General features: G+C 49.6%; 1 protein-coding gene across 1 annotated transcript; it reads left to right on the top strand.

Moving 5' to 3' along the window:
• Positions 1 to 22,590: 22,590 nt before the first annotated feature.
• LOC140387426 (perilipin-2-like) lies at positions 22,591 to 116,653 on the top strand. The gene is given in 10 exon segments (XM_072470520.1): positions 22,591 to 22,758; positions 26,742 to 26,789; positions 27,350 to 27,548; positions 39,858 to 39,940; positions 41,156 to 41,417; positions 81,337 to 81,530; positions 88,678 to 88,809; positions 92,342 to 92,587; positions 112,791 to 113,141; positions 113,143 to 116,653. Coding segments are annotated over 9 exon segments (1,560 nt in total). The 5' UTR covers positions 22,591 to 22,758; positions 26,742 to 26,750; the 3' UTR covers positions 113,197 to 116,653.
• Positions 116,654 to 119,056: the final 2,403 nt, after the last annotated feature.

Here is a 119,056-nt window from a genome sequence, read left to right as displayed (position 1 = left end):
CAGGCTCCACGAGAAATCATTCTCTTTGAAGAATTTAAGAATTCACTACTTTCTACAATCAGAATCCACGTTGAAGACAAACAGCAATAATGGCTGATGAATATGAACTGATCCATAAATTTATATCTTTGTTCCATCACTCCCATAATTTGACAAGGATGGAAAGTGGGGGAGCAAAAGGAAGGCAGGTAGCCAAGGTAAGCAATGGATAGCTGGGAATGCTCCGAGACCTCATCCTCAGACCAGGAAGGAAGGTACTGATGGTGGATGTGAGACTCGAAGGCCGAAGTGTTACCATTGTAATGAATTGGGACTAGTCCATTCGGCATGTTGGAAGTTGGGAGGAAAGCCCATGGGACTTGTTGGGGTTCATAGAATAGAATCATAGAATCGTTACAGTGCAGAAGGAGGTCATTCGGCCCTATCCATATCATCCCATAACCTAACCTGCACGTCCCACGACACTAAGGAGCAATTTAGTATGGCCAATCCACCTTACCCGAACATCTTTGGACTGTGGGAGGAAACCGGAGCACCCGAAGGAAACCCACGCAGACATGGGGAGAATGTGCAGACTCCACACAGACAGTGACCCAAGGCCAGATTTGAACCCTGTTCCCTGGCGCTGTTTAGCTACTTTCTCAAAAACGTTTTTAAAATTCCTTGGCGTCCCTTTCATTAAATTTTGGCAGCATCTGTACAAACCTAAACATTTCTCCATTAGGTTCATGCCTAGAACTACTTTATTCCTCATCTAGCTCTGTTGCCCGGCTACAATTCATCGCATTTGAATTTGATTTTCTCTCACTTTACCCTTTTCCCTTTTTGTCACAAAGAACGTTACAGCACAGGAACAGGCCCTGTCCAATGGCCCTCCAAGCCTGTACCGGTCATGATACCACCCTTGGCCAAAATCCTCAGCACTTCCTTGTGCCATATCCCTCTATACCCATCCTATCTATGTATTTCATAGAATCATAGAATTTACACTGCAGCAGGAGGCCATTCGGCCCACCGAGTCTGTACCGGCCCTCGGAAAGAGCACCCTACCTAAGGCCATACCTCCACCCTATCCCCACACCTCCACCCTATCCCGTTAACCCCACCTAACCTTTTTTGGACACCTAAGAGCAATTTAGCATAGCCAATCCACCTAACCTGCACAGCTTTGGACTGTGGGAGGAAACCGGAGCACCCGGAGGAAACCCACGCACACACGGGGAGAAACTACAGACTCCGCACAGACAGTGACCCAAACCGGGAATCGAACCTGTGACTCTGGAGCTGTGAAGCAAAGTGCTAACCACTGTGCTACCGTGCTGCCCATTCGTCAAGATGCCTTTTGAGCACCGTTGATGTATCTAAATGTAATTTCTAATACCATTTCTAACTTCTGCATTTCACTTCCCTTTGGAGAACTTTCTCTCTTTCTTGCATTTCTAGTTTCTTCATTTCTTTTTCTCTTTGTAATTAGATTTTAACTAATTCAGTTTCCCCCCTTCTCGAAGTACTGGGTCTGTCTGGCACCCCTTTTACTTCAGATTTTTTTAGCCCTTGTTGATAAACCTAATTCCTATTTATCTACTAATCCCATTAATTTAGCTTTAGGTAGAATTTTCAAATTTGCTAAGGTTATATTCTCTACTCCCAAATAAGCCTGGGAGAGAGCAAGAGCCATCTTCGTAGTCTCCTTATTTTAAATAACACGTTCTCACTTGGTTCCATGTTTCCTCACTGTCGTTACATTTAAAAAGTTACAAATTCCCTACACCCAAAAGGAATTATGCTTTTTAAAATACCAGCCAAAAGCTCCCAATACTATTAAGAACCCCACTGATGTTATCCATGAGAGTGTCTCAACACGGTAGCACAGTGGTTAGCACTGTTGCTTCACAGCTCCAAGGTCCCAGGTGCAATTCCCGGCTTGGGTCACTGTCTGTGCGGAGTCTGCACGTTCTCCCCTCCGGGTGCCCCGGTTTCCTCCCACAGTCCAAAGATGTGCGGGTTATCTGGATTGGCCATGCTAAACTGCCCTTAGTGTCCAAAGGAAAAAGGTAAAGTGGGGTTACGGGGATAGGGTGGAGGCGTGGGCTTAAGTAGGGTGCTCTTTCTAAGGGCCGGTGCAGACTTGATGGGCCAAATGGCCTCCTTCTGCACTGTAAATACTATGATTCTATGGTGCTGAAACCAGGTGGAAGACAAAGACTTTGTGTGGACTACAGGAGAATGAATACTGTCACCAAAAGGAATTTTCTTCCCATTCAACATTTGTAAGATTGCATCGAAAAAGTTGGACAATCCAAACTCATCTCAAAGATAAACTTGCTAAAGGGCTATTGGCAAGTAACCTTTGACCGAGAGGGACTCAAAATGCCAAATGGAATTTACCAATTCAAAGTCATGCCATTCGGGATGAAAAACGTACCGACAACTTTTCAGACACTCACGAATAAAGTTTTTCAAGGAAGAACCGAGTTACTGTGCGGTGTACATTGATGATTTAATGGTGTTCAGTCAAAGTTGGGAAGTACACCTGCACTAATTAAAAGAATTTCTTGACCACTTGAATGGAGCCAATCTCAAAAAGAATCTATCAAAAAACAATATGCCAAAGCCCAAATTTCGTATTTAGGACATAGCCTCACGAGATGCATAAGATACAGGCCATTTGGAATTTTCCGGAACCCACCACAAGAAAAGAGATTTTATCAATGGATTCTATTGACAAATACATGAATAGGATGGGAATAGAGGGATACAGACCCAGGAAGTGTAGAAGATTGTAGTTTAGTCGGGCAGCATGGTCGGCACGGGCTTGGAGGGCCGAAGGGCCTGTTCCTGTGCTGTACTTTTCTTTGTTCTTTGTTCTTTGTTTGTTCTTTGTTCTATCATATGTTTGTGCCGAATGTTAGCAGAGCAGCAGCCCTACTCACAAAGCTTTTAAAGAAGTACGAGCACTTTAAAAACGGTGTTAACAATAAAATGAATGTCAGTCTCACCAAACTATGACAAGCCGTTTAAACTGGCCGCAGATACGAGTGACATTGGTGTGGGAGCCGGGTTGTTACAGGAAGACGAACTTGACATTGAGAAACCTGTGGGCTATTTCTTAAGGAAATTAAATTGTCACCAACAGAGGGGTGGGATTCTCCGGTCTCCGACGCCTAAATCGCATTCGGCGATCAGCAGGAGAATCCATGTTGGCACCAGAATTGGGGGCAGCGCTGCTTTTGCGATGCTCCGTCCCCTCCAAATGGCGTACGCTAGGAATATGCCACACACCTTCGGGACGGCCTCAGGATGTTACCTGAGGCCCCCCCCCGGTGCTCTGCACCCGATGGGCCGAGTTCCCGACTGTGTCGGTCGCATGTGGTATTTGTTTCGGGAGTTCGGCGTAGCGGCTGCAGACTAAGTCCAGCGTCGCCACAGTCGGGGGGGGGGGGGAGCCGATCCACGGGCAGGGGGGGCTTTGACGGGGGCTGAGGGCACTGGTGGGGAGTGGGCCGGGGATGGCGAGCCTGCCAAAGGGGGTCACTATTTGGCAGGCCGGGTCCGCGCACAGCCGGCGCCATGTGCATGCACGGCCACGGACCCGGCAATTCTCCGGCCGTATCCACAGCTAGAGCCGGGTGTGCCTGCTAGCCCCCCACCAGACGGAGGATCAGTGGCTATTTTGCGCCGTTTTGTTGGTTGTAAAACACCACTGTTCCCACACCGGTGTCAGCACTTAGTCTCAAAATCGGAGAATTCAATACAAGGTATTTCACCATTGAAAAAGAGACTTTGAGCTTGGTACTAGCATTACAACATTTTGAGACTTAGATTGCCAGTAATCCTGCAGAAATAATCTTATACATGGACCATGATCCCCTACAATTTCTGGAAAGATTTCAAGTTCAAAATTCCAGGTTATTCCGAAGGAGCCTGTTGCTGCAAGCATTTTTTTAAAAATTACTTTATCAGAGTTACAAAGCCAGAGCTCAGAGTGTGGACAGGGGCAAACCCCTAATCCAGCTCCTTGCCTGCTCCAAAAACCAATTCAAATTGAATCCAATTCATGGTCCCCACAAGAGAGACATACCAGATCCAGGCATTACACCTGACCTCATGCTCGATCCTCGCCAAAAGGCCGAGAAGCGAAGCAATCATTTAATTTTGGGAAAATGGGAACAAAGGAAATGAACAAGGGTGGCACAGTGGTTAGCACTGCTGCCTCAAAGCTCAAGGGACCCTGGTTTCCTCTGGGTGCTCCGCTTTCCTCCCACAGTCCAAAGATGTGCAGGTTAGGTGGATTGGCCAAGCTAAATTGCCCTTAGTGTTCAAAATTGCCCTTAGTGTTGGGTGGGGTTACTGGGTTATGGGGATAGGGTGGAGGTGTTGACCTTGGGTAGGGTGCTCTTTCAAAGAGCTGGTGCAGACTCGATGGGCCGAATAGCCTCCTTCTGCACTGTAAATTCTATCAAATATTTTTTGTTAATTGTTTACACAACGCCTGGTCTGATTCCTCACTGGGTTGTACATGGTTCCTCACATAAAAATACACCACCAGGAACTAGTGTTTCAAGGTGTCTTTCTGGGTTTTGAGAGACTCTCGCAGGTAATATCAGCGGGGTTCTTAACAAACTAATGAGCAACCATTCCCTATCCTCTCACTTTCCTGTTCATGCATTCAAATCTAATCAAAAGTGGAAAAACTGCTTGTGACAATCACCTACTGAATCTGACTGCACCTCAGCTTAGCTCCCTGGCATTGAACACTAATGAATGCCACATCAGGCTTCACATCCTAGCCTGGTCTCTGATCCATATTTCTAGTGTCCGTTATAATATGATGATAATGAAGGATAATGCATTCCCCTCATAAGATGTTGTCGTTATGCTTGTTATTTGCTTTATAAATCATTAATAACAGGTTCAGTAACCTTTTGGAATCTGAAATGGTAACAAAGAATGTTTTTGTTTTGTTTATTTACAGTCTGTGTTGATTTTTTTCTGGATATTTATATTTGAACAGTGATGTAATTGAGGAACTGGCATTGAATAATTATTTACTCAGAGTGTGAGAGAGTTGAACTAATGTTAGTTATGATATAATCATTAATCCAGGATGGTTCAATGTCTGAGTCATTTGAACTGTGTAACATAGCTCCCCTCACACTGTTGGGCGAGTACAGACGAAAGCAGGCATTTTCAAAGTGGGGGTCGTGACTTGCGGGTGGGTCGTGGGCGGGTGTCAGGAGGGTCGCGGAGTCGTCCGTCGCGACGTTCCCAATTGCGCAAATTCGAGCGCAACAGCCGCAGCAGCTGGCTGTTAACAATGCCGACTGAGAGCCGCTTTGGAAATGACAGCCACAACCATATAACAAAATGTGGGCGCACTGCGCATGTGTGCCCACTCATTGCGCACGACCACGCGAGAAACCGCCTCCTCCTGACGTCAGCGCTGACGGAGGAGAAGATTTTTTTAAAAATTCATTGTAATCTTCCTGCCTGAAGCAAGGCAGAGAGCAGGTCACGCGCCCGAACGCTGACGTCACGTACTTTGGCCGCGATTGCGAATCCTCCATTTTGTCAGCAGCAAACAAGTAAATGAGACCAAGCAGGCTCACCTCTCGCATTAAAGTTAAGAGAAAATGGTGGGTCGCGAATGTCGGCCAGCGTGGGTCTCAAAGGTCGGCCCGCATGAGTCGCAAAGTTAGGCCGGCATGGGCCGCGAAGATCGGCCGGCGTGGGTCGCAAAGGTCAGCCGGCGTGGGTCGCGAAGGTTGGCTGGTTGGTAAAAATGGGTCCCCGGAAAAAAAGTTTAAAAAACACTGGACTAAAGCCACCTATCTGACACAACCATCGATTCTCTGCATGTGAATAACCATTATTGGGCTTCTCTTGATTACATAGGTTTTAATACTTGGTGCTAAGCATAAACTATTTGCTAAGCGTAAACTATTCGGGCTTATTAATGATTCAAACTGCTTTCCATATTAAGAGACCACTCAAAACGTTTTGCGAAAACCAATCATAACTTCACACAAACTTTGACATGGTAAGGACCAGTCTATTGCTCCTGCAATCGGCATCAGGATACCCATGTGATTGAAACTGAAAGTGGATGCCGTATTCCAATCCCTCTGTTCCTTTTTATTATTTATTCATTACTGGGATGTGGACATTCCTGGCTTGCCCATTCCCCCAGCGACAGTGAAGGAATGGCGATATAGTTCCAAGTTAGGATGGCGAGTGACTTGGCGGAGAACATGTGGCTGTTGGTGTTCCCGTGCATCTGCTGGAGCCTTGGTGAGCTGCTGCAGAGCATCTTGTAGATGGTGCACACGGCTGCCATGGCACCCCGGTGGTGGAGGGAGTGAATGTTGAAAGTGGTGACAAATCAGGTAGACTGCTTCGTCCTGGGTGGTGTCGAGCTTCTTTTTTAAAAAAAATATTTTTATTAAGGTTTTTTAACAACACAATTTTTTCCCCTGACAAACAATAACCGCCCCCCACCCCTCCACCCCGTAACAAAATAACGCAAATTCTCCCTGAGCAAGATATATACAAGGCAAGATGGTATATTTACATAGCTTTATGCACTGGCTCTTGGCCGCACGTACCGTTCCCCCCCACCCTCCATGCTATCTCCCGCTTGTCCATCCCCTCAATCAATCTCTCGTTCCCCCCTCCCTTCCCGCCCCCCCTCCACCCCCAGGGTTGCTGCTGCTGCTGATCAACCTTCTTCTAACGCTCCGCGAGATATTCTAGGAACGGTTGCCACCGCCTGTAAAACCCCTGTGCAGACCCTCTCAAAGCAAACTTAATTCTCTCCAATTTTATGAACCCCGCCATGTCGTTAATCCAGGCCTCCAGGCTCGGGGGCTTCGCCTCCTTCCACAATAGCAAGACCCTTCGCCGGGCTACTAGGGACGCGAAGGCCAGAATTCCGGCCTCTTTCGCCTCCTGCACTCCCGGCTCATCCACTACTCCAAATATTGCTAGCCCCCAGCTTGGCTTGACCCGGACTTTCACCACCTGGGATATTACTCCCGCCACTCCTCTCCAGAACCCCTCCAATGCCGGGCATGATCAAAACATATGGACATGGTTCGCCGGGCTCCCTGAACATCTTTCACATCTATCCTCTACCCCAAAGAACCTATTCAACCTTGCCCTCGTCAAATGCGCTCTGTGAACCACCTTAAATTGTATCAGACTGAGTCTAGCACACGAGGAGGAGGTATTAACCCTACCCAGGGTGTCGGCCCATAGCCCTTCCTCAATCTCCTCCCCCAGCTCCTCCTCCCATTTACCTTTCAGTTCTTCTACTAGCGCTTCCCCCTCTTCTTTCATCTCTTGGTATATTTCCGACACCTTGCCCTCCCCGACCCATACCCCCGAGATCACCCTATCTTGAACTTCTTGTGCTGGGAGCAACGGAAATTCCCTCACCTGTCGCCTCACAAAAGCCCTCACCTGCATATATCTAAATGCATTTCCCGGGGGTAACTCAAATTTCTCCTCCAGTGCCCCGAGGCTCGCAAATGTCCCGTCAATGAACAGGTCCCCCATTCTTCTTATCCCCGCCCGATGCCAGCCTTGGAACCCCCCGTCCATCTTCCCCGGGACAAACCGGTGGTTACCCCTGATTGGGGACCACACCGATGCTCCCATTGCACCCCTGTATCTTCTCCACTGGCCCCAGATCTTTAGTGTTGCCGCCACCACCGGGCTTGTGGTGTATTTTGTCGGCGAGAGTGGCAGCGGTGCCGTTACCAACGCCCCCAGGCTCGTTCCTTTACAGGACGCCATCTCCATCCTCTTCCATGCCGCCCCCCCCTCCCTCCATAACCCACTTACGGATCATCGCCACATTTGTTGCCCAGTAGTAACTCTCTAGGTTTGGCAAAGCCAACCCTCCTCGGTCCCTGTATAGTTCCAAGAACCCTCTCCTAACCCTCGGGGTCTTATTTGCCCACACATACCCCATAATACTCCTACCTACTCTCTTGAAAAAGCCGTTGGTGATCACGATGGGGAGGCACTGAAACACGAACAAAAACCTCGGAAGGACCACCATTTTGACCGACTGCACCCTACCCGCCAACGAGAGCGGGAGCATGTCCCATCTTTTAAAATCCTCCTCCATTTGCTCCACCACCCTCGTCAAATTCAGTTTATGTAGGGCCCCCCAACTCCTGGCTATCTGGATCCCCAGATACCGAAAACTCCTCTCCGCCCTCCTCAGCGGTAGGTCCCCTATCCCTCTTTCTTGGTCCCCTGCCTGTAATACAAAAAGCTCACTCTTCTCTACATTAAGCTTGTAGCCCGAAAACTCTCCAAGCTCCTTCAGAGTCTGCATGACCTCCACCATCCCCTCCATTGGGTCCGCCACGTATAGCAGCAGGTCATCCGCATATAGCGATACCCGATGCTCCTCTCCCCCGCGGACCATCCCCTCCATTTCTGAGACTCCCTAAGTGATATGGCCAAGGGTTCGATCACCAATGCAAACAACAGGGGGGACAGGGGGCACCCCTGTCTCGTCCCTCGGTACAGCCAAAAGTACTCTGACCTCCGCCGGTTTGTCACTACGTTCGCCACCGGGGCGCTGTAAAGGAGCTTAACCCATCTAATAAACCCTCCCCTGAACCCAAACCTGCGCAATACCTCCCAGAGGTACCCCCACTCTACTCGGTCAAAGGCTTTTTCCGCGTCCACAGCTGCCACTATCTCCGCCTCTCCCTCCTCCGATGTCATCGTTAGCACGTTTAAGAGCCGCCGCACATTGGTCTTTAACTGCCTGCCCTTTACGAATCCCGTTTGGTCCTCGTGAATCACCCCCGGGACACAGTCCTCAATCCTAGTGGCCAGTACCTTCGCCAATAGCTTAGCATCCACATTGAGGAGCGAAATCGGCCTGTACGATCCACATTGCAGTGGATCCTTGTCTCGCTTTAGGATCAGGGAGATTGTCGCCTCCGACATTGTCTGGGGCAGGGTTCCCTCCTCTCTTGCCTTGTTGAAGGTCCTCACTAGTAGCGGGGCCAGCAGGTCCACATATTTTCTGTAGAATTCCACCGGGAACCCATCCGGCCCCGGGGCCTTCCCCGCCTGCATGCTCCCCAAACCCTTACTCAACTCCTCCAGCCCAATTGGTGCCCCCAAACCAACCGCCTCCTGCTCCTCCACCCTCGGGAACCCCAGCTGGTCCAGGAATCGCCTCATCCCCCCTTCCCCCCCTGGGGGCTGGGATCTGTACAGCTCTTCATAAAAGTCCTTAAATACCTTATTTATTTTCGTTCCACTTCGAACCGTGGCTCCCCTTCCATCTTTGACTCCCCCTATTTCCCTTGCTGCCGCCGTCTTACGGAGCTGGTGCGCCAGCATCCGACTAACCTTTTCCCCGTACTCGTAAGTCGCCCCTTGCGCCTTCCTCCACTGTGCCTCCGCCTTGCCCGTGGTCAGCAGGTCAAACTCCGTCTGGAGCGGTCGCCTTTCCCCAAGTAATCTTTCCTCCGGGGCCTCTGCGTATCTCCTGTCCACACGCAAGATCTCCCCCACTAACCTCTCCATTTCCATTCCCTCTATCTTCTCCCTATGAGCCCTGATGGAGATCAGCTCTCCCCTGATCACCGCCTTCAACGCCTCCCATACCACCCCCACTCGCACCTCCCCGTTGTCGTTGGCCTCCAAGTACCTTTCAATACACCCCCTCACCTTCCCACGCACCACCTCATCGGCCAGCAGTCCCACATCCAGCCGCCACAGCGGGCGTTGGTCCCTCTCCTCTCCCAGCTCCAGTTCCACCCAGTGCGGGGCATGGTCCGAAACGGCTATAGCCGAATACTCCGTCCCCCCCACTCTCGGGATGAGCGCCCTGCCCAGAACAAAGAAATCTATCCGGGAGTAAGCCTGATGCACGTGGGAGAAAAAAGAAAATTCCCTGGCCTGCGGTCTTGCAAACCTCCATGGGTCCACTCCCCCCATCTGCTCCATAAATCCCCTAAGTACCTTGGCCGCCGCCGGCCTCCTTCCCGTCCTTGATCTGGAGCAGTCCAGTGCTGGGTCCAGCATCGTATTGAAGTCCCCTCCCATTATCAGGCCTCCTATCTCCAGGTCCGGAATGCGTCCCAACATGCGCTTCATGAATCCAGCATCATCCCAGTTCGGGGCGTATACATTTACCAACACCACCCACGTCCCTTGCAACCTACCACTCACCATCACATATCTCCCTCCATTATCCGCTACGATAGTCTTAGCCTCAAATGACACATGCTTTCCCACCAGAATTGCCACCTCTCTATGTTTTGCGTCCAATCCCGAGTGAAATACCTGTCCTACCCATCCCTTTCTTAACCTGACCTGGTCCGCCACCTTCAGGTGTGTCTCTTGGAGCATTGCCACATCTGCCTTCAGTCCCTTCAAGTGCGCGAACACTCGAGCCCGCTTCACCGGCCCATTCAGGCCCCTCACGTTCCACGTTATCAGCCGGATTGGAGGGACTCTCACCACCACACCCCCCCCCCCCCCCCCGCCGACTAGCCATCTCCTTTTCTGGGCCAGTCCCTTGTCCGCGTCTCCCTCACTCTCCAGTCCCCCAGCTGGGGGACCCCCGTCGCAGCCACCTCTTCTGTGTCCCGTTCTCTTTCGGCCAGTGCAGCAGCAACCCTTTTCCCCCCCCCACTTCCCCCCCCCACTTCCCCCCTCCCTCCTCTCCCCCCCTCCCTCCTCTCCCCCCCCCCCCATTCCCCCCCCCTCTCCCGCTAGATCCCCGTCTAGCTTTTTTGCTCCCCCATATCCCTCCCGTAAGTCAGCTGACACCTGCTGATCCCGGCTTCCCCCGCCATCCCTTTAACCCCCCCGTGTGGGATTCTCCCAATCAATGTACATTCCTTTGTTCCCCTTCCCGCCCTTTTTTTTTTTGCCGCGCGCGGGAAAGACAACCCCGCGCTTCCCGAAGCCTGCCCCACCCCCCATGGCGCTGCTCCTGTCATGGCCTTGTCCCTTTCCCCCAGCCATATATCCTTTCCTGCGCGTGGTTGACCCCCTATGTACAACAACCATCATACTTCACCCCTCAAACACCCCCCTCCCACACAAACCCTCAATTAGAGTCCAATTTTTCAGCTAATATAAAGGTCCACGCCTCTTTGGGCGTTTCGAAGTAGTGGTATTGGCCATTATGTGTAACCCACAGTCGCGCTGGCTGCAACATTCCAAATTTCACCCCTTTCCGGTGCAGCACCGCTTTGGCCCGGTTGAAACCCGCTCTCCGCTTAGCGACCTCCACGCTCCAGTCCGGGTATATTCTGATCTCCGCATTGTCCCACTTGCTGCTCCGTTCCTTCTTGGCCCATTTCAGGACCTCTCTCTGTCCGTAAACCGGTGAAATCTCACCACCATCGCCCTTGGCGGCTCTTTTGCATTGGGCTTCCTCGCTAGCACTCGGTGCACCCCATCCAGCTCCAGCAATCTCGGGGGGGCCTCCACACCCATCAGCGTCCCGATCATTGTGCCCACATATGCCGCGGCATCGGCCCCCTCCATTCCTTCTGGGAGACCCAGGATCCTCAAGTTGTTTCTCTTTGATCTGTTCTCCAGGTCTTCGAGTCTTCCCGCCCACGTCCTGTGCAGCGCCTCGTGCCGCTCCACTCTCTCCGCCAGGCCCACGAGCTCGTCGCCGTTCTCACTCACTTTTTCTTGGATCTCCTGAATCTTCACCTCTTGGGCTTTCTGGGTTGCTCCAAGTTTTTCCACCATTGCCAATATAGGCGCCACCATCTCCTTACGCAGCTCCTCGAAGCAGCCCTTGATGAACCCTTTCATCTCCTCTCTGGCCGTGGGCGCCGCCATTTTGTTTTTTTCTTCTTTCTTCTCCCGCTGTTCCAGGGCCGCTTTCCTCGACGTTTCACTGCGGGTCCGGTCCATGCAGGGCTGTAGGGAGCTTCCTCCGTTCTTCCCCACGGGTTGGTTTTTTTTTACAGGTCCGTTGGGGCTCCGTTAGCGGGCCCAAAAGTCCGTTTCTGCGGGAGCTGCCTGTGGTGTTGGGTGTTCTGACACACAGATGAGCCAACACAGTTGTATATGGTACAACGCTACTTTATTTAAACTTACTATTTACAGCTTGGTCTTTGCACTCTGCACGTGGGGGGTTCCCTGCTTGTGGTGTTTTAACAGCTCTTTCTTGTTCCCTTCTCCCCAGACCTACTGACCACCAGGTGTCGTGCTCGTGCTTTTTATGTGGTTGGTGTTCTTGTCTGTGATTGGTTGTGGTGTTGTGTACTCTGATTTGCCTGTTAGTGTGTCCATCATGATGTGTGTGTTTGAATATCATGACATCCCCCCTTTTTACAAAGATATGTGCCTACGTGGTGATAAATATGATCGTGTCGTGAGTGCATCTAGGAGTGTGTGTGTGTGTCGTGTGCAGCATGTGCATATGACGGAACTATGTACATGGGGCGATGTCGGGTGCGTCACATGAACCAAGTTGTACCATAACATAACATAAATGCGAACGAGAGAAGAAGAAAAAAAACTTGAACAGTTGTCCAGTCAGACGACATCTGGAACGATAAACAACAACAGGTTATCATGTAAAATTGTGCAACTTGTTAAACATATGAACGGTATTATAAGTCCAGTCTAATGGGCTTGCGACGAGTTCGGGTTGACCGTCAGGGTGGCACACCACTCATCGGCTGGATTGATGGCATTGACCTTGTTGACATCAATGACGGAAACTCGGAAGGCATCCTGGTCTTCTGCATCACTTAACTGGAAGTCTTGATGCGTGGGCTGGACGGTCCTGACTCGTCTGCGAGGTTGTCGAGGATGCGCCGGATCCATGGGTTGAGCCGAACGACAGTGGGCTGCGTAGTGGCCCATCGTGCCACATCTGTGGCACTGTCGGTTTTTTGCAGGACATTGCCCTTTTAAATGTAGAGCTCCACAATTGCCGCACGTCATGACGTCACGGCGTTCGTTGCGCCACTGCGCATGCGCAGTGCGATCTTGCGGTGGGCGCGCCTGCGCAATGCGTCCCTCGTTGTGGCCGTTATTTTTGGCGCGCACCTGCGCGGGAGACCGCGAAAAGCGCGGGAAGCGGCCGCTGTCGTCCGGGCCGTGGGTCGGGAAGTAATCGACGGCCTGGATGCGTTCGACGTCGTGGGCGGCCTGGCTTGCCGATTCGACGGCTGGGGACCCCCTCCGTGCCAACTCGGACGCCTGAAATCGGGCAAAACGGCAGGTAGCATTTTCGTGGAGGACACAGGCTTCCACAGCAGACGCTAAGGTGAGGCTTTTCATTTTAAGAAGCTGCTGGCGTAGGCCACTAGAGGCAACGCCAAAAACAATCTGGTCCCTGATCATGGACTCTGTGGTGGTGCCGTAACCGCAGGACTGTCTAGAATCCGGAGGTGCGTCAAAAAGGGTTGAAAAAGCTCCTCCTTACCTTGCAGGCGTTGCTGAAAGAGGTATCTTTCAAAACTTTCATTTACTTCAACTTGAAAGTGCTGGTCCAGTTTGAGGATGACCGTGTCATATTTGGCTTGGTTTTCGCCTTCTTCGAACACCAGTGAGTTGAAGACATCGGTTGCGTGCGGACCTGCGTAGAAGAGGAGCATTGCAATCTTCGAGTCATCCGAGACATTCTGTTTTTCGGTGGCACGGATGTACAGGTCAAATCGCTGCCTGTAGAGCTTCCAGTTGGTACCTAGGTTCCCCGTGACTTGCATCGGCTGCGGTTTGCCGGTGTGGTCCATGTCCAGAATGGCAGGTTAGTAGGCAGGTATCGATCCACTCCTGTAAATTTCACCCCTTTCCGGTGCAGCACCGCTTTGGCCCGGTTGAAACCCGCTCTCCGCTTAGCGACCTCCACGCTCCAGTCCGGGTATATTCTGATCTCCGCATTGTCCCACTTGCTGCTCCGTTCCTTCTTGGCCCATTTCAGGACCTCTCTCTGTCCGTAAACCGGTGAAATCTCACCACCATCGCCCTTGGCGGCTCTTTTGCATTGGGCTTCCTCGCTAGCACTCGGTGCACCCCATCCAGCTCCAGCAATCTCGGGGGGGCCTCCACACCCATCAGCGTCCCGATCATTGTGCCCACATATGCCGCGGCATCGGCCCCCTCCATTCCTTCTGGGAGACCCAGGATCCTCAAGTTGTTTCTCCTTGATCTGTTCTCCAGGTCTTCGAGTCTTCCCGCCCACGTCCTGTGCAGCGCCTCGTGCCGCTCCACTCTCTCCGCCAGGCCCACGAGCTCGTCGCCGTTCTCACTCACTTTTTCTTGGATCTCCTGAATCTTCACCTCTTGGGCTTTCTGGGTTGCTCCAAGTTTTTCCACCATTGCCAATATAGGCGCCACCATCTCCTTACGCAGCTCCTCGAAGCAGCCCTTGATGAACCCTTTCATCTCCTCTCTGGCCGTGGGCGCCGCCATTTTGTTTTTTTCTTCTTTCTTCTCCCGCTGCTCCAGGGCCGCTTTCCTCGACGTTTCACTGCGGGTCCGGTCCATGCAGGGCTGTAGGGAGCTTCCTCCGTTCTTCCCCACGGGTTGGTTTTTTTTTACAGGTCCGTTGGGGCTCCGTTAGCGGGCCCAAAAGTCCGTTTCTGCGGGAGCTGCCTGTGGTGTTGGGTGTTCTGACACACAGATGAGCCAACACAGTTGCATATGGTACAACGCTACTTTATTTAAACTTACTATTTACAGCTTGGTCTTTGCACTCTGCACGTGGGGGGTTCCCTGCTTGTGGTGTTTTAACAGCTCTTTCTTGTTCCCTTCTCCCCAGACCTACTGACCACCAGGTGTCGTGCTCGTGCTTTTTATGTGGTTGGTGTTCTTGTCTGTGATTGGTTGTGGTGTTGTGTACTCTGATTTGCCTGTTAGTGTGTCCATCATGATGTGTGTGTTTGAATATCATGACACTGCCGACTCGCGCGGCTTAGCTCCGCATCGCCGCGACCCGGAAGTCGGTGTCGAGCTTCTTGAGTGTTGTTGGAGCTTCACTCATCCAAGCAATTGGAGAGCATTTCATCACACTCCTGACTGGTGGATGGTGGACAGGCGTTTGGGTGTCAAGGAAGTAAGCTACTCTCCGCACGATTCCCAGCCTCTGACTTACACATTTAGCTACAGTTTCCATATGCTAGTCCAGTTGAGTTTCTGGTCAATGGTAACTCCCAGGATGATCACAGTGGGGGATTCAGCAATGGTAGCGCCATTGAATGTCATGGGAGGTCGTTAGAGTCTCCCTTGCTGGGCGGCACGGTGCCCAGTGGTTGGCACTGTTGCCTCACAGTGCTCAGGACCCGGGTTCGATCCTGGCCCCGGGTCACTGTCCATGTGGAGTTTGCACATCCCCCCTGTGTCTGTGTAGGTTTCGCCCCCACAACCCAAAGATGTGCAGATTAGGTGGATTGGCCACACTATAATTGCCCCTTAATTGGAAAATAAATAATTGGGTACTCTAAATTATAGAAAGAGATTCTAGAATCATAGAAACATAGATTTTACAGTGCAGAAGGGGGCCATTCGGCATATCGAGTCTGCACCAGCCCCTGGAAAGAGCACCCCACTTAAGCCCGCACCTCCATCCTATCCCCTTAACCCAGTAACTCCACCCAATCTCCTTGGATACAAAGGGCAATTTAGCATGGCAAATCCACCTAGCCTGCACATCTTTGGATTGTGGGAGGAAACCGGAGCACCCGGAGGAAACCCACGCAGACACAGGGAGAATGTGCAGACTCCACACAGACAGTGACCCATTCGGGAAGTGAACCTGGGACCCTGGAGCTGTGAAGCAACAGTGCTAACCACTGAGCTACCGTGCCGCCTTGCTGGAGGTGGTCATTGCCTGGCAATTGTGTAATGTGAATGTTACGTGCTACTTATCAATCTCAGTTTAGATATTGTCCAGGTCTTGCTGCAAATGGATGAGGGTGTGGTTTAACCACCGCTCAGCGGGGTTGGGCTTGGGCTTGATCGGGGGTGGGGGGTGCGGGGGCATTGACCCAAATGAGACACCTGATGATAACATTGATGAAATGCTTTCTCAGATTGCTGATGCTTTTGTTGCTGGTGTGGTGAGTGCTGTATGTAACTGACACATCACAGCGGGTCAAACACGCTGGAAGTCAAGGATGTTCAACTGCACCTTAAGTGCCGGTGGAATATGTGGATGCCAGCATTTGGTTCCGGTGAGGTTGGGCCGTGTGGGAGGGGCCTGCACAGCTGCAGTTCCTGGACGGAGAATGGCATGGATACATGGGACAACCAACAAGTAACGCTTTGATGAACAGATCATTTCTACCACAAAGGTCTATTAATGATAACGCATCCTCAGGCTTATCCTGAGTTCACGGATGCCACGTATGCCCCGGCATCAGACTACATCAACTTTGAGCTGGACCAGGCCCACCACAATGTCCGGGCTGCAGGATTCTCTGCCATCACTGGGATGCCGTAGATCCAGCAGGTAAAAGAGGACATGCACGTTGCCTTGCGTGCATTGGGGAGTGCCCTTCATCAACAGGAAGGGTTTCAACTCCCTGAACGTTCAACTCATGTTCAACCACCACCTCCTATCATGCACATGTGAGCACACCCCCAGGCAGCGCGTATGATAGCTACATCCTGGGGCACAAAGTGATCCCTGGCATCTCCAAGGACCACTGCAGGATGATGGGTTGGCTCTTGGGAAATAAAGGGAACTCACTGAGGTTCTGGCTGATGACGCTGTTGTGGAGGCTGGAGACTGAGGCGGAGACCCAATATAATAAGGCCCAAGCTGTCATCTGTGCTGTTACTGCTCTGATACCTAGACCGCACTGGTGGTGTAACTGCAGTATATCCCCCAATGATCTCCTGCTTGGTGGTGGTCTGCTGTGTCCGCCACGACCTGGCACAGCAGCGGGGCAACATGTTGGAGAAGGAGAAAGAGGGGCATGCGGCCTCGTCTGATGAGGAAGAGGAGCAGGACCAGGAGGGGCTGGAGAATGAGCCTGGGGAGGAGCTGCAAGAAGTGCTGGAGGATGAAGGACAGGCGGCAGTGAAGTCAGGAATGCGCGGAGGACCCGGAGGCCCACATCCTCACCCAATTCTCATAGAATGAGGCTTTGTCCGTCAGCTCATCCCGCCCCCCTGCATCCCCCCTCCTCCCCAATCACTCCAGTCATCCCAATTCTCCCAAACCCACCAGTCCCCCCAATCCCTCCTTCCCCCAATCTCCACTCTCCCCGATGTGGAGATGCCGGCGTTGGACTGGGATGAGCACAGTAAGAAGTCTGACAACACCAGGTTAAAGTCTCTCCCCAGCAGCTCCCCATTATCTGCACCATGGTGTCAACGCCCTCATCGATGCTCCTCAGAAACTGGGCCATCTCTCGGGTGCCTCGGCAATGTCTGGTTGCATCTGGGACACGTCCCTCATCGACTGGGATATGATGTTGAGGCCCTCAGCCATGCATGGTTGTCACAGACTGAGCCACGCCTTGGGTACCACCACTCAAAGACGCTGATGTTGTGTAATAGGCTTTCCACTGCGGTCACCACCCTGGCAGTGTTGACCTCGGTGCCATGTATTGTCGGTGTCATCTCCTGCACCCACAGCCTTTGGGACTCCTCCAATTGGCTATGCACTCATTGGAATGTGACTGATGACCCCTCCTGAATCTTAAAGCTGTATCCCATCATCTGCACCCGCTCCGGGATAACCTTGCCCAGAGGCTCGGCATGTGACTGGGACCCAGCTGAGTTCTGGGAGGGACTCTGGATGGCACGGCCCCTACAGATGGAGATCCTGTGAGACAATGGACATGTGGCCACTGAGAGGGAAGGATAATTGTGTCTGACATGAACAACTCACTTGAGACAGGTCATCTGGGCAAAGGGGTAGTGGACCCTCACCTCTGTGACGCAGGCCAACCTCGCTGTCGGTGACTGCTCTCTCCTCGGTCATCCCCACAATTTCCAGGGCCCGTTTCTCATAGTGGGTGAGGGCTCATGACCCTTTTCCACTTATTATGGGCTACCTTCTCCTGCGGTGACAAAAAATGACATTGTGATGGGTTAGGGGGGGTCTAGACCAGATGCCATGTGTGGGCACTGGACCTGGACATGAAGAATATGAGCTGGTGGGAGTAGTAGGTTTTGAGAAGCAAGCACAAAGATTCGATGTGGGGGTGAACTCTTGTGGGGAAGGCGAACATACCAATTGCCTTTCTAATTGTTTGCTGCATCTGCCTCTCCACTTTCATTGACTGCTGTACAGGAAACTCTTTATACATCCACATTTCCCAATATATCACCATATATTAAACATTTTTAAAATCCCTTATCAAGGAATAAAGAATAGAAAATGCTGAAAATACTCAGCAAGTCTGGCAGCACCTGTGGAGAGAGAAACATTTAGGGCTGGAATTCACCAGTCTTCGGGATTCTCTGACCTTGGCAGTCGCGCACCCCACGGGTTTCTCGACAGCTTGAGGTGTATTCAATGGGAAATCCCATTGACAAGCGACAGGAGTAGAGAATCCGGCCGCCCGCAAATGGCGCACCCCCAGGAAACATGCAGCTGGGAGTTCGGAGACTCCTGCCCTAGGTTTCAGTTTGTGACACTGACCTCAAAATAGGAGGCCTCAGTGGGGAACGCAGGGCCGAGGCCGCACATCGCCCCGTCGTGTGCACTGAGGAGCTCCGCTCGCCTGAATTCCTGAGCGTAGGGGGGAGGTCGGGTCGCCATTTTGAAATGACGTTCTGATCTCCGAGGTCCCCGAAGCGACCCCCTACCCCTCCGAAGACCCAACTCACTATCGGAGGGTTCCTCAGAGCCCCCCCAACTCACTACAGGTGGGTTCCTGCCCCCCAACTCACTATTGGAGGATTCCGGGGCGACCCCCCCCACCCCCAACTCAATATGAACAAAGAACAAAGAACAAAGAAAAGTACAGCACAGGAACAGGCCCTTCGGCCCTCCAACCCTGCGCCGACCATGCTGCCCGACTAAACTACAATCTTCTACACTTCCTGAGTTTGTATCCCTCTATTCCCATCCTATTCATGTATTTGTCAAGATGCCCCTTAAATGTCACTGTCGTCCCTGCTTCCACCACCTTCTCCGGCAGCGAGTTCCAGGCACCCACTACCCTCTGTGTAAAAAAACCTGCCTCGTACAACTCCTCGAAAGCTTGCCCCTCGCACCTTAAACTCCCATTTGGAAGCAAATGGACGTATTAGCGAGAGGTAGCATGGTTTTGTGAAGGGGAGGTCGCGTCTCACTAACTTGATCGAGTTTTTCGAAGAGGTCACAAAGATGAATGATGCAGGCAGGGCAGTGGATGTTGTCTATATGGACTTCAGTAAGGCCTTTGACAAGGTCCCTCATGGTAGACTGGTACAACGGGATCAGAGGTCATTGACCTCTCTACCTTGGGAAAAAGCCTCTGACTATCCACTCTGTCAATGCCCCTCGTAATTTTGTAGACCTCTATCAGGTTACCCCTCAACCTCCGTCATTCCAGTGAGAACAAACCAAGTTAGTCAACCGCTCCTCATAACTAATGCCCTCCATACCAGGCAACATCCTGGTAAATCTCTTCTGCACCCTCTCTAAAGCCTCCACATCCTTCTGGTAGTGTGGCAACCAGAAATGAACACTATACTCCAAGTGTGGCCTAACTAATGTCCTATACAGTTGCAACACGACTTGCCAATTCTTATACTCAATGCCCTGGCCAATGAAGGCAAGCATGCCGTATGCCTTCTTGACTACTTTCGATCTCTCTGACTTTCAATACTCTTGAGGGTTCTACCATTTACTGTATATTCCCTACCTGCATTAGACCTTCCAGAATGCATTACCTCACATTTGTCCGGATTAAACTCCATCTGCCATCTCTCCGCCCAAGTCTCCAAACGATCTAAATCCTGCTGTAATCTCTGACAGTCCTCATCACTATCCGCAATTCCACCAACCTTTGTGTCGTCTGCAAACTTACTAATCAGACCAGTTACATTTTCCTCCAAATCATTTATATATACTACGAACAGCAAAGGTCCCAGCACTGATCCCTCCGGAACACCACTAGTCACAGCCCTCCAATTAGAAAAGCACCCTTCCATTGCTACTCTCTGCCTTCTATGACCTAGCCAGTTCTGTATCCATCTTGCCAGCTCACCTCTGATCCCGTTGCACCAGTCTACCATGAGGGACCTTGTCAAAGGCCTTACTGAAGTCCATATAGACAACATCCACTGCCCTACCTGCATCATTCATCTTTGTGACCTCTTCGAAAAACTCGATCAAGTTAGTGAGACGCGACCTCCCCTTCACAAAACCATGCTGCCTCTCGCTAATACGTCCATTTGCTTCCAAATGGGAGTAGATCCTGTCTCGAAGAATTCTCTCCAGTAATTTCCCTAGCACTGACGTAAGGCTCACCGGCCTGTAGTTCCCTGGATTATTCTTGCTACCCTTCTTAAACAAAGGCACAACATTGGCTATTCTCCAGTCCTCTGGGACATCACCTGAAGACAGTGAGGATCCAAAGATTTCTGTTAAGGCCTCAGCAATTTCCTCTCTAGCCTCCTTCAGTATTCTGGGGTAGATCCCATCAGGCCCTGGGTCTTATCTACCTTAATATTTTTCAAGACGCCCAACACCTCAACTTTTTGGATCTCAATGTGACCCAGACTACCTACACACCCTTCTCCAGACTCAACATCCACCAATTCCTTCTCTTTGGTGAATACTGATGCAAAGTATTCATTTAGTACCTCGCCCATTTCCTCTGGTTTCACACATAGATTCTCTTGACTATCCTTCAGTGGGCAAACCCTTTCCCTGGCAACCCTCTTGCTTTTTATGTATGTGTAGAAAGCCTTGGGATTTTCCTTAACCCTATTTGCCAATGACTTTTCGTGACCCCTTCTAGCCCTCCTGACTCCTTGCATAAATTCCTTCCTACTTTCCTTATATTCCACACAGGCTTTGTCTGTTTCCAGCCTACTTGCCCTGACAAATGCCTCCTTTTTCTTTTTGACGTGGCCTACAATATCTCTCATTATCCAAGGTTCCTGAAATTTGTCGTATTTATCCTTCTTCCTCAGAGGAACATGCAGGTCCTGAATTCCTTTCAACTGACATTTGAAAGCCTCCCACACGTCAGATGTTGATTTACCCTCAAGATTCCGACTCCAATCTTGGTTCTTCAGTTCCCGCCTAATATTGTTATAATTAGCCTTCCCCCAATTTAGTACATTCACGCTAGGACCACTCTTATCCTTCTCCACCAGCACTTTAAAACTTACTGAATTGTGGTCACTGTTCCCGAAATGCTCCCCTACTGAAACTTCTACCACCTGGCCGGGCTCATTCCCCAATACCAGGTCCAGCACAGCCCCCTTCCCTAGTTGGACCATCTACACTATGGAAGAGTGTCCCCACCCAACTCACTGTGGGAGAGTTTCCCCACCCAACTCACTATCATAGATTATCATAGAATTTACAGAGCAGAAGGAGGTCATTCAGCCCATCGAGTCTGCACCGGCTCTTGGAAAGAGCACCCTACCCAAGGTCAACACCTCCACACTATCCCCATAACCCAGTAACCCCACCCAACACTAAGGGCAATTTTGGACACTAAGGGCAATTTATCATGGCCAATCCACCTAACCTGCACATCTTTGGACTGTGGGAGGAAACCGGAGCACCCGGAGGAAACCCATGCACACACGGGGAGGATGTGCAGACTCCGCACAGACAGTGACCCAAGCCGGAATCGAACCCAGGACCCTGGAGCTGTGAAGCAATTGTGCTATCCACAATGCTACCATGCTGCCCCCTATGGGTGGGTTCCTGCCCCCCCAAAAAAAACTCACTATGGGTGGATTCCTGCCCCTCCCCCCAACTCACTCTGGGAGGATTTCCCCACCCAACTCACTGTGGGAGACTTTCCCCACCCAACTCACTATGGGTGGGTTCCTGCCCCCCAACTCACTATGGGTGGGTTCCTGCTCCCCCAACTCACTATGGGTGGGTTCCTGCCCCCCCCCCCAACTCACTAGGGGAAGGTTTCCCCACCCCAACTCACTATGGGTAGGTTCCTGCCCCCCCAACTCACTATGGGTGGGTTCCTGCCCCCCAACTCACTATGGGTGGGTTTCCACCCCCCCCCCCCCAACTCACTATGGGAGGGTTTCCCCACCCCAACGCACTATGGGTGGGTTCCTGCCCCCCCAACTCACTATGGGAGGGTTTCCCCACCCCAACGCACTATGGGTGGGTTCTTGCCCCCCCCCAACACACTGTGGGCGGGTCCTTGCCCCCCCCAACTCACTATGGGCGGGTCCTTGCCCCCCCAACTCACTATGGGCGGGCTCTTGCCATCCCCCCCCCTCAACTCACTATGGGAAGATTCCTGCACACCCCCCCCCCCAACTCACTATGGGAGGATTCCTGCACCCACCCCCCAACTCACTATGGGAGTGTGTTCCTGTCCTGCACCGCCCCCCAAACCCCCACGCCAGACACCCTCGGCCCCATCGCCAGCGCACCCAGCAGAAGGGGCAGAAGGGTAACACTATGATAATGATTAATCAGAGTGTCGACTAACTTCTTGCAGCGAGGGTAAGGGGCGGCACTCTCCAAAGGACCTGGAGGGGTGGGACCCGCATGTTACTTAACTTCAAAGTGGAGCCAAACTCCGGAGTTTCTTGGTGCTGGGCGCAGTTTGACACTTCTTACTTAAGGAGAACCCAGCGACTGTGAGTACCCGGGGAGCTGACCTTTTTTAATACAAATACATAGCAAAGCTACAGCGTCCAGTCCTCCAGCCCCAGAATCTAGTGGAACAACATTTAAACACTGCAACACTGCTGATTATTTCTTATTTTCAAGTTGCAAAGGGCTGTGCAAGTTCATAATTTCTATTGACGGAAAGCGAGTTGGCCTTAACGATATCCAGGTCTGATTTTAATTTTGCGATTGAAATGTATCATGAACACTAAAGGAGTCGCGCATTGTGGTTTAATGAGGGCGGTTAATCAACGTGAGCCAAGCTTTTAATGAACAAGACTTGTAAGACTTTTTAATGAACAAGCCAGGGAAGGCACTTTTGGACTTCACACCAGTTTAGTTTGAGTAACATTTTAATTCCACACTTAAAAATAATACAATCTGTGAGCAGCCCAATACTTTTAACCTGTTGGGACTGTCATGGTTAATTATGTCAAAGTGTTTCTATTGAATTCCATTTATCCGCTCTGCACACCACTGCTTAATTTATCTTAATGCATTTAATTTTTAAGTGTGTAGAGCCCCCCTTTGTCCACCTCCTTCTTGAATTTAGTTCCGTGATATCAATATTTGTACCTTTGCTTTCTATGTACCTCCATTCCAATAGCTGATTTCTACTAATGCATTTAAGTTTCATGATTAATGCTAAAATTTCAATTGCAACGCTCTTGCTTGCATGCTTCCCCTATCTTTTGATGACCATTGTCTCATCTATTTGTTAAAGTTCCAGCCCCATCCAAATTTAAATACACAACCGTTTTGTTTCATGGCAACATCCCAGTGAACAAAGAGACATTCAAATGGTTCTGCCTTGGTGAGCCTGGTGCATGACGTTGGCACCATTGGTGGGTGTGTCCAAAGTGTGGCACAGTCGGTGTTGACCATGGACCATAGGGCCTTGGTGTTCACCTGGGCTCATGCCCTGGCTGCCCCTGCATCATCAGGCTCTGCCAGACCTGGCGGCTCCCCGATGTCGTGACCTCTGGGCCATGCCCTGCAGCGCCTCAGCAATGCCCACCTGAGAGCAGGACATGTCCCGCAGAACCTCATCAAGGTCAGCCTGGTACTGGGTCACATCCCCCAGTGAAGCAGACATTCTGCCGAGGCCCTCAGCCATGGCTGTCACCGACTGCGCGGCACCTTGGACACCTTCACTCATGGTGCCGATGTCGTGCAGCAGGCTCTCCATTGAGTTCGCCACCCTAGCAGTGTTGGCCTCGGTGCCATGTATTGTCAGCGACATCTCCAGTGCCCATAGCCGCTGGGACTCCTCCAATTGGCAATGGACTGGACTGTTGCTGACAAATACCTCTGAATATCCTGACCACTCCCTAACGTCACCTTCAGCTCTGGGAAAACCTCTTCCAGAAGCTCAGCATCTGACTGGGACCCAGCTGGGTCATGGGATCCAGCAGACCTCCATTTGCTGTCTCGTCCCGGGGTTCCTACCTCCACCTGATGTACATCAGTAACCAGATTGTGCCCCAGAAACCTGTCCACTAACGTTCCCCACTGAGGTGTGTGTATCTGCACAGGTGGAGGGTGGGGACAACAGCTGTGACGGGTCGATCATGGCATCCTCGGAACTCTCCTCCGAGGTGATCTCATGGGAGACAGGGAAGGGGGCGACCCTGGACGGGCCGGTGGCACCGGCCGGAGGACCTGCAGGAGGATGAACACGTGGTCAGTGGGAGGGATGGGTCAGTCTGTCTGGCAACAACAACTCACGTGTGACAGCTCCTCTGGGTGGGGCCCGGTGGATCCTCACCTCTGCAGGATCCGCCAGCCTCCGCATTGAGGACCGCTCTGTCCTCGGCCACCCCAGTCACCTCCAGGGCCCGTTCCTCGAAGGTGGTGAGATTTCTTATGTCCGGCACCCCTCCGCCAGTCTGGGCCCTCTTCTAGCTATTGTGTGAGAGCTTCTCCTGTAGAGACACAGAGTGGGCATCCGTAGGCACACCAGTGGTGGTGGTGGGGGAGGAGGGGGGGGCGGTGAAGGAAGGGTTGGGGGGTGTTGAAGGGAGCTAGGGAGTGAAGGGAGGGTCGGGGCCTGCTTGGGGGAATGGATGCTCGCATGGGTGCGGACAGGCCTCAAGGGGTGGGGGTTGGGGGGGAGGGGGATGGTGGTGTCAACTCACCCGTGCTTCCCGGTGTAGGTCATTGACCATCTTGCGACCCTGGAGGCCAGGCCTCTTGGTCACACTCCCCGAGCTCATGGCCGCCGCCACTTTATGCCAGGCGGCACTGGCTGCCCTGTGGCTCACTCTCCGGGACCTTCCTGGCCTCCACCAGGAGGAGCCCCCCCAGGTCTGCATCCCCGAATCTTGGGACTGGTGGTCTCAGTGCCATTGCTGCGAGCTGAGTGAGGCTGGCTGTGTATGCTGTTTAAATGCTGCTCGACCTTATTAGCAGGCGGGTTTGCGAGCCTTCATTTGTGGTGAGAAGCCCGTGGGGACTCATTAAGTGGACTAATCAACGTCGAAATGCGTTGCCAGCCTCGCTGGTCTGAGCACCAGGAAGTTCGCGGCAGTTCCTGCTCGCTACCACACTTTGACATCTTTCTGGAGAATCGTGCCCATATGTTCCAAAAGGTGCCACTTGAATGAATATCGCTTATTGTCACAAGTTGGCTTCAAATGAAGTTACTGTGAAAAGCCCCTAGTCGCCACATTCCAGCGCCTGTTCGGGGAGGCTGGTACGGGAATTGAACCGTGCTGCTGGCCCGCCTTGGTCTGCTTTCAAAGCCAGCGATTTAGCCCTGTGCTAAACAGCCCTCCAACAGTTTAGCATTCCTCTAGTGCTGTTGTGTAAGGGTTAGTCAAGATTATGTGTTCAAGGCCTAGGATTTCTTATTAAATTAAGAGTGGCAGCAGTTGACCTAAACTGGCATTAACCCTGACTTACCAGAAACTGTAAAGTTGCTTCTCGGAAGAACTCTTTAATTATGTACTATTTTACAGTAACAGTTCATTGAAATTAGTTATCTGGTACATCCTTTCTCTAGCTGGTAGATGACACATACAAACATATAAAATAGAAGCATGGAATTCAGCCCATCGAGCCTGCTCCTCCATTCATTATGATCATGGCTGATCATCCAACTCAATAGCCAGATCCCACCCTCCCCCATCCCCATATCCTTTGAAGTGTAGAGGACATGTCCTTCTCCACTATGCTGTAAGTTTATTCACCTATTTCTTTCGCTCAGACTTGCGGACTCCAGTCCCACCAGAATCACAAAATTCAATTTCTAGCTGCCCTCGCTTTATAATTATTTCCCTCCTGATTGAAAACATATTCATGAGCTCCAGCTATTTGGTAATTGTTATGTTCTGTCGACTGGCCAAAGTAAACGATGAACCACTAGAACACATAGTTTAAATGATTTAATATGAAATAACTGTCTGATAAAGATAACTAAGATAAATAAAATAATAAACTACTAAGACTAATTAACTATTGTAGACCTACTGCAAAATACATCTGTCCCTTAGCACGACCTACTCCCCACTCCCCAACCACAGGGTCACGTGGTGGGTTTACACTGCCAGCTAGTGGTCGGAGATCATGCATAAATTATATACAAACTTGCTTTATGCATATCATCACAGTAATAACACCAGTCTCTTACTGTTACTTCTGTAACAACTTGCAACATGCATATCTCGCCAGTGTCCCGGGTTGCACTGGAATGACTGGTTATAATCCTACTGTTTCTTCCCCTGCACCCTCTCACCCTTGGATACTGTAGCCTTTGCTTGCTTCACCTGTTTCTTCATTTAAGCATCAGCCTCTGCAAGCTCTTCACTTCCCCTGCCCAGTAATCCTACGCTATAGTCCCACTGCTCCAGTATTACCTTTTTACGAATGATTAATACTTCCAGTCATTAGTTTTGCTTCTGATATTAGTGGCAGGGCAGAAAGTTACCCGCTTGTGCACTTGTTTTTACAGGTTATCACAATGGCAGCAGATGGACAGAGTAATTGCGTTGAAAGTAAGGTATGAAAGAACACAAAGTCAAGATATAATGTCAATGATGGAAGGGAAAGAATTGATTTTTGCATCAGCATTAGTTCTTCGCCAGGGACTTTCTGTAATAATAATCTTTATTGTCACAAATAGGCTTACATTAACACTACAATGAAGTTACTGTGAAAAGCCCCTAGTCGCCACATTCCGGCGCCTGTTCGGGTACACAGAGGGAGAATTCCGAATGTCCAATTCACCTAACAAGCATGAAATTCAGGATTTGTGGGAGGAAACCGGAGCACCCGGAGGAAGCCCACGCAGACACGGGGAGAACGTGCAGGCTCCGCACAGACAGTGACCCAAGCTGGGAATCGAACTTCGGACCTTGGCTCTGTGAAGCAACAGTGCTAACTACTGTGCTACCGTGCATGTATGCAGGGCAATGAATGTCTTGCAATAGGCATTGGTGACAATAAGTTCATTACCAAGCACCAGTTCAAAATAACAATAGTAAGCATTTGCAGATGTTGACGTACTAGCGACGATTGATTGCATATTCAAATACAGCCTGTGTCTCATGCCCTTTTTAGGAGAACTTAATAAGGAGGTTGAGCAGCCTGCTGGCAGTAACTTCTACTTGTGACATCTTCTATAATGTTTATCACAACACCAAGGACAAATATCCTGTGGTTGCATCGGTTTTGGAGATTTCTGAGGGAGGCATAAAAAGAACCACAGCTCTAGCTCTGAAAACCATGCAACCAGTTCTTCAGAAACTTCGACCTCAAAGTAAGCAGACACTAGTGATAGTGCTAACCTTATATTGTGAATCTGCCTGAATCGGCCTACCTTGGTTTTTAATCTTACCCGTCCACATTGCTGCGCGGCTTTAGGGTGTTGTCAGCCTTTGAATTCCTCAGACAGAAATATTGGTGCATTTTCTATTCAGTTGGCATTAGATGGAACTGAACTATTTGACCATGCCAGGCGTCACCAGACTTTCCTGCCTACTCCCCATATCTCTTGACAAGTTCTTGAATTTCAACTTATAATAATAATAATCTTCATTAGTGTCACAACTAGGGTTACATTAACACTTTTGATTAATTCTACTTTTAGGTAACATTTTTATTTTTACTTCAGAACCACCATAAGACCATAAGACATAGGAGCGGAAGTAAGGCCATTCGGCCCATCGGGTCCACTCCACCATTCAATCATGGCTGATTTCAACTCCATTTACCCGCTCTCTCTCCATAGCCCTTAATTCCTCGAGTATCAACTTCTGTCTTAAAGACATTCAACGTCCCGGCCTCCACCGCCCTCTGTGGCAATGAATTCCACAGACCCACCACTCTCTGGCTGAAGAAATTTCTCCTCATCTCTGTTCTAAAGTGACTCCCTTTTATTCTAAGGCTGTGCCCCCGGGTCCTAGTCTCCCCTGCGATCATAGCTAACAGAATCGTCAAACTTTGTTTTCCCTTCGTGTTAATTTATTAAAGCTCTGCTCCCTCAATCTGATTTGTTCAAGTCAATGTAGAATTCCTGATATTTTAGCACTTTGTTTTATAATTTACCAAAGGCTAATTGCATTTTAAAATATCATGGGCCGTATACTCCGTCCTGCCGAACCAGGTTTCATAGAATCATAGAATTCACAGAAGGAGGCCATTCGGCCCATTGAGTCTGCACCGGGCCTTGGAAAGAGCACCCCACCCAAGCCTACACCTCCACCCTATCTCCAGACCTCCACCCTATCCCCGTAACCCAAACTAACCTTTTTTGGACACTTTAGGGCAATTTAGCATAGCCAATCCACCTAACCTGCACAGCTTTGGACTGTGGGAGGAAACCCACGCAGACACAGGGAGAACGTGCAGACTCCGCACAGGCAGTGACCCAAGCTGGGAATTGAACCTGGGACCCTGGAACTGTGAAGCAACGGTGCTAACCACTGTGCTACCATTTCTGGTGCGGCGCGCCACCGCCGGCAGTGGGATTCTCCGTCCCGCCAGCCGGCCAATGGGGTTTCCCATTGTGGGCAGCCCCACACCGTTGGGAAAATCCCGGGCGTGGGTGGACTGCTGGTGCAATGGAGAATTCCACCAGCGGAGAATCCAGCGCCAAGTCTGTGATTTAATTATTCTTGAAAACTTGCAAGTCCAAATGGGGAGTATTTAAACCAGTGTGGCACAAGGATGGAAACCCAGAAGTAGGATCAGATAGGCTGGATTCGGATCAGGAAAATGGAGGTAAAACATTAGCTAGTGATGTGGAAGATGTATTGATGGACCGAATTACAGGAGAAGCAAAACTTACAAAGTGTCCAGCAAGGGAAAATGACGGGGCTGAACTATATATACTTCAATGCCAGGAGTATTACAAACAGGGTAGATGAATTAAGGGCAGAGATAGAGACACATGGCAGCAGGATATAATTGCGATAACGGAAACCTGGCTAAAGGAGGGACGAAAATGCCAGCTCAATATCAATGATTATAGAGTCTTCCGACACAATTAGAGTGGGTGATAAAAAAGAGGGGGGAGTAATATTCATGGTTAAAGAAGCAATTCCAGCTGTGAGAACGGATGATATACAAAACGGGTCAATAAATGAGGCTTTATGGGTTGAGTTTAGAAATATAAAAGGCACAGTCACACTACTGGGAATATACTATAGACCCTCAAATAGTGAAAAGGAGATGGAAGATCATGGGCTGGATTCTCCGCTCCCCGACGCCAAAATCGCGTTCAGCGAGGGGGAGGAGAATCTCCGATGATGTCGAAATTGGGGCTTTTGCGATGTTCCGCCCCCTGAAAAGCGGCATACTCTAGGAGTACGCCGCGCCACGTATCCACAGCCTCAGGCCATTGCCTGAGGCCTGCCCCGTGATGATCCGTCCCCGACCGGCCGAGTGCCCGACGGCGTGGGACACGTGTGGTCTCACCCGTCGGGAACTCTGCATAGCGGCTGCGGACTCAGTCCAGCGCCGTCACAGTCGGGGGAGGGCCGATCCGCGGGCAGGGGAGGCTTCATTCGGGGCTGGGGGCTCTGTGGACGGGCTGCCCGGGGCGCGCGAGCGGCTGAAGGGGGGTACTATTTTTGTGGTCCGGGTCTGCGGGCTGAGTCGGCCATGAAGCATGGCGCGGCCGCTGCATTCTGCTGCCGTGCGCTTGCCAGGCCACGGACCCAGCAATGCTCAGGGCCATATCGGCAGCCAGAGCTGGGAACTCTACGCTACCTCCCTGCTATCCCCCAGCAAAATGGCAAATCGGTGGCCGTTTTGCGCCAGTTTTCCTGGCGTAAAACACCATCGTTTTCACGCCGGCCTGGGACTTAGTCTCCCAAATGGAAAATCCAGCCCCAAATCTGGAGGCAAATTTCTGCCTATAAGAACAACAGGACTTTCACAGTATAAAAGTGATCCCCTACAGTGCAGACTTTGTTTGCACTGAGTGCTGAATTTGGTGCATTTGAGTGCTATAGTGAGAGTTTGGTGACTGAGGGAGTTAGGTGAGGAGGGAGTAAGGCGCTCCTTTCATTTTGTTTCCTACATTTCCGCAAAGAGCGAGAAGGGAGCCAGGAGTTTACAGAGAATGCAGCTGACTGGGAGCAGAGTCGGAGGGCGGAGGTCCAGTTGGTCCACAGGGCAGCTATATTCTGTAAGGTAAGAGGGGATGGAGGCTAGGTCAGTTGCATGCTCCTCCTGTAGGATGTATGTGGTGAGGGATACCACTGGTGTCCCCGCTGACTATACCTGCGGGAAGTGCACCCAACTCCAGCTCCTCAAAGACCGTGTTAGGGAACTGGAGCTGAAGCTGGATGAACTCCGGATCATCCGGGAGGCAGAGGGGGTGATAGAGAAAAGTTACAGGGAGGTAATCACACCCAAGGTACAGGACAAGTGTAGCTGGGTTACAGTCAGGGGAAAGAAAACAAACAGGCAGACAGTGCAGGGATCCCTCGTGGCCGTTCCCCTTCAAAACAAGTATACCGTTTTGGATGCTGTTGGGGGGGATGACCTACCGGGGGAAGGCCCTAGCGGCCAGGTCTCTGGCACTGAGTCTGGCTCTGGGGCTCAGAAGGGAAGGGGGGTGAATAGAAAAGCAATAGTAGTAGGAGATTCAATGGTTAGGGGAACAGGTAGGAGATTCTGTGGTCGCGAGCGAGACTCCCGGAAGGTATGTTGCCTCCCGGGTGCCAGGGCCAGGGATGTCTCGGATCGTATCTTCAGGATCCTTAAGGGGGAGGGGGAGCAGCCAGAAGTCGTGATGCACATTGGTACCAACGATGTAGGTAGGAAAAGGGGTGTGGAGATAATAAACGAGTTTAGGGGGTTAGGCTGGAAGTTAAAAGCCAGGACAGACAGAGTTGTCATCTCTGGTTTGTTGCCGGTGCCACGTGATTGCGAGGCTAGGAATAGGGAGAGAGTGCAGCTGAACACGTGGCTGCAGGAATGGTGTAGGAGGGAGGGCTTCAGGTATTCGGATAATTGGAGCGCATTCTGGGAAAGGTGGGACCTGTACAAGAAGGACGGGTTGCATCTGAACCAGAGGGGCACCAATATCCTGAGAGGGAGGTTTTCTAGTACTCTTCGGGAGGGTTTAAACTAATTTGGCAGGGGAATGGGAACCGGATTTGGAGTCCAGCAACTAAGCTAGCCGATATTCAGGATACCAAAGCGTGTAGTGAGGCAGTGGGGAAGGGAACACTGACAAAGGAGAGTACTTGCAGGCACGGGGTGGATTGAAGTGTGTATACTTCAATGCAAGAAGCATCAAGAATAAGGTGGGTGAACTTAAGGCATGGATCGGTACTTGGGACTACGACGTGGTGGCCATCACGGAAACTTGGATAGAAGAGGGGCAGAAATGGTTGTTGGAGGTCCCTGGTTATAGATGTTTCAATAAGATTAGGGAGGGTGGTAAAAGAGGTGGGGGGTGGCATTGTTAATGGAGATAGTATAACAGCTGCAGAAAGGCAGTTCGAGGAGTATCTGCCTACTGGGGTAGTATGGGTTGAAGTCAGAAATAGAAAAGGAGCAGTCACCTTGTTAGGAGTTTTCTATAGGCCCCCCAATAGTAGCAGAGATGTGGAGGAACAGATTGGGAAACAGATTTTGGAAAGGTACAGAAGTCACAGGGTAGTAGTCATGGGTGACTTCAACTTCCCAAACATTGAGTGGAAACTCTTTAGATCAAATAGTTTGGATGGGGTGGTGTTTGTGCAGTGTGTCCAGGAAGCTTTTCTAACACAGTATGTAGATTGTCCGACCAGAGGGGAGGCCATATTGGATTTGGTACTTGGTAATGAACCAGGGCAAGTGATAGATTTGTTAGTGGGGGAGCATTTTGGAGATAGTGACCACAATTCTGTGACTTTCACTTTAGTAATGGAGAGGGATAGGTGCGTGCAACAGGGCAAGGTTTACAATTGGGGGAAGGGTAAATACGATGTTGTCAGACGAGAATTGAAGTGCATAAGTTGGGAACATAGGCTGTCAGGGAAGGACACAAGTGAAATGTGGAACTTGTTCAAGGAACAGGTACTACGTGTCCTTGATATGTATGTTCCTGTCAGGCAGGGAAGAGATGGTCGAGTGAGGGAACCATGGTTGATAAGAGAGGTTGAATGTCTTGTTAAGAGGAAGAAGGAGACTTATGTAAGGCTGAGGAAACAAGGTTCAGACAGGGCGCTGGAGGGATACAAGATAGCCAGGAGGGAACTGAAGAAAGGGATTAGGAGAGCTAAGAGAGGGCATGAACAATCTTTGGCGGGTAGGATGAAGGAAAACCCCAAGGCCTTTTACACATATGTGAGAAATATGAGAATGACTAGAGCGAGGGTAGGTCCGAACAAGGACTGTAGCGGGAGATTGTGCATTGAGTCTGAAGAGATAGGCGAGGTCTTGAACGAGTACTTTTCTTCTGCATTTACAAATGAGAGGGGCCATATTGTTGGAGAGGACAGTGTGAAACAGACTGGTAAGCTCGAGGAAATACTTGTTAGGAAGAAGGGCAAATGGGTGAAGTGACCGTTGCCGACCATGTCGGCGATAGTGATCACAATTCAGTTAGATTCAGCGTTACCATGGGAAAGGACAGGGATAAAGCAGGAGTAAAAGTGTTGAACTGGTGGAAGGCAAATTCTGCAGGAATGAGAAGGGACATGGTTGAGGTGGACTGGCCAGCACTGCTAGAGGATAAATCAATGGAAAACCAGTAGGAAGGACTAAAAAGCAAAACCCTGAATGTACAAAGTAGACATGTCCCCTCCAAAAATAAGAGCGGTACTGCCAAATCTAGACCCCTCCTGGTTGTCTAACAGAATACAGGGGAAGATCAAACAGGTGGGGTTATTCGGTTGCGGGGATAGGGTGGAGGTGTGGGCTTAAGTGGGGTGCTCGATCCAAGGACCGGTGCGGACTCGATGGGCCGAATGGCCTCTTTCTGCACTGTAAATTCTAAGAAAAGGAAAGCGTGCAATAGGCACAAAGAACTAAACACTGCAGATATCCTAGCCGAGTATAGGACGTGCAGGTACAAAGTCAAAAAGGAAATAAGGAAATCTAAAAGAGGGCATGATGAAAGATTGGTAAATAAAGTTGAAGATAACCCAAACAAGGTTTACCAATATGTTAATGATAAAAGATTAGTTAAGTAAAAAAGTGGCATCTATCAGAGATAACAAAGGGAATGTGTGTAGAGACAGAGGCTGTGGGAAGAGTTTTAAATGAATATTTTGTCTCCGTGTTTACAAAGGAATGGGATGATGCAGACAGAGTAGTCCAGGAGGAACACTGTGAGATATTGGATGAGATAATCAGAAAAAGAGAGGAAGTAGTCAGAGGGTTGGAATCCTTGAAAGTTGGTAAGTCACCAGGATCAGATGGATTGTTTCTGAGGCTGCTGAAGGAGGTCACGGAGGAGATAGCAGATGCTTTGATGATGATTTCCAATCCTTACCATATGCAGGGGAGATGCTGGAAGACTGGAGAAATGCAAACATGGTTCCATTGTTTAAAAAGGGGTCGAAGGAAATGCCAAACAATTATAAGCCAATTAGTCTTGCGTTGGTGGTGGTTAGTAGAACCAATCCTGAGAAATAGGATTAACTGTCACGTAGAAAGGCATGGACTAGTCAGGGAGGGTCAGCATAGATTTGTTAAAGGAAGGTTTTGCCTCACAAATTTGATTGAATTCTTTGAGGAAGTGACAAGAAGGGTTGATGAAGGTAGTGCAGTGGATGTTGCGTACGTGGATTTTATCAAGGTGTTTGACAAGGTCCCACATGGCAGATTGGTCAAAGAAGTAAAAGCCCATGGGACTGAATTCTCCAACGGGATCCTCCATTTCGCCGGCAGCGCACTCACGCCCGTGGCTTTCCCAACAGCGTAAGGGTACCCACAATGGAAACTCCATTGGCCGGCTGGCGGGATGGAGAACGCCGCTGCCAGGGGGTGGGGTGGGGTGGGGTGGTGCGCGCCACCAGAAAATGGTTACGGTGGGACGGAGAATCCTGCCCCATGGGCTACAGGGCAATGCAGTCAGCTGGATGAAAAGTTGGCTTAGTAACAGGAATCAAAGGGTAAAGGTCAATGGCTGCCCTCACAATTGGAAAGTTGTTTCAAGTATTGTTCCAAAGAGCTCGGTGTTGGGACCCTTACTGTTTGTGCTTTTGTGTTATTTTCAATGATTTTGACGTGACCGTGTGGGGCATGATTGGGAAATTTGCGGACAACAGATGTTTGGCCGAATGGCGGACAGTGTAGAGGATAGCAATATTCTTCAAAATGATATAGATTGGTTGGTGGCGATAAAGTGGCAGATGGAATTTAACACAGAGAAGTGTGAGGTCATGCCTCACACTTCATCCATCCAGATACGGTAAGGCATAGGAAGATCAAACAGTTATAGGGAGTACACAAGAAATGGGAATATGCTAAGAGAGGTAGACAAAGTGAGAGATCTTGGTGTACAGGTACACAGGTCCCTAAAGGCAGCAGTTCAAGTGGACAAGGTTGAAAAGAAAGCATATGGAATGCTCACCTGCATTGGCAGAGGTACAGAGTAAGGACATAATGTTGGAATGGTATAAAACACTGGTGAGGCCACAACTGGCAGCTCTGGTCACCACATTACTGAAAGGCCATAATTGCTCTGGGTAGAGTGCAGAGGAAGTTTACAAGAATGTTGTCAGGGTATACCTGGAAAAGTATAGCTACGAGGATAGGTCGGGGTTATTTTCCTTGGAGCAAAGTGATGCACGATCAATTGCACAGAGACGAAAGTTGAATACAACTGAAGCTTTATTATTCTAAGATGTGTGGCCTCCTACAGCAGCTGGCGAAATGGCTGCTGTATAGGGAGCACACATATTTATACTCCGCCTACTGGGCGGGGCCAGCAGGCAGGGACTACCCCCCTACCTGTAGTACAGGGCCTTAATATCTCCTAATATATACAACAGTGGTGATTATCACATTCACCCCCTGTTAAAATTGAGTCCAGTGGGGGTGGTGGAGAACGATATACAGAGCAAGTTTAATATATAGAAGCGAAAAAAAAATATTTCGTTCTGAAGTCCAGTACAAGGTGGTTTGGTAGTCCCGAACCAATTATAGATTTAGCCGGTCCGGGGCCCTGATGTGGCATTGGGAGCGACGCAGTGGTGGAGGCGTTCCGGTGTTTGTCTGGTCCTCTGTGACTCGGGGAGCGTGCCGAAATCCTCTTCATCCTCGGGCGTGGGCAGGGGGAGGACGGATGGTCCTTGGGGGGGGGGGGGGGGGGGGGGTTGCTGCTGGGTGTGCCGGGGGGGGGGGGGTGGAGCCGGGCCGGAGGGATGTGTGTGTGTGTGGAACCTGCTGGTGCCAGGTCCCTGAGGGAGACAGTATCCTGGCGGCCGTTGGAGTACGCTACATAGGCATACTGGGGGTTAGCGTGGAGTAACTGCACCCTTTCAACCAACGGGTCCGCCTTGTGGAATCGGACATGCCTACGGAGGAGTACGGGTCCTGGAGCTGCGAGCCAAGTCGGGAGCGACACCCCGGATGTGGACTTCCTGGGGAAGGCAAAGAGTCGTTCATGGGGTGTGTCATTAGTGGCGGTGCATAGTAGCGACCGAATGGAGTGCAGTGCATCGTGGACGGCCTCCTGCCAGCGGGAGGCAGGGAGATTCCTGGACCGCTGGGCCAGTTGGACGGCCCTCCAGACCGTCCCGTTCTCCCTCTCCACCTTGCCATTTCCCCGGGGGTTATAGCTGGTCGTCCTGCTGGAGGCGATACCTCTGCTGAGCAGGAACTGACGCAGCTCATCACTCATGAATGAGGATCCCCTGTCACTGTGGATGTAGGCGGGGAAGCCAAACAGCGCAAAGATTGTGTTGAGGGCTTTGATGACGGTGGCAGACATCTCTGAAATGAGTATTCAGCGACCACACTGAGGAAATACGTGTTACATAGAACATAGAACATAGAACATACAGTGCAGAAGGAGGCCATTCGGCCCATCGAGTCTGCACCGACCCACTTACGGTCGGTGGAGGGGAGGGGCCCTTTGAAATCCACACTGAGGCGTTCAAAGGGGTGGGAGGCCTTCACCAGGCGCACGCGGTCCGGCTGGTAGAAGTGCGGTTTGCACTCCGCACAGACCTGGCAGTCCCTGGTGATTGCCCTGACTTCCTCGACGGAGTCGGGCAGATTGCGGGCCTTTATGAAATGGTACAACCATGTGACTCCCGGGTGACAAAGGTTATCGTGCAGGGTCCGGAGACGGGCTACCTGTGCGCTGACACATCTACCTTGGAATAGGGCATCTGGGGGCTCGTTGAGCTTGCCGGGGCGATACAAAATTTTGTAGTTGTAGGTGGAGAGCTCGATCCTCCACCTCAGGATTTTATAATTTTTGATCTTACCTCGCTGTGTGTTATTGAATATGAAGGCTACCGACTGTTGGTCAGTGAGGAGAGTGAATCTCCTGACGGCCAGGTAATACCTCCAATGCCGCACTGCTTCAACGATGGCTTGGGCCTCTTTTTCGACGGAGGAGTACCGAATTTCTGAGGCATGAAGGGTGCGGGAAAAGAATGCCACGGGCCTGCCTGCCTGATTGAGCGTGGCGGCTAGGGCGACGTCTGATGCGTCGCTCTCCACTTGAAAGGGCAGCGTCTCGTCTACTGCATGCATCGTGGCCTGGGTGATATCGGCTCTAATACGGTTGAAGGCATGTTGAGCCTCGGCCGTCAGGGGGAAAAGGGTGGACTGGATGAGTGGGCGGACCTTGTCCACGTAGTTTGGGACCCACTGGGCGTAGTATGAAAAAAACCCCAGGCAGCGTTTGAGGGCCTTGGGGCAGTGGGGAAGGGGGAGCTCCATGAGGGGGTGCATGCGGTCGGGATCGGGCCCCAGAACTCCGTTCTGGACCACATAGTCGAGGATGGCTAAACGGTTGGTGCTGAATACGCAATTCTCCTTGTTATAGGTGAGGTTTAGGGGAGTGGCGGTGTGGAGAAATTTGGCAAGGTTGGCATTGTGGTCCTGCTGATCGTGGCCGCAGATGGTGACATTGTCTAGGTACGGGAAGGTGCCCGCAACCTGTACCGGTCGACTATTCGATCCATCTCCCTTTGGAAGACCGAGACCCCGTTGGTGACGCCGAAGGGAACCCTGAGAAAATGGTAGAGGCGGCCGTCTGCCTCGAAGGCAGTGTATGGACGGTCCGCTTTACGGATGGGGAGCTGGTGGTAGGCGGATTTGAGGTCTACAGTTGAGAAGACCCGGTACTGTGCAATCTGATTGACCATATCAGATATGCGTGGGAGGGGGTACTTGTTGAGCTGCGTGTACCTATTGATGGTCTGGCTGTAGTCCACGACCATTCTGTGTTTCTCCCCAGTTTTCATCACTATCACTTGGCCTCGATGATGCTTTCCCGAAGCAGCCGCTAGACCTCGGACCTGATGAAGGTCCTGTCCTGGGTGCTGTACCGTCTGCTCCTGGTGGCGACGGGTTTGCAATCCGGGGTTAGGTTTGCGAATAGGGAAGGTGGGCCGACCTTTAGGATCGTGAGGCCACACACAGTGAGGGGTGGTAGGCTCTGGAGGTTACACTGGAAGTCCAGGCCGAGTAGCAGGGCAGCGCACAGGTTGGGGAGGACGTAGAGGCGGAAGCCGCTGAATTCTCCTATACAGTATCCCCAGATCGCTACGGAGTGGGATCCGGAGGCCAGGGAGATTCTTTGATTGGCGGGGTGTACCGCAAGGGAGCAGCGCCTTACCGTATCGGGATGGATGAAGCTTTCGGTGCTCCCGGAGTCCAGCAGGCAAGAGGTTTTGTGCCCATCGATCTTCACGCTTGTCGAGGCGGTGGCTAGATTGTGCGGGCGAGACTGGTCGATCGTGACCGAGGCGAGTCGTGGCTGGTTGTCGCTGGTGTCGAACGATGGGGTGCCCGGAGGGCATGGGTCCTGGAACAATGGTGGTGCCCATGTGCCGTGGGGAAGAGAAGATGGCGGCGCTTAGAGATCCTGAGGTGGACAAGATGGCGGCGCCCACGGGCCACACGTGGCGGGGGTTGAAAAAGATGGCAGCGCCCATGGGCCGCACATGGTCCGAGAAGGGGAAGATGGCGGCGCCCACTGGCCGCGGGTGGTCTGAGGGGGAGAAGATGGCGGCGCCCACTGGCCGCGCGTGGTCTGAGGGGGAGAAGATGGCAGCGCCCACTGGCCGCACGTGGTCCGGGGAGGTGAAGATGGCGGCGCCCATTGTCCGTACGCGAGGGGAGTCGGGGCAATAGCGGCGACTTGAGTGGGCCTGGCACACCGCAGCGAAGTGCCCCTTCTTGCCGCAGGCCTTGCAAAGGGCGGTGCGGGCCGGGCAGCGTTGGTGAGGGTGTTTCTGTTGCACGCAGAAGTAACATCGGGGGCTTCCGGGGTTGGCTGGCTGGCGCGTGGCACAGGCGTATTGACTGGGTGAGGCCCCCGGCGGGGCGGCCGTCTGCGGAGTCCACGATGTGTAGAAGGGTTGGGCTGTGCGGCTGGGGGTGCAGCCTGAATATTGCACGAGTCGACCGTCATCGATAGTGGCAGTTTTTTTGTTGCTGCGAGGTCTAGCGTGGCCCTCTCTAAAAGTCGCGGGCATTTGAGGTCTGACCCTATCCCCGTAACGAAGGCGTCCCGCATGAGGAGGTTCGATATTCCGTGGCCGTGACGGCCTGACAGTCACAGTCTCTGACCAGAGGAATTAAAGCACGCTGGCCGTAGTTCTCTTTCAGTAGCACCATGGCTTCATCATAGGTCGGCGCGTCCTGGATAAGAGGAAAGACGTTGGAGCTCAGCCGCGAGTAGATTATCTGGATTTTCCGGGATTGGGTCTGGTGCAGACCTGATGTAAGCTTCGAAACAAGTTAGCCAGTGTTGAAAGTCCTTTTTGGCATCGCTTGATTGCGGATCCAGCTGCAGGCGATCCGACTTGATGCGGAGGTCCATCTTCTGAAAATCTTAGAGTAATAAATTGATGCACGATCAATTGCACAGAGACGAGAGTTGAATACAACTGAGGCTTTATTACTCTAAGATGTGTGGCCTCCTACAGCAAATGGCTGCTGTATAGGGAGCACACATATTTATACTCCGCCTACTGGGTGGAGCCAGCAGACAGGGACTACCCCCGTACCTGTAGTACAGGGCCTTACCACACATCTCCTAATATATACAACAGTGGTTATTACCACACAAAGAAGGCACAGGGGTAATTTAATTGAGGTGTACAAAGTTGTGAGGGGAAGAGGTATCATGGACAGAATAAAATTGTTTACCTTGGTGGAGAATTCGAGAATCAGGGGACATGAAAGTGGCAGAAGGTGTGGAGAAGACTTGAGGAGGAAATGTTTTACACAGAGGCTAGTGGGTGTCTGAAATTTGAACCCAAAGCTTATGGCTAAGAGGCAGGAACGCTGCCTGCTGTCCCACAATACCTCTCAACAGGCATATACTTGCTCTATATTGCAGAATAAGAAGTACCAAGCATATACTTAGTGTTCAAAGAACTTCTGTATTTTGTTGTTTCACGTGTGTGATGACCATGAATATTATGGCTTCTAGTTGCAGGTGCCAATGATTATGCTTGTAAAGGACTTGACCATCTTGAGGCAAAGTTTCCTGTACTTCACCAGGACTCCACAAAAGTGAGTGTCAACCTTTCATTATCATCACCAGGTTTAGAAGTAAAACCATTGCTGGAAAGTTGAAAGGAAGTTGTACGATGGCTTAAGGCCTCTTCTTTCTCCTGCTCTTTATTACTGTTGACATTGAGAAGAAAAATACATTTTTGTGAACATAGCGTGAGCTGTTGCGAAAGGAAGCTTGCAGAGATACCAACAGTGTCAATCTCTGTGGAGAGTTGGAGAAGGTGTTGCACAAAGTCTCTTGCTACAAGGAATCACAAGAAAGATGAGTGTGAAAGGGTTGATGAGCGAAGATTAAACAAATACTGGGAATACGGAATAGTTCTTTTGGCTTCTGTGAAGTAAAAGATGGGTTCATGTTTTGGGAATAGCTCATTTTTCCCCCTTTTCTCTCTAGCCGCTGGAGTTTCTTGGCATTTTCTGCTTCTCATACTAATTTATGCAGATACACCATAGAAAGCATCCTATCTGCTTGCATCACAGCCTGGTATGGCAACTGTTCGGCCCAAGACCATACAAAACGACAGAGAGTCGTGAACACAGCCCAGTCCATCACGTGAAATCCCCTCCCATCCATTGACTCTGTCTACACCGCCTGCTGCCTGGGGAAAGCGGGCAGCATAATCAAAGACCCCTCCCACCTGGGTTATTCTCTCTCCCAACCTCTTCCATCGGGCAGGAGATAGAAAAGTCTGAGAACACACACTAGCATGTTCAAAAACAGCTTCTTCCCCGCTGTTCCCAGCTTCCTGAATGACCCTCTTATAGACTGAACTGATCTCTCCTCACATCTTCTCTACTGAGTGTACACTCCGATGCTTCACCCAATGTCTAGTCTATGTATTTACATTGTGTATTTATCGTAAGTCCTATGTTTTTCTTGTGTGGAACGATCTGTCTGGACTGTACGCAGAATAATACTTTTCATTACACGTGAAAAGTGCCATGTGACAATAAATCTAAATCTAGTTTCCAGCAGGTGAACTTCAAAGTGGATTTGGTTGAATTTTTCTTGTTCCAGTTTGCCTTGCGTTTTTTTATGTGATGAAATCTATAGATTAAGCTCAGCGATGAGAGTAGATGGGGCTGCAGTATACCTTTTCAGGTATTCAAAAGCTTGTGTTTTAAGCTTGTGTTGTCAGGTTTAAGCGACTCATCCAATCAAGGCATTAACCGACAATGCGGCAATTAATATCTGCATTGTTACCTTTGCAGATTGCGTGCGATGTGAAAGAAATGGCCATTAGGAGAATGAAAGGCATCAGAGATGAAGTCGCCAGTTCTATCCTTCATGTTTCTGACAAAGCAGCACACGTGGTCACCTGCAGCCTGGAGAAAACAAAAGTCTTAGTGAATGGAAGTGTGACGTCTGCCCTAAGTAGCAGAATTGGGAGATCGCTGACTCATGGAGTTGATGCTGCCTTATCGACATCTGAGGAGCTGGTTGACTCTTACCTGCCAAATGAAGTTGAAAATAGTAAGAATCCTCCAATTCGCTTTTCACAAAAAAACACTAATTTGCTTACCATTCCTTTATGTTTGATTTCAAGATTACATGAATTATTCACACCGAGAAGCAAATTCTGTTGTTGTTGTTTCTCTTTGTGCACCTTGTGGTGCCCAAGGCAGAATTTGCGAAGTTTTGCCTGGATCGGGTTGCTTGCCTGTCGCCAGAGGCTGATAGCTTGAGGGAGGGTCACTGTTCATCCAGTGTGGCTGACCAGAAGTCTCTCCCACTCTTAACCCGAGGAGTCTGCACATCCTCCCCGTGTGTGCGTGGGTTTCCTCCGGGTGCTCCAGTTTCCTCCCACAGTCCAAAGATGTGCAGGTTAGGTGGATTGGCCATGATAAATTGCCCTTAGTGTCCAAAATTGCCCTTAGTGTTGGGTGGGGTTACTGGGTTATGGGGATAGGGTGGGGCTGTTGACCTTGGGTAGGGTGCTCTTTCCAAGAGCCGGTGCAGACTCGACGGGCCGAATGGCCTCCTTCTGCACTGTAAATTCTATTCTATGATTAACAAAGGAAGATGGTTGTGGTGGTTGGAGGTCAATCATCTCAGCTCCAGGAGTTCCTCAGCGTAGTGTCCAAGGCCCAATCATCTTCAACTGCTTCATCAATGCCCTGCCTTCCATCATAAGGTCAGAAGTGAGGATGTTTGCGGTCCGCAAACATGTTCAGCACCATTCGTGACTCCTCCGATATTGAAGCAGTCCATGTCCAAATGCAGCAAGACCTGGACAATATCCAGGCTTGTGCTGACAAGTGGTACGTTACGTTCGCGCCACACAAGTGTCAGGCAATGACCATCTCCTACAAGAGTGGATCTAACCATTGTCCTTTTGCATTCAATGGCATTACCATCGATGAATCCCCCACAATCAACATCCTGGGGGTTAGCATTGATCAGAAGCTGAACTGGACTAGCCATATTAATACTGTGGCTACCAGGGCAGATCAAAGGCTAGGAATCCTATGGTAAGTAACTCACCTCCTGACACCCCAGAGCCTGTCCACCATCTACATGGCACAAGTCAGGAGTGTAATGGAATACTCTCTACTTGGCTGGATGAGTGCAGCTCCAACAACATGCAAGAAGCTCGACACCATCCAGGACAAAGCAGCCCGCTTGATTGCTCCCTGTTCCACAAACTTTCAAACCCACCACCACCGGTGAACAGTGGCAGCCATGTGTACCATCTACAAGATGCACTACAGGAACTCACCAAGGTTCCTTCGACAGCACCTTCCAAACCCACGACCACTACCATCTAGAAGGCCAAGAGCCGCAGATACCTGGGAACCCCACCACCTGGAGGTTCCCCCCCCCCCCCCACCCTGACTTGGAAATATATCACCGTTCCTTCACTGTCGCTGGGACAACATCCTGGAACTCCCTCCCTAACAGCACAGTGGGTGTACCTACACCTGAAAGACTGCAGCAGTTCAAGAAGGCAACTCACCAGCACCTTCTGATGGGCAACTAGGGATGGGCAATAAATGCTACCCTAATTAGCGATGCCCACATCCCGTGAAATTAATTTTTTTTAAACTGCCTGTCATTGGTGTGTGCTGGAAGGATTTTGTAGATTGACACTCCTGTTTTGGCCTTGTTATGAACAAACCTTCCTTGGCCATCAAGTCCAGGTGTGGGATTTGTACCCAGAGCTTCTGACTCAGAGGCAGGAACGCTACCCACTGCACCACAAGACCTCCAGAGAATTCAGGAATAACATTTAAAAGAGAACTGGACAAATATTTGAAGGAAAAACTTAGCAAACTATAGGGGAAAAGCAGGGCTGTGGTGTTAATTGGATAGCTCTACCAATGAGCCAACACAGACATTTGGGCTGAATGGCCTCTTTTGGGGCAGCACGGTAGCACAAGTGGCTAGCACTGGGGCTTCACAGCGCCACGGTCCCAGGTTCGATCCTCCGCTGGGTCACTGTCTGTGCGGAGTCTGCACGTTCTCCCCGTGTCTGTGTCGATTTCCTCCCACAGTCCAAAGACGTGCAGGTTAGGTGGATTGGCAATGCTAAATTGCCGTTAGTGTCCAAAGAAGGTTAGGAGGTGTTATTGGGTTACGGGTATAGGGTGGAAGTGAGGGCTTAAGTGGGTCGGTGCAGACTCGATGGGCCGAATGGCCTCTTTCTGCACTGTATGTTCTATGCTTTATCATTCTATGACTTGGTAGCCCATGGCTACTAGGTGGTTCACCGAGGTGGCTCAGGCTAGTTTTCTTTTTCCCCATGTCTACCGGAAACATGGAAGTATCTGCTCTGTGCTGAAAACATTCGGATGGCACCTTGGAAGTATCGGAAATTTATGGACATGAAGCTATAGCTACCATGTATTCAATTAAGCACCTCGCACTTTCTGAAGAACACTGGCTTCTTCCTCCTCCTTGGCCAGTCCCTCAGGACCGAGGGTGATTTGCTTCCCCTCCAGTTCGATAAGTTTTGAGATGGCTGATATGCATGATTTTCAGACTCTGCCACGTGCGAGGTACACGCTGCTTGAATGGTTGGGTACATGGGCTGTTTGCAGGTCGATACCTTGACTTTACCTCTTGCATGTTCCCGACGGAGTCTCTCGACATGTTCAGTGATTTCCTCATTCCCCATTTTGATCAACCATCAGCCACGGTCTCCATGGGTTGATGGGCCAGTTCAACCCCTTCAGGGCTCCCTTGAGAACACCCCTAAAATGTTTCCGCTATCCCCCTCGAAGTCTCGTGCTGTGATTGAGTTCGGAGCAGAGCAATTGCTTAAGGAATCTGGTGTCAGGAAATGAACCCTAAATACTGGCCGGAATTCTCTGGCCATGCGTTGTTGGTGGGATCCTCTGGTCCTGCGGGCAGCGCACCCTCTGCCAGTGGGTTTCCCGGCGGCATGGGGTGGCTTCAATGGGAATTCCCATTGACAGCAGCATGAGCAGAGAATCCCACCACCAGTGAACGGCGCGCGCCTCCTCGGGAGCAGAGAATTCAGCCACCCTGGCACTTTGGCAATGCCATCTGGATGTGCAGGTGGCACTGCCATACTGGCAGTGCCAAGCTGGCACTTTGTCTGTGCCAGGTATCGGGCCTGGGGTTGCCCTGCCCTTGTGAGGTGGGGTGCGGGGGGCACGAGGACTTCCTTATAGATGATCTGGGACATTGGGGGTATCTGGGCTCGCGCAGAGGGAGGGGGGGGTTCAAGGGAAAAATGGCACCACTCGTTGGAGCTCCACGGTTGAGGCGCCACTCGGCGGAGCTCCGAAGTGCAGGAAATGCGGCTAAGTGCGGCCTCATGTGGGCGTTCCCCACTGGGGCCAAAATAACAACAATGTGCAATTCGCAATTCGGGAACGACCTCACTAATCCTGCCCAGAAATGAGTCTGATTTTTAAAAAATTTAATTGCACCCAAAGGTTTTTGGGGTCCAGAGACACAGGTTACAAAAGGAAGAAAACAAGATTGAATTTGTCAAAAAACAAGTTACATCACTAACCCATTATCGAAAGCCTATGGAAAAGAATAATGGAAATTGTGCAGTGTCGAATCACCAGGGATGAGTATTTGTGGTCAGAGATGCTGGGGTATTACGTTCAGAATTTTAAGGATGCCAATGAGGAAAATGGTGAACAGTTCCACTGGCCAGCAGCGAGAGGCACATTGAAGACATCGAAGACACACAGAATAAAAAAATATTCATTTATCTTAAAAGCTGTACTTAGAATATAACTATTACTGAAACACTAAACGCAAGTTAGTTTCTTAAATAAAGGGAAATATCAATAGGCATGCGGTATGAAATGAAATGAAATGAAAATCGCTTATTGTCACAAGTAGGCTTCAAATGAAAAGCCCCTAGTCGCCACATTCCGGCGCCTGTTCGGGGAGGCTGGTACGGGAATTGAACCGTGCTGCTGGCCTGCCTTGGTCTGCTTTAAAAGCCAGCTCTTTAGCCCTGTGCGAAACCAGCCCTAGATGGGGAGTGGAATTGGAGCGGTAAACTGGAGTGTGCATTTGATCAGCCGCTTGGTCTGCTTCTGGTGTAACATTCCAAGATAATAGACATTTTAAGCAACATGAATGAAGCCGTTTGCTTTGTGCGAAATTCCAGCATTCTGCAACATTGTGTTGAGTGATGACTTGTTGCAAGATCAAAAATGATCCATAACGTATAAATATATATTGGTTTCAGTAATCTTCGCATTTGAACTCTTCTTTTGCTGATCTGAGTGAGTAGTATAAATTGTTGCCACATCGATAGAAATATTGTGCAGGTTGTTCAAAATGGGATGTCTTTGCAAAACAATACTGATCTGTCTAAACCCCCAGTGATTGCATAGGGGATCATGCCTTTTACAGGGAGCCAATGGAAAGGACTAGGTGAAGGACAGAAAAAATACGATCATTGAATGAAAGATAAACTGGTGTTCCTACTCTTGAAAGAAAACAAAAGTTCTGATGTGGTTTATCCAAAATTGGGGTAGACTTCTCAAGGAGCTAAACTCGTGAAATAATGTCGAGCGCGATGCTGGTTAATGTAATCCGTATTGTAAATATTGTCTCACTTTTGAAGCATTTGAAAGGAATTTGTGGTATTTGGTCTGGATAGTGTCTCTTTAAGAAATGTTTTTGTCTGATCACATGGCTTCAGTGATGTCATTGTGTGGGTGGTGCTGGGCTGTGGCTCTGGGATTTGGTTTTACTTTCGCTGTGGTTTGGGGCTTGTTTGTGGCTTTCATTTTCACATTTGGCTGCTGTACTCAGAAAGAGAAGTACCTTAGCTTGTCTCCCTATTTTCATTTTAAAAGCTGTCCCAGACTGCTTGATAACTTGAAAAGAAATAATTGCTTCCTGGAAGGAATTCAAACCTGCTGTTTTGGAAAAGAAACAAGAGCATCCAAACCAGGTCTTGAGTGCTGTGTGCTGGGCCACACCTTTTGAAAAGGTGTACTGGTTTATGGGATCTTGTTATTAAATTGGAACAGTTAAAGAGGGAAATTTATTAAGGGTCATACATAGGTTACTGTTGCTGTGTGGGGTATTTATGTTTGTAGCTGATAAAAATGCTTACTGTGTGTGCTTATAAAAATGTTAACTAAATTCATAGAATAAAGCTTGTTTTTCATTAAAAGTGCTTAAGGCCTTTGTTGAATAACACCTGATAGGCACGCCCTTGTGCTCATCGTAACCAAAATCGATAAACAGTTGTAGGTCAGGTGAACTCCATGATATACTTTGGAGTTCTCTAAACCCTGGCCCATAACAATACACAGACGATGTTGAGGTAGAATAATGACCAGGTCATTCTGATTGTTGCCGACTGTTCCTATCTGGTAAATGTAGCACTTCACATGCATCCGTGCCTTTTGAACCTTATTCTCAAACCTTGGAAGCAAAAACAAATCCCTTGAGCTTCCAGGAGAGGGTGTTGTCTTCTAGGAATGAAACCGTTTGCATTGTGCGAAATTCCAGCATTCTGCAACATTTGTGTTGAATGGTGATGTGCTGCAGGATCCAAAATAATCCATAACTTATACATATATATTGGTTTCAGTAAGCTTCAACTCTTTTGCTGATCCACGTGGATAGTATAAATTATTCCTGTAGATGTGACAGCATCCTGCAGGTTGTTCACAACAGGATGTCTTTGTAAAACAATTTAAATGCTGATCTGTCTAAAGCCCCCTAGCTATATTGACTAATTGATTTTTATCTGAACACAAATGTCACTTGATCCGAGAGATACCGGCTCTTACATTATGTGTGAGCAAAATGAGTATTCAGCATTCAAGACATTCCCCTTGCAACTTTTGTAGAGTGGCATTTCAAGTATTGTTAAGAAATGTCAACTTGACCGGCCCTGATGGAGACCAAGGGTGACATTACTTTTGGATTTGGATTTGTTTATTGTCACGTGTATCAAGGCATGCCATGTTCCAGTGTTTTCTCCGGTGGGCTGCACGGTAGCACAATGGTTAGCACTGCTGCTTCACAGCACCATGGTCCCAGGTTCAATTCCTGGCTTGGGTCACTGTCTGTGCGGAGTCTGCACGTTCTCCCTGTGTCTGTGTGGGTTTCCTCCGGGTGCTCCGGTTTCCTCCTACAAGTCCCGAAAGACGTGCTTGTTAGGTGGATTGGGCATTCTGAATTCTCCCTCCGTGTACCCGAACAGGCGCCGGAATGTGGTGACTAGGGGATTTTCACAGTAACTTCATTGCAGTGTAAATGTAAGCCTACTTGTGACAATAATAAAGATTAGTATTAGATAGTTATAGAGTTTGACCATCCGGGACATTGAAGGTACATAGTGTGACGCGATAAACAGCTACCAAGGGATCCAGGTTTGGCGCAATTATAATGGGGACACCCAGAAAAGAGAAAGAAAGGACCCAGAGAGGGAGACCCTGGGGATGGAGCAACCAGGAGGAGATGACCTGTAGGAATACTGGGGAGAGAAACCATTGGGAATGTAAGAGATGGAGATCCCATTTACACTTACAGTCAGTTCTTCACTTTAGGATTTTATGAAGGGCAAACTTAGTGGACACAGGGTTTTAGGCTCAACCACAAGCATGTTTATGAATTAAAAAACACTGCTAATGTCCTAATACAAGAGCTCCAAACTCGTGTAAGGATGCCATGCAACACTAAAAACCTCCACTAAAAATATGTTATGGGCAAGGCTTTTCAGAACCCCAAAATGTATCATGGAGTTCAACCAACCTCTCCCTTTAATGGATTGTTGCTTTTGAAGCACGCGGCTTTTTCCCTAGGTGTGGAATTACAATTATGGACACGTGGGTTTTTAAACACAAAACACTTTTTATTCCATGAACTCAACTTAATATCTTAAATAAACATTGGATCTCTTAACACCCCTTACTTCAAAGATAACTCAGAAAATATTGCAACAGTAAATAATTCCTGAAAAGGTTCCTTCAAACTTCCAAGAGACTTAAACACCTTTAAACAAATCACATCAGGTTAAAGGCTTTACTTTAAGTCACCCAAATGATCCAGAGATAGTCTTTCATGGGAGAGATCCAGCTCACTGCAAAACACAGACACACACCCAGCTCTTTTCAAAACTTGCAGCTCTCTGGAAACACACAGACACACACACGCTGCTTTTTAAACTGAAACTATAAACCTGCAAAATGGTTGACCTAAAACCCAGCCCCACCCACTCTCTGACATCACTGTTTTCTTAAAGGTACATTGCTTAAACATCCATGTCTTAAAGATATGACAAATACCACAGGCAAAACCCCAAGTTTTTGCCCAAATGTTAACTGGTTCGACTCAAACCCCCTCAGGATTTAGTGGCCACCCTTAAACTATCCTTAACCTCGGTTCCACTTTCCCTCCGATCTGGCTGATACCGCTCCCCACATGGTTGGTCTTTAATCAGGTTGACCGTTCCTGAATCTCCTGAGTGACTGCAGTGCCAGATCCTATGTTCTTGGCTCTTGAAAACTCTTATCGGAAATATCAAAGTATATTTCCTGGAGACATTTTGTTTGGATGGTCGGTGCTTAGCGCCTTTTTAATCTCTTTTCGCCTGGTTTCTGCTTTGGTCTAGACAAACTCATTCATCGCGATGTTGTTTTCACGCTCAAAGCAATAGACCCTATTCAGGTGTAACGTCTCTGGCTCCTACCTTGATATGTACATGATATGGATTCACCTGAGGAAGGATCTGTGCTCCAAAAGCTAATGATTCCAAACAAACCTGTTGGACTTTAACCTAGTGTAGTAAGACTTCTTACTGTGCCCACCCCAGTCCAACGCCGGCATCTCCACATCATGTATATGATAAAGCCTACTGCCCCTTTGCTGTTGGCAGTGTTTGCTTGTATAACAGTTGTTGTCTGGGGCCATCAGCTCTGATGGTCTCCCAGTTCCTTTAACTGGATTGTCTGATGGCCACTGTTTTGTCTTTGAGATGGGAATATCCCAATGACTTTACAGAATATCAATTTGGTGTCGGTATTGGCATGTTTTGAAGATGCAGAGAATTCTAGAATCCCTATAGTGCAGAACGAGGCTATTTGGCCCATCGAGTCTGCACCAACCCTCCGATAGAGCACCCTATCTAGGCCCACTCCTCCACCTTATCCCCGTCATCCCACCTAATCTTTGAAACTAAGGGGAAATATAGCATGGCCAATCCATCTAACCTGCACAGTTTTGGACCAAGGGAGGAAACCGGAGGAAACCCACACAGACATTGGGAGAATGTGCAAACTCCACACAGTCACCCAGGCTCCGAATCGAACCCTTGTCCCTGGCACTGTGAGGCAACGGTGCTAACCACTGTGCCACTGTCCGGTCCCAGTAATCCCTACAATGCAACCTGCCTCTGTATGTTGAGATTTGGCCTGTTTGTTGGCATTTTTATGTCCATGAAGCTTTTGGGGTTTCATATTTAATAAGTCCAGTTGGAGGAGATTCTGATCCTACAGGACGATGAAGAAGAGGCTTCAGGCAGCAAAATGTACTGACAGTTCAGCTGGTGAGAGCTCTGGAGAAGCATTAGAGAGCTGAAGAGACAGCAGGAGGTTGATGATTCCGTGCTGTAGGTTGTTGATGTAGTAAAATGGGTTAATAGAATAGTCATGGTAAAGAATTAGCGATGTATATCATGATGTAGCAGTGGTATCAGCAGCCATGTGCTAGATACTCTGTCGAGCAGATGGACTAGTCTGTATTCATGTGAGATGTGCCGACCACGGGCTAACCCTATTTATAGTGTAAATAAAGCAGTATGAAGTATTCACTTGAGTCAGGCCAGACTTACTCAAGATGTATTACAATCCCAGACCAGATGCCAACAGCGGCTATTATACTGGACAGAAACCCCAATATTTAATTTTAATTTTGTAAGACTGTGAGGAAAGGATACTTTGCCCAGGACGATTTCATGAAGAATTAGGGACATGATATAGTAAAACAAACTTTATTACTAACACATGCCTTACAGAGTTATTCTTTGAGAAATAAATCTCTTGACAAGCTGTTTCAACTGGCTTGTTTCAGCTCCCCATTGTCCTCAGACAAGTCCGCACTGCTTTAAATAGAGTTAATCTTTTTTAACTAACCTACGGTAAGAACAATCTGCCATACTTGATCTCAGTTTAAGCCAGACTCAGAACTGATACTGAAAGTGCTTTCTTGTAATGCCTGATGCCTTAGCTCCACCCAGCAATGACATCACCTGACCAAGCTGAAAACTAATTAACTTCCTAGAGATTCTCCTTAAGCAAAACAACATTGCATTAGTTCAAGTTTTTATAATGGTTAATTGCACCTCAGGCTCCTAAAAGCTTTGTTGTCTTTCAGACCAAGGTTATTTTTAAAACGTGACTGCAGCAGTCAAACACACTCTAACCCAAGCTTTTAACCCTTCACCGAATACTTATAGGATTTAAGCTACGTTGGATTATATTCATCACCAATGCGATAGGCCACGTGGCCAATCCACAAACAATTGAGGAAATTTGGAGCAGTTATGTCTGCTTGGCATGTTGGTGCTGGTGTTCAGTCGCTGGAAGCCAATGGAATCTCAGGAGAAGAGATTTATCCCTCAGTAGGTGAGCAGTCGTTGAAGCAGTCCGAGTCAAAGTGACTTTGGAGTGAATTCAGAGTCGAAATCTTGGAAAGTGAAGACTGGCAATCTCTCATGAGAGCATGAGGGAGACAAAGTAGAGAGTGTGGCACTCACAGTGGACACTGATGTCAGGGTGGGTTAATCAGAATTGTGAGAGATATGTCTTGGGCACATCTGCCATTTATTGTGCAGTTTGGTGTGTTCGACCGTAGTTTGCCTGTTATATCATATTAGTCATGGTAATTCTGAATGTACAAGATAGATCTTAGCCCATAACTTCCTGGCCCCAGGGCAGTGTAACTGGTTGCTCTGGGGAATCTGGTGGAAGTTCCCAGGCAAGGATTGTTCGACAAGTGCCCGGGAAATTCAAACTTGTGATCGGCAATTGCCTTGCACTGGGGCCAACCATCCGATAATGCTCTTTGGATGGTTGCAACTGTGTTGCATCAAACCAAAACAAATCAATTAAACTACTTCTAGCTTCTGGGTAACTATAACACTGGTCTACCAATCCTGCCCACTTATAAACATATCTTCTCCCTGGTTGCTCAGAAGTGACTGAACCTTTAAACGTAACTGCTTGATGGCAGCCAGCGTTGTTTAAAATAAAAAGGGTGTGCCCTCCTCACCTCTGACCCTGCAGCCCTGGAGAGAAGGCCTCAGGAATACACTATGCTATACAGCTCTCGCCCGGCCTGAGTGGGAAGGTTGGGTGAGAAGAGTGGCTAGATTTCCAGGTAAGGAGCCACAAAACAGGTGGCAATCCGACTCATTTTGCTACTCCACCAGATGTTATGGGCCCAGTGGAAATTGCATTACTTTTCTGACTTTGCATATTAAAGTTTATTCTGATTTGTTTAAAACCATGGAATCTTGTGGATTTATTCTATTAGTTTGAAATTCCAGTTAGCTACTTTGTCTACTTTAAACAACTGGTCCATAAACTGGGTCATAACAGTACGCAGTTGAGATCTGGAATACACCACCTGAAAGGGTGGTGAAGGCGGATTCATTTGTGACATACAAAAGAAAATTGGATAAGTATATGAAGAGAGGGGGGAGCCTGCAGAGTTGTGGAGAAAGAATGGGATTGTGGAATCAACTAAACTGCCTTTGCAGAAATGACACCAATTGACTCCTTACGTGCCCTAATAATTGTTTGATTCTACCTTGCCGTAGCATGTGTAGTACAGGTCAAATGTCCTGCATCTGAAATGCTTGGGGCCAATTGTGTGGTGATATGCATATTTATAGCATAGAACATAGTTGTCTATATGGCCTCTGACCAGCAGGTGGCGATAGGGATCCGCCATGTGACTCCAGAGATCCGGCAATTGGTAGTAAGTCGTACTAGAGGACAGTCGCACTAGAAGTAGCTCCAGGAGAATTTACTGAATTCACTTATTCATTGCCGTTTGTATTATAGTTCATCAGTTATCTTTCCACATGTTCATCTTGTTAATAAACTATCTTACTAATTAAAGAACTAGAAGTTCTGTGTGCATCTTTACTACGGCCACAACACAGAACATAACAAATTGCGTGAATGTTTTCATATTTTTGGTTCAGATCTACTATCTATACGGTAGACCTTGCATTACAAATTCTGGGCAGCATGGTAGCATAGTGGTTAGCACAGTTGCTTCACAGCTCCAAAGTCCCAGGTTCGATTCCCGGCTTGGGTCACTGTCTGTGTGCAGTCTGCACGTTCTCCCCATGTAGGTTTCCTCCGGGTGCTCCGGTTTCCTCCCACAGTCCAAAGATGTGCAGGTTACGTGGATTGACCATTCTAAATTGCCCTTAGTGTCCAAAAATGTTAGGTTGGGTTACGGGGATAAAGGGGATAAAGTGGATAGAGTGGAGGCGTAGGGCTTAAGTTGGGTGCTCTTTCCAAGGGCCGGTGCAATCTCAATGGGCTGAATGGCCGCCTTCTGCACTGTAAATTCTATGAAATCTATGAAAAGCCTAGGCTAGCCATAGTGTTCAAAGACTATGTTGCTTTTCCATTTGTCAACTCTTGCACCCTACCTCCTCCCTATTAATAAAAGTACAATAATCGCTTATTGTCACAAGTAGGCTTCAATGAAGGGTCTATGAAAAGCCCCTAGTCACCACATTCCGGTGCCTGTTCGGGGAGACCGATATGGGAATTGAACCCGCGCTGCTGCCTTGTTCTGCATTACAAGCCAGCTATTTAGCCCAGTGTGCGAGAACAGCCCCTGTTAACATTTGTTACACCTGTAATATGCTAGATTGCTTTATTAACATACAAATTAACTACATAGTTCTGTTTCTGGATAAAGAGCGTCTCCAGTCAAAGTCACCAGTGGATGATTACACTGGGACAACCCTGGCACAAAAGTGCTAACTGACATTTTTGATTAGTTTTCTTTTACTCTGCGGTGGGGCGGGAGGGGGGGGGGGGAGGGGGGGAACACGGTGCAAACTCCAGATATCTCTGCACTGTGCAGAAATGAATGTCATTAACTGTTCAGTCACTGTTCAGTGTGGTAGGCTGTGTGATTTGGGCAACACGGTAGCATAGTGGTTAGCACAGTTGCCCCCTAGCAATCCCTCTACTTCAAACAGTGCCCGGGACCCTGCCAGACGCGACCCCAGATACGTAAACAGTGCCCTGGTCCCCGCCAGCACCCTGGACCCCGCCAGACGTGACCACCTACCTTCCACAAGAGCTGACATCTGCCATCGGATCCCAGGATCATCCAGCAGCAGCCGCCGACCGAGGAAGCGAGGGAAACGCGGTGGTCTGCAGGTTAGACTGAAGCAACGCTGTTTCAAGACCCCTCTCCCCAGCATACTCCTGGCAAATGTCCAAGCGATCGAATACAAGCTGGATGAAATTAACGCCAGACTTACCTCTCAGAGGGAAGTAAGAGACTGCTGTGTGCTCTATTTCACAGAGACATGGCTCACCCCCGCCTCACCGTATTGCGCCATACAACCTGAAGGTTTCTCAATTCACCGGGTGGACCGCACGGCATCATCAGGCAAAGCGAAGGGTGGAGGGGTTTGCCTCCTCATCAACCCCTCCTGGTGCTTGGATGTGGCGACTCTGGCGACCTACTGCTCCCCCGACCCGGAATACCTGACCGTGAAGTGCCGCCCATATTATCTTCCACGTGAGTTCACTTCAGCCATTATCACAGCGGTCTACATCCCACCCCAGGCAGAAGTGAGGAAGGCGCTGGACGAACTGTCCACAGTTATAAACAACTACGAAACAGAACACCCGGAGGCCTTGTTCATCGTGGCCGGAGACTTCAACAAGGCCAACCTCAAGAGTGTACTGCCAAAATTCCACCAGCACATCTCCTGTCCCACCAGGGGTGACAACACTCTTGACCACTGCTACTCAAAAATCAAGGGTGCCTACCGTTCCATCCCCTGACCGCACTTTGGGACATCAGACCATAAGACGGTGCTCCTTCTCCAGGCACACAAGCAGAAACTCAAGCGGGAGAATCCAGCAAAGGTTGTGGAGTGCTGGTCCGAGGAGACAGAAGAGTTCTTACGTGACTGCTTAGAAACAGTGGACTGGTCCATATTTAAGAACTCAACGACCAACTTAAATGAGTATGCCACCACCGTCACAGACTTCATCAGCAAATGTGTGGACGACTGCGTGCCAAAGAAAGCAGTACGTGCGTTCCCCAACCGGAAACCATGGCTCAATCGTGAGATTGACTCCCTACTGAAGGACAGATCTGAGGCGTTCAAGGCAGACGACCCTGACCTATACAAGAAATCCACGTACGACCTCTGCAAAGCCATCCGGAATGCCAAGAGAGAATATCAAACCAAGCTAGAGTCACAGACAGACTCTCGGTGGTTGTGGCAAGGACTAAACAACATAACGGGCTACAAAGCGAAGCCGAACAGTATCTCTGGCAGCAGCGCACCTCTCCCCGATGAACTCAATGCATTCTATGCTCGGTTCGAGCAGGTAACCAACAATCCGCTGGCGAGTGCCCCAGCAGCCCATAATTCACGCATACCCACCATCACAGCTCCAAAGTCAGATTGGCCTTCCTGAAAGTGAACCCTTGGAAGGCGATGGGCCCAGACGGGATCCCTGGTCGTGCAATCAGAGCCTGCGCGGACCAGCTGGCAGAGGTATTCATGGACATCTTTAACCTGTCCCTTCTCCACTCCGAGGTCCCCACCTGCTTCAAGAAGACCACCATCATACCGGTACCAAAGAAGAACCAGGCAACATGCCTCAATGACTACCGACCAGTGGCCCTGACTTCAGTCGTAATGAAGTGCTTTGAGAGGTTGATCATGAAGCGCATCACCTCCATACTCCCAGAACGCCTTGATCCACTGCAATTCGCATACCGCTGCAACCGGTCCACATCAGACACCATTTCCCTGGCCCTACACTCATCCCTAGAGCAACTCGAAAACAAGGACTCCTACATTAGACTCCTATTTATTGACTACAGCTCCGCCTTCAACACCATAATCCCAGCCAAGCTCATATCAAAGCTCCAAAACCTAGGACTTGGCTCCCCACTCTGCAACTGGATCCTCGATTTTCTGACCAACAGACCACAATCAGTAAGAATGAACAACAGCACCTCCTCCACAATAGTCCTCAACACCGGTGCCCCGCAAGGCTGCGTACTTAGCCCCCTACTCTACTCCCTGTACACACACGACTCCCTGTACACACACGACTGCGTGGCAAAACTTGGTTCCAACTCCATCTACAAGTTTACTGACGATACGACCATAGTGGGCCGGATCTCAAATAACGATGAGTCCGAATACAGGAGGGAGATAGAGAACCTAGTGGAGTGGTGTAGCGACAACAATCTCTCCCTCAATGCCAGCAAAACTAAAGAGCTGGTAATTGACTTCAGGAAGCAAAGTACTGTACACACCCCTGTCAACATCAACGGGGCCGAGGTGGAGATGGTTAGCAGTTTCAAATTCCTAGGGGTGCACATCTCCAAAAATCTGTCCTGGTCCACCCATGTCGATGCTACCACCAAGAAAGCACAACAGCGCCTATACGTCCTCATTGACTCTTACCAACTTTTACAGATGCACCATAGAAAGCATACTATCGGGCTGCATCACAGCCTGGTATGGTAACTGCTCGGCCCAGGACCGCAAGAAACTTCAGAGAGTCGTGAACACCGCCCAGTCCATCACAAAAACCTGCCTCCCATCCATTGACTCCATCTATACCTCCCGCTGCCTGGGGAAAGCGGGCAGTATAATCAAAGATCCCTCCCACCCGGCTTACTCACTCTTCCAACTTCTTCCATCGGGCAGGAGATACAGAAGTCTGAGAACACGCACGAACAGACTCAAAAACAGCTTCTTCCCCACTGTTACCAGACTCCTAAATGACCCTCTTATGGACTGACTTCATTAACACTACACCCTGTATGCTTCATCCGATGCCAGTGCTTATGTAGTTATATTGTATATGTTGTGGTGCCCTATTATGTATTTTCTTTTATTCCCTTTTCTTCTCATGTCCTTAATGATCTGTTGAGCTGCTCGCAGAAAAATACTTTTCACTGTACCTCGTACACGTGACAATAAACCAATTCAATCCAATCCAAAATGTTAAAATGCTACCTTTAGAGCTTAATAATAATAATCTTTATTATTGCCACAAGTAGGCTTACATTAACACTGCAATGAAGTTACTGTGAAAAGACCTTGTCGCCACATTCCTGCGCCTGTTCGGGTACACAGAGGGAGAATTCAGAATGTCCAAATTACCTAACTGCACGTCGTTTGGGACTTGTGGGAGGAAACCGGAGCACCCGGAGGAAACCCATGCAGGCACAGACAGTGACCCAAGCCGCGAATCGAACCTGGGACCCTGGTGCTGTGAATCCATAGTGCTAACCACTGTGATACCGTGCTGCCCGATGTTGTTGAGACTGTTAGATCTTGTACACTCAAGTTGCAGAGCGTCCGGAAGCAATTCAGGCCCTCAAACCTGTTCGATCAGTCAATTAGATCGTGTCAGGTCTATATCTTAATTCCATCTGCCTACCTTCATTCTGTAACCGTCAGTACTCTGGCTTAACAAAAGCCCCAGTTTTGAAATTTTCTGTTGATCCACAGCCTCAATAGCAATTTGGCAGAGTTCCTGATTACCACCACCCTTGGTATGACAGCGTGCTTCCTAACATCACCCCTGAACAGACAAGCTCTAGCTTCTAGATTACCCCCCCACGAGAGGAGGCAGTTTCTCTTTAAGATCATTGAAGGATTTGATCAGGTAAATAAACGTCCCAATTAGATAACCTTGTAACCTCTCGCCTCAAGGCATTACAAGCCAGGTTCTTGAGATCTGCCCTCACAATTCGACCCCTTTTGAACAAATAATCTAATTTGATCTTTCAGTATAATAATGAGGAAGTCCTTTGCATTTGACATCGAATCAGGGGCCATGTCACTTTGGTCGGTGGCCCTCAGATCACATCATAGTAACGGGAGGACAGGAATTGATCCAATGTACTAGCCGACAGTTCTCCCACAACCAACATCACTAAAGCTATATTATCGAGTCTTTAGCTAATTTTTTTGGATGGTTTGGGGATATTGCTTTGTGCCAGTTGGTTGTGATTTGCTCCAAAAGTAAATTTTAAAAATGAATTCATGGGATGTGAGCCTCACTGGCTAGGCCCACATTTGTTGTCTGTCCCTAATTGTCCTTGAACTGAGTGGCATGTGAGGTCATTTCAGAGGGGCATTTAAGAGTCAATCACATCACTGTAGATTGAGTCACATGGAATGAAATGAAATGAAATGAAAATCGCTTGTCACAAGTAGGCTTCAAATGAAGTTACTGTGAAAAGCCCCTGGTTTGCTTTAAAAGCCAGCGATTTAGCCCAGTGTGCTAAACGTAGGCCAGACCAGGTGAGGACAGCAGATTTCTTTCCTGAAAGGCCATTTGCGAACTAGCCGGGTTTTTACGACAATGGCTTCAAGGTCATCGTTCAATTTTTCATTCCAGATTTGTTTTTCAATTCAAATTGCCCCGCTGGGATTAGGACCCAGGTCCACAGAGCATCACCCTTGGTCTCTGGATTATTAGTCCAGTAACAATACCACCAATGCCACCACCTCCCTAAACCCTGAGTCGCGAAGCAGCAAATGTAGTCAGGGGCTACTTCATTAACGTTCATTGACTTATTTTCTGAAATGAAATTAAACCAGAGATGAGTTCTGATGCAATGCAGAATGATCTATCTTTCACTATTGTTAAACTTCTCGTGGATTGAGGATTGCACATGGACAATTTGTCCATGTGAAACCCACAATTATAAGGCATTTCTCGTGAATGTGATGGAAGAAAAAGTACCTTCTAAAAGTCACCATAACACTCTGTACAGTTCCATGTGTCATGTCACAATTCTCTTGAAGGAGCTCTTTGAGGTTTGAGTACTGTTACTATCGCAATATAAATATGGAACACCCTGTCAGTGAACCATTTAAATTTACAAGCTGCATTGGAACCAGCAGAACTATACAGTCTGTTCCGTATAATCTGGAAGTGCTATCCATCCTGCATTGCTGACAATGAAAGCAGCAGTAAATACTGTTATCGCTCTCGGCTAAACCAAAATACAGATCACTAAATTGCAGTGGTACTACTTGTGGTTTGTCTGAAAATCGGTGAAGTGCAGATCAGCTTAAAATAATCCTTCATATTTGAGACTTAAGACAGGATTTAATGCTACCTCGTGTGCACCTTTGCAAATGATGTCCTGCTTAACAAGATCCTGTGACGGTAGTTGATTCAAAAGAAAAATGTTGACTGTGTTGTCCTTATCGTTGAGTGAGAACCCTGGCTAATGTGTCAAGTGTGAGTACGTTCCCAGATCAAAGCTACAGTTGGGCAGTTTGGGAACTGGCGATTCAATCAAGCAGAGCTTTCATTTCACCCCACCCAGCTGAGGTTTGAAGGGTATTTAGGAGGGAAAATGAGGGAGGGAGGGAGTGCTGTGCTGTCAGGGGCTCTTTCAGATGGGACACTAAACCAAGTCTCCACCTGCCTACTCAGGTGGTTGTAAAAGGTGCCATGGCACTATTTTGAAGAAGAGGAGAGGAGTTATTCCTAGTGCATGGCCAATATTGATCCTCGATCAACATTACAAAAAAAACAAATTATCTGATAATTATCACATTGCTTTTTATAGGAGTTTGCAAGATTTCTGTGTTTCCTCCAATTAATAGTGCAATTAATAGTGACTACTATAAGACATAAGACATAGGAGCAGAATGAGGCCATTTGACCCATCGAGTCTGCTTCACCATTCAACCATGGTTGAAATGTTTCTTATCCCCATTCTCCTGCTTTATCCCCATAACCCATGATCCTTTATTAATCAAGAACCTATCTATCTCTGTCTTAAACATACTCGGTGATTTGGCCTCCACAGCCTCCTGCGGCAAAGTGTTCCACAGATTCACCATCCTCTGGCTGAACAAATTCCTCCTCATCTCAGTTTTAAAGGATCGTCCCTTCAGTCTGCTGTGCCCTCGGGTTCTAGTTTTTACTACTGGTGGAAACATCCTCTCCACGTCCACTCTATCCAGGCTTCTCCGTATCCTGTAAGTTTCAATAAAATCCCCCCTCACCCTTCTAAAGTCCAACGCGTAGAGACCCAGAGTCCTCAACCAATGACAAGCTCTTCATTCCAGGGATCATTCTTGCCAATGTCTTGTCAATGACCCTGTTAAGGTGAAGAGATGATGTGGAGATGCCGGCATTGGACTGGGGTGGGCACAGTAAGAGGTCTTACAACACCAAGTTAAAGTCCAACAGGTTTGTTTCGAATCACTAGCTTTCGGAGCGCCGCTCCTTCATCGTGACCTGAGGAAGGAGCATGCTTCCAGAGCCCATCACAGTCAATGAATTACTTTTTAAGTTGTTATACAGCACAGGGAAGATAGGGGCTCACAAAGCATGACATCCATCCTGCATTCAGAACTGGATGTTTTCGTAGAATTTGCAGTGCAGAAGGAGGCCGTTCAGCCCATCGAGTCCGTGAGAAATAACTGATCCACATTTCACCTGTACTACCGAATGAGTGCACTTGCAGCGTAGAAAATAGGAGCAGGAGTAAGCCATTCATCACTCTCCATACTCCCGCACTCTCACCGTACCACTTGATGCCTTTATTGTCTAGAAATCTATGCATTTCTTGTGGTGATATGCAACACTGTAAATACACAAGGGGTTAATGTAAACACTAGAGGGAGCACCAGAGACATTGTGACATGCAGACATACAGCTAATCAACACATAAAATAGGACACGACCAATGGGCAGTCAAGACACCCAGAGGTGACACTACCACAAGGGGGCATTACAAAACCCATATATAAAAGGACAGGGCACACATGCTCTTTCTCTTTCCACAGGCGACACTTAGAGAGAAGGACAGGGGCAGATCAGAAGCATCACACCCAGCACGTGGCTTGGAGCAGACTGGTTAGTTAGACTGAGTTACTATAGCAAGATTAGCAGGAGAGTCGAACTCAAGTAGGAGAATTGTTAACTGTTCAATAAATGTGTTAAAACCTATCTCCAAGTCTGAACCTTCCTTTGTCAGAGAATACAACAAGGAAGCAGCTTATGCTACATGAAGAAGCATAACACAACATGGTACCAGCAGTGCCTGTTGAATCTATATAGTTCAACTCAGCGAGATCCATGACAACCAGCAACAGCACCCAGGCAAGATGATCGAGATTCCGGTTCCTCAGCAGCTCAGGTACCAATACAATCTCAGTGCCAATTGGCGTGCATTCAAGCAGAGATTTGAGATTTACATGGTAGCATCCGACCTAGATGGCGTGGCCAATGCTGAGAAGATAAAGCTTCTACTCACCATTGCGGGTGAAAGTGCAACAGAAATCTTCAACTCCTTCAGGTACTCCAAAGGGCAGGACAAGAGAAACTTCCAGACAGTCCTGGACAAGTTTGAAAACTACTGTGAGGTGAACACAACAGAAATCGGTAAAACTGGCGCCTCTACTCACCACGAGGCAAAAGTAGGCTTGCAGCAGAGGACAATGGCAGTTTTGATTGGCACCCATCGTGAGAAAGGAGCCGCACATGCACAGTTCCCCAGAAGACATTAAAAGGCAAAACAGTGTTTTGCGCATGCGCGAGAAGCCGCGCATGCGCAGTTGCGCAAAGTACGCACAGTAAAGGAAACACGATCTGCGCATGCGCAATCCATTCCTACACTCTACATCACAAGCGTCGACGCCAAGAGACAGAGAGCGGTACAATCCCACAGAGAGCCGCCTGACGCCAAGAGAGAGAGAGTGGGACAAGCCCACAGAGAGTGGCCTGAAGCCAAGAGACAGAGAGCGGTACAAGCCCACAGAGAGCGGCCTGACACCACACCAGTGGTCCACGCACCACGAACAGTGCTTCACGCACCATGAAGAGTCCCCGACTCCACACAGAGAATCCCCGAATCCTCATAGAAAGCGATGACAGACTCCATAGCGAGACCACTGAATGTCTCCATACAGAGGACACAGAAAGACTCCACAGTGAGACCACTGTATGACTCCGTTGAGAGCGCACAGATCGACTCCACAGCGAGACCACTGCACGACTCCACACAGGAAACGATGCCAGACTCCACAGAGAGAGCGATACAAGCCCCCACAACGAGCTCGGTGACAGTCTCCATGATGGAAGCAACGCAATACTCCCGAGCACAGTCCTTGCATGAATAAGACATGAAGGTCTAGGAACCTTATCTGAGCAACGAGCTGCAGACGATGCAAGTCTGCCACGCTCAAGTGCACAGCAAGACGACTATGACAGTCTACCACGCTCACGTGAACAACAAAAAGACTATGACAGTCTACCCAGATTATTTGAGACACCAGAAGAAGACTCTGACAGTCTACCCAGCTCATTTACCCGACAAGAAGACACTGAAGGTCTACCCACTGTATGTGCGACAAGTGACAAAGGCTTCACAATTCCCATACAAGATGTGCGACATCTCAGCAAGACTGACAGATCTCAGCTAGTATGTACAGAGGCAGTGGACAATCAAAGTGAGGCTACTAGTGACTCCAGGGACACCACGTTAATTCAAACCTCATCCACTCGAGCCTCTCCACAAGAAAATGCATTCCTAAACGTTTTGACTCTGGACGGGGAGCATCAAGACACCTCAGATGATTCCAGTGAACCTGAAATGACTCTGGACGGGGAGCGTAAAGAAACCAAAACTGATTCAGGTGAACCAGAAAAGACTCCGGACGGGGAGCATCGACAAGCCAAGGATGATTCCAGTGAACCGTACATGACTCCAGACGGGGAACACCGAGGAATCCGAGACAGCACGCTCAATGAAACTGCAGATGCCACAAAGGACACTGACACAAGTAACTTTGTGAAGGACTCAAATTCTCCACTCGGTGTGGTCATTGAGCGCAACAAACACAACAACAAAACCTACAAAAACAACCAGAAGCGTACCAAAGGCACCAACGTCAACAACCAGCACGACTAAACCAACAACACTGGAACAATGACTGGTACGACATGGTACAACTCTGCAAATGCAGGACAATGTAACAGCACAGCTCCTAACACTGGCAAGGGTACAGACATACCATGGCATGACAGCAAATCTCACCAATTCAAGTTTGCTCCACTGCAAACCAGCAAACCAGCTTTCAAGGCAGATGACATACTGCATCAATATCGCAAACACAGACACCAGTCCAGGTCAGACAGGAAAGGTGACATCAAGAATCGCAACCACAAGCATCGAAAAAAAAGAGTCCAAATCAGACAACGAAGTGATTTGACTATTTGAACACCTCCTGATGACTTCTTGGTTCCTTAATCACAGGAACACTGGCAGCGTTCACAAGGGATTGTCAACATCAACACTTCCATAATAGCAGAGGAAAGCCACTCGACCGTGTAAATTCATGAACTTTGGACGCCTAACTATTATTTGGTATTGTGTAATCCTCAACGTCATCATACATATTATTTGGTATTGTATAATCATCACTGTCATCATGATTTGTACATGTCATCACTTATCTACCTATTTTATTCAATTTTCTTTAACACTGTACAGAAAATATGTAACACGAAAAAAGGGGGGATGTGGTCACATGCATCACTGTAAATACACAAGGGGTTAATATAAATACAACTACAACTAAGTAAACACTAGAGGGAGCACCAGAGACATCATGACATGCAGACATACAACTAATCAACACATAAAATAGGACACAACCAATGGGCAGTCAAGACACCCAGAGGTGACACTACCACAAGGGGGCATTACAAAACCCATATATAAAAGGACAGGACACACATGCTCTTTCTTTTTCCACAGGCGACTCTCAGAGAGAAGGACAGGGGCAGATCAGAAGCATCACACCCACCACGTGGCTTGGAGCAGATTGGTTAGTTAGATTGAGTTACTGTAGCAAGATTAGCAGGAGAGTCAAACTCAAGTAGGAGAATTGTTAACTGTTCAATAAATGTGTTAAACCCATCTCCAAGTCTGAACCTTCCTTTGTCAGAGTATACATCAAGGAAGCAGCTTATGCTCCATGAAGAAGCATAACACAACATTTGTTAAATGTATTGTGACTTGTTTGGCCTCCACAGGTGAAGATGTCTCTCCTCGTCTCCGTTCTGAATGGCCTACCCTATATCCTGAGACTGTGGCACCTTGTTCTAGACACCGCCCCCCCCCCCCCCCCCCCCCCACCCCTGCGCCAGCCAGAGGAAATGTCCTCCCAGCATTCATTCTGTCCTGTCAGAATTTTATGCGTTTCAATTAGATCCCCTCTCATTCGATTGGATTGGATTGGATTTGTTTATTGTCACCTGTACCGAGGTACAGTGAAAAGTATTCTTCTGCAAGCAGCTCAACATTCCCCTAAATTCCAGTGAATACAGGGCCAGTCGACCTGATCTTTCCACACACGACAATCCTGCCATCCCAGGGATCAGTCGAGTAAATCTTCGCTGCACTCCCTCTATCGCAAGTAAATCGTTTCTTAGGTAGGGAGACCAAAATTGCACAATACTCCAGGTGTGGCCTCATTAAGGTCCTGTACAGCTGCAGTAAGACATAAGACCATAAGACATAGGAGAAGAATCAAGCCACTCGGTCCATCGCGTCTGCTCCGTCATTCAATCATGACTGATACGTTTCTCATCCCCATTCTCCTGCCTTCTCCCCATAACCCCTGATCCCCTCATTAACCAAGAACCTATCTAACTCTGTCTTAAAGACACACAGTGACCTTGCCTCCACAGCCTTCTGTGGCAAAGAGTTCCACATGTTCACCATCTTGCTCCAGTCATCTTCCAATAAAGGCCAAAATGCCATTTTTAAAAATGTGTTCATGGGACATGTGCGTCGCAGGTTGTGCCAGCATTTATTGCCCATCCCTAATTGCCCTTGAGGGGGCATTTAAGAGTCAAAAACATTGCTGTGGGTCTGGAGTCACATGTAGGCCAGACCGGGTAAGGACGGCAGATTTCCCTGCCTAAAGGACATTAATCTTTATCAGTGTCACAAGTAGGCTTACATTAACACTGCAATGAAGTTACTGTGAAAATCCCCTAGTCGCCACATTCTGGCATCTGTTCGGGCACACTGAGGGAGAATTCAGAATGTTCAATTCACCTGACAAGCATGTCTTAATGAACCAGATGGGTTTTTACGACAGTCGACAATGGTTTCATGGTCATCATGAACTTTTAATTCCAGCTATTTTATTTAGTTTAAATTCCAACACCTGCCGAGGTGGGATTTGAACCCGGGTCCCCAGATCATCACCCTGGGTCTCTGGATTAGTAGTCCAGGGACAATACCACTATACCACCGCCTCCCCTACCCTGTGTATAGCCATCAACCAATGTCACAATGATAGCAATTAGATAAGATCTGTGAATGGAAATACAGATAATCTTAAGAGCAGATGCTTCATTGTTAACACATGATTCCAGTGGGTTTTGGATTTAAAATGTTCCACGCGAACAATTCAACCCATCAGATTTGAATGATTCTGCTTTCACAGTTTGTGCAAAGAATTCCACCCATTGTGTCAAGTAGATTTTGTAAAATGTTGACTCCCCGAACAGGCGCCGGAATGTGGCGGCTAGGGGCTTTTCACAGTAACTTCATTGAAGCCTACTCGTGACAATAAGCGATTTTCATTTCATTTCATTTCTGTCGACCCACATAAAAAGGGGCTGGTTCAGCACAGTGGGCTAAATAGCTGGCTTGTAATGCAGAACAATGCCAGCAGCACGGTTCAATTCCTGTACCGGCCTCCCCGTACAGGCGCCGGAATGTGGCGACTAGGGGCTTTTCGCAGTAACTTCATTGAAGCCTACTTGTGACAATAAGCTATTATTATCTCATGAGACGACGTCGGGAGTGTTTCCTGATGTCATCGCATACGTGCCTAATTTGGAGGTCATGCGGATCATTAAAAGTCTAATCGACAGTGCTATTTTCAGCCTGTGCTATTTTTAGCTCGTCGCGTGGGGAAAGCCAGTGGGCGCCCATTACGGTTTTCACATTTCCTCAAGCAAGGGTGGGATTTAAGGCCTCTGGAACAGTAGCATTTTCACTGTGATAGAGTTTGTGGCTGTGTGACTGTCGAGCTTAGCTCTGAGTTATTGTTTAGCATTTGATGCGTGACTTTCAACATGTGGGGAGGTGGTAGCACAGTTATATTTTACCGGACTAGAAACCGGAGATCCAGAGTGTTCTGGGGACCCAGGTTCACTGGTGAAATTTGAATTCAATTTTAAAAATCTTATGCTGACCATGAAACCATTGTCGATTGTCATAAAAACCCATCTGGTTCACCACTGCCCTTTAGCGAAAGGAAATCTGCCATCCTTGTGGTGTTGGGTGCTCTGGTGCACAGATGAGCCAACACAGTTGTATGTGGTACAACTCTATTTTATTTTAACTCTTATAATACAGTTCGTTCTGGATACTCTGCACGTGCTGTCTCCCTGAGTGTGTTTGGTAGCAGATGTGTCCTGGTTCTCCTCTGCAGCTAATACTGACCACCGGGGGTCGTGTCTGTGCTTTTATATCTTTCTGTCATTGGTTGTGGTGTTGTGTGTTCTGATTTGTCTGTTGGTGTGTCTATCATGATGTGTGTGTTTGAATATCATGACATCCCCCCTTTTTACAAAGATATGTGCCTACGTGGTTATAAATATAATTGTGTCGTGAGTTGTGTACAGCGTGTGTATATGACGTAACTATTTACATGGGGCGATGTCGGGTGCGTCACACTAACAAGGTTGTACCATAACAAAACTTGGATGCGAGAGAAAAAAAAAAAACTTGAACATTGGTCCGGTCAGACGATATCTGGAACAATAAACAACAACAGGTTATAATACAGAAGTGTTTGACTTTTTGGACGTATGAACAGCGTTATAAGTCCAGTCTAATGGGTGACCGCCTCAAGAATGGGCTGGTCCTCAAGCCGGTTCAGCTGTGGAGATTTGGGGTCACACTGGTTCACCTTGGACTGTTGGAGGTGATGCTGTTGCCGAAGTCTCTACTTTACCATTTGTTGTACTTCGTGCAGTGCTTGGTTTTTTCATTCGTGCAAATATAACATTCAACATCTTTGTTAGTGGTGCCTTGGCTGTGGTTTGGTTCTGGTGGCGATGGAAGGGGCATGATCCGTGGCATCTCCACGAAGTCATCCTTGGGAACCAGTGGAGGATCCGGCGTGTGCGTACGGTTCAGTTGCGAGCGTGGAAGGCGGCGCAAAGCTCGCTGATTGCGCCTACGCACCAATCCATCCGCCCTGCATGCCAGGAACAAGGTGGAGTCTTTTTTCTTTTTATGTTTGTGGTGGACGGCATCTTGTAGCCGATGGGTCGTTGCCATCGAAGTAGCACCATCACTAATATCATGCAAGGCGATGACTGTGCCAGATGTGGAAGTTGGCCGAGACCGTGCACGCTGGTTCCGGCCACCTGCTGTGCCGGAAGGGCGACTCCGCAGAGAAACGTCGAAGCATGTCGCCTTGGAGAGAGAATTGTTGCTCGCATCAACGTCTGGCGATGGCGCGAATTGGTGTGTCCATCTTGGACCGCCGGTGCTGGTTGCCACTGCCGACCCAGTGGGACTGCCACGCGATCCATTCCCTGTCGCCGTGGCATCCGCCGTCACCCTGAGCGTGCCATCACCGAGGCCGCGACACCGCCCGTCCGGAGCAAGGTCTGGCGTGCGCAAATCAGAGTCGGCGCTTGGCTGCTCCCCATCTGGAGTCCGGTCTGCCTTCCGTCGATGCCCCCCGTCCGGAGTCCCAACAGGTTCACTGGAGGCAGCCGAGATTCCCTGAAGCTGCACTTCTGGAGTCGGAACATGCAGGAATGCACCAACCAGTGGAGAGGCTCGAGCCATCGAGGGTGGAAGCGGTGCGCCGCCAGCGCAGTCGTCAGTGGTCCCACCGTGATCGTCGAGTGCCTCGGTACGCACTAGGCGAGGTCTGTCACCTTGCACCTTTTGCATGGGAAGTGGGATGCTGTCGTCACTCGTCTCACATCCCGTGGATAGATCCTCATTAGCAGCTTGCTGTTCACTAGGGTTGGATAAATTGTCAGAGTTTTCATCTGGTGGTGCACACCATGTCGGTGGACTGTCATTGTCTTGCCGTTGTCCTTCATTTGGGCTTTTCTTCTTTGGAATTTTAAATCTTCCCCCAGACATTGCAGAACCTTGTTTATTACCCCCAAATTCTCCCATATGTATGGTCTCGAATATAGGATCCAATGTTTCTATCGACATTGTACTATTTTCCAAAGAACATTCCGTTTCACTTTTCTTCTCAGGTACCTCATATGTATCTTTGTCTAATGTACATGCCTTCATGGTCTCTGGGTCTGATTTTGCTGGGACTGGCATGGTCACAGTCTCTCTTTTACTGTTCTCAATTGCCCACATTATACTCCCCATACATAACTGCTTAATCACTGGGGTTAGTGTGGTACAATGGATAATCGGGTCGACCTTATCTGCATCTTCACCATTAGTGGAAAGCACACTTGGTTCACTTGAAACTGCTGTGGGTTTTAAATTCGTTATCTGGCTACTCGATGTCGGTGTCCTCAGGATTCTTGCTCCAATGTTCTGCTCATTTATCAGTGGAGTGTGTATAGGTTCAATGCAATTAATGTTCCCCTCAAGGTTTGAAGAGTCATTACTGACTAACTGCTGGTCTCCGAAGTTGGGATTTTGCGGCGTTGTGTTGAAGGGAGACATTTGTCCCTGCTGTAGATATGATTCAGGTTGTGTTATTTCCATTACCTGAGGATCAATGTCTTGTCCATTTTTTCGATCCGTACTAAAACACTGGCAATTCTCAGTCTGCTCCTTGCAAGTTAAACATTCAATAAATTTCTTTAGCAAATCCTCAGCATCCTTCTGTGGCCGTGCAGCATTATTAATCTCTGTTCGGCTATAATGATCCTGAAGGTCAGCGCATAAACCTTTTTTCTTCGGGCTTGGACGAGGCGATTCTTTTGGCTTGTCTTCAGTTGGGCTTGAACAGTCATCAGCGCTGTGCCCTTCATTGTAGCATGAGAGACCTTCATGGTCATGCTGCTGTGTAGTGGAGCATGGTAGGCTGTTATAGCCTTCTTGCTGTTCACGTGTACATGGCAGACTTGCATCATCTGCCGCTGGTTGGTCAGGAGAGGTTGCTAGACCCTCATGGTCTTGTTCCTGCAAGGACTGCACATTGAAGTCTTACGTTGCTTCTATCGTGGAGGCTGTCCACGAGCTCTCTGTGGAGGCTTGTGACACTGGAGTCACTTCTTGTTCGTGCAAGGACTGCGCTCTGGAGTCTTGCGTTGCTTCTATCGTGGAGGCTGTCCACGAGCTCTCTGTGGAGGCTTGTGACACTGGAGTCACTTCTTGTCCGTGCAAGGACTGCGCTCTGGAGTCTTGCGTTGCTTCTATCGTGGAGGCTGTCCACGAGCTCTCTGTGGAGGCTTGTGACACTGGAGTCACTTCTTGTCCGTGCAAGGACTGCGCTCTGGAGTCTTGCATTTCTGCAATTGTGGAATCTGTCCACGAGCTTGCTGTGGAGGCTTGTGACACTGGAGTCACTTCTGGTTCATGCGAGGACTGCGCTCTGGAGTCTTGCATGTCTTCTTTCATAGAGTCGGGAACGTTGAGCGGGACGTGGACCACGCTCTGTGTGGCAGCAGGGCGCTCTCCGTGTGCTTGCACCGCTCCCTGTCTGTTAATGTCAGGCTGCAGCATCATCCGGTACTGACAAGTTGGAACGTCATATCTGCTGGATTGAAGATCCTCAAATCCGAAAAATGAATCCGCATCTGCGTCGGATTCAATGTGGGGGCCGCCAATGTGCAACACGAAAGGTTCGTCCGAGTCATAGTCGTATAGGACCACGGAGCTATCATTGGGCTCGCGAGGTCCGGAAACACTGTAAAGATCGTCATCGAAGTATTCGAGGTCGGAATCATCGGCTTGTGCGTAGGTAACTGCTTGTCGGAGGGTTCTTCGGAGGTCAAATTCATCTCCTGGGTCAATTTGCGGCACTGTGCTGTCATTCCAGGTGAGGGAAGGTTGTTTTACAGCTTGAACAGATTTTTGTTTTTTTGATTTGGGACGTTTCCCTTTTAAATTGGATTTGGGACGTTTCCCCTTTAAATTGGTGCAGTCTGGGGCCTCTGACATCCTGACGCTCGGTATGTAGCACGTAGGAAGCGACTGCGCATGCTCAAATCGCTGTTCCTTTACCGATGGCCGTTTTCTTGACTGCGCATGCGCAGCATCTCGCGCATGCGCAAACGAAACTTCCGGTTCTGCGCACTGCTCGCGCAACTGTGCTAGCGTGATACCTTTAGCAAGATGGCCGCCGACCTTGACCCAGCCCCCTCTCAGGCCCGGGATTTCGGCCTCTGGGAATTCGGGCTCCGGGATCCCAGCCACGAGGTGAGTACTGCAGCTTTTCTTACCTTTACTTGCCGATTGGATTGCGTTTTCCTCACAGTACTTGGAGAATGTGTCCAGGACTGCCTGGTAATCGTACCTTTGCTGCCTCCTGAAGAACCTGAACCTTGTGAATATTTCTCTTGCCCTTGCACCGGCGATGGTGAGGAGAAATTCAATTTTTTCGCTATCATCCAGGTCTTGGAGTTCAGCTGCCACCAGGAACAATTCGAACCATTGCCGGAATCGCCGCCAGTTTTCGCGGAGATCGCCGTAGCACTGGAGCGGCTGCGGAACCGGGAGCTCTATCATTTTGCCTGGGCACTGCTGGTTGTCTCTGTACACTGAGGTATGCCGGCAGGTATCGACCCCACTCCTGGTACCATGTGGTGTTGGGTGCTCTGGTGCACAGATGAGCCAACACAGTTGTATGTGGTACAACTCTATTTTATTTTAACTCTTATAATACAGTTCGTTCTGGATACTCTGCACGTGCTGTCTCCCTGAGTGTGTTTGGTAGCAGATGTGTCATGGTTCTCCTCTGCAGCTAATACTGACCACCGGGGGTCGTGTCTGTGCTTTTATATCTTTCTGTCATTGGTTGTGGTGTTGTGTGTTCTGATTTGTCTGTTGGTGTGTCTATCATGATGTGTGTGTTTGAATATCATGACAATCCTTACATGGTCTGGCCTACGTGCGACTCCACACCCACAGCAATGTGGTTGCCTCTTAACTGCCCCCTCGAGGCTAATTAGGGATGGACAATAAATGCTGGCACAGACTGCGAAGCCCACATCCAATGATCACATTAAAAAAATTTTTTTTTTTAATTTCAGGACTTCCCTGGAAGGTTTTCCTGAGGATTGGGGAACAGTTTTCCATTATTTGCAACCACTAGCCCTCTGCTTCTGATCCAATGGGGATAGTGCACTGTACTGGTGCGGCCTCCTCTGAAGAGGAAGAGAGGAGGCGGAGGTAGAGGAGACGTAAGGGCGAGGAGACCTGGTGAGAGCAGGCAGCCTCCCAGACAGAGCAGGCAGCATCCTAGACAGAGCAAGCAGCATCCGACACAGAGCAGGCAGCCTCCTAGACAGAGCAGGCAGCATCCTAGACAGAGCAGGCAGCCTCCTAGACAGAGTAGGCAGCGTCCCAGACAGAACAGGCAGCCTCCCAGACAGAGCGGGCAGCCTCCCAGACAGAGCCAGCAGCGTCCTAGACAGAGCAGGCAGCCTCCCAGACAGAGCAGGCAGCCTCCCAGACAGAGCAGGCAGCCTCCCAGACAGAGCAGGCAGCGTCCCAGACAGAGCAGGCAGCGTCCCAGACAGAGCAGGCAGCCTCCCAGACAGAGCAGGCAGCATCCCAGACAGAGCAGAGTCCCAGACAGAGCAGGCAGCCTCCTAGACAAAGCAGGCAGCGTCCCAGACACAGCAGGCAGCATCTCAGACAGAGCAGGCTGCGTCCTAGACAGAGCAGGCAGCATCCGAGACAGAGCAGGCAGCGTCCTAGACAGAGCAGGCAGCGTCCCCGACAGAGAGCAGGCAGCGTCCCAGACAGAGCAAGCAGCGTCTGAGACAGAGCAAGCAGCATCCGAGACAGAGCAGGCAGCCTCCCAGACAAAGCAGACAGCATCCTAGACAGAGCAGGCAGCCTCCAAGACAGAGCAGGCAGCCTCCCAGACGGAGCAGGCAGCCTCCTAGACAGAGCAGGCAGCCTCCTAGACAGAGCAGGCAGCCTCCTAGACAGAGCAGGCAGCCTCCTAGACAGAGCAGGCAGCCTCCCAGACACAGCAGGCAGCCTCCTAGACAGAGCAGGCAGCCTCCCAGACACAGCAGGCAGCCTCCCAGACAGAGCAGGCAGCCTCCCAGACAGAGCAAGCAGCATCCCAGACAGAGCAGGCAGCCTCCCAGACAGAGCAGGCAGCCTCCCAGACAGTGCAGGCAGCATCCCAGACAGAGCAGGCAGCCTCCTAGACAGAGCAGGCAGCATCCCAGACAGTGCAGGCAGCATCCCAGACAGAGCAGGCAGCGTCCTAGACAGAGCAGGCAGCCTCCCAGACAGAGCAGGCAGCCTCCCAGACAGAGCAGGCAGCCTCCTAGACAGAGCAGGCAGCGTCCCAGACAGAGCAAGCAGCGTCTGAGACAGAGCAAGCAGCATCCGAGACAGAGCAGGCAGACTCCCAGACAGAGCAGGCAGCCTCCCAGACAGAGCAGGCAGCGTCCCAGACAGAGCAGGCACCCTCCCAGACAGAGCAGGCAGTATCCTAGACAGACCAGGCAGCGTCCTAGACAGAGCAGGCAGCATCCCAGACAGAGAGCAGGAAACATCCCAGACAGAGGGCAGGCAGCATCTCAGACAGAGCAGTCAGCATCCCAGACAGAGAGCAGGCAGCATCCTAGACAGGGAGCAGGCAGCCTCCCAGACAGAGCAGGCAGCCTCCCAGACAGAGCAGGCAGCGTTCTAGACAGAGCAGGCAGCGTCCTAGACAGAGCAGGCAGTGTCCTAGACAGAGCAGGCAGCCTCCCAGACAGAGCAGGCAGCCTCCCAGACAGACTCCCAGATAGAGCAGACAGCCTCCCAGACAGAGCAGTCAGCGTCGTAGACAGCAGGCAGTGTTCTAGACAGAGCAGGCAGCGTCCCAGACAGAGCAAGCAGCGTCCGAGACAGAGCAGGCAGCCTCCCAGACAGAGCATGCAGCCTCCCAGTCAAAGCAGACAGCATCCTAGACAGAGCAGGCAGCCTCCCAGACAGAGCAGACAGCCTCCCAGACAGAGCAGTCAGCGTCGTAGACAGCAGGCAGTGTTCTAGACAGAGCAGGCAGCGTCCCAGACAGAGCAAGCAGCGTCCGAGACAGAGCAGGCAGCCTCCCAGACAGAGCATGCAGCCTCCCAGTCAAAGCAGACAGCATCCGAGACAGAGCAGGCAGCCTCCCAGACAGCCTCCCAGACAGAGCAGTCAGCGTCGTAGACAGCAGGCAGCGTTCTAGACAGAGCAGGCAGCGTCCCAGACAGAGCAAGCAGCGTCCCAGACAGAGCAAGCAGCGTCCGAGACAGAGCAGGCAGCCTCCCAGACAGAGCAGGCAGCCTCCCAGACAGAGCATGCAGCCTCCCAGACAGAGCATGCAGCCTCCCAGACAGAGCATGCAGCCTCCCAGACAGAGCAGGCAGCGTCCTCGACAGACCAGGCAGCGTCTGCATAGGGGAGCAATAGTTGTATTGATGCTTCTGGTTAATGTGTTGAGCTAGTGATGCTGTACTGTGCCATGTGTATCAATGCCATCCACCATCTTGCTGCTCTAGAGAACATTCTGATCTTCAACGTTGTGTTAATCTGGGAGGTTAACAGAAACTTTTTACACCTTGCGAGAATTAAATGCATATAGGTGTGACTGTGAACTTTTGCAACCGTGTCTGTGTTAATGAACTACCAGTCCTTTCATACTTTTGAAGGCTCTAAATTCTTGGAACAATGCACATTACTGTGCTTTATGTTGTAGAACCTAGGTGCTGCATGGTGACAAAATGTTTTTCAGTCGACTCGGTTTTACAGTCGAGCCTGAATGCTAAAAATAAATCAAATTGGCTTTCATTTTATCTCATACCTCCACTGCTTCCTAACAGCCCTGCACCACTTATTGTTCTGGGCCAGCGGCTTCTCAACTTTCACCAGCAAGTGAATGGCCCAACTTCATGTTGCTTTTCCTGCCTTTCACTTGCCCTCTACAAAGTATCTGGTCAAGAAAAACTCTGCACGTGCTGGAAACATGAAATCAAAGCAGAAAATGGCTGAAGACGCTCAGCGGCTAGGCCAGGCAGTGTCTGCAGAGGGAGAGAGAGAAGGAGCTAACATTTCAAGTCGATGTACTTCCATTAGTATCTGGTCACTTGCCCAGTGCAGCTCTCCATTTCAGAAACGTCAGACTTCCCCTCCAAACCAAACCTGGTTGAGCTGTACTTTATTCCTATCCGATTATAATCTAAATGAACTACGCTATTACAAAGTATACATAGAACATAAAACATACAGTGCAGAAGGAGGCCATTCGGCCCATCGCGTCTGCACCGACCCACTTAAGCCCTCACTTCCACCCTATCCCCGTAACCGATAACCCCTCCTAACCTTTTTAGTCACTAAGGGCAATTTATCGTGGCCAATCCACCTAACCTGCACGTCTTTGAACTGTGGGAGGAAACCGGAGCACCCGGAGGAAACCCGCTCAGACACGGGGAGAACGTGCAGACTCCGCACAGACAGTGACTCAGCGGGGAATCGGACCTGGGACCCTGGTGCTGTGAAGCCACAGTGCTATCCACTTGTGCTACCGTACCATGGTTTTTTTTTAAAAGACCAATTGGGTGTTTAGCAAATAAGTTGAGCCATTTTTCCTTGTGCCTTTTTAATATGTGAACAGAGAGAAGTTTCCAACTGCTTTTATGGATTCGAATGATTGAGAATTACAGATAAATATACGGTTGAGGGAGCTATGGTGTAATACATATACATCTCCTCTGTCACCATGGCACCCTTCCATCTGCATAAGATAGTGGACATGCGGCAAATCAAATCCACGTGTGATGATATCTTCATATGGTGCACTTCTGCTGATAGCTGAACTCACCAATCCTTGAGAGGCAGGTTCTGCCACAAGTGGCACATATGAAGTGGTTATCAAGCGTCATTGTGAGTTGTTGTCTCTGGTGCATGTTGCAAAGCCGCTGTAGATACTGACCATCATTGTGGTAGATGCGGGCCCACATTTTCCTCCAGATCAGCAGGTACAAGAATGGATGTTTAGGGTCTTTACATCATACGTGCAAACTTCCTTGAAGCAGATCCGGCTTCCTGGCTATAAAGTAAAGAGTAGTACTGAAGAAAGAGACTTATTTTGTTGAAGCTTTTCATCTTGAACTCATTAGGACAATTTGCAATGTAAAGGGAACAACAATTTATACTTTGTGAGAAGAGAGTGCTGATTAGTTGGTAAGTAGACTCTGGCAGAGGTTTTGCCATGAAGAATGCACCAGTTGGTGGTGACTGACAGTTAACTGATGAGCAGCGTTTAAAAGTTAAACCAGGCAGCTAAACTCTGGGTAAAGCATTATCCTGAGGAATGAACCAGCAAACATTTACAGATGTACCATAGAAAGCAACCTATCGGGCTGCATCACAGCCTGGTATGGCAACTGCTCGACTCAGGACCGCAAGAAACTTCAGAGAGTCGTGAACACCGCCCAGTCCATCACACAAACCTGCCTCCCATCCATTGACTCCATCTACACCTCCCGCTGCCTGGGGAAAGCGGGCAGTATAATCAAAGATCCCTCCCACCCGGCTTACTCACTTTTCCAACTTCTTCCATCGGGCAGGAGATACAGAAGTCTGGGAACACACACGAACAGACTCAAAAACAGCTTCTTCCCCACTGTCACCAGACTCCTAAATGACCCTCTTATGGACTGACCTCATTAACACTACACCCTGTATGCTTCATCCGATGCCAGTGCTTTTGTAGTTACATTGTATATGTTGTGTTGCCCTATTATGTATTTTCTTTTCTTCCCTTTTCTTCCCATGTATTTAATGATCTGTTGAGTTGCTCTCACAAAAATACTTTTCACTGTACCTCGGTACACGTGACAATAAACCAATCCAATCCAATCCAAAATGGCTGTCACTTACTTTGTCTCGCTGAAACAGGAGTAATGCGTATACATGTTCCTTATGTTAGCAAAGACCAGGGCCCCATGTATTAATATTAGCTTGTAGTACACACAAATACACCACACTGCGAACCTGACTATCCAAAATTGGTTGTCGTTGTAACTCTTAACACATTGAGATTATTTGGCAAATGTTGTCCAATCGCAGAATTACATCTAATGTTGGACACTGTTTTGAGTCTTTTTGCAGGACGGGCTGGTTGAGGACAGTCTGTATGTTGGTCATTGTGAACAGTGGAAGGGACATACTGTTTGGTACATATGACATCATGCTGACACTGAAATTCACTTCCCATATTACTCATTCGTGTGATGGGCGGAACATGTTTTTGGCTTGACAGCAGCATCCCTGTTAGTGGCGAGTACCACTTGTGCTGCTCCGGCATAGTAGCCACGTGAAATAGCTAGCTTCACCTGTCGTTCAAATCTTTGATATCTTGCCCTTACCAGGGTAATCTGAGGTAAACTGGCCACTTTTCAGGGTCCAAAGGGGACCTTAGACCCGTTCATGTGTTTTCGTGATATTCAGTGAGCAATGATCCGATCAGGATAGCCATTATTTGCACCCATTTCAGCATTGGGCTTACATGGTGAGCAATTGCCTTGGGCCCTATTTATGAGGTTGCCGACGAGACCAATCTTATAGCGTGTCGAATTGTAACAATCCCAATACTGACGTATGAAGGTAAGAACAAAGAACAAAGAACAAAGAAATGTACAGCACAGGAACAGGCCCTTCGGCCCTCCAAGCCCGTGCCAACCATGCTGCCCGACTAAACTACAATCTTCTACACTTCCTGGGCCCGTATCCTTCTATTCCCATCCTTGCAGTAAGCTTGCAGTAAAGCATGGTGGTGAACCCCGCTCCATTTCAAAGGTGAATTCGAGTGCAGGACCAAGGCATGTGAGGAAATTATTGCAGCTACAGATTGAAATATAGCAAATGTACAGCTCGGAATTATGGAAGGGGTGGACGGTTCCGATGGAAACCAAACCAGCAAGGATGTTTGCCAGGCCGAACGGGGCTCCCATAGTAACACCACTCATCTGGACAGACATAGCGTTGTTTAAACTGAGCTCAACTGCGCGAGTTGCCGAGTTCATACTTTCAATTTATACTGATTCACGCAATAGTGGCAGGTCTGACCACCATGATATTATGCTGCAGGGCTTCCTTAAGTATTCTTCTTCTTCGGTAATCACCCGCTAATGAGTATGATTGTCCATCTAGGAAACTTCATACTACTGGTCATGGGTTCTGTGGGTTCTTACATGGTTGATGAGCCCGATGCTGGAGTCGTATCTTTGACCTCACACTTGGCAGGTGTTTCCGGGAAGTGGGATTGACCCTTGCACTCTACATCGCCAGTATTCCTTTCTCAGACTCCTTTTCTGAGCCTCTTCCTGCAGTCGGGTGTCCTTGAAGAATTGTGCCCCTTCAATCAGGAGGTTCCTCCAACTAGGTCCCTTCTGAGTAAGAGTCTCCCAGGCTTTGACATCTATGTTGCATTTCTTGAGGTAAGCCTTCAGGGGGTCTTTGAAGCACTTCCTTTGCCCCCCTCTTGTTCAGAAGCCTTCCTTGAGCTGGGCAAAGAAGCTTCGCTTTAGCAGTTGGGACTCTGACATCCTAAGCACATGGCTGGCCCAGTAGAGTTGGTTACGGATGATCGAAGATCATGGCCTTGATGCGGGTGTGTGGTAATACCAGGTATTGCAGTACCTGAGTGGTGGATGCCCATTGGCTAGGCCTAGGAGTCTACCATTGGCTAACGCACATAGCTCCTTGTGCATCAGGGTGCTCTTGAAACCTTCGAAACCAGAAACAGCCCCTGGAGAGCCCAAGCAGTAGAGGTGAAAACCGGGAGAAAAACAGGATGGTCGTTGACTACAGTCAGACCATCAATCAGTACATGCAGCTCGACGCGTACCCTCTCCCACACATATCTGATATGGTCAATCAGATTGCACAGTACCGGATCTTCTCGACAGTGGACCTGAAATCTGCCTACCACCAGCTCCCCATCCGCAAGGCGGACCGCCCATACACTGCGTTTGAAGCAGCTGGCCACTGTTACCATTTCCTTAGGGTTCCCTTCGGCGTCACAAACGGGGTCTCGGTCTTCCAACGGGAGATGGACCGAATGGTTGACCGGTACGGGCTGCGGACCACTTTCCCGTACCTGGATAACGTCACCATCTGCGGCCATGACCAGCAGAACCACGACGCTAACCTTTCCAGATTTCTCCACACCGCCAAACTCCTCAACCTTACCTACAACAAGGAGAAGTGTGTGTTCAGCACGAACCGATTAGCCATCCTCGGCTATGTGGTTCAGAACGGAGTTCTACGGCCCGACCCCGATCGCATGCGCCCCCTCATGGAACTACCCCTCCCCCACTGCCCCAAGGCCCCCAAATGATGCCTGGGGTTCTTTTGTGGGTCCCAAACTATCCGGACAAGGCCCGCCCACTCATTCAATCCACCGCTTTCCCACTGACGGCCGAAGCTCAACAGGCCTTCAACCGTATCAAGGCCGACATCGCCAAGGCCGCGATACACGCGGTCAACGAGATGCTCCCCTTCCAAGTCGAGAGCGATGCATCAGACGTCGTTCTGGCCGCCACCCTCAACCAGGCAGGCAGGCCCGTGGCATTCTTTTCCCGTACCCTCCATGACTCCGAAATTCGGCACTCCTCCGTTGAAAAGGAGGGCCAAGTGATTGTTGAAGCTGTGCGACATTGGAGGCATTACCTGGCCGGCAGGAGATTCACTCTCCTCACTGACCAACGGTCGGTTGTCTTCATGTTTAATAACACACAGCGGGGCAAGATCAAAAACGATAAAATGTTGTGCTGGAGGATCAAGCTCTCCACCTACAACTACGAGATTTTGTATCGCCCCGGTAAGCTCAACGAGCCCCCCGATGCCCTATCCCGAGGTACATGTGCCAACGCACAAGTGGACCAACTCCGGATCCTGCACGACGATCTCTGTCACCTGGGAGTCACCCGCTTTTACTACTTCATTAAGGCCCGCAATCTGCCCTACTCCATCGAGGAAGTCAGGGCTATCACCAGAGACTGCCAGTGTAAACCGCACTTCTACTGGCCAGACCGTGCGCGCCTGGTGAAGGCTTCCCGCCCCTTTGAACGCCTCAGCATGGACTTCAAAGGGCCCCTCCCCTCCACTGACCGCAACACGTACTTTCTTAATGTGGTCGACGAGTATTCCCGATTCCCCTTCGCCGTCCCATGCCCCGATATGACGTCTGCCACTGTCATCAAAGCCCTCAACACCATCTTCGCTCTGTTTGGTTTCCCCGCCTACGTCCACAGCGACCGGGGATCCTTATTTATAAGCGAGGAGCTGTGCCAGTACCTGCTCAACAGGGGCATTGCCACGAGCAGGACGACCAGCTACAACCCCAGGATAAACGGGCAGGTGGAGTGGGAGAATGGTCTGGAGGGCCGTCCAGCTGGCCCTACGGTCCAGAAATCTCCCGGCCTCCCGCTGGCAGGAGGTCCTCCATGACACGCTGCACACTCCATTCGGTCGCTCCTGTGCACCGCGACCAACGAGATCCCCCATGAACGTTTCTTTGCCTTCCCCAGGAAGTCCACCTCCGGGGTTTCGCTCCCAACGTGGCTGGCAGCTTCAGGACCCGTTCTCCTCCGCAAGCATGTGTGGCTCCTCAAGGCGGACCCTGGTTGTGAGGGTACAGCTACTCCATGCGAACCTGCAGTACGCCTACGTAGCGTACCCCGACGGCCGCCAAGACAATGTCTCCCTCAGGGATCTGGCACCAGCTGGGTCCCCACACACCCTCCCCCCTGCGCCGGCGCCACCCTCCCCTTCCCCGGCGCACCCCACCGCAGCCCCCGCTCCAGGACAATCTGCCCTCCCCTTGCTCCCACCCGGGGATGAAGAGGATTACGACACGCTCCCGCAGTCACCGAAGACCAAGCCGACGCCTGAGTCGCCACCAGCACTGCAGCGCTCTCAACGACAGATCAAGGCGCCCGATCGTCTAAATTTGTAACCTTCTCTGTAATTTTAAAACCAATTTGTATGTATATAGTTTCCCCCCCCCCCGCTGAACTCATTTTTAACAGGAGGTGAATGTGGTAGTCACCACTGTTGTATTATATTGTATATAGTGCACTGCATACAAGGGTATTACGGTAAGGCCCCTGAACTACAGGTACGGGGGTAGATCCCTGCCTGCTAGCTCCGCCCAGGAGGCGGAGTATAAATGTGTGTGTTCTCCGAACAGCAGCCATTTCGTAAGCTGCTGTAGGAGGCCACACATCTGTGTGTAATAAAGCCTCGATTACATTCTACTCTCGTCACGTCGTAATTGATTGTGCATCAGTGGGTTTCCTTTGGATGCTCCGATTTCCTCCCACAAGTCCCGAAAGACATGCTGGTAGGTGAATTGGACATTTAGTCGGCAGCACGGTAGCACAGTGCTTAGCATAGTTGTTTCACAGCTCCAGGGTCTCAGGTTCAATTCCGGGCTTGGGTCACTATCTGTGCGGAGTCTGCATGTTCTCCCCGTGTCTGTGTGGGTTTCCTCCGGGTGCTCCGGTTTCGTCCCACAGTCCAAAGGTGTGCAGGTTAGGTGGATTGGCCATGCTAAATTGCCCTTGGTGACCAAAAAGGTTAGGTGGGGTAACTAGGTTGCAGGGATAGGGTGGAGGCTTAAGTAGGGTGTTCTTTCCAAGGGCCGGTGCAGACTCGATGGGCCGAATGGCCTCCTTCTGCACTGTAAATTCTATGATTCTATAAGTGCCGTAACTAACAGCTTTCTATGAAATGGCACATAAGTGGCCCACTGAGCCCGATTGTCTCAAAACCAGTGTCAGGCTGGCGGAGCTAATGTTCTCGGGACATGGGTTCAAATCCAACCACAATAGCTGGTGGAATTTAGTGAAATTAAGAAAATCTCTCATGGAAGGCTGGACATTAGAGACCATGAAACAATAATTTGAGTGTTGCAAAAATCCGTCTGGTTCATTAATGTCTTTTTAGAGAAGGAAATCTGCCACCCTTACCCGGTCTGGACGACATGTGACTCCAGACCCAGAGCAATGTGTTGACTCTCAACTGCCTTCTGAAATTCCTGGCAAGCCACTCAGTTTAAGGGCAATTAGGGATGGGTAACAAATGCTGGCCTTGTCAGTGATACGGACATCCCATCAAAGAATAACTAAAAAAAACATGGAATGCATCCATGCAAGTGCACCGTAGATGCCTTGTTCTGGGAACTAGAATGTTGGGGGACAGTTGCATTCTGACCATTGTCCACCATCTATAATAAGGCAGCGCTATGCCGCGTTACGCACAGTCCAAAGATGTGCAGGTTCGGTGGGGTTATGGGATAGAGCGTGTGAGTGGGCCTAGGTAGGGTCCTCTTTCAGAGAGTCAGTGAAAAGCCGATGGGCCAAATGGCCTCTTCCTGCACTGTAGGGATGGCATGGATTCTATAAATGTTATTAAAGCAAAACCTGTGGCCTTATGTTCCGAATATTCCCTCTTTTTTTTTCCTTAGGAACTGCGGATGAGGATTTACCCAACGAGGAAGCAATCAACTCTTCCAAACAGCCAGTCAGGAACTGCACACGGATTTATTTTCTGACCTCTAAACTGTACACCCATGCCTCCAAACATGTGGTCATGTTCATTCAGAATGCAAAAAAATATAAGCAGGAAATAGTTACTTTGGTGCCAGATGTTTGCTTCATGGTAAATTCACCCTGTACTGCTTATTTTTGGAAATGTTGCCTGTTGATGTTAAATGTAGAAGATACTGAATTCTGTATAGTGTCAGGTACTCATGATAAAATCAACTCGGGGGCTGTATTCTCCGATTTTGAGGCTATGTCCCCACGGCGGCGTGGGAACGGTAGCGTTTCACGACGGAACAAAGGGCGTAAAACTGGCACCGATCCTCCGTTTGGCTGGGGGCTAGCATGTCGGCAGCGTAGGGCAGCGGCTCGAGCTGCTGATACGGCCTGGAGAATTGCAGGGTCCGTGGCCACGCATGCGCACCGCGGCCGTGCCGTGCAACATGGTGCCGGCCCGCTCGCGGACCTGGCCCACCAAATAGTGCCCCACCTTTGGCTGGTTGAATCAGAGAATCCTCGTTTGATTGAGGTGGTCGGAGGGGGCTGGGGTGGGGTCCACCTTGCAGTGGCGGCTTTGCGGGTGAGCGGGCCCACGCCTCGGCGGGGCTGTCAGCACCGGGGTGATGGCTGCCATTGCGAATTATATTTTGGATGATGATCTCGGCTCCTTGGTGCAGGTTTTTGGTGATCACTTTGATGAACTATCCTTGAGAGAATGGTGGAAGCAGAGAAGAGAATCCTGGTATTTGATTGAGTAAGTTCCCTGGTCCGACCCCGAATCCTGTTGCATGGTGACCGATTCGGAATGTGGGGGCCAAGCAGTGAGTGTTCATGAGTCCGGTCTCTTGTGTGGGAGGAGAGTTCCCGATTGAGTTTGGCTGCGATACTGTAGCGATCTTGATTTGAAGGCTGGGTGTATGTTCAATGAAACACATTGTATCCGGTCTTTGAGGCCTAGAGTTGGTTGGGGCCCCCACTGGCCTTACATAATCCGGTTCTTCATGTTCATTGTGAGGAGTTAGAGGTGACTAGTCAGAGTCACTCCATTTCTCCCCCCCACCCCCTCCACCAACACTCCCCCCCCCCCCCCCCCACCCCCCCGCTCGCCCCACCTCGCATCCCGGCTGGTTCCTAGTTGACTAGGTGTTGGGACAGCAGCATGGCAAAGGTGAAGACGCTTCGTTCAATGGAATTTCTGAGAGATCCCGAGAGCTGTGTGGAGATTCTGCTATAGCTTTGGCCTTTTGAAGCCATATCGATGGTGTTCTTACCATGAAGTCCATCAGTAATCCTGAACTTTGCTTCCTTCTAATTCCGCTGTTTATTTCCTAGCAAGGGTGGGCGAGGTGTGAGCACGCGGGCGAAGGTCATCTGTTATCCTGTTTTAGTAAAAATCATATTGAGTTGGTGATGTGATATGTGGTTTGTGTACAGTCTTGCTTCTGTTTTTTATTACATTCTATAATCCTTGAAGTTATGAGAAGAGAGTTGGGATAAAAGGTTCTTTTTCGGAATGGTAACCGGTGACGAGTGGTGTCCCGCAGGGTTCAGTGTTGGGGCCACAGCTGTTCTCTTTATATATTAACGATCTAGATGATGGGACTGGGGGCATTCTGGCTAAGTTTGCCGATGATACAAAGATAGGTGGAGGGGCAGGTAGTATGGAGGAGGTGGGGAGGCTGCAGAAAGATTTGGACAGTTTAGGAGAGTGGTCCAAGAAATGGCTGATGAAATTCAACGTGGGCAAGTGCGAGGTCTTGCACTTTGGAAAAAAGAATAGAGGCGTGGACTATTTTCGAAACGGTGACAAAATTCATAATGCTGAAGTGCAAAGGGACTTGGGAGTCCTAGTCCAGGATTTTCTAAAGGTAAACTTGCAGGTTGAGTCCGCGATTAAGAAAGCAAATGCAATGTTGTCATTTATCTCAAGAGGCTTGGAATATAAAAGCAGGGATGTACTTCTGAAGCTTTATAAAGTACTAGTTAGGCCCCATTTAGAATACTGTGAGCAATTTTGGGCCCCACACCTCAGGAAGGACATACTGGCACTGGAGCGGGTCCAGCGGAGATTCACACGGATGATCCCAGGAATGGTAGGCCTAACATACGATGAACGTCTGAGGATCCTGGGATTATATTCATTGGAGTTTAGGAGGTTGAGGGGAGATCTAATAGAAACTTACAAGATAATGAATGGCATAGATAGGGTGGACGTAGGGAAGTTGTTTCCATTAGCAGGGGAGGCTAGGACCCGGGGGCACAGCCTTAGAATAAAAGGGAGTCACTTTAGAACAGAGATGAGGAGACATTTCTTCAGCCAGAGAGTGGTGGGTCTGTGGAATTCATTGCCACAGAGGGCAGTGGAGGCCGGGACGTTAAGTGTCTTTAAGATAGAAGTTGATAAATTCTTGATTTCTTGAGGAATTAAGGGCGATGGAGAGAGAGCGGGTAAATGGAGTTGAAATCTGCCACGATTGAATGGTGGAGAGGACTCGATGGGCCGAATGGCCTTACTTCCGCTCCTATGTCTTATGGTCTTATGGAGAAGGGAGTGCATTTTAGATACCCCTGGAGGGATTCTCTATTGCCCGACGCCGATATCTTAATCGGCGATCGGACGGAGAATCCCTTTTTACAACCGAATGGGTGGCGGTGCCTGTTTTCGGATGCACCGCCCCCTCCAAAATGGTGTCATCGGGGAGTACGTCGCACGCCGTTGGGACGGCCTCAGGACATCACATGAACGCCCTCCCCCGATGCTCCACCCCTGATACAATATACATTAATGATCTGGAAGAAGGTACTGAAGGCACTGTTGCTAAGTTTGCAGGTGATACAAAGATCTGTAGAGGGACAGGTAGTATTGAGGAAGCAAGGGGGCTGCAGAAGGATTTGGACAAGGTAGGAGAGTGGGCAGTGAAGTGGCAGATGAAATACAATGTGGAAAAGTGTGAGGTTATGCACTTTGGAAGGAGGAATTTAGGCATAGACTATTTTCTAAATGGGAAAATGCTTAGGAAATCAGAAGCACAGAGGCATTTGGGGGTCCTTGTTCACGATTCTCTGACGGTTAACGTGCAGGTTCAGTCGGCAGTTAGGAAGGCAAATGCAATGTTAGCATTCATGTCGAAAGGGCTAGAATACAAGACCAGGGATGGACTTATGAGGCTGTATAAGGCTCTGGTCAGACCCCATTTGGAGTATTGTGAGCAGTTTTGGGCCCTGTATCTAACAAAGGATGTTCTGACCTTGGAAAGAGTCCAGAGGAGGTTCACAAGAATGATGCCTGGAATGAAGAACTTGTCGTATGAGGAACGGTTGAGAACTCTGGGTCTGTACTCGGAGTTTAGAAGGATGAGGAGGCATCTAATTGAAACTTACAGGATACTGCGAGGCCTGGATAGAGTGGACATGGAGAGGATGTTTCCACTTGTAGGAAAAACTAGAACCAGAGGACACCATCTCAGAATAAAGGGTCTATCCTTTAAAACAGAAATGAGGAGGAATTTCTTCAGCCAGAGGGTGGTGAATCTGTGGAACTCTTTGCCGCAGAAGGCTGTGGAGGCCAAACACTGAGTGTCTTTAAGACAGAGATAGATAGGTTCTTGATTAAAAAGGAGATCGGGGTTATGGGGAGAAGGCAGGAGAATGGAGATGAGAAAATACCAGCCATGATTGAATGGTGGGCAGACTCGGTGGGCCGAGTGGCCTAATTCTGCTCCTATGTCTTATGGTCTTATGATCGGCTGAATTCACAAGGGCGCGGATCACCTGTGCTCTCAGTTTTCGTCAACCTCGCGTGCAGCTACAGACTCTGCCCAGCGCCGCCACAGTTGAGGGAGTGCCATGCCTCTGACTGATTGGGGGGGGGGGGCTTCAGCGACGGCTGGGGGGACTGGTGGGGGGTGGCGAGGGGGTGCGTCCAAGGGGACACTGTCTGGCAGGTCGGGCCCGCACGCAGCCGACGCCATGTTGTACGGCGCGACCGCTGCAGGTCGTCGACGGGTGCAGGCGCGGCCACGGACCCAGCCATTCTCCGTCCGTTTTTGGCACGGGGGCTGGGAGTTTTACCCACCGCTGTTGCTAGCCCCTCACCGGTCCAGGAATTGGTGAGAGTTCAGCGCCCATTTTGGCGTCGTAAAATGCCACTGTTCCCATGCCGATGTTGCCACTTAGCCGCAAAATCGGATAATCCAGCCCACCTTATCTCGTTTATAATGGAGCTGAGTGGTGCCACTGCGGAGTGATGGGTGGATGGTTGGTGTGGCGGTGGGTGGTACCGTTAGTTAAGCCCTCACTTGGATTGAGGATATCCACCAGTTAAAGCTCATTGTATTGGGTTTTGATTTTGCTTTTTAAAAATAATTTCTTGGAATTTTGAGAATCCGTGCTTATCCCCTTTGTGGGTCAGGGCAGATCATGGGCTGAATTCTCCGATTTTGCGGTAAAGTGCCGACCCCGGCGTGCGAAGAGTGGCGTTTTATGACGACAAAATCGGCGCCAAACCCTCACCAATTGTGGGACCGGTGAGGGGCTGGCAGCGGCGCTGGGTAAAACACCCAGCACCCACGTCAAAATCGGCCGGAGAATGGCCGGGTCCATGCATGCAACCTGCAGCGGTCGCACCGTACAACATGGTGTCGGCTGCGCGCGGACCAGACCTGTCAGATAGTGCCCCCCCCAGGACCCCCCTTCGCCACCCCCGGACCACCCCCTACCAGTCCCCCCCAGCCCTCGCCGAAGCCCCCCTGGCCAGCGGCATGGCTCCCCCCCCCCCCCCCCCCCCCGCCCCGACTGTGGCGGTGCTGGACACAGTCTGCAGCCGCCACGCGAGGTTGACGGAAACTGAGAGCACAAGAGATTCACGCCGTCGTGAACTCGGCCCATCAGGGGAGGGCCTTCAGGTGACATCCAGAGTTCGGGGGCCGAGGCAATGGAAGGCATAACCGCCAATGGGGGGGCAAATAAAACCCGAGTCATTAGAAGTTGGACAACATCACGATTGACTTTCAGAATTAAATCTCAGTGAATCATTGTAAGCCCTGGGGAACCACATATTAAGTGTGTATTGTACTAAATATTTATTCTAATTCAGTTTTAAGCACTGCTTTATGGAACGCAGGGTAAACTACATTCCATGAATAGCATCTGTACACCAAAGTGTATTCTGTTCACCTCCGTTCTGACTTGCCTGTGGTCAGTGATGAGATATGAGAAATACTTGAGACTCTGTGATGGGTTCACCTTTCAGAGTCAATTTTTCCAACATACGGTTGGTACAAAACTACTTTGGTCTCCCTATAGGGCCACGTTTGATTACAAATCCCTAAGAGGATGAACATAGGTTTGGAGCTTAAAGCTTCAGTGCTGTTTGGAGCTGGCGTCCTTGATTGGAATATGTTTTCTTTAACATCTGGGACATGAGCTTGGCTCTTTGAGCACTGGCCCTTACATCCGTCTAAATCAAACATTTTATGGGCACAATAAAAAAGATGATGCATTTCAATAAAAACTTTGTATCTCTGGTGATTTGAAAAGCCTTGTCTAGTATGTTGATGGCTCAATCAGAGGCAATTTCTTTTCACCTTATTTTCTCGCGTTAGCTGTTGAGTTTTTCCTCAAGCTTTTTAATTGCCTTGAACGTTGAATTTACTGAACCTGTACAGGTGCACTCAGTCAATGACAGGGCCGATTTTAACCCTGCCTGCTTGGCAGGTAGCAGGTAGATGGGCGATTAAAATGGCCGCAATTATTTCCCTACAGCCCCCCCTCCCAATTCCTTCCTCCCAATCCCGCTGTGGTGTACAATTATAATCTGCCACTTTCGGCAGGCGAGCTGGGGCCTACTGGAAGGAACAAGGCCTAATTTTTTTTATTTTAAAATTTTCTGATTAGGCTGCCCTTACACCAAGGCAGTGTTATCCCAAGATCTGGACAGGAAATCTGCAGTGACATCCACGCTAGGTCAGCCTGACTGCAAACTGATCCAACACCAGAAGTGGCCTGGAATATAATTTATTTTTGTTTCTCCAGCCCCCCGCCCCCTCCCCGTTACCTTGTGGGTCAGGAGAAGCAGAGGTCCTTTGCGTCCCACAAGCAAACCCATCCCCTGGACCAAGCTTCCTTCCAAACCGACTCTTCTCAGCACTTGGCTGAGTGCCAGGAGTCCGTCCTTCTTTTCTTCCTGCCAGCGGCCTCCTGGCGCTTAAAATCCGGTTCCCGCCCGTAGGGCAGCAGGTACTTCCACTGTGTTCAGACAGATGACTATAGCTTGAGGGGCGCCACTCCACATCAAACAGGGCTGACCAGGAGACACTCCTACTCTTACTGCCTGCCGTAGGTTTATTGAAGGTAATTACAGGTTGGAAATCAACCTGATTTGGCTGCATTATGATCACACCTTCTGTAGCCATTAAGTTCTGGAGTGGGACTCATATTCCCGAGCATCTGGCTCAGAGAGGCAGGGACCACTGTGCCACAAAACCTCTTATCTGTGTGGTGTTCTTTGTGGTTCAGATCCTAGGATGGTTGGCGTAGTGTTCACAAAGTCCACAACTATCTTTTGTATTAAACAAAGCTAAATATTTATTTACACTAATTGAATTCGACCTCTTACTTTTGTACAACAGACAATTGACAATAAATGTACAATCTACACTCATCTACCACTAATCCCTATACTAATACAATAACTATGATCTGCTCTCACTCACACTAGTCCTTCTCTTAGCCTTCTCCTCAATGCTCCCCCAAAAGGCTTAGCATCGATGCTTTATATAGTTCTGCATCTAGCTCCCTCTAGTGGTTGATTTGGACATAACAGTTCTGTACATTTCTCATAATGTCACAATCTGTTCCAAAAACGATCTGGGAAAGGAATCCAGGGGAAAATGAGGAAAGGGATCAAGCAGTTGAACATAATATGTGCATCTTACGAAGTATGGATTGCTTATTGAACACAATAAGTTTCTTGTAAGTCATTGCAGAATTGTAAAAGCAACCACCTTGGAAAATTGTTTGAAGGGAATGTTACGATCTGGATGAGCAGCAATTTTTTCCATTTAAATATTGGGAAGATTGAAGGCCCTGCCCCAATCTCTATCCCCTAGCTATGGACTCCAGAGGTTAGGGAGTGGAGTTTGTGGATGGGGGCCGATGGCCACAGTTTCAGACTTTCTAATGTTTAACAGTACAAAAGGAACCTTTGCTTTGGAAAATAAATTGAGCAAAAACTGTTCTCTCTTCCCACCCCCCACCCCACACAGGGAACTTCAGCCAAAGAAAACCTGGATATTGCCAGCAGCAATTCCAAGGTGCAAGCTCCAATCAGCAGATGCTCATTAAGCTGCCATATCGATAACAAGGGAGAAGATCAAAAGGAGGATGGGACTGCGAAGGTAGGTTTCGCTATAAAACTGCAGTCCAGCAGACTGATGAGGGCTAAACTTACAAATGTAAATCCCACCAAGGAACCTTGCCCACCAGAAATTATCAGGAAATTGTGGCATTGCTCTCTAAAGCTCTTTGAATTAAAAGTTAAAGGATTGGAATTGGAGAGTTGGAGGGGTGCCTGTGACTTTCTACTCAAACTTCTAGCCAATAGCACGTTTTCTTTTTGCAAAATTGGCCCTTGATTACAAAAGGTGACTTCAAAACAGACGAAGCCTGTGTCTCTTCCAAGAAAATTATTGGTTGCAGCTTTACTGTCAATACAAAGAGAAATCTGTCTCACTGAGGGATTGTGGCCAGAATCTTCCCGGAAATGCACTGGACTCTTCCCGGAAATGCAGAGTGTTGGCTCAGGTGAAGCTCGCAGGCTGCACAATTGGCTTCTCTCACAGCACCATGTGCGATTTCAAAGGGGAAGTGAAATTCACACAGTCAGCTGGAGGGGCGGGGCCTAAGAAAGCTGGCAGTGCGGGGTATCCCGAGACCGGGGCGTGCCGATCTCCGATTTGAATAACACCCCCCCCCCCCCACACACACCAAAACCCCTCACACAGGGCAACCTCCAACCTCCCACCACAGATAAGGGGAATCCCACCTCCCATGTATAAGGAGAAACCCAGCAATGGAACTCCAGAGAGCGCCCCCTGGCACTGCCTGGGAGCACTGCCAGAGTACTAAGAGGCAGTGCCTGGACAGGTCCCTTACCCACCCCACCCCACCCCCAAACATGGGGGTGATACATACCTTTGCACCCCCGGCGTGTTCATCTCAACTGGTTTTAGTTTTTTAAAACCAGTAGTGATTAGAATGAAGGTGGAAGCAGCAGCGCCAAGTTTGCTAATGTGATAATTCATGCAAGAACCTTATTACGACACCAGATGGTCGGTGGGGCGTTGGTGGGGGGTTGGGGGGTGGGGGGGAGGGTCAGCGCAAATCCTGTATCTGTTCCTTCGTGAGATTTTGCAGCTATTATGGGATTTGCGCCCATGGTCAACGGGCCCCTTAGATCGCGGCTTTTGTTTCCATTAGTACTTCAAAGTTAGAGAACGAAGGAGGGTCAGATTTTTAAAAAATTAATTTCCGGGATGTGGGCGTCGCTGGTTAGGCCAGTATCTATTGCCCATCCCTAGTTGCCCTTCAGAAGGCGGTGGTGAGTTGCCTTCTTGAACAGTTGTAGTGCTTCAAGACCCTCACTCCCCGGGCGCTCCCCAGTTTGGGGGTCACTCTGACCGCTTGGGCTGAATATTAAGGTTTGGTTGTGTCCGGTCCTCTCCTTGCCTTTGTTTTTGTCATTTTGCCATCTCAAAGCTACAGGATGGCTGCCTGTTCTGGTCTGAACCTGGAGAAGAGTTTCATTTGTGCTGGAAGAGTTGGTCGATTTCCCCTTGTTACTGGGGTTCTCCGGTCTTTTCTTCTGTTATTTTGTTTTGTAGCAATGGGTGAGGTGTATGTCTATAATGTTGCCTGTATCCTGTTTGGGTGTAGACAGGTCATTTATTCGTAGAAGGGACACTTGGTGGATTTTGTCCCTGATTCATCAGTCTTATTTGTTCTCAAATATCTAATGACTGTTGTTCTCTGCTGTACCTGTTGTACAATGATACCCTGAGCTATCTTTCTGCTTTTGCTTTTTAATGCAATTTTCGTTTTGTGAAAAAGTTGAAAATCCCACTAGATACTGAAAAAAATTGATATAAATTTCCATAAAGGCATGGCAACAAGGAACGGTAGTCAAATAAAATGTCTTCCCAGGGGTTAAAATAGTGTTTTGCGCTGGTTAAATGTTGGTCAGTTTGTGATCAATGGTATGCAGAGTACTCTATTTAGCATTGATCTGCTAGTCGTTGCCTTTGAAGCTGAATCAAAGTTTGAACAGGCTGAACAGCCCAATGTGGGCGATGCCCAGCTTGTGGTGCAAAGATATATGGAGCAGGTTTCATTCCTGGTTCTGAATAAGGCAGGTGGGAGAAGGGAAACTACAGCTGCCCTCAATGCACTGGACTCTGGGCAGGATTCATGAACCAGCGTAGAAACTCTGCGGGCGGGATTCTCCCATCCCGCCGCAGAGTGTCCACGCCATCATAAACGCCATCGCATTTTACGACGGCGTGAATGGGCTGCTGCCAGGAGTAATTCTGGCCCCTACAGGGGGCCAGCACAGCGCTGGAGCGGTTTGCGCCGCTCCAGCTGCCGATCCAGCGCAAACTGTGCGCTGCGGGATCCGTGCATGCGCAGCTTGCGCCAACGTACGCATGCGCGGTGGCCTCCTTCAACGCGCCGGCCCCGATGCAACATGGCACAGGACTACAGGAGCCGGCGCGTAGGAAAAGGCGCCGAGGTACCGAGAGGCCGGCCCACCGATCGGTGGGCCACGATCGCGGGCCAGGCCGCATCGGAGGTCCCCCTGGGGTCGGAGCCCCCACCCCCCACACAGGCCGCCACCCGACCCTTGCACCACAGTTCCCGCCAGCTGCGAGCAGGTGTGGACGGCACTGGCGGGACTCGTTTTTTTTTTTCATGGCTGCTTGGCCCATCCGGGCCAGAGAATCAGCGGGCCGACCGCATAGAGCGGCCCGTGAATCGCGGGCCGGCATCGGGGCGGCGTGGCCCGGTCCTGGGGATTCTCCGGCCCCTGTGTATAATTGTTATTTTGAGACGACTGAGTTGCCTAGTTTTTTTTAATGCATATTTTTATTCTCCTTTTTCACATTTGCATCATATTCACAACATGAAAAAATTTAACAACAACAATAAACACAATGTCAATCCCCGAGCCAACAATCCCCTCATCCCACCCACCCTCAAACACATCCCAACATTTTGAATACAGAACACCAAGGAAAAAGAATCATCATTAATTTATACATTCCAAACCCCCCTCAACCGCATCCCCCACTGTTCAATGTCATCCAATTCATGAAAATGCATGATAAACAAGCTTGGGGGCTGGCCAGCTACCGGTCCCCACCATTATCAGGCAGCAATGAAGCAGAGTTAATAGGTCATTTACAGAGGACGACTGGAAATCTTCACTCAGCTTAAACTCCCCCATCCCTCACCCCGAGCAGGCTTCCAGTCCACCCTCTGGCCATTAATTGGCCGAATTGTGGAAAGTCACTGCCATGGGACTGTCTCTCACACAGTGTTGGATCGTGACCCACATTTGACATCCAATGTCAACGGCCCAACTCAGATTCCTACCATTACTGACCTCTCACTTGAATGTGTAATTAGGAGACACTCAGGGAGCTGTTTTGAGCGAGAGTCGGGAGGTGTATGCTTCCACAGAATGTGAGTGTCGTTGGCAAGGCCAGCATTGGTTGACTATTCCTGCTGGAGGTGAGTGAGGAAGAGAAAACATAGTCCGGGTTTTAATGAAACCAGCCGTAAATTGGGCAGAGATTTCAGATGATTAAGTAACTTGAGTCTACTTGGAAAAGAAAATGGCAGTACGCAACTCCCCTGTTTTTTATTTTGCAGCCCACAGTTCCAGATTGCTTCAGTGATATTGTCACCAGCCTGAATGAAATATCGAATGCTGTGCAGATGAAGAGGCAGGAAGATTTCAAGACTCTACAGACTTTCTACAGCCAGCTTTGGTCCAGCAATCTTGCCATCTCCCTGGGGAATTTTGTCTCCCAGATAAGAGGAAAGTTGTGGGATGCATGGAATGCCCTACGTGCGAGGAAAGATGATGTCCTAAGTCATCTTACCAGTAACTTACTGGTAAGCGTCTCTCAAACTCTGGACTCTTCATAGTAAATGATGTGGAAACTATTAGAGAGCAGGGTTATGTTGCTTGTCAGCGCAGGGTATCATTAAATGGGTGTAGCATCCTCCAACTTTTTAAAGTGTTCATGTTTTTTTCTGAAAAGCAAACACATAGGTGGACAAACGTGTCTTACCACATTTAGTTTCACACCCTACCCCAATTTATTTGAGGTTTTTAATTAACAATTTGATTAGATATGTGACTTAATGGGGTGGCACGGTGGCACAGAGGTTAGCACTCCTTCCTCATGGCGCCGAGGACCCGGGTCACTGTCTGTGTGGAATTTCCACATTCTCCCCGTGTTTGCATGGGTTTCGCCCCCACAACCCAAAGATTCATAGATTCATAGAATTTACAGTGCAGAAGGAGGCCATTCGGCCCATCGAGTCTGCACCGGCTCTTGGAAAGAGCACCCTTCCCAACCGCACACCTCCACCCTATCCCCATCATCCAGTAACCCCACCCAACACTGAGGGCAATTTTGGACACTAAGGGCAATTTTAGCATGGCCAATCCATCTAACCTGCACATCTTTGGACTGTGGGAGGAAACCGGAGCACCCGGAGGAAACCCATGCACACACGTGCAGACTCCGCACAGACAGTGACCCAAGCCGGGAATCGAACCTGGGACCCTGGAGCTGTGAAGCAATTGTGCTAATCACTGTGCTACCGTGCTGCCCATGTGCAGGGTAGGTCGGTTGGCCACGCTAAATTGCCCCTTAATTGGAAAACAATAATTGGGTACTCTAAACCTTTATATAAAAAAAATTAGATATGTGGCTTTAACAACAACAAATGATTGTTTGTGCCGGGAAGCTCATGTGGAGCGTAAATACCGACACAGACCAGTTGGCCAAACGGTCACCTTTCGAGCCGCGAATTCCATGTGAAAATGGCTGTCTGATTTGTGCTGGTTACGGACATACTGCAATACGTGATGCTCTAAACGAGTGAGTTCAAAAAAGGGCAATGTTTTCTGAAGATTCCCAAATATTGTTAGAGAACTGTGATTTACCATACGGGAAAGAACAATTCGTAAGGTGCACTGGAGGAATTATTGTGCACAGGCACAAGGAAGACTTACTGACCTTCCGCAACCGTTTCCAATGCTAATATGCTTTAGAATTCAATGAAAAATGTCCTGCAATACTGTGATTCTGTCGGTTGTGGGCTAATTTTGTATCTAACCCTTTTACGTGAATATAAATTGCAAAGTGGCATTATGTTCCAGCTGTATCTGATTACTGAAAAACCACAAAGTAATTTATCCCAGAAGGAATCATCGGAGTAGATATTCACTGTGTTCCCTGCGTCGTCTGTTCATTACTCAGTCGGTCACAATGAGGTAAAGCTTTTGGGAAACTGCCAAGTTTCTGGGTCAGTGAGGGAGAATGTGCCAGTGTGTGTCACGGAGGAGCTCCAAAGGTTTCGGAATTAATTCTCCGAATTTCCCTTTTGGAAAAGGGACGGGTTATTTTGTTGATCCCATAACTTCCTCTTGTTTGTGAAAAGATCATGCTCTTGCAGCCTGTTTTGTCATGAATTCGATAAAATTAGCTGGGACCCGCTAAACCGAGTTAATCCAGGCACCACGTCATCCTGCTTGTTCCCTGTGAATGTCTATTGCTAAGTATTGTAAACTGACCGTATTCCAGTTCTGTGGAAATGTCTCAATCTCAGGAATTTGAACAAACTTAGCCTCAGTACTGCAATAATACTGTCAGTGTGAACAGGCACTTGTTTTAACTGTCCCGCTTTAAAATGTCTAGATACCCAGGGTGGGAGGCTGGATCTGATACAGAAAGCAGAGAGCCTTGTAAAAAGGCAAGTTTATGTGCAAGACTAGTGCAATGTGCTTTAATCTGACTACATTTCGAGGTGATCTCTTGGGCGGGATTCTTCGTTTGGGAGACAATGGGTTGGTTACGCTGTAGCCCGATGTCGAGATAGTGATTGGCGATCGGGCAGAAAAAGGATTCCACCGCCGGAGTCGGGGCCGCTGCCGGTTTGACGCCAGTTCGCCATGCTCCGCCCCCTCATAACCGGCGTCATCATGATGCACGGCACGTGCCGTCTCAATGCTGTTGGCGCATCATCAGCCAGCCCACCCACGATGCTCCGCCCCTGATGGGCCGAGTTCCCGACAGCGTGGGCCACGTGTGGTCTCAACCGTGCGGGAATCTGGCGTACTGGCTGCGGACAGTGTCCAGCGGCGCCACATTCGACCGAGAACCAGGCCGCTGGCCAGGAGGGGGGGGCTTCTACTAGGACTGGGGGGTACTGGTGGGGGGTGGCCAGGGGGTGGTCTGTAGGGTCGCGGTTGGTGGGTTGGGATCGTGCACGGCCAGCGCCACGCTGTACGGCGCGACCGGTGAAGGTCGTCAGCCGTGCGCATGCTCGGCCCGGGACCCGGCCATTTTCCGGCCGTTTCCGGCATGGCCCGCGGGGGTTTCACTCTGCGCCGGTACTAGCCGATTCAGGTACCCGTGAGGGTTTTGCACCAGTTTTACAGTCAGGAAAGTCCACACATGCTCCACTGACGTCAACACTCAGGGCGGGAATCTCCGCTGCCTGACGCCGATATTGTAATCGGCGATCGGGCGGAGTATTCCTGTTCATGACCGAACCGGGGGCGGTGCCTGTTTTCGGATGCTTCGCCTCTCCAGGGGGGCACTATCTGGCAGGTCAAATCTGTGCGCAGCCGACGCCACGTTATACGCCGCGACTGCTGCAAGTCGTCGCCGTGCGCTGCGCAGCCACGGACCGGGCAATTCTTCAGGCATTTATATTGGGAAGGCTGTGCGTTTTACATGATGGGGCTGCTAACCCATCACCGGTTGGAACATCGGTGCCGAGGCGGCACCAATGTTTTCATCGTAAAACCAGACACTTCCTTCAGACATAGCCTCAAAATCGGAGAATCTAGCCGCTTAGTCCCCCCTTGTGGTCATAAAGCGGGATGCAATTCAGTGTTCCATGCCATTTATGCATGGCGTGTAACGCGAGGGATTCCCAGGGAATCGCATCCCAGTATCGGGCTGCATCTTAAGCAGGTGGCCCAATATTGAGGTCCCGTGGCCGCGCTCCCCCCCCCCCAAACTACGAGGGTGACCTGACCCACCTCCTCCCCAGGGACTCCTGTAATAGGGAGACCACCCATCTCTGGGACCCCTGTAATAGGGAGGCCGCACAGAGACCCCCCTCCCCACCCCCCACACAGACCCCACCCCTATCCTGCCAAAAAAGTGACCCCTGCCTGGAAGCTAGAGAGCAGTCCAGCCAGGGGCAATAAGAAGCATTATAGCTGTGATACCTACCTTTCAGCTCCACATGGCCATTTCTGGTAGGAGAGCAGCTGTGCCACGTCTAGTTCCCACCAATCCATGAGCTGCAAAGCATTCAGACAGCTTGTAAAAACTGTGATCCATTCCTATCCTTTCACGCATCCAAGATTGAACCCCAATGTTTGTAAACGTTGACCAGATCAATGAGATGAAAATGCAGTGAAATCACACACTTGAGTGACTGGAATACACTCAGTGCTTGGAATGTACTTACATCTCTTTGATGTGCACAATGTTTACAATCATTGGGGTTTCGCCACTTAGACCACTGAAGCCTGAAGGGATATGAATGGATCAAAGCTGCAGATGGTTTTTACAAGCTGTCAATCACAGACCACTATTAGAAAGCTCGGAATGGCTTGCACAGCTGCTCACCTTCCAGGAATGGATACATGGAGCGGCAAGGTAAGTATTACAGATCTACAGATCTAATGCTTCTCACTGCCCCTGTCTGGATTACTGTCTCTAGCTGACAGGGGTCCCGTTTCTGGGAGGCGGGGGGGTGCTGCATGTGAGAGAGGACTGTGGAGGGAGCTCCTTTAGGCAGGGGGTCCCTGTCGGGGGTCTCCCTAATAAAGGGAACTGTGGGGGTTCTCCCTATTAGAGGAGTCCCTGTGGGGGGTGGATGATGGTGGGGGGGGGGGGACTGCTAGAGGAGGTGTGGGCAGGCAGTGCATTGTTGGGGGGGAGGGGTGGGGGGGGGTTGCCCTCAGGTGGGCTCTGCCAGCATGGCCCTGGTGGGTGGACCTCAAGGTCCACTGTCCTGCTGTATTCTCTGACAATCCTCTTCACTATCCTCAACTCCACCAATTTTTGTGTCGTCTACGAACTTACTAATCAGACCAGCTTATGAGGAAAGGTTGAGGGAGCTAGGGCTTTTCTCTTTGGAGCAGAGGAGGATGAGAGACGACTTAATAGAGGTTTCATAGAATTTACAGTGCAGAAGGAGGCCATTCGGCCCATCGAGTCTGCACCGGCTCTTGGAAAGAGCACCCTACCCAAGGTCAACACCTCCACCCTATCCCCATATCCCAGTAACCCCACCCAACACTAAGGGCAATTTTGGACACAAAGGGCAATTTATCATGGCCAATCCACCTAACCTGCACATCTTTGGACTGTGGGAGGAAACCGGAGCACCCGGAAGAAACCCACGCACACACGGGGAGGGCGTGCAGACTCCGCACAGACAGTGACCCAAGCCGGAATCGAACCTGGGACCCTGGAGTTGTGAAGCAATTGTGCTATCCACAATGCTACCGTGCTGCCCTGGTTTATAAGATGATGAGGGGGATAGATAGAGTGGACGTTCAGAGACTATTTCCTCGGGTGGATGTAGCTGTTACAAGGGAGCATAACTATCAGGTTCAGGGTATAGGAGGGATGTCCGAGGTAGGTTCTTTATTCAGAGAGTGGTTAGAGTGTGGAATGGACTGCCTGCTGTGATAGTGAAGTCGGACACTTTAGGAACTTTCAAGCGGTTATTGGATAGTCACATGGAGCACACCAGAATGACAAGGAGTGGGATAGCTTGATCTTGGTTTCGGACAATGCTCGGCACAACATTGAGGGCTGAAGGGCCTGTTCTGTGCTGTACTGTACTGTTCTATGTCAGGTTCACGATTGCTGAGACCATAAGTGATCCGCGCCCACGTTATTCCCGGCGGCAGGGACCGGTGAATCATGGGAGGGCAGAGCAAAGAGCGGTGGGGCCCGCTAAATAGATGCAAATGGGTCATTAAAACACACATTCTGATTTGCATTGGCAAAATGAATAAAGCCACACCTCAAGAAATCATCTCCTTTGTTCACGATTTCAGTTTCCTCTTAATCTTTTGTTCCCCAGTGGCCCTGGAGCTCTGGGCACAGCTCACACCAGCAATGTTTTGGCCTTCCGCGGAATCTCCGGAGATGCTCTCTCCAGCAGATTCAGTTGTGAGATCCTGGCCTGTTTGTGTCACTGGCCTTCTTTCCTTTACTACAAAATGACCCACCTTCAGTTCTTCACACAGTCCTGCTGCTTGGCTTGCTGGCAGCTACAAAATGGAGGATTCTCTCCTCCATGATTTCACGCCAAGACCATGTGACGTCAGTGTACAACCTGCTCTCTGCTGCCACTTCTGGTGGGAAGACTTAATCGATTTTTGAAACAAATCTGTTCCTGGGGCAGCGCGCTGACATCAGGGGGAGGCAGCCTGCCCCTCTGGACTCCGGGCCTGCGTACGGCTAGATCCGGCTGAGCGGGGCACATGTGCACGGGATGGCCAGCATTCGTGAAAGCCGTTCACGGTCGTTGGGCACATCTTTCCGCGATCAGGACCATCGCGGCTGACTGCTCTGCGGCCCTCCCCAACATCTACCGTGACACACCCATGGGTTACGATCCTGAGTTTGAAAATGATTGATCTAATTGAAGGATTGAATGGCCCATGTTCCTACAATTCAAGAAAAGTGAAATTTTCCAGATGTGAATCTGAAGATTGGAGATGCAGAGATAAGCGGCCACAATAAAAAATAAAAGACTAGGGATGGTTAGGTATTCGGGGCCAAACTAAATTATGAGTGTAAATCCTGTCCACCAATCTGTATTCGAAATCCACAAAGAATGGTGGTGGTTGCTGATGTAGAATGCTGAGGGGCGACCTGATAGAAGTTTACAAAATTATGACAGACAGGGATAGAGTGGATCGTCAGAAGCTTTTCCCCAGGGTGGAAGAGTCAATTACTAGGGGACATACATTTAAGGTGCGAGGGCCAAGTTTGAGGAGATGAGCGAGGGAAGTTTTTTACACAGAGGGTAGTGGGTGCCTGGAACTCGCTGCCGGAGGAGGTGGAGGAAGCAGGAACAGAGGGTAGTGGGTGCCTGGAACTCGCTGCCGGAGGAGGTGGAGGAAGCAGGAACAGAGGATAGTGGGTGCCTGGACCTCGCTGCCGGAGGAGGTGGTGGAAGCAGGAACGATAGTGACGTTTAAGGGGCACCTTGACAAATGCATGAATAGGATGGCAATAGAGGGATACGGAACCCATAAATGTAGAAGGTTTTAGGTTAGACGGGCAGCATGGTTGGCGCAGGCTTGGAGGGCCGAAGGGCCTGTTCCTGTTCTGTATTTTTCTTTGTTCCCTGTTCTAATAACAGTCGTTGAGTCTTTTCCAGCTGCAAGACTAAATTTAATCAGAACTAGTTGGGTGGGCTAACATTAACTTGAGGCCAATTTCAAGCAAAGATTATACTGTGCTCATTCGAGTTCAGTATTTTTAAATAGTCCAGTTCAAAATTAAATGGTTTAAAAGCACGTTGGTACATTTCCTTTTTTACATAAGAAATGGCATGTATCAGTGTAACCGTGGGCCATGCACCCTCCTTGCCTTGTATGGTGAAGAAGTTATTGTCTTGCTTATTTTAACCCACTTAATCATATTGAGGTAGACAAGCCTTCTTCTGTGTTTTGACATATTGAAGCAATGTCCAAGAATAGCTTGGAATGATCATCAATCTCAAGGGGCGAGTCATCAGTTCTATCTCGTACTTTCTCGGTCTTTCCCTCTCTCCAGTGCTCTCTCTAAGTGTTGATGCAACTTTTCTGAAATCTACTTTGTGTTCATTCCTGCTCTACCTGTCACCTCCTCCTTCCTTGATTTCTGTTTCCTGAGCAGGTTCAATACCACAAATCAGGACCTCACAGCCGGGACACCGATAGCTACAGACACTTTGTGCAAAGCTCTCGTCTGCATTTATTTCGAAACTTATAGTGACACTGCTAAATTATTTCTCAATTTTCTATTTTCAACAGAGACCTTTCTTAAAGACAATTCCTGAGTTGGTCTTTTCAAAGTTTTCTTAGACCTTGAAGGACAAATGAGTTGGGCCATCTCTGTAGTAGTGAAGATCGAAATGTAGCTCACGGTTAGGATTAATTAAAAGTGTCAACTTTTTACAAATCCCAGCTGGTTATAAAGACACTGAACTATTGATTGTAACACTTTTAAACGCCTCCTATAGGCAGAGACCAAACAAGACAATTAATCCATCCATAGGGCTGCCCTTTCTTTCATCGCTGTTGGAGGGAGGAATAAACAGCCCATTATTGGCTCGTGTACAGAGGTCTTCGAGTATAGCAAGTGTTCTGAGGGTTCTACTTGCCTTGTGTTTGTAGATTGCACACTTGCTAATAATTAAATATAGTGATGAAGAGTTCTTTATGTGGAAGTAGAAACACAGGAATTAGCTGAAGAATCCATACTGCGATGAGGAACATCCTGCAGGGAGGGACACACTGCAGGGAGGGACACACTGCAGGGAGGGACACACTGCGGTGAGGGACACACTGCAGGGAGGGACACACTGCGGTGAGGGACACACTGCAGTGAAGGACACACTGCAGTGAGGGACACACTGCAGGGAGGGGCACACTGCGGTGAGGGACACACTGCAGTGAAGGACACACTGCAGTGAGGGACACACTGCGGGGAGGGACACACTGCGGGGAGGGACACACTACAGGGAGGGACACACTGCAGTGAGGGACATACTGCAGGGAGGGACACACTGCAGGGAGGGACACACTGCACTGAGGGACACACTGCAGTGAGGGACACACGCAGTGAGGGACACACTGCAGGGAGGGACACACTGCAGTGAGGGACACACTGCAGGGAGGGACACATTGTAGTAACGGACAAACTGCAGTGAGGGACACACTGCAGGGAGGGATACACTGCAGTGAGGGACACACTGCAGGGAGGGACACATTGTAGTAACGGACAAACTGCAGTGAGGGACACACTGCAGGGAGGGACACATTGCAGTAACAGACAAACTGCAGTGAGGGTCACACTGCAGGGAGGGACACATTGCAGTAACGGACAAACTGCAGTGAGGGACACACTGCAGGGAGGGACACATTGCAGTAACGGACAAACTGCAGTGAGGGACACACTGCAGGGAGGGACACATTGCAGTAACGGACAAACTGCAATGAGGGACACACTGCAGTGAGGGATATACTGCAGTGAGGGACATACGCAGTGAGGGACACACTGCAGGGTGGGACACACTGCAGGGAGGGATACACTGCAATGAGGGACTGATGTGCCATCAATCAACACAAGACGAGTAGTGAACGAAACTGAGGCTTTAATAAGCTAAACAGAAAGACTCCTGGCCTCTGATCCCGAACTGGGGCAGGGCTGGAGGTCGGCCACCTTTATCCCGAACCTGAGGGGAGGCGGAGCCATCAGGCAGTGGTTTACCACAATACATGGAATACAGTAACAGTTTACGACAATACATATAATATACAAACCGGTTTACCACATTCACCCTCTGTTAAAAAAAGAGTCCAGCGGGGGTGAAGTGGACTTAAAGGTCGAGTCTGTCGGGGGCTTTGACCTTCCGCCGTGATCGCCTTAGCCCCGGCTGTGGTGTGTGCACTGGTGTCGGGACCTGCACATCCAGGAACGTATTGTCCTCTTCTTCACCCAGTAGTTGAGTTGGTGGAGGGGGGCCTGCGGGTGCCAAATCTTGAAGTAGCCGGGTAGTGGTGGAGGGAGACGGTGTAGGATCGGGGGTGGTGGTGATGGTCGCTGGGGAACCTGCAGGTGCCAAATCCCGGAGGGAGAATGTGTCCTGCCGCCCATGATGTGCCACGTAGGCATATTGTGGGTTGGCATGGCGGTGCAGGACCTTATCGACGAGGGCGATCCGATTTATGACTCCTCGCATCCTTCCGGAGGAGGACGGGCCCTAGGACTGTTAGCCAGGACAGGAGTGAGACCCCGGAGGTGGACTTCCTGGGGAAGGCAAACATACGATCGTGAGGGGTCTCATTGGTGGCAGTGCACAGGAGCGACGAGATGGAGTAGAGCGCATCGGGAAGGACCTCCTGCCAGCGGGAGACTGGGAGACTTCTAGACCGTAGGGCCAGAAGGACGACCTTCCAGACCATCACGTTCTCCCTCTCCACCTGCCAGTTTCCCCGGGGGTTGTAGCTGGTCGTCCTGCTGGAGGCGATGCCCTTGCTGAGCAGGAACTGACGCAACTGGGGGCTCATTGAGCTTCCCAGGTCGGTACAAGATCTCATAGTTGTAGGTGGAGAGCTCGATCCTCCACCTCAGAATCTTGTCATTCTCGATTTTGCCCGGCCATGAAGGCAACCGACCGTTGGTCAGTGAGGAGAGTGAATCGCCTGCCGGCCCGGTAATGCCTCCAATGTCGCACAGCGTCTACAATGGCCTGGGCTTCCTTTTCCATGGAGAAGTGTCGACTTTCGGAGGCATGGAGGGTACGGGAGAAGAGTGCCACGGGCCTGCCCGCCTGGTTGAGGGTAGCGGCCAGGGCAAAGTCGGAGGTTAAAGAGCTTGGCGGTGTGGAGGAAATTTTGGAGGTTTGCGTCATGGTCATAAGAACATAAGAACTAGGAGCAGGAGTAGGCCATCTGGCCCCTCGAGCCTGCTCCGCCATTCAATGAGATCATGGCTGATCTTTTGTGGACTCAGCTCCACTTTCCGGCCCGAACACCATAACCCTTAATCCCTTTATTCTTCAAAAAACGATCTATCTTTATCTTAAAAACATTTAATGAAGGAGCCTCTACTGCTTCACTGGGCAAGGAATTCCATAGATTCACAACCCTTTGGGTGAAGAAGTTCCTCCTAAACTTGGTCCTAAATCTACTTCCCCTTATTTTGAGGCTATGCCCCCTAGTTCTGCTTTCACCCGCCAGTGGAAACAACCTGCCCACATCTATCCTATCTATTCACTTCATAATTTTATATGTTTCTATAAGATCCCCCCTCATCCTTCTAAATTCCAGCGAGTACAGTCCCAGTCTACTCAACCTCTCCTCGTAATCCAACCCCTTCAGCTCTGGGATTAACCTAGTGAATCTCCTCTGCACACCCCCCAGCACCAGTACGTCCTTTCTCAAGTAAGGAGACTCCAGTAAGGGCATTTTGAGAGGTTTACCGCGTGGTGCTGGTCGGTCCCCTCAAAAGATTCCCCGCCCCCGGAACTCATTTCAACAGCCGCAGAGACCAGAGACAAGGGAAGGTAGTCCTCACAATCTTCCACTGGTGCCTCACTCGAAGCCTGCGCAGGTCGTTACGGGACCGAATGGAGATAGAGACGCTGACATGACGGAGGCAGCAGACTCTGACTCCGAGATGGAGACACAGGATGCATCAGAGGGGGAATCCTCGGGTCCACGGGCCGTGGATGCACAACCGCGCCGTTCATCACGGAAGCGCAGGTCTCCGTCTCGTTACACGCCGCCTGATCCAGCGCCGCGTGCAAATGGCGTCCGGCCTGCGGCCAAACGAGTCCGATGCCTTCCTTCGCCAGGGTCTTCGGTGGATTCCTTGGACTTTGAGGGGGAGGGATGTTATAACCTGCCTACTTACCATTGGCTGGGGACTAATGACTATCCCACATACCTGTGGGAGTATGAGCTTCCCCAATGAGGGGGGCGGAGAAACTCCTAGTATAAATAAGCTGGCCAGTTCAGGAACCAGGAGGAAGGAGTATGTAGCAAGGGAAGTTACTGCTACTGTTATGTGTATATGTTATAGTAAATAAATGTTATTACTTTGTGTCCTTAAAACTCGTGCTGGATTCTTCGTGGCCCTTACAAAAGAGACCAAAACTGAACACAATACTCCAGGTGTGGCCTCAGTAACACCTTAAACCAACTTTTTGCGACTCATGCACTGGCACACCCAGGTCTCTCTGCACAGCAGCATGTTTTAATATTTTATAATTTAAATAATAATCCGTTTTGCTGTTATTCCTACCAAAATGGATAACCTCACATTTGTCAACATTGTATTCCATCTGCCAGACCCTAGCCCATTTACTTAACCTATCCAAATCCTTCTGCAGACTTCCAGTATCCTCTGCACATTTTGCTTTACCACTCATCTTAGTGTCGTTTGCAAACTTGGACACCTTGCCCTTGGTCCCCAACTCCAAATCATCTATGTAAATTGTGAACAATTGTGGGTCCAACACTGATCCCTGAGGAACACCACTAGCTACTGATTGCCAACCAGAGAAACAACCATTAATCCCCACTCTTTGCTTTCTATTAATTAACCAATCCTCTATCCATGCTACCACTTTACCCTTAATGCCATGCATCGTTATCTTATGCAGCAACCTTTTGTGTGACACCTTGTCAAAGGCTTTCTGGAAATCCAGATATACCACATCCACTGGCTCCCCGTTATCTACCACACTGGTGATGTCCTCAAAAAATTCCACTAAATTAGTTAGGCACGACCTGCCCTTTATGAATCCATGCTGCGTCTGCCTAATGGGACAATTTCCATCCAGATGCCTCGCTGTTTCTTCCTTGATGATAGATTCAAGCATCTTCCCTACTACCGAAGTTAAGCTCACTGGCCTATAATTACCCGCTTACTGCCTACCTCCATTTTTAAACAGTGGTGTCACGTTTGCTAATTTCCAATCTGCCGGGACCACCCCAGACTCTAGTGAATTTTGGTAAATTATCACTAGTGCATTTGCAATTTCCCTAGCCATCTCTTTTAGCACTCTGGGATGCATTCCATCAGGGCCAGGAGACTTGTCTACCTTTAGCCCCATTAGCTTGCCCATCACTACCTCCTTAGTGATAACAATCCTCTCAAGGTCCTCACCTGTCATAGCCTCATTTCTATCAGTCACTAGCATGTTATTTGTGTCTTCCACTATGAAGACCGACCCCAAAAAGCTGTTCAGTTCCTCAGCCATTTCCTTATCTCCCATTGTTAAATCTCCCTTCTCATCCTCTAAAGGACCAATATTTACCTTAGCCACTCTTTTTTGTTTTATATATTTGTAGAAACTTTTACTATCTGTTTTTATATTCTGAGCAAGTTTACTCTCGTAATCTATTTTACTCTTCTTTATAGCTTTTGTAGTAGCTTTCTGTTGCCCCCTAAAGATTCCCCAGTCCTCTAGTCTCCCACTAATCTTTGCCACTTTGTATGGTTTTTCCTTCAGTTTGATACTCTCCCTTATTTCCTTAGATATCCACGGTCGATTTTCCCTCTTTTTACCGTCCTTCCATTTTGTTGGTATAAACCTTTGCTGAGCACTGTGAAAAATCACTTGGAAGGTTCTCCACTGTTCCTCAACTGTTTCACCATAAAGTCTTTGCTCCCAGTCTACTTTAACTAGTTCCTCTCTCATCCCATTGTAATCTCCTTTGTTTAAGCACAAAACACTAGTGTTTGATTTTACCTTCTCACCCTCCATCTGTATTTTAAATTGCACCATATTGTGACCGCTCCTTCTGAGAGGATCCCTAACTATGAGATCATGAATCAATCCTGTCTCATTACACAGGACCAGATCTAGGACCGCTTGTTCCCTCGTAGGTTCCATTACATACTGTTCCAGGAAACTATCGCGGATACATTCTATAATCTCCTCCTCAAGGCTGCCTTGACCGACCTGGTTAAACCAATCGACATGTAGATTAAAATCCCCCATGATAACTGCTGTACCATTTCTACATGCATCCGTTATTTCTTTGTTTATTGCCTGCCATAATGTTACTATTTGGTGGCCTATAGACTACTCCTATCAGTGACTTTTTCGCCTTACTATTCCTGATTTCCACCCAAATGGATTCAACCTTATCCTCCATAGTACTGATGTCATCCCTTACTATTGCCTGAATGTCATCCTTAAAGAACAGAGCTACACCACCTCCCTTACCATCCACTCTGTCCTTTCGAATAGTTTGATACCCTCGGATATTTAACTCCCAGTCGTGACCATCCTTTAACCATGTTTCAGTAATGGCCACGAAATCAGAATCATTCATGATGATTTGCGCCATCAACTCATTTACCTTATTCCGAATACTACGAGGTAAAGTACACTTATGTTGGCTTTTTTACTTCTGTTTTGAATCTTAGCACCTCGATCAGTAAACTCTCCTAAGTTATATTTCCTCTTAACTTTTCTCCCAATTTTCCTTGTCGTTGAACCCATATCTTCATGTAACAACCTGTCGCGTCGCTTACCATTAATGTTTTTACTTCCCGTTTTATTCCTTTTAGTATTACTGAGCCTATTCACTGAGCTCCCATCAGTCACTGTACCTTGTACTGTTGCCCTTTTTGATTTTTGACTGTGGCTTCTCTGCCTTACACTTTTCCCCTTACTGCCTTTTGTTTCTGTCCCTGTTTTACAACCTTCCAATTTCCTGCATCGGTTCCCATCCCCTCCCCAACAGCTCTAGCAAACACCCCCCCTAGAACATCGGTTCCAATCCTGCCCAGGTGCAGACCGTCTGGTTTGTACTGATCCCACCTCCCCCAGAACCGGTTCCAATGCCCCAGGATTTGAATCCCTCCCTCTTGCACCATCTCTCGAGCCACGCATTCACCCTATCTACTTGACATTCCTACTCTGACTAGCTCATGGCACTGGTAGCAATCCTGAGATTACTACCTTTGAGGTTATACTTTTTAGTTTAACTCCTAACTCCCTGAATTCAGCTTGTAGGTCCTTGTCCCGTTTTGTACCTATATCGTTGGTGCCTATGTGCACCACGACAGCTGGCTGTTCACCCTCCCCCTCCAGAATGCCCTGCAGCCGCTCCGAGACATCCTTGACCCTTGCACCAGGGAGGCAACATACCATCCTGGAGCCTCGATTGCGTCCGCAGAACCGCCTGTCTATTCCCCTTACGATTGAGCCCCTTATCACTATCACCCTGCCATTCTTCTTCCTGCCCTGCTGCACAGCAGAGCCAGCCACAGTGTCATGAACCTGGCTGCTGCTGCCTTCCCCTGGTGAGCCATCTCCCTCAACAGTATCCAAAGCGGTATATCTGTTTTGCAGGGAGATGACTGCAGGGGACACCTGCACTGCCTTCCTACTCTTGCTCTGTCTTTTGGTCACCCATTTTCTATCTCCCTCAGTAACTTTCACCTGCGGTGTGACCAACTCGCTAAACGTGCTATCCACGACGTCCTCAGCATCGTGGATACTCCAAGGTGAGTCCATCCGCAGCTCAGAGCCGTCAAACGGTCTAACAGGAGCTGGAACTGGACACACTTCTTGCACGTGAAGGAGGCAGGGACAGTGGACGTGTCCCTGAGCTCCCACATCGCACACGAGGAGCATGACACGTGTCTGGGATCTCCTGCCATGTCTTAAACCTTAGGCAAACGTATACAACTACAATTCCAAAAAACGAAAGAAAAAATAAATAAATTAGACAATGAAAAGAAAAACTACTTACCAGTCACTTACCAGGGATAAAAAGCACCTCCTCCCCCCACGCTTTGAATTTCCACCTAGCTTCAAATTCCCAAACTCACTCTTGGTTGTGCCTCACTCTGGCTGTGTCTTCTCTGAATTGACTCCCCTCCCCCACCTGCTTTTAGATCAAAGTAGTTTAAATTGACTGACACTTAACTGCCAACCAGTTATGTGAGTGGGTGGGGCAGCCCTTGTTAACCCACACTGCACAATACTAGGTTAATTTAAATTAATTTAAACTCCTGAAATGTAAAAGGAGCTGCCTTACTGATTTAATTCAATTCCCACCTAGATTCAAATTCCCAAACTCACTCTTAGCTGTGCCTCACTCTGGCTGTGTCTTCTGTGGCTCACTGGGAGAACTCACTGCTGGTCCTGCTGGTCATAGCCATAGATGGTGACGTTATCTAAGTACGGGATTGTGGCCCGCAGCCCGTACTGGTCAACCATTCGGTCCATTTTTCGCTGGAAGACCGAGACCCCATTGGTGAAGCCGAAGGGGACCCTGAGGAAATGGTAGAGGCGGCCATCTGCCTCGAAGGCAGTGTATTGGTGGTCCTCCGGGCGGATAGGGAGCTGGTGGTACGCGGACTTCAAGTCGACTGTGGAGAAGACTCGATACTGCGCAATCTGATTGACCATGTCAGATATGCGGGGGAGGGGGTACGCATTGAGCTGCGTGAACCGGTTAATCGTCTGACTGTCGTCGATGACCATCCGGTGCTTCTCCCAGTCTTGACGACCACTACTTGGGCGCTCCAGGGGCTGATACTGCTCCTGGTGGTGATGGGCTTACAGTCCAGGGTGAGGTTAGCGAAGAGCGAGGGTGGGGCGACCTTAAGGCTTGTGAGGCTACAGATGGTGAGGGGGGGGCAGGGGTCCACCGAACTTTAAGGTAAGGCACTGGAAGTCGAGGCCCAGTAATAGGGAAGCGCAGAGATGGGGGAACGATGTAGAGCTTAAAGTTAGTGTACTATACGCCTTGTACGGAAATGGTCGCGACACAGTACCCCCAGATTGTTACGGAATGTGATCCGGAAGCCAGGGAGATTTTCTGGGTTGCGGGTAAAATTGGGAGGGAGCAGCGCCTTATCGTATCTGGGTGTATAAAGTTTTCTGTGCTCCCGGAGTCGAAGAGGCAGGCCGTCTCGTGCCCGTTGATCCGGACGGTCATCGTGGATTTTCTGAGTTGGTGAGGTAGAGACTGGTCGAGTGTGATGGAGGCGAGCTTCGGAAGGTGGTGGGTGGGCCGTTTGGACGTAGCAGTGACCAGCGTACGACCGGGTGAGCAGGGGCCCCGGGAGATGGCGGAGCGGTTCCAAGATGGCGGCCCCCATGGGTCGCGCGTGGCGGGTGGAGTACAAGGTGGCGGCGAAGATGGCAGCCCCCATGGGTCGCACATGGCGAGTGGCAGCGAAGATGGTGGCGCCCACGTGTGGCACATGGCGGGTGGCGCGGCAGATGGGGGAGGTCCCGACAGGCAACAGGCAGCGCTGTTGGGCCTAAGAAGTTTAGGGACAGGTCGGGCCTGGCAGACTTTGGCGAAGTGGTCCTTCCTCCCACATCCGTTGCAAGTCACGTTCCGTGCAGGGCAGCGTTGTCTGGGGTGCTTACCCTGGCCGCAAAAGTAGCATTTCGGGCTTCCGGCATTGGCGGGCTGCTGCGCGGCACAGGCTTGCGCTGCACTCGAGTCGGGTGATGGCGGCGGTCACAACGTCCACGAGGGTCGGAGGTGTAGGCCACTTCCAGGGAGTTTGAGAGCTGCCCTGTCTCTGGTAGGCCGAACGTACCCCCTTCTAGCAAGCGCTGGCGGATGTAATTGGATTTAATACCCGCGACGTAGGCGTCCCTGATCAGCAGCTCCGTATGTTGGGCAGCCGATACCGCCTGGCAAGCACAGTTCCATCCGAGTACCCGTAAGGCACGCAGGAACTCGGCTTGTGATTCTCCGGGGCGTTGTCGCCTCGTGGCAAGGAGGTGCCACAGCTCGTTTACTGTCTTTACGTACTGTCCCTTCAGCAGCATTATCGCCTCCGAATACGAGGGGACGACCCTGACCTATGCAAGAAATCCAGGTACGACCTCCGCAAAGCCATCCGGAATGCCAAGAGAGAATATCAGACCAAGCTAGAGTCACAGACAGACTCTCGGCGGTTGTGGCAAGGACTAAACAACATAACGGGCTACAAAGCGAAGCCGAACAGTATTTCTGGCAGCAGCACACCCCTCCCCGATGAACTCAATGCATTCTATGCTCGGTTCGAGCAGGTAACCAACAATCCGCTGGCGAGTGCCCCAGCAGCCCATAACTCACCCATACCCACCATCACAGCTTCCGGAGTCAGATTGGCCTTCCTGAAAGTGAACCCTCGGATGGCGACGGGCCCAGACGGGATCCCTGGTCGTGCATTCAGAGCCTGTGCGGACCAGCTGGCAGAGGTATTCACGGACATCTTTAACCTGTCCCTACTCCACTCCGATGTCCCCACCTGCTTCAAGAAGACCACCATCATACCGGTACCAAAGAAGAACCAGGCAACGTGCCTCAATGACTACTGACCAGTGGCCCTGACTTCAGTCGTAATGAAATGCTTCGAGAGGTTGATCATGAAGCGCATCACCTCCATGCTCCCAGAACGCCTTGATCCACTGCAATGCGCATACCGCTGCAACCGGTCCACATCAGACACCATTTCCCTGGCCCTACACTCATCCCGAGAGCATCTCGAAAACAAGGACTCCTACATTAGACTCCTATTTATTGACTACAGCTCCGCCTTCAACGCCATAATCCCAGCCAAGCTCATATCAAAGCTCCAAAACCTAGGACTTGGCTCCCCACTCTGCAACTGGATCCTCGATTTTCTGACCAACAGACCACAATCAGTAAGAATGAACAACAACACCTCCTCCACAATAGTCCTCAACACCGGCGCCCCTCAAGGCTGTGTACTTAGCCCCCTACTCTACACCCTGTACACACACGACTGCGTGGCAAAACTTGGTTCCAACTCCATCTACAAGTTTGCTGACGATACGACCATAGTGGGCCGGATCTCGAATAACGATGAGTCCGAATACAGGAGGGAGTTAGAGAACCTAGTGGAGTGGTGTAGCAACAACAATCTCTCCCTCAATGCCAGCAAAACTAAAGAGCTGGTAATTGACTTGCAGGAAGCAAAGTACTGTACACACCCCTGTCAGCATCAACGGGGCCGAGGTGGAGATGGTGAGCAGTTTCAAGTTCCTAGGGGTGCACATCTCCAAAAATCTGTCCTGGTCCACCCACGTCGACGCTACCACCAAGAAAGCACAACAGCGCCTATACTTCCTCAGGAAACTAAGGAAATTCGGCATGTCCACATTGACTCTTACCAACTTTTACAGATGCACCATAGAAAGCATCCTATCGGGCTGCATCACAGCCTGGTATGGCAACTGCTCGGCCCAGGACCGCAAGAAACTTCAGAGAGTCGTGAACACAGCCCAGCCCATCACACAAACCTGCCTCCCATCCATTGACTCCATCTACACCTCCCGCTGCCTGGGGAAAGCGGGCAGTATAATCAAAGATCCCTCCCACCCGGCTTACTCACTCTTCCAACTTCTTCCATCGGGCAGGATATACAGAAGTCTGAGAACACGCACGAACAGACTCAAAAACAGTTTCTTCCCCTCTGTCACCAGACTCCTAAATGACCCTCTTATGGACTGATTTCATTAACACTACACCCTGTATGCTTCATCCGATGCCAGTGCTTTTGTAGTTACATTGTAGCTGTTGTGTTACCCTATTATGTGTTTTCTTTTATTCCCCTTTCTTCTCATGTACTTAATGATCTGTTGAGCTGCTCGCAGAAAAATACTTTTCACTGTACCTCGGTACACGTGACAATAAACAAATCCAATCCAATCCAATCCAATCCGATAAGAAGGAAAACTTGCGGGCTCACCCGTGCATTGAGTATTTGCTGCTTTTGGAGGTCGGTGACATCTTCGGTGGAGGATCCGAGGTAAGCTTCGAAGCTTAGCCAGTGCTTGAATGTTGCAGTGGCGTCGGCTGCTTGTGGGTCCAGCTCAGGCTTGATCGATGAATTCATCTTAAAAGATTAGCTTATTAAATTGATGTGCCATCAAACAAAACAAGACGAGTAGTGAACAAAACTGAGTCTTTAATAAGCTAAACAGAAAGCCTCCTGGCCTCTGATCCCGAACTGGGGCACGGTCGGAGGTCGGCCACCTTTATACCGAGCCCGAAGGGGGGGGGGCGGAGCCATCAGGCAGTAGTATACCACAATACATGTAATATAGTAACAGTTCACCACAATACATATAATATACTAACAATGGTTTACTACAGGGACATACTGCAGTGAGGGACACACTGCAGGGAGGGACACACTGCAGGGAGGGACACACTGCAGTGTGGGAAATACTGAAATGAGGGACACACTGCAGTGAGGGACATACTGCAATGAGGGACACACTGCAGTGAGGGACATAGTGTAGTGAGGGACACACTGCAGTGAGGGACATACTGCAATGAGGGACGCACTGCAGTGAGGGACATACTGCAGGGAGAGACACACTGCAGGGAGGGACACACTGCAGTGAGGGACATACTGCAGTGAGGGACACACTGCAGTGAGGGACATACTGCAATGAGGGACGCACTGCAGTGAGGGACATACTGCAGGGAGAGACACATTGCAGGGAGGGACACACTGCAGTGAGGGACATACTGCACTGAGGGACATACTGCAGGGAGGGACATACGCACTGAGGGACACATTGTAGTGAGGGACACACTGTAGTGAGGGACATACTGCAGTGAGGGACACACTGCAGTGAGGGACAAACTGCAGTGAGGGACATACTGCAGGGAGGGACACACTGCAGTGAGGGACATACTGCAGTGAGGGACATACTGCAGGGAGGGACACACTTCAGGGAGGGACACACTGCAGGGAGGGACATATGCAGTGAGGGACACATTGTAGTGAGGGACACACTGTAGTGAGTGACATACTGCACTGAGGGACATACTGCAGGGAGGGACCTACGCAGTGAAGGACACACTGCAGCGAGGGACATACTGCAGGGAGGGACATACGCAGAGAGGGACATACGCAGTGAGGGACACATTGTAGTGAGGGACATACTGCAGTGAGGGACACACTGCAGGGAGAGACACATTGTAGTGAGGGACATACTGCAGTGAGGGACACACTGCAGGGAGAGACATACTGCAGTGAGGGACACACTGTAGTGAGGGACATACTGTGGTGAGGGACACACTGTAGTGAGGGACATACTGCAGTGAGGGACACACTGCAGGGAGAGACATGCTGCAGTGAGGGACACACTGCAGGGAGGGACATACGCAGTGAGGGACACATTGTAGTGAGGGACATACTGCAGTGAGGGACACACTGCAGGGAGAGACATACTGCAGCGAGGGACACACTGTAGTGAGGGACATACTGTGGTGAGGGATATGTTGATTGATTCTATGATTTTTTGCTTCTTACAGCTCCCTGGAATACCTCCAGAGGAGGATGAGATGAAACATGAGACGGAAGAGAATAAAAGTCAAGGCTGGCAATCTCTCGTCCCAGGACCGCCCAAGGAGGAAGAAATGATGCAAATATCTGAAGGAAAACCTGGATCGCAGATCACACAAGGGAACGAAGTAGAGTCCATACCCAATGAAAAAGTGATTACTACGACTCTAACAGGAGGAGAAGGGGGAAGGTCTGCACTTTCGAGCTCAGGTCAGAGTGAAAAGGAAGGCAGATGCCTAGAGTCTGAGATCCCTGGTGACCAATTACAGGAAGACCTCGAGCAACACATAGCTCAGATGCCAGTGTTTCCAGAGCAGCAAAGCCATCGGGGAGGATTTTAGGGTGTGTGGGCTGGGGCGACCCAATTCATTCTAATTTGAGAAGATTTTGGAGCTTCCAGAGCCCCAGAACCATAGCACAGGGAATTACGTACAGCGCTGGTGCAATGTTACAACATAGCAGTGCACATTGTTACCTTAAAATTGACCATGGTTACTGAAAAATGCTTGCTCACAAATCCTTCAAAGGAAAACATGCCTGGAATGTTACTAACAATCAGCTTAAAAGCTAGTGTCTAAATATATGACAGTCCTGCAGATCTACTTAAAATGTAAAATGTTTCGTTAGACTTTGGCTGCTTATGTAGAGAATGTAGAAATAAATACTAACTGGTGGGTGGGGTGGGGTGCAGATCAGAATGGCATCATGGAAGCATCATGTCAAAGAAGGTGGTGACAGAGTTAAATAGGGTGGAGTTTTACCTTCAGCAGCAGAACAAATGTGCAGACACTTGCCTCACCACAAGCAAATAGGTTGGGTCAGATTCATGATGGACACAGTCCAGGGATGAATGGGGCCTGGTAGGTTGTTGCATTTTAGATATTGGCGTGACAAACGCATGTCACATTTTTGGAAAAAGAAAAAACGAGTTATTCCCTACTGGTTCCTTCAGAGAGACTCCGGAAAACCTTCACCATCAGTGAAAACCCCCCACAATTTTTCCTTGGTTTAAGGCAGGGTTTCCCAAACGTTTCGAGTCTTGGAGCCCCTAGTGACCTCCCAAGAGCCATTTTTTTTGCCACAAATTAGATGCAAATACTAAAATCAAATGTAAAGAAGTATTTTCTAGCTATATCTATGCATATATTAGAAATCAGGAAGTGGCACAGAGTCACAAATGCAAACACCCGTTACATGGCCCCTCACATTAACTCTTGGCCAAGCCATTCTCCCATGGACCTTCACATTAACTCTTAGAACATTACAGCGCAGTACAGGCCCTTCGGCCCTCGATGTTGCGCTGAGCTGTGAAACCACTCTAAAGCCCATCTACACGATTCCCTTATCGTCTATATGTCTATCCAATTACCATTTGAATGCCCTTAGTGTTGGCGAGTCCACTACTGTTGCAGGCAGGGCATTCCACGCCCTTACTACTCTCTGAGTAAAGAACCTACATCTGACATCTGTCCTATATCTATCTCCCCTCAATTTAAAGCTATGTCCCCTCGTGCTAGACATCACGATCCGAGGAAAAAGGCTCTCACTGTCCACCCTATCCAATCCTCTGATCATCTTGTATGCCTCAATTAAGTCACCTCTTAACCTTCTTCTCTCTAACGAAAACAGCCTCAAGTCCCTCAGCCTTTCCTCATAAGATCTTCCCTCCATACCAGGCAACATTCTGGTAAATCTCCTCTGCACCCTTTCCAATGCTTCCACATCCTTCCTATAATGCGGCGACCAGAATTGCACGCAATACTCCAAATGCGGCCGCACCAGAGTTTTGTACAGCTGCAACATGACCTCATGGCTCCGAAACTCAATCCCTCTACCAATAGAGGAAGAGCTGTACGTGGTACAGGGTACATTTGGGATAGTGTCACGTGTACCTGATTCAATTTAAAGTGTCAGGTTTTTGTACCTTAATATTTCAGCAAAAATTCACGTTATTGATATAGAACATCATTTCTGCTCCTGTTTTCAGCCTTGAGGGTCCTGCACAGTTTGTTTGCATATTAATCAATAGAATCATAGAAATTTAGAGCTCAGAAAGAGGCCATTCGGCCCAGCATGCTTGTGCTTGTTGATCCCACTTGATTTGTAGCCTTACAGGTTTCAAGTGCATCTCCAAATACTTCTTAGTGTGCGACGAGGGTTTCTACCTCTATCACCCTTTCAGGTAGGGTGTTCCAGACCCTTGCCACACTCATTCCTCAGCACCCTTCTAATCCTTTTCATAATTACATTAAATATATGCACCCGGGTTAATCCTTCCTATCCATGCTATCTCGGGCTGGCATATTTTTGTACACCTCAATTAAATTTCTCCTCCGCCTCCTCTGTTCAAGGGAAAACAACCCATTTGAATTTGTTGGTCTGTGGATATGACTGGAGCAGAGGAGGAGAGAAGGCTCTCTGTGCTGCTCACTATAATGACGTCCCCTTTATTATGCTATTTGGTTTAGCTCTTTCAGTGTAATAGAAATCATGTAACCAGCATAGTTAGGGAAACAAAGGTAGTTTTAAGGGGTTTATATTTGTGTTGGTAAACATTAGAAATATGGCATAGTTTTAAGTGGGTTTAATTTAATGTTTCCGTGTCTGGAAGGATTCATGTTGGGGCTGTTTAGCACAGGGCTAAATCGCTGGCTTTGAAAGCAGACCAAGGCAGGCCAGCAGCACGGTTCAATTCCCGTACCAGCCTCCCTGAACAGGTGCCGGAATGTGGCGACTAGGGGCTTTTCACAGTAACTTCATTTGAAGCCTACTTGTCATAATAAGCAATTTTCATTCATTCATTTCATTGTTGGACAAAGATGTTCGTACGTGTGGGGGTTGGTGCAGTTCCAATTGTGCTTCTATTGCACTTAGAGAGGGCTACAGCATGAAGCATATATAAAAGGCATAAGCTTGTGGGTGTTGCATAATAACTGGGGTCTTTTACGGAAGAGAAACTTTTAAGTTTTAGTTGAGCTAATTTGATTGCAGTTGGAGATAGGTAGCGAGAGAGAAGGCAACTCTCACAGCTCTCCTAGACGTAATTTGTTTAGAAGGCTAGAGAGGGAACATCTTTCTCAGCTTTGCTAGAACAAAAGCCATACTATGGAGTAATGGTTAGGAAGATACGTGCAGAGATCTGAACAGCTGCTGGTTAAGGAAACTAGAGAAATGAAGAAATATTTCTAAGAAGTCTTGATGTTAAAGGTGCTAAAACAGACAACTGTTCAATAAAGACAGACAGAGCTGAGAAGGCTGAGGTGCCAGAAAGGTATCTGCAGTGAGTTTTCAGGTTTGTGAGATTGCAGAATGTGAGTTGAATTAAATATGGAAATCGATGGCTGGAGCTCAGAGTTTGTGTAAAAGCAGTTACGGCAAAGGAAACCTAAAAAGGGGTGGTGTAAAGCCCAGATTGGATTTACAGTTCAAAGTGGAGCAGAAACTTGGGTTTAAAACATCATTTGTAAAAACCTGAACTGGATTTCAGATTACAACTCATAAAGGAAAGCTTTTAATTATCAGAGAAGATTTTAAAGCATGTTTTAAAAGTGGAGTTTGGAAACTCTCATGTTGCAATCATCTGGGGGTATTCTGAAGAGTAATCTCCAAACATACAAATGTCAAGTGTATGTATTTGAATACAGCCAATCTGTGTGATTAAAAGGGACCTTGTGTTAATCGGACCATTGTAGCTTAAAATGAACTTTGTAATTCGTGTTAATCTTAAAATTGCTGTATAATTGTTAAACTAAGGGGGAAAATGCAGGAGTGTTGTATAATAATCCAACTTTTCATGTTTAATAAATGTTTTTTTTCTTGTTGTTAAAACTAATTAGCGGTCCTGTGAATCTGTTCCTCTGCGTTTTATCAAGTAAAAGTAAAAGTTACTGGGCGGGATTCTCCGTTTCAGAGACCATGGGCGAAATTCTCCTACCCGCCCCGCCACATTTCTGCCCCGACCGGCCGGCGGGAGTCTCCGTAACACCGGCCGGTCAATGGGGTTTCCCATTGTGGGGCAGCCCCACGCCGTCGGGAAACCCCCGGGCGCCGGCAAAACGGAGACTCCCGCCGGCGGAGAATGACGCCCAATGGGTGGGATTCTCCGTCGCCCGACGCCGATATCGTAATCGGTGATCGGGCGGAGAATCGACTCCGATGCCCGAATCGGGGCCGACGCCGGTTTGACACCGATCAACCATGCTCCGCCCCCTCAGAAATGGCATCAATGCGATGGCGCGTCATCGGCTGGCCCTCCCGCAATGCTCCGCTCCTGATGGGCCGAGTTCCCGACGGCGCGGGTCACGTGTCCTCACACAAAACGGGAAACCAACATGGTGGCTGCGGACTGTGTCCAGCGCTGTCACACTCGATCAGGATCCATGCCGCTGGCCGGGGGTCATCCGTGAGGGCTGCAGGGACGGGTGGGGGGTGCTAGGGGGTGGGCTGTGGGGTCGTGGATGGCGGGTCTTGTCTGCGCACGGCCGGCACCACGCTGTACGGCGCGACCGCAGCTGTGGCCAGGGACACGGCCATTCTCCGACCGTTTTAGATGCCGGAGCCGAGTGTTTCACCCGGCGCCGCTGCTAAATCCTTACCGGTACCAGAATCGGTGAGGGTTTCGCGCCAATTATTTTGCTTAAACCTCCCGCGGATTCTCCGAGCCGGCACTTTGCCGCAGAAATGGAGAATCCAGCCCTAAGTGTTGACACCGGGACAGAATCGATGGACTTCTCCGACTGCATAATTGGCCCCGCTCCCAGAGCAATTCAGTATCCGTTAATGGGCTAGCACCGATGCCACGTGGAATGTGATTGATTCCAATGAAAAACGGTGTCGGATACACTGGAGTCGGGATTGACACTCGAGAGGCTGACAAGCTGCAGCCGCAAATCAGCACTCCACTCCCCCCACCCCCCCCCCCCCCCCCCCCCCCACACACATTCATCCCAGCCAACAAGATGGCAGCATGGAGAGCAGCATCCGGTTCATGGACGCAGAGCTGGAGACCCGAATGGACACTGCGGAGGAGAGGTGGGCTATCCTGTACCCCGGGGTGGGAAGGAGATTGCCACCCATCCCATACACCGGATCTGGGCACGGTGGCAGACGTTGTGACCGCCTTGGGCCCCACCGCCAGGACCGACAACAGTGCCGCAAAAAATTGCTCAACCTCCTCAGGCCGGCCAGGGTGAGTAGGCAGCACTGTGCCCCTGGCACTAACCCCCGCCGCACAACAGCTGTAACCCCACTCCCCTCTGTCTCACTCCAGCCCCTCCCAACCCTCGGAGAAAATGATCCACAACTGCCAGGAGAGGGAAAAGACTGGAGGGGAACCGTCGGACCTGCGACCCCCTGACCGCAGCAAGACCCAGAGATACTCACGTTTGTTGGGCATGTTAGTGAAGTGGCTTCTGGGGCACTGCCTGGTGCTCACCACACACGTGCTGCAATACATCAGGTGGAGGTAGAAAACCCTGAGGGGGAGGACGGTCGGAGGTCAGTCCAGCGCCAGGGACTAGCTGTCGTCTGGATGGGTTTCCGACTTCTCGAAAGGGGATCCCATCGATAGTGGAGATGCAGTCGCAGAGCCAGGGACTACATGAGGGGGTGTCAGCAGCCCCCCAGCACCTGCAGGGGCAAGAGATGGTGCCGAGAAGACATGCCACCCAGGCCAACACCTGGGACCCCAGTTCAGCCAGTGCCGCTCCGGTGCCTCTTCCCCATCCCACTCCTCCCCATACGCACCCCCCGCCCCCCCCCCCCCCCCCACGCACCCCCCCCCCAGCCCCCAGCTCCGCCATCCCAAGAGTTTGGTGGGGCCTTGTGATGGAATGGCATAGCTCCCATGCAGGGATCACCTAGGTGGATGCTGAAAAGTGCTACCATGGGCAGAAGTCAAACGTTGTCAAACAGCGAGGAGGACCAGAGCACATCGCAGAGCAGATCGTCACTATCTTCCATCCCATGGACCAGACCCACTATTACTGCCAACCCAGGGCCTGCACCCCATAGTGAGATAGGTAGGAATTTCAGAGGGGGCTGCAAGGTGGGGGTTGCGCATGGTGTTCATGGGAGCGGTTTGTCTCGGCTGGGAGGAGGTGGGGGGTGGTTTGAGGGGAGTGAGGGTTGAAGGAACGAGGTGTCCATGCCAATGGCTAGGCCCCATAGTTGGTTAACCTGGAGGCAATTAGAACACATGTCGACCCCGGCCCACATGCTGTGCGGCCTCCTGTCC

Source organism: Scyliorhinus torazame, chromosome 12 (assembly GCF_047496885.1).
Source record: "Scyliorhinus torazame isolate Kashiwa2021f chromosome 12, sScyTor2.1, whole genome shotgun sequence".
NCBI lineage: Eukaryota > Metazoa > Chordata > Chondrichthyes > Carcharhiniformes > Scyliorhinidae > Scyliorhinus > Scyliorhinus torazame.
Note: the sequence above shows the minus strand (reverse complement) of the source record. Positions and strands in the feature narration are given on the sequence as shown.